General features: G+C 39.0%; 3 protein-coding genes across 4 annotated transcripts in view; all 3 read right to left on the bottom strand.

Moving 5' to 3' along the window:
• LOC134543253 (cuticlin-1) overlaps positions 1-13,999 on the bottom strand; it is a 222,403-nt gene extending 208,404 nt beyond the window's left edge. Inside the window, exon 1 of the mRNA XM_063388160.1 lies at positions 13,580-13,999. The gene's annotated coding sequence lies outside the window, so the exon portion shown is untranslated. The remainder of the gene's footprint in view (positions 1-13,579) is intronic.
• A 63,188-nt stretch (positions 14,000-77,187) lies between these two features.
• LOC134542778 (protein lin-54 homolog) lies at positions 77,188-113,223 on the bottom strand. 2 transcript variants are annotated; one of them, XM_063387292.1, is made up of 12 exons: positions 113,142-113,223; positions 111,287-112,134; positions 106,372-106,620; positions 104,461-104,700; positions 103,413-103,532; positions 100,793-100,969; positions 95,292-95,474; positions 90,389-90,600; positions 88,440-88,677; positions 87,867-88,063; positions 83,876-84,051; positions 77,188-82,508 (listed from the first exon to the last, which is right to left on the bottom strand). In XM_063387292.1, exons 1-12 carry the CDS (start codon positions 113,158-113,160, stop codon positions 82,486-82,488), a joined length of 2,682 nt encoding a protein of 893 aa, XP_063243362.1. In that variant the 5' UTR covers positions 113,161-113,223; the 3' UTR covers positions 77,188-82,485. The 2 variants fall into 2 exon arrangements, with proteins under 2 accessions (XP_063243362.1, XP_063243364.1); XM_063387294.1 differs by having other exon boundaries at positions 104,461-104,697.
• A 6,816-nt stretch (positions 113,224-120,039) lies between these two features.
• Positions 120,040-140,691, bottom strand: LOC134542874 (voltage-dependent anion-selective channel-like). Its single transcript, XM_063387454.1, has 7 exons — positions 140,170-140,691; positions 132,297-132,498; positions 130,266-130,386; positions 128,872-128,990; positions 127,440-127,548; positions 124,035-124,243; positions 120,040-121,482 (listed from the first exon to the last, which is right to left on the bottom strand). Exons 2-7 carry the CDS (start codon positions 132,493-132,495, stop codon positions 121,391-121,393), a joined length of 849 nt encoding a protein of 282 aa, XP_063243524.1. The 5' UTR covers positions 132,496-132,498; positions 140,170-140,691; the 3' UTR covers positions 120,040-121,390.
• Between the last annotated feature and the right edge of the window lie 3,488 nt (positions 140,692-144,179).

The following is a 144,179-nucleotide window of genomic DNA, read 5'->3' as shown; positions in this document are numbered from 1 at the left end:
GTCCCGGGGCGCGGCGGGTCCCCCCCCCCCCCCTGCCCAATCCTCAACCCATCCGCCGCCGCCCCACACGTCCTTACGTACTAGCGGGCATTTCATAGAAAGAAAGAAAAAAAAACAAAGGCTAGTACATATTCTCTTGTGATGATTAGTACCTAGGGACCTGAAAAATTCGCGGATTCAATGACCTCTAGGATGGCCTTCATTATCCTCTGCACTTCTCAAGTAAACACGCGTGTTCATTGGTTACTAAACTGTGAGTCGTCTCCACTGGGTAGCTTGTGATTCGACGCTTCTTTGGTCGATAGTCTCTCATTGGCCCAGAGAACTCCAGTTAAACCGCGAGCCAATAGCCGAACCAGCAGAATCATACACATGTTTGAATTTCAGCCTATCACGAAATGAATCCGCGCGCGAGTTCAAAGACCTGTAGGATGAACTCCATAGTTCTATCTACACTCGGTCAAATGCCACCCACTCATTGGTTGCTGTCTTGTTAGACGTTCCAGCGTAGCAGCCTGTGATTCGATAAAGTTTTGGTTGGGTGTTTCTCATTTTGTTTCCTTACTGGGATTCGGTTCTGCAAATACGACCTGCGGGTTAGGTTATGATTAGGGGCAAGCATTTTTCGCGAATAAATCTGAACGCCTGTTAGACTGCAACAAGGTATACCCGCACCAGCTGTTTCCTCATTGTGATTGGCGGCCGTCGGCGAGAGAAGTCGTTGCCTCGTTTGGCCGAGCCACTCAGGACGCGCTCGCTTCCGCACTAAATAGCTGTGATTGGTGGTTTAGCAATAAACATGTACCAATAAGAAACCCACCCAAACATGACACACGATGCTACATTGTTTTTAACTTTCAACTAGTCTCGGAATCTTTTCGTGGATTATGCATGCCCCTAGTTATGGTTGTATCCCAACATGTGTATGTGCTAGCACATACCGCCCTTAAGGGGCCCGCCTCGTCAGGTGTGCGTGTGTGTTAGTGAGGCGGGATGATAAGTGCTACGCTCGGTGGTGCTTCTAGCGCAGTATAGCCTCTAAGCGCAAGCCTCTGAATTTGCGTGCAGTCTTCTCGTAGTCACAGGATAACTGTGAAATTTGAGCGGTGACCGTAACATTATATTGCAGAGAAATGAAAATAAAGGTGTAATTCAAGTCCATTAAGTGCTTTCAAGAATAATATACCGGTTGTTTTACGCCTAAAAATTACTCTGAAAACATGCGTTTTAGCCATTTCAACTCTTCTAAAAATACAGTTTTAAAACTTAATCCGAAATCAAAAGTACTTTTCGGCCCTCAGCGAACTCTTAAATGCTTTTCGTACGCAGACCCCACTCGGATGTCTTGAGTAGTAGGGACCGGAAAAATTCGCGGATTCAATGACCTCTAGGATAGCCTCCATTATCCTCTGCACATCTCAAGTAAACACGCGTGTTCATTGGGTACTAAATTGTGAGGCGTCTCCAGTGGGGTAGCTTGTGATTCGACGCTTCTTTGGTCGATAGTCTCTCATTGGCCCAGAGAGCTCCAGTTAAACTGCGAGCCAATAGCAGAACCAGCAGAATTGTACACATGTTTGATTTTCAGCCTATCACGAAATGAACCCGCGAATTTTTCCGGTCTCCATTGAGTAGTTCTGGAATCGCGTTGTTTTTCCTGGAGCTCTGCACATCGTGTGTGTGCGTGTCCTGGTAGGCGGGGGCCCTTGAAGAGTCATTTGGCTGCAGCCTCACGTCTGGCGCGCGGCTGCAGGACGGTCGCGAAGAGCTAACGGTAGCGGGTCGCGGAACCCAGAGAAGTGGGTCGGCCGGCTTTGGGCAGGAGGGAGGGAGGGAGGGGCGTGGCGCGCGCTAATTGGCTGCCCTGGAGAGGTAGGTCTGCGTGCCCGTCCCGCGCTGTTTGTCCGCGGGGGGTAGCGCAGTCGCTACGGCGGCCGTGTGTTCCTCCGGCGGCGGCGAGGCGGTAAGACACGCGCCGCGCCTCCCGGGCCAATCAGCGATCCGCCAGCGCGCGGCGCCCTCCAATCACCTGCGCGCGTGAGCACCTCCAGCCTCTGGCGATATGTACGCTTCGGAGGTGTTTCTCAACTTATATTACCACATGAATAGGGACCGGAAAAATTCGCGGATTCATTTCGTGATAGGCTAGAATCAAAACTCGTTTACCTTCATGCTGCTTCAGTAGTGATAGGTAGGGACACCTGTATTTCGCGAATACATTTCGTGTCAAGGTTTTTCACAAAATACTGTAGCTTTTCTCCTGTGGTCATTGGCTGAGGTCGGTGAGATTTGTCGTCCCGCTCTTGACGGGGCCAATGAGAATGTGGTCACCGTACTGCTGCACCCTCACAATTTTCCATGACTCTTAGAAAAAGCTACAGTGTTTTGTGAAATACCTTGACATGAAATGAAATCGCGAAATACAGGTGTCCTTAGTGATAGGGCTACAGTTTATCTGTAGGACTCTGGGCCAATGGAAAAAAAAAAGATTAACTAAAGTGTCGAATCACAAGCATCCCAGTCAACAGATGCAACGAGTCAGTAGCCAATGAGCAGTTGTAGTTTGCCCGAGTGCGTAGAGGATCGATTAGTCTATCCCAGAGGTAGGTGCATGCATATTTTGCGAAAAATATTCCGAGACTAGATGAAAGTTAAATCACTGTAGTATCGTCTGTGTTTTGTGGTTGGGGAAGGGGAGAGTTTCCTTTCGGCTACGTGAAAAACGTTAAATCACCAATCACATTAATTCAGTGCGGCAGAAAAAAACGCGTCCTGAGTGGCTCGGCCAAAAATGACAACGACTTCTCTCGCAGACGGCCGCCAATCACGGGGAAGAAACCGCTGGTGCGGGTAATACAGTGTCCATCTAACAGGCGTTCAGATTTTTTTTTTCGCGAAAAAATGCCTGCCCCTACCCAGAGGTCATTAATAGGGACCTGAAAAATTCGCGGGTTCATGTCGTGTTATGCTAAAATTCAAATAGTTATACCTTAGTGCTGCTTCTGCCGTTGGTTCACTGTTAATCTGGAGGACTGAGGGCCAATTAGAGACCCTCACTCATAGAAGTGTCGAATCACAGGCCACCCAGTCGAGACGACTCACAAGTCAACAGCCAATGAACAGTTGGAATTTGCCCGAGTGTGTAGAGGATATCGGAGTCTATCCTGAAGGTCATTGAACCCGCGAATTTTTTTCGGTCTCTAGTCATTGAACCCGCGAATTTTTTTTTTCCAGTGCCCACCCATTTAACGTTCGTATTTTTGACAGGACACAAGACAAGGGGGGAGGGGCGGGATATGGGTGATTGATAACTCGCAGAACTGTCGGGCTGCGCTGGGAAGGCAGGGGTGGCGGGACGAGGGGGCGGCACAACCTCGCTCGACAGCGACCCCCTCCCCCTCCCCCTCAACCCTGCCAAGGTCGACGAGACGCCGGGACATGCAAGCTCTCTCCGCCGGCTCGGGTTCCCACGTTACGCCGGGCCAACGACCTCCGTTGCGCGAGTGTGTAAAATAATTATTAGGGCCATGCATAGAGACCGGAAAAAATTTCGCGGGTTCAATGACCTTCAGGATGGACTCCGATATCCTCTACACACTCGGGCAAATATGCCAACTGTTCATTGGCTGCTGACTTGTGAGACGTCTCGACTGGGTGGCCTGTGATTCGACACTTCTATGAGTGAGGGTCTCTAATTGGCCCTCAGTCCTCCAGATTAACAGTGAACCAATGACAGAAGCAGCACTAAGGTATAATTATTTGAATTTTAGCATAACACGAAATGAACCCGCGAATTTTTCAGGTCCCCAGCCATGCGTATTTAGAGGAAAAGATTCGGAGACTAGCAGAAATTTAAATCATTGTAGCATCGTCTCCTGTTTTGTGATTGGGTGAGTTCATTTCAGCTATATATGTCGATTGTTAAAGTACCAATCACAGTAATTCAGTGCGGAAGCAAACGTGACCTGAGCGGCTCGACCAAACAAGGCAACGACTTCTCTCGCCGACGGCCGCCATATCACAATGAGTAGAGACCGGAAAAATTCGCGGATTCATTTCGTGATAGGCTGAAATTCAAACATGTGTACAATTCTGCTGGTTCTGCTATTGGCTCGCGGTTTAACTGGAGCTCTCTGGGCCAATGAGAGACTATCGACCAAAGAAGCGTCGAATCACAAGCTACCCTGTGGAGACGACTCACAATTTAGTAACCAATGAACACGCGTGTTTACTTGAGAAATGCAGAGGATAATGGAGGCTAACCTAGAGGTCATTGAATCCGCGAATTTTTCCAGTCCCTAACAATGAGGAAACAACTAGTGCGGGTATAACTTGTTGCAGACTAACAGGCGAAAAATTCCTCCCCCCTAGCTTTCACCGAGTCACGTGTGACCAGAAGAGAACTGTGGCGGCAGGCTAAAAACACCAGTCTTGTTTGTGCCCGATGACGGTAACAATATCTGTTCCCGAAAGGCTTCAACTATTTTGTTTTAATAAGCCTACTGTTTTCTTCTGTACTGTGGTAGTTGTCCAGAGGAACTGTTTAATTTGATCGCTAGGTTCGCATGTGCGTCACTTTAATTGTTAAGAGACCGGAAAAAAAATTTCTCGGATTCATTTCGCGATAGGTTAGAATTCCAACCATTATACAATTTTTCTGCCACTGAGACTGACACACAGTTTATCTGGAGGCCCGTGAGCTTATGAGAATTTATCATTCAAAGAAATAAAGAATACACGACAATCCAGTTCAGACATCTCGTAGATCAGGGTCCAATGAACAAGTGGCATTTGCTTCAGTGTGTAGAGGAATGTCGATTCTATCCTGGAGGTCGTTGATCCCAGCGAATGTTTCCAATCCCTATGTATAGGGGCAGGCATTTTGATCTGAACACTTATTAGACTGCAACAAGGTATACTCGCACCTGGGGTTTCTTCCTTGTGATTGGCGGCCGTCTGCGAGAGACGTCGTTGCCTTATTTGGCAGAGCCATTCAGGACGAGTTTACTTCCGCACTGAGTCACTGTGATTGGTTTTGTTACTATCGATTTGTACCTCGGCGAAACCCACCCAATCACGAAACACAGCCTGTGCTACAGTGTTTTAACTTTCATCTAGTCTCGAAATCTTTTCGCGAAATATGCATGCCCCTACGCTATGTACTGCCGATGTGTGGTCCAGATGATATGTTCAGTATCATAGTGGCATCCCTAATTATTATTAGCGCATTTATATCAAATCACCACGTTACGTTAAAACAAAATGTTCAGGCAAAAATGTATATGTGTTTGGAGTACCACTTGTGGAAAAAAAAAAAAAGCACGTGGCATAGATTGAATCAGCTGAATTTGACAGTTGTGTTTAGCAAGTCGCACGCAGTGTTCGGCGACGAAGACAACAATCGGTCTGCAGCCATCATTAGTCAACCGCGCCTCGCTTCCTGACTGGCGACAATCGCCGCTGGAAAGTAGTTCTGCTCTCGACCGCACGTCGCGCGCGAGAAACTGTCGCCCCGTCGCTTGCTCGACATCCGCACAGGCAGTTTCGATTAGCAACGAAAAATTTGTCTGCTATGCACACACATTTCCCCACACTTGCGTTTAAGTTTGAAACTAGCAAATCCCCACAAGGAAAAATAATTACAAAGTACTTTCCAACACTCGTATACCTTGATAGGCAGTGCCCCTGAAACTCATATCTAGAGACCGGAAAAATTCGCGAATTCATTTCGCGATAGGCTAAAATACAAATATTTATACCTCAGTGCTGTCTCTGCTATTGGCTCACAACTCACCTGGATGACGCTGGACCAATGAGAAACACCCAACCAAAGCTTTATCGAATCACAGGCTGCTACGTTGGGACGTCTCACAAGACAGCAGCCAATGAGTTGGTGATATTTGACCGAGTGTACGTAAAACTATGGAGTTCATCCTGGAGGTCATTGAACCCGCGAATTTTTCCTGTCCCTACTCATATCGAAATGATTCGAGCGGTTTAAAAAAAAATTTAGATCAGAGTGCTATCTTTTTAGTAACAGCCCTACAAATTTAAAGAAAAAAAATTCAGGTGGACACAACAAAAAAAACAATTATTAATTTTTAGGGCAAACGCAGCCAGTTAAATGCCGTTGTGATAAACGAATCACGGCGAGAAGAAATCGGTTATAACCAATTTTCTGATGTTGTGGCTAAGAAAACTCGCAGTTTTAGAAGCGTTTTCGAGGTGAAAACATGGAGCTAAAAATACGGAACTGGTATCTGTTCTGTATTTGAAGTCGACTGCTTAGCAATTGTATAGCAAAACCAATTCTACTTGTTTAATAAATAGGGACTAGAAAAAATTCGCGATTTCAATTACGATACACTCCCCAATCCCCGTACCTACACACTCGGGCAAATGCCGCCTGTTCATTGGCTAATGACTTGTCAACTGGGACGCTTTCGATTCGATATTTTTTGGTTGAAGGTTTTTTCTGTGTCTCAAGAGTCCTTAAGATAAACTGTGAGCCAATCACAAAAGCAGTATGAAGCTGCATGCGTTTGTATTCTAGCACAATGCTAATTGAATCCACGATTTTTTTCCTCGGTCTCTATTAATAAAGGCTAATATGTAGGGACCGGAAAAATTCGCGGATTTAGTTACCTCTAGGATAGCCTCCATTATCCTCTGCACTTCTCAAGTAAACACGCGTGTTCATTGGTTACTAAATTGTGAGTCGTCTGCACGTGGTAGCTTGTGATTCGACGCTTCTTTGGTCGATAGTCTCTCATTGGCCCAGAGAGCTCCAGTTAAATCGCGATCCAATAGCAGAACCAGCAGAATTATACACATGTTTGAATTTCAGCCTATCACGAAATGAATCCGCGAATTTTTCCGGTCTCTACTAATATGCTATAAAACTGTTTGAAATCTAGAAAATAAATCGCTAGGAAGAATCTTAAACGTGCAATAATGTGGTAATGCAGCTTTTAAAAAAAATTTTGTACCCTCACACATACAAGGAATTAGCGTTGAACTTCATTACAACCAAAAGTTGTTTTGCTGTGCAGATGGAAAAGGAGGGTGAGGGTCGACGTCATATTGACTTCAAGTATTAACATGGCAAAGACTGGACACACCAACTCCCTTACTTCTCACCTCCATGGGTGCAGCACGCAGTCAGAGACACCGCAGTTAAGTCCCTGTCACGCTGTCAAACTTTCGCATCCGGAACTTGCCAGCGTGTTTGGTGAAATAATGTTGAAGTGTTTTGACGTCACCGAAAACGTCACCAGCGCAGCCATGTTTTTTTTTCTTACATGTTAGATGACTTGACTATATGTAGAGGCAGGCAGTTTTCGCGAAAAGATCTGAACACTTAGCTATTAGACTGCAACAAGGTATACCCGCACCTGTGGTTTCTTATACTTGTGACTGGCGGACGTCTGTGAGAGAAGTCGTTGCCTTGTTTGACCGAGCCACTCAGTACGCGTTTGCTTCCTCACTGAATCACTGTGATTGGTGTTGTTACAATCGACGTGTACCTGGGAGAAACTCACCCAATCACGAAACACAGACGGTGCTACAGTGTTTTAACTTTCATCGAGTCTCGAAATCTTTTCGCGAAATCTGCCTTGTTGTGAATGTGGAATGTTGGACGGAATGAGCCAGTTAGAATCGTGCCCAGTGAAACCAGAAATGGCGTCCGTTTTAACTACAACGAAATTTTAAAATGGCGGAGAATACAAGGGCGATTAAGGTGATCATAAAAGTGAAATAACTAAAATAATAATACGAATGTCGTATAAAAGTTATTTCATATAAAAAGAGCAAATGGTGTGTTTTTAAATTAGTAAAATTAATGTTCTCTAATTTTAATATCTGCCAGGTATTTAATTTATAGATTTTAACAGATAATAAATGCTGAAATATAACGAGTAAGAATTTCCACTCGACACTGTGATGGATTATTTTGATTTCAAGATAAGTTTAAGATTAAAAGGTTTGAGCCGGGTAAGTCCAATTGAAGTCTTTGATAGTGTGACATAATTAGAGACCTGTAAAATTCGCGATTTAAAATCCCTAAAGGATAGACTCCATGATCCTCTACGCACTCGTGCAAATTACATCTGCTGATTGGTTACCGACTCGTAACACCTGTTGACTGGAATGATCGTGATTCGCTAATTCTTCTGATAAATATTTTTCATTGGCCCAGGGAGTCCTTCAGATAAACTGTGGCCCAATCACTGAAGCAAAATAATGTCAAAAGTATTCGGACTCTATCCTATCGCGAATTGAATCCGCGATTTTTAAAGGTCTCTAGACATAATTTAAAACATTTTTTTGAAGAAGTTGTGTTCTCAGATTTATTAGACTTGGAAAATTAGGAGCCGTGTATCTTTCAGTGTTCGACCCGTGTACAACTGTGTTGCCAGACGTAGTTTGACGGTGTACGGGGGCTCTAGGCACGGCGCCAACAGTGTGTGCTCGTGTCGACTGGTTCCTGGTGCGTCTCACAGGAGCGACCCGCGCCAGGCCTGCCAACCTAGTCGCTTCACCACCGGAGCTGGTGGTCTCCAACAACGGCTCTAGTTTCGAGAATAACCACATCGTCGCTGCCGCTGGGGAATCTAACGGTTTCGAAACTTTGTCTGTTTGGAACGTAGTGATCGTTATGTATTCAATTAATAAGTAGAGACCCGTGATTTTCGCGGATTCAATGACCTCCAGGATAGACTCCAATATCCTCTACACACTCGGGCAAATGCCAACTGTTCATTGGCTGCCGACTTGTGAGTCGTCTCGACTGGGTGGCCTGTGATTCGACATTTCTATGAGTGAGGGTCTCTAATTGGCCCTCAGTCCTCCAGATTAACCGAGAACCAATGACAGAAGCAGCACTGAGGTATAATTATTTGAATTTTAGCATAACACGAAATGAACCCACGAAATTCACGGGTCTCTATTAATAAGTAATCCTAGTATTTCCTTTCAGAAAACTGCAGGGATAGAAATAAATAAATGCGTACACAAATTACTAGAGATACGGAAATTTCGCTCATTCATTCATAGAGACCGGAAAAATTCGCGGATTCCTTTCGAGACAGGCTGGAATCCAAACTCGTTTAGATTAATGCTGCGTGCAATTTACCTGAAGGACTCTGAGCCAATGGCAAACACTCAACAAAAGAAGTATCGAATCATAAGAATCGCAGTAAACAGGTGTCCCGAGTCTGTAGCCAATAACCTGGTGATAGTTGCCCGAGTACCTAGAGAATCGTGGAGTCTATCCTAGTGGTCATTGAAACCGCGAATTTTTCCAGTCCCTATTCATTCATTTAGTCGCAAGTAAGAATGCAAAACCCTTCACATCTTCGCACTGCGGTCATGATTGGACCGCGGTTATTTGGACACGCCCCTCTACGACCGTGAGCCAACTATGCCCAGAGAAGAATGTAAATCATGTAGTACCAATTGTTAGAGACCGGAAAAATTCGCGGATTCATTTCGTGATAGGCTGAAATTCAAACATGTGTATAATTCTGCTGGTTCTGTTATTGGCTCGCGGTTTAACTGGAGCTCTCTGGGCCAATGAGAGACTATCGACCAAAGAAGCGTCGAATCACAAGCTACCCAGTGGAGACGACTCACATTTTAGTAACCAATGAACACGCGTGTTTACTTGAGAAGTGCAGAGGATAATGGAGGCTATCCTAGAGGTCATTGAATCCGCGAATTTTTCCGGTCTCTACCAATTGTCGAGAATAAAAAAATATTCTCACTAGTAAATCAACCGATGGGAAAGTAAATAATGGGTTGGGAACACTTAATGACTTTGAATTCTACCTTGAGGCCAGATGAATCCGCGAAATTTCCGGGTATCTACCGAATACTTATTCTAGTTCTCCGAATCATGATATACATGGAGTTACAGCAAACAGCTTGTAAGTCCCGCCAGAGAAATGTGTTAACGTATGTTTATTTTAACCTTGTAGCAATCAAAAGGTCATGATTTCGAACCTTTGCCAGTTCACAAAGTTGAATAAAAGTGGTTTGTTGAGCAATAAATAGAGATAAAAGTTTTTTTTAAGTACACAACGTTGATAACCATACTTAGATTTTAAAAAAAAACATTCTTGGAAGAAGTGCGGTTTTACAAATTCATAATTACTCCAAATTTTTATTAACAATCGTAGTAAAATTAACCGGTATTATTTGCACAATTACACATGCCTTAAAATGTATATTTACATACCCTAGAACAGCAATGATAAATTTACCAGTTCATAAAAATTGTACTTTTACGCGATATTAATTTTACTCAAGCTTAAGTTCAAAAATATATTATGCTGCCGCATACTTAAACAGCTTTAAATTTTTTTTTAACATGATACAGATCACCGACTTAAGTTTTAGAACAATTAATTCCGGGTTTCCATTAGTTTCTGTAACACAAAACATGCCTACAGAACCAGATCAGGCTAAATTAATGAGCCCTGCCACATGTGATATATTAAGCGGTATTCTGTTGTCGGTACCCACCCACTGTTCGTTTCTTGTAATTACATTCCTCGCCGCTGTGAAACAGTAAGACTGGGACGTAATGGTTCAGACACTATTTAGATGGGGTCCCACGGACGCAACCTGCAACCTACAATTAACAAAATACAAGCTACACATACAATGCAATGTATATGCCCACTTATTCGCTCAAAGGTTGGATATTCGACTTACTGGAGATGTTGAAATCGTGAGAATGAGCTTGATTTTTGAAGTTGGAATGAGCCATTTTGCGTGTATGATTGTTTTTATGTAAGTCTCTTTACGCTCAAAAAGGTTTTTTGCTTGAAATCAATATGGTAAAAAAAACCAATTTGCCAGTTTACCATTTTGCCTTAAAGCTTTTTGACTGAAACCGTCGTCTCTGACGTATGGAAAAGCGCTTCGGCAAAAAAGAGTGCCCCTATGTTACAGTTAATAGCATGTCATTTACCTCAGCGGTTTGGGACCCTAAAGTATTTTTTCCTAATTTAAAATTTTTGACTGAAAATTGTTCGGCGTATGAGTAGCTTACACCTGCTTTTCTTACACGAGCTTTTCTTCAGCGTTTTTCATCTTCTCTTACACTGCGGTTGTGTTGGATATTCTCCTCGAACACGAATGTACTAAGAATTGTGTGTGTAAGTAAGCCCTGCTCACAAAACCCTCAGGAACAAGACAGCGTCGCTACTGTCGTCTAAATCCTTTTATTGGGCTCAGTTTATAACCTGTCGAGCATATTAGCTAACCACAGTAGAAAAAAGTGTAAACTTACTTACTCTCATTAATATCCATGTCAATTATTCTAGCTCGTGAAAAACTGCTTACATTAGAAACTCTTTACTTTAAAATCAGTTCGGTGCAGTAAATTATTTCACTGTAAATCACCAAGGGTTACTGGTAAACTTTCGGAATTCCACCACCTCTGTAAAGAATATCATTTTATTGTTTCCTTCGAAACAGTTAATTATTGTTTGCAATGAAGTATCAATGGAAGGAAATAATGTTCTTCGTTTTCTTCTTACCCTTGAAATGTATCCATCTTGGAACTCAAAAACTCTGGTAGCTAACTCATACTGCAGCTGAGAGTGAAAACGTCGCCTCATGAGCAAAATCTCTTCAAGCATGAAATATTTTCCTCGCCGAATTCATCCACCGGTTGAAGTTACTAAACGTCGAGTCGAGTCTACATGTACGTAGGGACTGTAAAAATTCGCGGGTTAAACGACCTCTAGACTAGACTCCACGATGCCTAATGTACTCGGACAAATTACACCTGTTAAAAAGCAACAAATAGGTAAACGTATTTGGATTCTAGTCTGTCGTGAAATGAATCCGCGAATTTTTCCGGTCTCAAACAATGTTTCTATTTAAAATCAAATATGGCTGGTTATAACGCCTTATAATGGTTCTGCATTGTGTATTGGTTAGCAAGCAGTGTTCACATGATGTAAAAAAAATTTCTTTCGATGCATTACTGACCAAGGGTTTAATCGTAGCGTATTACTGACTGTCACAAAGAGCTTTATGATAATACAAGCTTATATCTTAGATATATTTAGTAAAATTATTTATTAAATATTGTAAAAATGTAATAACAAATTATATAAGAGTATATACCTTACTGTTGCTGAATAAACATCGGGGGTTAAAGTCAGCAACTTCAAGATACTGGCACTGCAAATGGTTACGGAAATGTCGATATTATTGCTTGGAAATGATTCGGAAAGTGCTAAAAATATTCATAAAATTGTCTATAGTAAAAAATTTATTTAAATAATTTGTGAGGAAAAAAATAATAGTTTTATGCTTGTTACAAAGTAAGCTCATGCTTTGAAAGTTCTCCACGGCAATTTTTAAAAATAACTTGCGTTTATCATGTAACTTGAACTGCACCAAAAAACGTGCTCATTTTGTTCTTTAAGAAACTAGTTCATGTTTCTTAGAAAACAATTGACTAGATAAAATTAATCAAATATTTTGCAGCAGTTATAAATTGTAAAATGTTTCAGCTTTTTGACACAAAAAGTGTGAATAATAAATAACAATGAATATTATTAAATTAGTTTGGTTTTTAGAGAAAAATTAATAGACACATAATATAAAACTCATTAATAACATAATTTTAAAGTAGATTAGGAGTGTTAATAATTTTATAAATTATTTTCATTTCTTGCTCTTGATATTAAAAAAATGACTTTCCACCTTTTTCAAGATTAAACGGTTTTGCATAAATAACACTGTAGGTAACTAAATATTTTTTTAAAATAAAAATAAACTATAAAAAAGCAGTTTGTAAATTTCTGATCAACTAGCTTTCTTGGAGGCATGTCTTAATTAAAACTATTGTACAACGTAATATTCATCCCATTTGACAAGCCAACGATTGTTTGCACAGTTTGCATGATCTTATTCAATTACAAGCAAAACAAGCAAAATGTTTGACTGGGTAAATATCGTCAGAAAGAAGTGATCACTATGGTTAATTCACTGTAAGTAATTTGTTTTAGTTTAAAATTTGTCTGGCTAAGCGCGTGTACATCTGAAATACAAAATAAGAATAAAATAAATCTTTAGCTTTATAATAATTAAAAATTTATGAAGCAAAGATAAATACGAACATGTCTATGATTTTTGCGGTGCTAGGAAATTTTTGAATTTGATAACGGGTAGTTAACACTTTACCGTACAAATTTTTAATTTAACTTTTAGTAAAAAAGAAAAAGTAATGGAGACAGTTATTAAGTGTAAATATACATATGTTTATTTTTTTTCCACTCCCGGATATACTGTTACGTAATTTATGGAAGTGGACCCCAGTTAAGTTGACCGACCATCTGGCGGTGTTTCGCGTTTTTCTTCGAGGTACGTTAAGGCGACCACGGCACGCAATTCACGTGTGCTTCGCGCCTCTAAGCGCGAGACACCGGTACGGCGGCTTTGCCTTTGGAAAACCGTCGCTTCGCGTCGTTCACGCGCTCCCGCGAAAGGTTATTGACAGGTTACTCACTCACACACACACACACGCTCGCGCGCACAGACGTCGCTGACTCACCTCGTCGGCGCGGGTTTCGGCGATGGGGCGGCTGTCGGCGGGTGTCGCTATACGCGGCCTGTGACGTCACCGATGTCCGGAAGGGCGACTCATGGTCCCCGACGGCGGACTCCCGACACACCACGCGTCGCCTTCTCTTCCTACCGACGGAAGATACACGTGTTTATTATTTTTACCAATCGAGATCTATCCAGTAGTCAAACACAACAACACACAACACACACACGCGGCGGCCGTTTCTCCGCTGCCCGTTGTACGCGGCGTCCGGTGACCGGGAGGTACGTTCTCAAGCTCTCTGATTGGCGGGTTTCTCCTCGGCGAACAACCAGCTGGGCGGAGGCATGGTCCCGGCGGCGCGGTTTAGAAAAATGGTGGTTATTTTTTTTATTTTTTTATTATCCGTCGGCGTGTTCAAGGACGGGCGGTTGCGGCGGCGGCGGCGCTGCCTTCGAACTGTCCGAGGCGAGGTGCGCGCATCGTCTGGCCGGCGCAGCCCTCAAGGCCCGTGGAGGGGGGGGGGGGGTTGACGGGGCAGGAGGGGAGGGCGACAGGCTTCCCTAGCCTTGACCGACCCAGCCGCTACGCGAGTCAACAAACTGCCCACTTACCACTCGCGCACGTGTGGTGGGGGGTAGGGGGGGTGGAGAAGGGGTGAAGCAGGTAGGGAGGGGAGGGTGCGTGGAGGGGTAGCCTGGGCTTCCTCCTCCTTTTTTTTTTTTCCTAACCTCTATTCCTCTTAGAGATTCCTGCTTCCTCTTTGGCCCGCGCCTGTCGAGCCGAAGTCCGAGTACTTTCCGCGCGCTCTGCGACCTGTCGGAACTTTCCGGGGGGGGGGGGGGGTCATCGCGAACTCCGGCGGCCAAGACCTGGGCGAGGGCCGGCCCCTTCTTCCTTCCGCCCCCCGGGGGGGGGGGGCAGGGGAATCTGCCCCCCCCCCCTCCACTCGCCCGACGAGCGACTGTGGAGGGGGAAGAAAGGGGGAACATGAGCAGACGGAAAGGGCAACGACACCGAAAAACGACGACGTACGGACCGGGGCAGTCTGCCGCCTCTCCGTCTCTCTCTCTCTCTCTCTCTCTCTCTCTCTCTCTCTCTCTCTCTCTCTTGCTCTGAAGCGTAAGAGCGGTGTGGCGAGGAGGCAGGGAAAGGAATTCGTAAAATGATTACGACGTTGTGAGTTGCGGCGGGCGGAAAGGCCTCCAGGGTGGGAAAGGGGGTTGGTTGCTTGCTTTGATATGGGCAAACTGTTCTTCTCGCGTCTTATGCGTGCGTTCAAGTCTCCCAATCGCAAGAGTGTTCCCACGCACTGTAGTGGGCTCGCTGGCTGAATGAGCGCGTTTGGCGGCTGTCACAAACTTCACAACCTGTCGTCTTGGATGTCCTTGCAGTAGACGGGAAGATGATCATCCCACTCCAATGCTGGGACTTCGGTTGCCGTGGGCGCTAAGGTGTCAGTGTGCGGCAATGGTTCTCGCTCGTCTTCTCTATGACTAACGATTTATTAACCCCGATTGTTAAAAAGATTTCAGAATCAACTATGATATTAGATGTTAGTCCGTGTTGCGTTAAAAATAAATCTGGCATAATCAAGTGATCTAAAAAAAAAACCAGACTTAAACACTGGAACACTTTCATATTTTGAGAGGGATGGAGAATTTTTTCATACAATTTTAATTTAACATTAAAATTATGAGATATTAAATCAGTATTTTCTAAAAAGCTTAAATGGTGTCGGCATTAAAAAGACTTCCTTGTAACTAAAAATTTATAGCATAATGATTAAATTAATCAACTGTGTTCTGAATATCGCAGATGTTTTACAGGTTTTTCTAAATTATTATATTTTTTCTCGGTATTAAAGCAAATAATGATAGTGGTTTTTAATTTTTAATTTCACGTTAATTTTTCACAACTACCAGATTTAGACACCATTTTAACATATGTATATACATGGAAAAAAAATTTGAACTTTTACAAGGAAACTCAGTTGCCAACGATATCACTTGTACCATTTATAATTTTACGAAAATCTGCCTTGCAGTATCGAATCAATTACACCTACATTGAGTTTATAAAACTTTGAAAGTGTGAATCTTTGTATACATACTTGTTGACATCGTACTTAATGACTATGAACAAAATTAAATTGTTTCATGATTGCATGTATTGCAGTATAATAGTCACGGGTGTAGATCCCAGGTTGTGGGGAGGGGCAGCCCCCCCCCCCCTGGATTTAAGAAGCCCATCTCTGAGGTGGCCCGCTTGAGCTAGCAAAATCCTGACCGTGAAACGGGTTTCGATAAAAATAAACGTCAAAACTATGTTTTATGGAAAATTTTCGGTATATTTTTTTTTTTTAATATTGAATGTGTCCACGCCAGAATATGGGCAGTATATAACATACAAGCAACCATCCAGCTTGCAAAACTCTCAGGCCGCGCGGTATATCCCACCCTCCCTTTTTTCCTACCTGTGGGATTTTCCACGGGCCTCCCTTGAAAATCCGAATTTGCGTTCCCGTTAATAATAGAGACCCTAAAAAATCGCGGATTCAATTCGCGATATCCTAAAATTGAAATAGTTATACACCAAAGCTGCTTCTGCCATTGGCTCGCAACTCATCTTCAGGACTCTGGGCCAATAAGAAACGCATACCCAAATCTGTAACGAATCACAGGCTACTACGTTGGGACGTCTCACACGACAGCAGCCAATGAGTGGGTGACATTTCCCCGAGTATACATAGAGCTGTGGAGTTCATGCTAGCGGTCATTGAACCCGCGAATTTTTCCGGTCCTTAGTTATTAGGTAATAGAGACCTGCAAAATTCGCGGATTCATTTCGTGATATGCTACAATTCAAATAATTATACCTTAGCGCTGCTTCTGCAATTGGTTCACTGTTAATCTGGAGGACTGAGGGCCAATTAGAGACCCTCACTCATAGAAGTGTCGAATCACAGGCCACCCAGTCGAGACGACTCACAAGTCAGCAGCCAATGAACAGTTGGCATTTGCCCGAGTGTGTAGAGTGTAGTAGAGTCTATCCTGGAGGTCAATGAACCCGCGGATTTTGTAGGTCTCTAGTTATTAATAATATAATTAAAGATTAAAATTAAATTAAATTACAAAAAAAAATATTTCAGTTAAAATAAAATAAATATGAAACAAATATATTAGGAAATGAAGTGACTAAAAGGGGAACAAGCCCATACAAGAGCAGGTAACAGTTTCCTGGACGCAGACGGGTTACGGTGAGGTCATCGAGGCCGGTCGAGGCGTGCCGTGACCTTGACCCCTGGCGCGGCCCATTGGCCGAGGACTGCGGCTGGATGCGGCGACAATGGCTCGCCCCGCAGGTGCCACGACCCCGGCCTCCGAGCAACAAGGGCCCATCTCCGGCCGGCTCGCGGCGGTCCGTCTGCTCTCGGATCGAGCCGGGCGATTCCCAGCCGACTAGAAAGTTAAAAAAATTTTGACGTGACAACGTCTAGTAAATCAATTAACGCCGGCTGCACGCACGAAAATGTGTCCCGTAACGCACATTGTCCCGTTATGCTGTGTCCCATTACGCTCATTGTACGCTTGCGCCGCATCTATCTCTCTTCCACTCGATTGGAACAACCATCGATTTGACTTTTCCGAGGCACATTAAACTTCAAACACTCCCATTCGTTTCCTACTTTTCCTATCATCGTCCTATCCTTAAAAGAATAACACAGATTGGAAGAAGTTAAATAGCAAACATGTATAAAAGTTATAGTTAAAATTTTAAACATATTTGAATTAATGAGTGCAAATAAAAGTAAATTTATCAATTAAATTGTAGTTTTCATTTCTTTGTATCCATACAAAATAGTGATATTTCAATAAAAATGATTCAATTTTATTCATAAAAAGAATGCAATCATTTCATTAATGTTTTGTTATGACGTTGTCACGTTAAACTATCGTCCGTAAACCGACTTTACAGACAACCAATTTTTGTTCCTACATCAATAATTTTTTTTCTTAATGAGGGCGATACGTTGTCAGAGCATGTTATTTTGTGGTGCTAGGTTATAATCCACAAATGTGTGCATAATCTCGACCATCCATGATGTCCATGTGTTCAACTTCATTCGCTGGATCACAGAGCGCGACGAGTTAACGAGTCACGGGTGATTACATCGAGCGAGTTTGTTCGCAACGAGTGGATTCGTAAGCAATAAGTGTCCGGGGTACTACTAGCTCAGTGTAATTGAGGCTTTGCGCGCTCTAATGCCTTCTCGGCTCGCTCCCCGTTCGAAGTCAAGGTTACGCCAGCCAATCATCTCTCGCCTGCAAACAATAGCAGAGCTTTGGGCGGCCCGCCCAAAGACAGTAGATTTTATTTCACCTTCAAGGCTAAGCTGCAATTGAAACAACCATTACCACGAGATCTGAATACCTTATGTTTAGTGGTGCTTGATGTGTTGAAGCAAACCAAAAGCCAAAACTACTGCCACATCGTAATGTAAAATTTGAAGAGGTTTTAACTCTGTTGTGCTAGTATGTCCATAAAAGAACGTCCCGATTTCAATGGTATATTATAACAGTTTAATTTAGGCTGTTTACAACAAATCGTACATCTAATTGAAGGTAAACTAACCTAGTTTATCGTACAAATGTTCAATATGTGAACCTTTAGTTATACGGAACACATCCAACCTAAAGTCCAATTATTCCCACACTTGGGTTAACAAGTCCGGAGTAATGGAAGCAATAGTCTCTTCAATTCTGACTTGATGTAAGTTTTTGGACATACGCCATTGCTAAGAATGGCGTATGTCCAAAAACTTACATCAAGTCATGCACTCCCATTGCACAAATCTTTTAAAGATAACATCTCTTCAATTCTGTGTCAACTCTGGCAAATCATTAGGTAGCGGCGGAACATAGACACGATTTTTTTATAAAACCCAAAAGGAAAAAAAAATCGCATGGCGTTATGTCAGGTGAACGTGGAGGCCAGCCAAAAAAAGGCTCTGTCGACTCGACCATTATCACAAATCCATCGGTCAGGGACTTCAACATTCAAACCAATCTCGTACAAAGAGATTCCAATGGGAAGGGGCTCCATCCTGTTGCCAAATAAAGTTTATAGTTCACCCTCTACTAATGGGGGAAATTACGTTCAGCAGTCGCCATATTGCGCAGGTGGCGCTGCAAAGGAGAAAGCAACAAAGCAGTTCTCGCACATGCGCTTTTCTAAAACTGTTTGAGTTAATCTTTAATTGTGACCTCAAACCAACACTCTACAACACTTACAGTTGTTACGAATAAAATTTATAACTGGGACTTTTTTTTATGGACATTCTGTATAAAACTCACAAAATTGCAAAAATACGAAATTAAATATTGACCATGCTGGCTTTAAATTTTTTTAAATGAGAGCGTTCGTGTTACTTACTTATTTTTAATTTTTAATTTAGTTGTGTTGTTCAGGAATAAAATACTGTAAAAACCATTAACGCCGATACTTAGTTTAAATGATTTATTTTATAATCATTTCGATTATAACTTTTAATTATTAAATTATGTAAGAAAACTTGATATTGTATTTTATTGTAAGGCAGTCTGGGCGTGCGAAGCGTGTTCGCATCGTCAGCTCTGAGTTCGTCGCCCTTCTACTAGCCGCCACTCTGTGTGTGTGTTGTTCTGTCATCAGGTCAAGAATGATGATAAAAATTCTTACAAATATTTACTTTAGTTCTAGTTTCGTTTGATTCATTGAAAGGTTTATTCAAACAGAATAGCATAATATTTTAACTTTTAAACTCTTTTTTTTCGATGTTTTTGGATCATGCTAACCTTATCAGTGTGTGGTTAGTGAGTATTAGAGTCAAATGGATGATAAATGCACTGGAATGTAATGGACATAACTATTGCTATAAAATTATTTTACGTTAACCACTGTGAAAATATTGATCGTTATTGAGAAACTGCTCGGAGACAGGGAATGTGGCCAAATACATTCACCAGGGCAGACTAGAGGAGATGATTCTGCGGTGGTTCACGCTTGCCTTCCGCAGAATGTTGGCGAGAAGCTCCCGTCCAGGACGGGACTAGACCCCGGGACTTCCGGATCACCATCCGAAAGCTCTATCCGATGAGCTAACTAACAGGTTTTTGACTGAGATAAGATAACCGACAGTAAAAACGTGCATTAAAAAAAATCATTGTAATTGAGATTAGATGGGGTCGTCGTAAAGTAGGTACAAATTAATGGGTTAGTTCATCCGCGTGTTCATCAACGCCGATGCGAAACGCTGCTAAACCGAGGACGTGAGCAATTCCAAGAACTGAAACTTGAACTATGTAACGGACCCCTGAGATATGTTTCCATCTTCGCGAGGAGTCTGGGGCTGTGGCCCATCCATAAAATCGGTAATGACAAGCACACGTGCTCGAAAGTCTACACCGAGGCTAAGGTACTTTCCCGCGTGGCCAGCAAAGTGAATGTGTGTCGTTAGGTCAGCTGCTGCCGAAGCAGCGCCTTTTTTTGGTCTCTTGAACTTCCTGCTGTTCCGTTTCCTTCCGCGGCCCGTCGCGGATATAGCCAATCAGCACGCGGTGCTCTTCAACTGCTGGATCGAACATTTGGGAGTTTTTAAGTGGGCTATTGGTCGAGACCGGAAAAATTCGCGGATTCATTTCGTGATAGGCTGAAATTCAAACATGTGTATAATTCTGCTGATTCTGCTACTGGCTCACGGTTTAACTGGAGCTCTCTGGGCCAATGAGAGACTATCGACCAAAGAAGCGTCGAATCTTAAGCTACCCAGTGGAGACGAGTCACAATTTAGTAACCAATGAACACGCGTGTTTACTTGAGAAGTGCAGAGGATAATGGAGGCTATCCTACAGGCCATTGAATCCGCGAATTTTTCCGGTCCCTAGCTATTGGTAGGGGAATGCATATTTCGCGAAAAGTTTTTGAAACTAGCTGAAAGTTAAAACAATGTAGCATCGTTCGTGTGTCATGATTGGGTAGGTTTCTTATTGGTACATGTCGATTGCTAAACCACCAATCAAAGCTATTCAGCGTGGAAGCAAACGAGTCCTGAGTGGCTCGGCCAAACGAGGCAACGACTTCTCTCGCCGACGGCCGCCAATCACAATGAGGAAACAGCTGCTGCGGGTATGCCTTGTTGAAGTCTAACAAAAGTTCTGATTTATTCGCGAAAAATTCCTGTCTCTATAGCTATTAGTAGGGACTCGAACAATTCGCGGGTTCAACGCCCTTCCAGGATACACTACCACAGTCCTCTGCACACTGAGGAATATCTCACATGTTGATTGGATCCTGATTTATGAGATGTGTGAACTATTGTCCTAGATTCGTTACATCCTGGAATTGTGGTTTATTGTTGGCTTACGGTCATATGTGTCTAGAAGGTTTCGTGTGGGAGTGGCTCAAACAAGCATTACCCTGCACGCCCACCCGAGTTTAACTAACCTCTTGCGTTTCGGCACGCTAACAAGCCTCTAATGCCCATTAACAGGACACTGCAACACACCAGTTAGAGCCTTCCCACCCTCGGCCGAACACCAAAACGTAACTTTTCTTTTAGCATTGCACCACAAACCGGCGCGCACACAGGTCCCGTGTGCCAGACCCATCCCACATAAAACGCGCCCCGCACGTTCATCCAAGTTATTCCTAGAGACCGGGAAAATTCGTGGATTCATTTCGTGATAGGCTGAAATCCAAACGTGTGTATAATTCTGCTGGTTCTGCTATTGGCTCGCGGTTTAACTGGAGCTCTCTGGGCCAATGAGAGACTATCGACCAAAGAAGCGTCGAATCACAATCTACCCAGTGGATACGACTCATAATTTAGTAACCAATGAACACGCGTGTTTACTTGAGAAGTGCAGAGGATAATGAAGGCTATCATATAGAGGTCATTGAATCCGCGAATTTTTCCGGTCCCTAGTTATTCCACAAAAGCATGTGGTGCATCTTGAAACACAGTGAACAAGAGTGAGTAGCAGAAACGTAGATTTATCTGGCCTCGCTCGCACTACATGCCCCGGATAACAATATGTTGGATCTGCGGTGGTCCTCCAGATTAACTGTATGGCAAATGCAGCAGCAGCGTAAAGATAGAATAATTGTTGGAATCCTAACTACCATGAAATAAATCCGCAAATTTTTATTTCCTGTCTCTACAGCTTTTAGAACAGACACGAAAAATTTCGCGGATTCTTTTGGTCTCAAGGTAAACTGCAAACACGTATACTTCTCTAACGCTTTTTGATTGGATTCCTACAACTGAGGACAGCAGTAGTGTGACAGAATCACATTGACCCCATTAAAAAAAGGGAGGTTATACAGTAAGCAGATATGGGAAGAGTAAACACAGAATTGTCAATTTTTGGCTGACGTCAAATCAATCCGCTAAATTTCTGGTCTCTGGCTATTAGTAGAGACCGGAAAAATTCACGAATTCACTTCGCGTTAGGCTAAAATACAAATAGTTATACCTCAGTGCGGTCTCTGCCATTGGCTCACAACTCACCTGGATGACTCTGGGCCAATGAGAAACGCCCAAGCAAAGCGTTATCAAATCACAGGCTGCTACTTTGGGACGTCTTACAAAACAGAAGCCAATGAGTGGGTGACATTTGACCGAGTGTACGTAGAACTGTGGAGTTCATCCTGCAGGTCATTGAACCCGCGAATTTTTCCGGTCCCTAGCTATTAGCATAAACCTGCAAATCTTCATTATATTCTGGCACAACCAGGCTGAACTCCATACACGCGAACACAAGGAGATCGGTGTGTATCGGCAATTGGACCAAATTTTACCTTGCGGTCTGATTTCTTATGACAAGGTTGTTTGAATTTTATAAATTTTGTAATTTTGTGTTTGGTTTCTTTCAGAGCGTGTCAAAGCCACTAATGGTCCAATGAGAACGCATTTTAAGTGTATAACGGTAGGCACTCCAACCTATTTTAAAATAATTAGTACATGGTAGAGATAGGAAAATTCGTTGATTAATTTCTCGATAGACTTTCAAACATTGTACCTTTATGCTGCTACTGCTGTTGCTGCTGCTGCGATCGGCCAAATGTTTATCTGAAAGACCTTGACCCAATGAGAAATCCACGGCCAAAGAAGTAACATATTCAAGACAATCCAGTTCAGACATCTTATAGATCAGGATCCAATGAACAAGTGGCATTTGCCTCGGTGTGCAGAGGACTGTGGAGTCCATCCTGGAGGTCGTTGAACCTGCGATTTTTTCCAGACCCAGAAATTTCCAGGCAACATTAAAAACAACCCAACGACCTTACAGCTGCAACGTTTTGTAACATAACCGTATGCGCAATCTATCTATTAGCTATGCATATTATTAAAAATTAATATTTCCTAAATACACTTCTTTTAATCAATTTGATAATATGGATACCTAGGGACCGGAAAAATTCGCGTTTTCAATGACCTCTAGGATAGACTCCATGATCCTCTATGTACTTGTTCAGATTACACCTGCTGATTGGCTACTGACTCGTGAAACTTGCTAACTGGGAAGCTTGTGATTCGATACTTCTTTTGTCGGACGTTTTTCATTGGTCCAGAGTCCTTCAGATAAACTGTGTCCCAATCACTGAAGCAGCATAAAAGGCAAATGTATTTGGATTCTAGTCTATCGCGAAATGAACCCGGGAATTTTTCAGGTCTCTATGGATACCTTAAGTTCGCATTTTAAAAAATTGCTATGAAATAAATATTTAATAACATGTTTAAGATTACAACTAAGGGACAAGCGGTGGAAGGAACCTCAAAGCGCTGCGGAAATCTTCCGTGAACTGTTCTCGGAAGGACAATCTCTTGCTTTGAGATGAAAAATAAACACGTCTCTCATAACTCCGTGAGCTTGCCAGCGATTCTCTGGCCGCTTCTTGGCGGAGAGAACAACAGCCATTTAACATCTAAACACTTCACTGCTTAAAGACTAAACACCGCGTGTCACTAGGATGGTAGTGCTGTTGTCGAACAACTTATCTGCGCCAAGTCAGAAAAGGGAATATTTGTTCAGCTTTACTTTTATTATTTGGTTTATCTAAGCGCTGTGCAGCCGAACTTCCCCAATTGACGTTATGCACCAGCTAAACTTGTGAAAATATTATGAAGTAACTGGTGTCTCCAAAAGTAAATTGTATTCGCAGTAACGGGAAATGGCTCGGGCCAATTATTAACATCGTAGCACTATCTTATATTTTATTTGTTTGAAGCAATTATTCAAATATTGTATTACTTTTTTTAATGTTCTTGTTTCTAAACCCTATCACGTAATAATTTTACCACAACGCTCGTGCGTATTTGAAATTTATCCTCGTGGTTATATAAGAAATAACCACTCAGGTAGCATTCTGGAATGATTACTAAGTAATTGAACAGCATTTATGCACATGTAAAAGACCTGTGAAAACTTCTAGCTCGAAAATGAACCGATCCTTTAAATGATACATTTCCAAGAGTATACGTGATACATTTCGTTGCTTGGTTCCTTAAAAGTAAAAAAAAAATTTTTACGGTGGAATGAAAACTGAAATGTATCAATGGATATTTAAGATGGCGACATCCTCAGTTGTTTTAAAGAGGTGTCGGGTGAGGTGTAAAAGCCCTCTCTGATGACAACGGCAGCAGGTTCGGAAACGTTACCTTCACTGTCAAAAAAAATTCTACTTGTACAAGGATAGTAATTGAAAACTCAGTTGCCAACGATATCAAATGTGAAATTTCAAAGCAGAGCTTTGTAACAATATGCAAATTTTACAAAGATCTGTCTGGCAGAACTGGTTTCCACGGATTTTCCTTGTGCAGAGTACAAACATTTTTTTTACAGTGTAGGAGATCGGAATTGCCGGGCACCCCAGGTCGTCTGAACCAAAAAAGGCCCTTTGGCTCACCCGTGAAGAACCAACGGCGTAATGGCAAAAGGCTGGCCTGGACGCGGCTTCTGCTGTGGAGACGGACGCAGCCGTGCGTGGAAGAATGCTGTGGGCTCTGGGGCACCGGGGCTGGTGGAGTTGTTACGCCTGTCTGCCTATTACTGTGCAGTCGAGCCTAGGAGGGTTCTAGTGCCGAGCGGTACACTCGCTGATAGCCGAAATTAATGGATAGGTACCCCAAGAAGGAACTCCATGAATCTGTGGAAGATCTCTTTTACTCCTGCTCCCAACTCTACACTTCATTTACGTACAAGCTTTGAATATATATACTGTATAGAAGTCGCGAGTGGATAGGATTTACTCTACGTTTTTCAAAAGCGTAAGATGAGCAGCTTGGGAACTTCACCGCTGCAGTGCGCTGCCGTAACGCCCTGTATCGTCTTAGTTGTTATTTACACGTTAGAGCGCAGCCCTGTCGCCAGCTGTCATTCCCCGCACCCCCCACCTATCATTCACTGCAGCTCAAGTTCGTTCACCAGGAGGGGGAAGGGGTGTTTAAGAGTTCGACACTTGTCCGCCAGGGACCACCACAAGTCGATGCCTTAGAGATGGTGGCGATTGCGGCGGTGAATTAACCAACTACCTCAAAACCGTATTAGAAGTTTTAACCTGGGCTGGCGACTTCTATACAGTATATATATTCAAAGGTACAAGTCAGCTGCCACCATAATTACATTCTAGACATACGCTCCCTCCGAGAGCTCAGCCTCCAGTCCACCGCCAGCAACGCCCTAATCAAAGTTCAGTTTTTCAGGCGTCCGGTCACGAGGCACTCCGGCTTCCAGGAATCACCTGCGACGCACGCGCACAATCGTCCTCGGTTTCTACAGCACACAGAGTTCCACAAACAGTTCTGTGTACGTGCCCGCTGACGTTTTTTCAGATTACAAACATTCGCTACGCATCAGCCGGCTAAGTGCGCATGTACACCCTTTCCACTGAATCATAAGAACTATGTACTATCTTTAAATAAATGTCTTAAAACGTATGCTTAAATGAAATAAATACAATACAAAGAATACAAAGAAATGATCTTGTCGATATGTCTATCCTCCCAGAATCCCCGGACACAACAAGAGAGTATCCCCACGGGACCCAGTGGCGTAGCCAGGATTTGTGTATGGGGGGTGGTTAAGAAGCATGCGCCCCCCCCCCCCCCCCCCCCCGTATTAAAGCGTTGGGTCCGGAAAAATTTGGATTTTTAAGGTGTAAAATATTGCTATTTTAGCAGTTTTCGGTACTTAAATTTAAATATTATAATGGTAAAAAATTAATTTTAATATGAAATTTGTTTGAGTGATGAATAAGAAATTATTTAAAGATTTGGTGCTAAGGGGGGATTCTCGGCGAGGATCGAGTTCACCTCGAGCCGGTGGCTGCCCCCCGCGAGCTCCCGTCTGCCTCCGCCAATTAGCGTGCTCGGAACCGTAACCCATTTTCGAAACAGGGGGATCTCGGTACTAGTCTTCAACGGAACCGAGAATTCCCGGTTCTTTCGGTACTACGTAGTATTTTTTTTTTTGTTTAGACGTGATAACGTCTTATAAATCGATGAACGCCGGCTGCACGCACGAAAAATTGTCACGTTCCGCCTGAGCCCCTAACCCCCCCCCCCCCCGGCTACGCCCCTGACGGGCCCTGCCTCCAGAGGCGTGGACTGTGTCCTGGACCGCGGCGGCTCACGGGCTAACAGACCGCGCAAGCCCGCAAGTGCATGCGTGCTGGGACTCACCGGCCCAGAGTCGCTCTGGCGGTTGGTATTGTTTGAATGGCGCCCCGCTGAAGTTTCCTCCAAGGCCCAGGATTCTTGTTGGGAAGGACTCGTACTTGGGAGTGGTGCCCCGAGTGCTTTAGGGGCAGGTATCAGGGCTCCCTAGCCCGATGACGTGCTGACGTTGTGAGCGACGAGAACTGCTCCGGTTACCAGCCTGGTCAGCTGGGAGAGGTTGGGTAGGCCTCCACCGGTCCGCGGGTTCACTGGGTGATTGAGGGGTCCCAGAGTGATGCGGGAGACTGGGGCAGGCGCCAGAAGTGATGACTCCAGAGGGCTAAGGGAGCATCCAACTTTCTGGTCAGCTGAGTTCTGGTTGCGTATGCGGCGTATCCGCATCCATGCCCATGGGGGCCCCAGCCTTAAAATCCTATTGAGGATGAAGGCTGGGTTATCAAATAGGAGGAGAGATCCTCAAAACTTGGCGGTTGGTGTTTATGCCGCGAGTGGAAATTGCGAATCTATATCCCGGTTCTCGGAACCCATGCTGGGCACTGGCAACAGTGGTCAGGCATGTAAAAGACCCATCTTTCTCCTAACCAGGACCACACCCTAACGGGATCATATGCCTGGGGGAGTATTGATGAATATTATGAGGTGTGAACCTAAAGTACATGGCGGTTGGTGGCTCTTATCGCTTAGAGCACTGAATGATGCTGCATCATTAAAAAAAAGGTGGGGGTTGTCTGTAAAGTCAGTTAACGGACGATAATGTTACGTGATGACGTCATAAGAAAACATTGATGTAAAAAAATTGCATACTTGTTTTTTTAATTTTCAAATATTATTTACAGGTTTTTTTTGCAAATTTAATTTAAATAATTTGTTTAGATATGTAATCACGAACAATTAGTTAAAAATCCAGCCTTAACCTGTTTGATATTATGGAAGATTTTCTCGCACGGTGGTTTGGCCAGTTCTTGCACGCTCGGCACAGGCGGAACGTGACAATTTTTCGTGCGTGCAGCCGGCGTTCATCGATTTATAAGACGTTATCACGTCTAAACAAAAAAATACTACGTAGTACCGAAAGAACCGGGAATTCTCGGTTCCGTTGAAGACTAGTACCGAGATCCCCCTGTTCCGAAAATGGGTTACGGTTCCGAGCACGCTAATTGGCGGAGGCAGACGGGAGCTCCCGAAGAGCAGCCACCGTCTCGAGGTGAACTCGATCCTCGCCGAGAATCGAATCCCTGGTGCGATTTCCAGCGAGTCGTTACCACAACGCCGAAATAACAACTGAATGAATTTGTGTGTGTTTCTTAAATGTACCTTAACGCCGAAATACCACAATCAAACCTAACCTTACCTAACCTAACCCAACCTAGTATAACCTAACCTAACCTTTGTGGCAGTCCTGTAATGACATTTTTCGGCGTTGTGGTGCGTCCCCATTTCCAGCTCGACGAAGAAGCCATAGAGTAAAGATGTGATATAGACAGTTTTATATTTAGTCGGCGCGCGATCCCATTATTGGCCTACGATTTTCCGTCAGAACTGTCGGAATCAGATGTAAAATTGACACTCCTACAAAAAAAACGTTCTATTGCTATTGAAAAATAGAAGTAATTTGTTGATTTTAAAATCATTAATTTGGATCTACGCAATTTTTAGCTTGCTCTGTATGTCACAGATAAGTAGAGACCTGCAAAACTCGTGGATTCATTGACCTCCAGGATGGACTCTACTACACTCTACACACTCGGGCAAATGCCACCTGTTCATTGGATGCTGACTTGTGTGTCGTCTCGACCGAGTGTCTGTGATTCGACACTTCTATGAGTGAGGGTCTCTAATTGGCCCTCATTACTCCAGATTAACAGTGAGCCAATTGCAGAAGCAGCGCTAAGGTATAATTATTTGAATTGTAGCATATCACGAAATGAATCCGCGAATTTTCCAGGTCTCTACAGATAAGACTCAAGGAACGGGCGAAGAAATAGGAATACATAAACACACAGAAAACCAGCCAAAAACAGCCGTGTCAAATGTTAGGGCCTAAGTGTAAAGACAGTACACATAAATTCCGTGTAAGGGCTTTAAGTAAATTACCACAGCACAGGGGAACTCGGTGAACTGACAACGAGTCAGGTCAACAAAAACAGACAAACAACAACATTTGACAACACAGTGACAATGCAGTGACGCACATGTGAGCCCAGCGAGGAAATAATACAGTTATTCTGATAACAAAAACAAGGGTGACAACACAGAGGAACACAATAGGCTTCCCAAGGTAAGTAAATAATTACTTAAATTAATCTTCCCTATATCAAGCGTCATTTAAATAACGTAGTAATTTTCTGTACTCATAACATGATTAAATGCACTAATGAATGAATTATCAACACTTTCTTCATTGAAACTCATGAACACAAACTGCAATTTAACAAGTGATTTAATAACTTTTACAATTCGTCAAATGTCGCCAACAACATGGAGGTATTGTAAATATATATATATATAAATATAATGAAATATTGAAAACAGAAACGAGTTCCCATTAAACAGATGATTTACAAAAAAAAAATACAATTTTCGTGCTTCTAGTGGTAAAGAATATAAGAAATAACAACCGGTGCCTATTCTGTAATAAGCCGTTCGGTACTGACGCTACTGATGTTCGAAATTAAGTTAATATTTAGTTTTTCCTCCTTTATATTTTGCTTGACATAAACAAAAATTTATATATTTCTTAAATGTTTTTAAATTAGCTAAATATCATACACTTCTCGAAATGCTGGGAAAGATATTGCTTCCGTAATAAATCAAGTTACACGCAATATTGATCATAAATGTAGGGTTTTGGGAGAAATTTCGGAAAAGTTACAATGAAAAGAAAGTAATCAAAAAGTTCTTTAATATTCTAGATGTATTATAGTGTGCACTTCTAACAAAATTAACATAAAAAAAATTACTTACAAAATTTTAAACCAGGATATCTATTATGTGAAACAAACTTTTGGTCCTGAACTTCTGTTAGGTAATACTTGTAAATTTCCTAGAAGTAATTAATTCTCTTTCTTAAACAAATTAGTAAACTCGCACAAATCATACATAAAATGTGTTTTTTTTTTAGTTCATAAAAACCACACTCTTCGTTCTTCCGTTTGCCTGTTTACTTGTTGCACAGAACTAGAAGTCGGATTCCTGCCTAGTTTGTTTGTTTGGGGAGCATTTTTTTTTTTTCTGATTTTTAAGAACGTCCAGGAACAATTTTTTTTTATGCTAATGTAAAAAAAAATTAGTGATGGGGATGTGATATTTGTTATATCGGGACTACAGCCAAATTTAAAACTACTGGTGTGATTTTTTTTTTGGTAGCGAACCATTTTTATGGCACTTATTTCTCACCGGATATGGAAACGACTGGATAGGTTGATGTCGACCGGGAGTGGGGAGGGCGGGTGGATAGGGAGGGGGGAAGAGAGGACAGCGGCGTGTCTTGTACACTTATGTAAGTACGTATGTATGTATGTGTGTAAAGGCCCGTCTACAAGAGCAATGTCCTAAACTGTGTCCGAAGGACACTCATCGCTGATTGGTCCACGTGACCCTCTGACGTCATGCGTCAAGTGGGCGAAGGTCCTGAACCTACCTGGTCCGAAGACATTCGTCAATTTGAACTTTTTGTTCCAACCTGTGCACTTCGGACACACAAAAAGAACAGAACACTCACGATATTTGAATTTCCGGTTCCCGTTTGAAAACGTGGTGTTTGTTTTTGTCATTGAAGGAAATGGAAGGTGTTGTAAGTCAGTTATAACTTACATAATTTTCATAAGTTCAATCTCAAACTACAAAGCATTAAAAAAAAATAAACAAAAACATTTGGTTTGGCACATTTACTGCGCTCTGGTGACAACTTTAGAAATCAATGCATTCGGACATCGGACATCGCAATTGTGGACAGGGCAGTTTTCGGTGAGACAATGTGACGTCACTCACATTCGGATAAGGACACGGACCACGCACAGGTTCGGACTATTGTAGACGGGCTCTAAAAGTCCCAAAATGACCCCTTATCCGTTGCTCAGCACGTGATCAAAGAAGGCACGCGTGTGGTTGGCCTTGATTCCTCCGTGGGACACCCGCGATAGATGACGGATGGTTTTTCGGAACGGAATTTCAGGGGAAAAAATATAAAAAAAACTTGTGAGCCTCGCAAGATTAAAAAAAAAAAAAAGAATCGTGTTTGTTGTGCCACCCGAGGTAGTAAAGAAGCCAACCTAAACCTGGCCCGTGAATTACGTTTGAATATAAATGTTGGACATATATATTCCAAGAATATTTTTTTTTTCTCAATAGAAAATAACTCTATCGTCGTGAACCTCCATCTGCAAGTGAAATTCGAAAAATTGTAAATTATTTTATAAATGGAACATATATGTATATTTTTAATTTGTACATTTAAGTGTAAATAACTGTATCAATACAAAATACCGTTCGCCAGTAATACTGGATTCGGATTCTTACGCGGGCATTTTTGCTTTGTGTTGTCCCAGTACCTCCAATAGTTAAAGATGTTTGTAAATTGTTCCCTGAATATCTTTCCAGTATCAACTGCCCACATTAATAAGATAATAAAACAAAATAAAGTAAAATGATTGAATATTCTGTTATGTTTTCCATGGTTTACAAAAAAAAATATTCTTCAGTGTAATATCAATAAAATATAAAATGATGCACCAATTTTTGTGAGAAATACTTACTCGGTATTATTTCGAAAAAACGTATTTAATATATGCAAAAATAACCATAGTCATGTGTTGTACAAAATTGCATGTCTTTCTTGTAGTATTACAAACTATTTTTTTGGCAACTGTTTTCCAAAAGTATCGTTTGTTAAAGTGCAGAATTCAACATTTTGAAGAAAATCTCCCGTATGTGTCGTTATTAGAGACCTAAAAAATTCGCGGATTCATTTCGTGTTTTGCTAAAATTCAAATTATTATACCTTAGTGCTGCTTCTGCCATTGGTCCACTGTTAATCTGGAGGACTGAGGGCCAATTAGAGACCCTCACTCATAGAAGTGTCGAATCACAGGCCACCCAGTCGAGACGTCTCACAAGTCAGCAGCCAATGAACAGTTGGCATTGGCCCGAGTGTCTACAGGATATTGGAGTCTATCCTGAAGGTCATTGAACCCGCGAATTTTTCCGGTCTCTAGTCGTTATTAATTTCATTGCAACGCCTCGCCAGGGGTGTATGTGTGTCGGTGAGGCGGGATGATAAGTGCGACGCTCGCTGGTACTTCTAGTGCGGTGTTGCCTCTAAGCTAGGGTGACCAAATCATAAACTTGAAAAAACGGGACACATCCAAGGAGGGTTTGGGGGCGATACCCTCCAGCTAAAGGGGGGTCCGAGGGGGCTCCATGGAGACGTAATCATTGAAACATGCTCTTTTTTGCTAATTTGAGACCTATAAATCTTTTTCAATTTACCTATGAATATGTAATTTAATTTAAATTGTGAGGCGTATAATAAATAAAAACCACAATTTTGCAGTGAATACTTATTTATTATAAGTATTGGCATACCTCAAAACATAATTAAACAAGATAACTAAAATTGTTAGTCAATGTTATTTTAAAAATCTTTAGGATTTCAATTGGGGATATTTTTCTTTCGTTCAAGACAATTTTAAAACCTCTTTCTTTTCCAATATAAAGTTGTAAAAACTAGAACAGTCCATTTTTAAATTGTAGAGTACCTGTAAGATTGCAGAAAGGGTATCCACTCCCATCTTGTTCATTTCATCCGTCCATTGAATGTTGAACTGTCGCGGAGGGGGGAAGACGGTCCGAGGAGAGGCGCGACAAAACTGTATCATCAATCCAACGTAAATACGGGACATTTAGGCTTCCCGGGAGACTTTTTCGGGACCCCGTGTACGATCGTTAAAAAACGGGACAATCCCGTTTTTACGGGACGTTTGGTCACCCTACTCTAAGCGCAGTCTTCTCGTCCTTACTAGGACGCGCCAGTCCCAATTATTTAAAGAGTGGCAGAACATAAACAATATTTAGTATGTTTTATTTGTTTTATGTTAATTTTCTCTATCAAAAACATACATAGCGAAAATATAACTGACTTTATAAAATAAAGTTTTTTATCTCAGGAACGTTTGTATTGCAAAACAAAGGTAGTTTTTATTGAACACGATAATAAAAAAAAACCGGAAGGATGTGTGTGATAGTAATCAACATTAATTCTATTAGATACCAGCCTGATTAAAATATGAACAAAAATGGAAAGAGAGTGCAAAGAGAACATCAAACTAATGTAGTTTAAACTTGAAGAAGTATTTTTTTCCTAGTATTTGCAGGGCTAAGTATTTTGCTGAAAATAGTATGTCCACCAAGAAAAAACACAAATAGCATCCGTTAAACGAATAGGTGCTGAAATAAGCAGAAAGTGCACCATGGAAATCAACAAATTATACCCCCCCCCCCCCCAATCCAATGGAGTGGTTGGGGGTAAACGTGAAAAACAGAAATAATCATGACTATAACGCTGGTATTCGAAGCTTACAATGGCGTTAACTCGCTCGGGTTTACGGATGGAGGTATGTCCAGCGATACATGTGTATAGATGTGTATAGATACTTCAAGTGCCTAGTCGGTTAACCGAATCATATCGCGAGATGGTATGTTCACTACACCATAAAGGTATTTTTGTTTGATCACCCAGCCCTCTTAGCCGTAAGGCCTTACCGGCCTGGGGCCCTCCACGGGCGTGGGTACGGATACGCCGTACACGCAAACCGGAAAGGTGTTAGAGGTGCAGCTATGTCCAGGGGCTGAGGCTAGCCATCCCAGCATAGACACCACCGTAACCCCCCCCCCCCCTGCCTCACTCAGCTAACCAGACAAGTGGCTGCATCCCTAAGCTCAAAAACGCAGCATTGCTGGCCCCTACCTAGTTCTCCCACATCTCACTGGGACCCCTCAATCACCCAGTGAACCCGTGGTCCGGTGGAGGCCTTCCCAACCTCTGCCAGCTGTCCAGGCTGGTAACCGTAGCTGTGCCGTCGCTCACAACGTCGACTCCGCATTGGGCTTGAGAACCCTTGGAACCTGCTCCAAGCGATAAGAGCCACCACTACCAAGTACGAGTCCTACCCAGCAAGAATCCTGGGCCTTAGAGGAAGGTATGTTCACTACAGGATGAATTTCTTAACAAGAATTTTTTTTGTGCTTGTAACAAACTGTACTGATTCGCGCTATAATATTCTACGTTATTATCCGCCGCTGCAAACATCTTGTTACCATTATTTCATAGTTGAGTCGGGTGAAGCGTGCGAGAAAGCCGTCTCTCTCTCTCTCTCTCTTTCGCTCTCTCTCTCTCTCCAGGCAGTAAACACGGCCTGTTAGCAGTTTATGACCACGCGCATGATCTGAAAAGCTAGAGCTAGGTATTACACGCGCTGTTATTCTGGACCAGATACACTGCGGCTGTACCTCGAGAGCTGTAACGTCATAAATCCTGTTTTCGCGCCCAGAAAAAAAATTCTAATCCCCCCCCCCTCCCCGAAAGGCAGCCATTGGATGAGATTTTCTTTGTCCTTGGCGAATGATGTGACTGACCGTACAGAATTTTTGATGTGTAAAAGTCTTAGGGGACGCACCACAACGCCGAAATGCCAAATTGACCACAACGCCGACAACTAGAAAACTGCTGTGTACCACAATGCCGAATTACCACAACGCCGAAATACACTAACGCCGAAAAATGTCATTGCAGGACTGCCACAAAGGTTAGGTTAGGTTAGACTAGGTTAGGTTAGACTAGTTAGGTTAGACTAGGTTAGGTTAGGTAAGGTTAGGTTTGATTGAGGTATTTCGGCGTTAAGGTACATTTAAGAAACACACACAAATTCATTCAGTTGTTGTTTCGGCGTTGTGGTACACAGCAGTTTTCTAGCTGTCGGCGTTGTGGTCAATTTTGACATTCGGCGTTATGGTATTTCTGCGTTGTGGTAACGACCCAAAAGTCTTACCTCTGGGTACACGGTATTTTGTAGGAGTAACTTTGCGAGTGGAATGGAAATCAGCTGGAACGGAAATGTGTAAACATCGTGCTGCCATCTGTGGAAGTCTTAGAAATGTCGGAAAAGATGGCGGACCCAACGTGATTCATCCGTATAAATTGCTTTCGTGATCATCGCAGAATTTACACCGTGGTTCGATATTTAAAATTTATAATATTGCAACTATCCTTTAAAACTTTGTGTTATAATTTACAGTCATAAAAATTAATAATGACAACTTAAAATATACGCGTTATAATTTTGACGATCATTAAATTAACGTTGAAATTTAGACATGGCGCAGTGTTCGTCATACTATAGAGACACAAGAAATTGTTAGCCTACATATATTTGACGACATGTTGAATAAAAGTATTTCGTGAAAACTTTTATTTGCAACATGATAACAAATGAATTTGCTCGTTACAGAGTTTAGATGTTTTACACATCACTGGCGATTACTGAACGACTCGCTCACAATTTTTTTTTGTACTTTAACAAAAATTTGCTTTGGAAACCAGTTGCCAAAAAAATTGTTTGTAACACCACAGTAAGTATGATGTAAATTTGTGCAAGACATTTCTATGGGTTTTTTTTTTTCCATATACGAATTATGTTTTTTTATAAACAATACTGAAAATTTATTGTCAGGTTATCACACTTACGAAAATTGCCGCATATTTTATATTGTGACTGATGTTGTGTACAAGTGTGAACTATGGGAAAGATAATCGAGTATTCAACAAATTCGCGCTGTTAGTATTGGAAATATATTCAAAGAACAGTTTAGCTACGGGAGGTACTGGGACAACACAGTTGGGAAATAATTCGATCTCTTTGTATTGTAGTGACACAGTTGTTTTCATGTGAAATGCGCACATTTGCAAATATCTGTAATTTTGAATGCATGTTGCTGTTCCATTTAGAAAAAAAAATTGAGGTGTGGCTGTGTCATTGACACGACCGTGTGTTGTATGTAAATAAGTGTACGTAACAGGTAATATTTTATATACAAAATATAAAATACGCTATTTTATGTATGTTATAATCATGTTTGAACACTAAGAAGTCTTTCGGGTTCCCTTGTTTTGTTTATGATAGCAACTATTTCCGTTCGTCGGGTGCAGGAAAGAATTAAAGTAAACAAATAATTACCATGACATAACTTTATTAATTATAGGTTTCACACATGCAATCGCTAGATTTAGACGAGAGCTGGCGTTTGAAACTCAAACGAACGTCGTTAGCTTCTCCGAGTCAAAAGTTAAATCTCGAAACGCAGCAAAATGACCTCAAAAATGGCAGAACTCACCCCCTCCACCGCGCGCGATGCGTCACAGTCCTCACTTAGCGTAACGAATTCTTTGATCCTTTAGCTATCCAGTGGTGTAATTAAATTTTGGTATTATCTTTGAAAGATTTGTGCAATTGGAGTGCATGGCTTGATATAAGCTTTTGGACATACGCCATGTATGTCTATAGAAGAAAACTACAAAAAAACATAAATGACAAAGACACAAATTAAGCAAAAAAAATTGCTGTTTATCCTGACAACAGCAATTTTTTGCTTAATTTGTGTTTTTGTTATTTGTGTTTTTTTTTTGTTTAGTTTACTTCTACAGACATACATGTGCTTAGCAATGGCGTATGTCCAAAAGCTTACATCAGCTCATTAAATTTTGGATTGGAGATGGTAAATATGCAGCTGCTACACCAAACTGTATTCCCCGATTTTGTTATCATTAGTTTTTTTTTTTTTTTTAAATAGCCTGCCACTATGGGAGCAGTTTCGAAGACGTGTCCACGTCAGAAGGGTCGGGGGCGGTGACAGCTGGGTGACAGCTGGGTGACAGCTGGGTGACAGCTGGGTGACAGCTGGGGGCGCGGGGCCCCTCGCGCGGGCAGGTGCGCGCCTGGCGACAGACTCCCCTGACGGCCCCCCGGGTCCCCCCCCCCTCCCCGAGCCCGCGAGACGATGACAGAGGATATCAAGATGATCCCCCCCCCCCGACGTGGGCAGAGGGGAATGTAGGGTGAGGCGCAGACCCAAACCTGACTCAACCCGCTCAAGAGACGAATAGCGCGCATACCAGCCCCGGGCGTGAAACAGCGAGAGAGACAGAGAGAGAGAGAGAGAGAGAGAGAGAGAGGTAAAAAGGTGGAAAGAAAGACGCGCAGGAGGAGGATGTTGAGGAGGGGGTTGGTGGTGGTGTGACGAGCGGTGCAGGGGCAAATGGAAAAATATGACGGTAATAAGAGAAGGGTGGTGTGGACCGAGGCGTCGAGAAAGAGGGGCGGGGGAGAGGGGGGGAGTGATGCCGTGCCGATTCTGTCTGACTTTGCTTCTTCTCGCCGCGATGCGCCGCGAGGAGGCACGTTATAACATCTTCCCCCCCTCTCTCTTTCACCTCTCTCTCTCTCTCTCTCTCTCTCTCTATCTCTCTCTCTCCACACTCGCGTGTATCTCTTGTCTCGCTCCCAGAGCCGTCGGACGCCACTTTTCGGTCGGTCTGACCCATTCACGTCCTCCCACTTCCTTCCACGGCTCTCCCCCCTTCCTTTCCGGGAGTGCATGCAGAATTCCATTTGTTGGGAGGGGGGATGTGGCCTTCTGTTTGATTTCAAATAATTTCCTTCTGTTGGTGGGAATGATAAAAATTTCATTTAGTATATATTTCTTAGGATTTCGGGGAGATGTATAAACCAACTCTCCTCTCCCCCCCTTCCTTTATTTTCCCAGTACATTCAACTAAAGTCCATTTAATTTTTTTCAAAATGAAACCAGATATTTTTGGAATTACCTGGGCTTTTTTTTTTTTAAGATTTTTGGTGTGGGAATTCTGTAGTTTAAATTTTTTAAACTAAAAACTTGCATATTGATAACATTCTATTTAGTTGTCTACACTGTTAGTTTTTTTATCAAATAAATATTATTTATCTATTACGTGTATGGATTTCTAAGGGGTTACTTATAATGAGCTGAAATGAGCCTGTGTTTGGTACGTTTGATAGGGAATAAATACTTGGGGTACCTCCAACAATCTTCAAAAATTACTAGCCAAGGTGTGCTTTGACAGTAACAACAGCATTTATTAACAATAAATTACATAGGGCTCATCATGTGAACAAATGAACGAATGTGGTAACTTGAGTGCTTGGTAGGCTGACAACATTCTCTTGACTCCTCTGAGATGTCTCCAAAATTAAGCTGCGAACAGACGATATAAAACTTTTAGAGAAATGGCACTACATAAATTCGAGACGTAAAACTTTAATAAAAGCAGCCTTCAAGCTAGGCAGGATCCAACATAGAAAGAGGACAAGCTACATATAGACAATCAGCGCACTTGTTTAAATTTGTAATCAAGTTATTTTATATTTAGATATTATTTAAGATTATTAAGTTTATTATTTATTATGTTCCATATTCAAGGGTTGCAAACAACCACTACTAAATATTTTCACTACGCTTGCTCGTATTAAGAGCTGATCCCTAAAAATAGTCTTAAAGTTTAGTTACACCTTTGAATATATATACTGTATAGAAGTCGCCAGCCCAGGTTAAAATTTCTAATACGGTTTGAGGTAGTTGGTTAATTCACCGCCGCAATCGCCACCATCTCTAGGGCATCGACTTGTGGTGGTCCCTAGCGGACAAGTCTCGAACTCTTCAAACACCCCTTCCCCCTCCCGTTGAACGACGTTGAGCTGCAGTGAATGATGGGTGAGGGGAGCGGGGAATGACAGCGGGCGACAGCGCTGCGCTCTAACGTGTAAATAACAACTAAGACGATACAGGGCGTTACGGCAGCGCACTGCAGCGGTGAAGTTCCCAAGCTGCTCATCATAAGCTTCTGAAAAACGTAGAGTAAATCCTATCCACTCGCGACTTCTATACAGTATATATATTCAAAGGTTACACACAACAAATAAACAATAAAAATGAAGGTCAATGTCCATTGGTTTAAGTAGGCCAACTTCACTCTTCGATGTCCATGTGTTTGTCTAGTTGTGGTTAAGGGTCGACAGTGCCCAGTAGTACTGGAACCCTCTGCGACACCCCCGACGTGGCGTTCCGCCAGGCAGGCCTGCCAACTGTTTGTCGAGTTCCATTTTCACAATCCGGACCCCTGTCTCTGCTTTGAACTTCCTGTATACCCCCCCCCCCCCCTCAACACACACACACACACACACACACATTTAATCCATTAACAAGTTAATTTTATCCTATGGTTAGAGACCGGAAAAATTCGCGGGTTCAATGACCTCCGGATAGACTCCAATATCCTCTACACACTCGGGCAAATGCCAACTGTTCATTGGCTGTTGACTTGTGAGTCGTCTCGACTGGGTGGCCTGTGATTCGACATTTCTATGAGTGAGGGTCTCTAATTGGCCCTCAGTCCTCCAGATTAACAGTGTACCAATGGCAGAAGCAGCACTAAGGTATAATTATTTGAATTTTAGCTTAACACGAAATGAACCCGCGAATTTTTCAGGTCTCTACCTATGGCGTAAGTGAGTATGTTATCCGTTCATTGGCTACTTCAACCGGACAGTTTTCAAGTTGTCCACAGCTAGTTTCCATGTCTGCGCACCATCTTCGCATATACTCGACAGATTTGACCTAGCACAGCATATTGGCATAGTCAACAGTATTCGAAACCACACGGGGTATTTTTACTGCATCTGAATCAGCTTCTGCCAACATTATCGTAGCCGTCTTCCCAATTTAGTTCTGGCCGCATTATTCTACTATTATAGGAAATATGCGCGTATATGCAGATGTAGATACAATATATATATATATATATATATATATATATATATATATAGCCTCACAGTTTTTACGAGTTTTTTTTTTTATTTTATTTCTTCTGGTGACACGCTTGGCTTCATTTGTGTTTCAGAACTTGAAATATCTTCCCCGGCCAGTGCAAGTAGTTCGTCGAAAAGAATTTAATGACATCGTTAAAATTGTCAAAGAATTTTTCTCCGCGCATTCTTGATTTAGGATATAACCTTTGAATATATATACTGTATAGAAGTCGCGAGTGGATAGGATTTACTCCACGTTTTTCATAAGCGTATAATGAGCAGCTTGGGAACTTCACCGCTGCAGTGCGCTGCCGTAACGCCCTGTATCGTCTTAGTTGTTATTTACACGTTAGAGCGCAGCACTGTGGCCCGCTGTCATTCCCCGCACCCCTCATCCATCATTCACTGCAGCTCAACGTCGTTCAACAGGAGGGGGAAGGGGTGCTTGAAGAGTACGACACTTGTCCGCTAGGGACCACCACAAGTCGATGCCCTAGAGATGGTGGCGATTGCGGCGGTGAATTAACCAACTACCTCAAAACCGTATTAGAATTTTTAACCTGGGCTGGCGACTTCTATACAGTATATATATTCAAAGATATAACGCTACGAATTGGCGACGTACGAGTCGATCACTTAATATCAGATGCACCCAGTACGACCTTTTTTTTTGCTTCTTATTCTTCTCTTTCTCTCTTTTTCTTTTTTCAGCAACCAAATGAAATACAGTACTTCTTCTTCGACTTACATTTTGAAATTGACTGTACCCGCCGCACGCGGTGCAAGCCAAACGACTGCTTACAGCGCTGTCTGGGCGCACAGGCCGTATGTGTATCGAAGGGGGGAAAAACAGTTAAAATTATGTCGCTCACAATTGTCCCACACGGCATAGACAGAACGTAAATTTACCTATTCCTCTATTTCATAAAACAATTTCACAGAGATCTATAGAAATTTTCGATTCCAAAAAATTTCAGTTTTTTTTTCCCTTCCTAAAAAATTTAACAACAGAAAGTTTATTTTAAAATTTAAAAAAAATATAAATTAATCTTTTGCTGAAAAACTTTAATTGATGAAGAGATTTCTGTAATATTTAAGTAAGGTTTTATATACTGTAGTAGGTTATGTTCTTGTCCTTAAGCTTTAAATATATATATTTTGATATTTGACGTGATAACGTCTTATAAATCGATGAACGCCGGCTGCACGAACGAAAAAGCATGACTCGTCACGTTCCTCCTGAGCCGAGCGTGCAAGAACCGGACAACCACCGTGCGATAAAATGTTCTATAATATCAAACAGGTTTAAGGTATGCAATTTTTTCATCAATGTTTTCTTATGACGTTATCACGTAAAATTATCGTCCGTAAACCGACTTTACAGACAAACCCCCTTTTTATATAGATTTTTTTTAGAAACACTGTTATACTTTATCTTGTATTTAAATTAATTGCTCTTTTTAACTTTTAACTTTATACTTTATAAAAACTCATGTAGGATTTCTTGAGTTATTTTTATTTATTTTGTAAATTGTTTAAATGTTTACATTAGTCATAATACCGCACGTAGCTTGTTTTTTTGAGTGCCAAATTTTCCTGTTTAATGTAGTCAATTGTTGTCAAAGTTTACAGGAAAAAAAAAATTGGTTGTCTGTAAACTCGGTTTACGGACGATAGTTTAACGTGACAATGTCATAACAAAACATTGATGAAATGATTGCATAATTTTATGAATAAAAGTGAATCATTTTTATTTTAATAATAAAAGAATAAATACTTGAAATTATACTAGTAATCAGATTTTTAAAATGCAAGAATAATTAACATTTATTGCCGAAATTGTTGTTGTAATAAGCAATGAAAACCACATTAACTTTTCACTTCACTTTATAAACAGTCGACGAAACAGTTCACGTGTAAATGACTTGTAATTAATTTTAAAAACTGGTGTTTAGCAATAAAGTTTAAATATAATTATGAACAAGTTTTCATATAAATAAACTGTAATCAAATATCTAATATAACCTATTATTACTGCACTCGCCACTGACAGATGCTACTTTTTTTAATAATAAAATAATAAATACTTTAAATTATACTAGTTATCAGATTCATTTTCTTACGTACATTTGACGTAGAAATTATCTCATATTACACATTTATAAACACTATTTTAAGTTTTCACTTCTGTCGGTGCGGCGCAAGCGTACAATGAGCGTAACGGGACACAGCGTAACGGAACAATGTGCGTAACGGGACACTTTTTCGTGCGTGCAGCCGGCGTTCATCTATATATTAGACAAAGGTGCCCACCCCCCCCCCCCCAAACACTATGACTCACCCCCCCCCCCTAACCTAATGATGGGCACCCCCCCCCCCCCAAATTTTTTGTGCCATTTTCTCTATGATTTTATAATATTATACTTTTTTAGTATTATCTTTTGTCACATTTTGCATTAATCAAAACTAATTTTATAATAATAATAATTTTGGTCATATGCGTGTGTGCGCTTATTGTCGAAGCGGGGATAGGGACCATCCTGAACCGACAGATGCCAAACTGCTTTTGATGAGGAAAGTGCGGGGTTGCCAATTTGATATACAAGATCCCTTTCGATTATCAAAGCACCAGAAACGTATTTTCACATTAGAAGCTATAAGTATGTAAATGATATATATATTTTCTCGTCTTTTGACAACCCCCCCCCCCCCCTGAAAATTTAATGACGCAGTCTGGGTCGTTACCCCCCCCCCTCCCCCTTGTGGGCACCCCTGTATAAGACGTCACGTCAAAAGAGGAGATAAAGTTATCATTGTAAGTATTGTTTTGTGGCTGAGACAGGGGGGGGGGGGTTGCGATGTGAACCAGTGTGAACGAGTGTGAACGAGGCTTGGTACTCCGGTGGTTTCAAGGTCAGATGCTGGCGGAGAGCGCGACACCTGGGCGATATGATATCTCCTCCGGACGCGACACCTGCTCCCTTGTCGCCGCCCTTGTGCGAGTAACAATGAGTGGCGCTGACGAGACAGATAGCGGCAGACAACATGGACTTTGAATATATATACTGTATAGAAGTCGCCAGCCCAGGTTAAAACTTCTAATACGGTTTTGAGGTAGTTGGTTAATTCACCGCCGCAATCGCCACCATCTCTAGGGCATCGACTTGTGGTGGTCCCTAGCGGACAAGTCTCGAACTCTTCAAACACCCCTTCCCCCTCCCGTTGAACGACGTTGAGCTGCAGTGAATGATGGGTGTGGGGTGCGGGGAATGACAGCGGGCGACAGTGCTGCGCTCTAACGTGTAAATAACAACTAAGACGATACAGGGCGTTACGGTAGCGCACTGCAGCGGTGAAGTTCCCAAGCTGCTCATCATAAGCTTCTGAAAAACGTAGAGTAAATCCTATCCACTCGCGACTTCTATACAGTATATATATTCAAAGACATGGACCAGTTTGGCTCTCTCTCCTCCCCCCCCCCCTTCCCTTTCCTTCTCCAATTCCCCTTCTCCCCATTGCAACCTCCTTCACACGCCGTCTGTCCGTCGAGGTACCCGTCTCGTATTAGAGCTCTCGTTTGTCGAACAAACTGTGATTCGTCCCTAGTAACGTACGTGAATTTTAAAGATTTTTTTTTACATTTGTTTTTGTGCCATCCAACAGCTGAGGGCCATTTACAGAATGACACATAAACATACAATTACATATACGGCACATACAGTTACACACAATAACACACTGTTAAAATAAATAGGTATGCAAACGGCGAAAATACACGTGACATAACACAAACGTCCAATATAAATTTAACAAAATAACAGCAAAGTTTTACATTTGTTTCATTTTATCAAAATTACGATGGAAATACCAATATACGTATTTTTTAGGTTTTTATGACACACACATACAAATATAAAAGATTGCATTTATTTAAGAGAAACACTCGTACTGAAGAAAATGATAGAAAAACAGCACAATATTTATGTAATATGTTTTCAATGGGGCAGTATTTAAACTTTAGTACCAGAAACAGGTTATTGGTTTTTTTTATCAGTATGTTAAGCTTGCGGATCCCAGAATCTTGGCTTTATGTCCTTTTTTTTTTCCCTCGTTGTTTCCAAACTGCCGTCAGCCTAACAGCATTCTGAGAATCATTACAGAAAGCTATAAAAAAAAATCCGACTGAGTTTTATTACACAAGAATACATTATTTGTGTACGAAACATATTATTTTTTCCTGTGTTCTCATTATAAGCGCAGTTGCGATCCTATGCAAAGTGTAGTCCTTTTACGTTTGTTTGTACACTTGGGATTAACAGTTGAAATAAATATTTTCCCGTTCAACAGAACAGAGTGAACAGTTTTAATTGTCTGGAACACAGGCTCAGGCTGGTAGCCAGTCATTTCTTTTTTAATCGATGACATTACATAGCTACCTTAGGCGTAATATGAAATTCGTTAAAGATATTCAATGCTGGATGCATTGTTAAAAATATTCAAAATATTTTCGCTTCATGGAATATGAGAAAAATTTTAACTGATCCTTGTTTTAATATTGGCGAACATATCGAATGTTATATAGGCTACTTTAATTTCTTAAAATGTTCTAGAAGTTTATAGAAGTTTCCAGAAGAAATAGATTCTTCGAAATCGACCTATTCCTGTAGGCTGTGCCGAAAGGGATATTTTTTTATACACTCCTTGCTTCTGAACTCAGCATCCTCTAGTGCTCACCGAAATTATATTTATTCGCAAAATGTACAAGCTAGTTGATTTACCTGGTGAAGTGTTCCAGATCTTTTCCAAAAATATTTGAAGTGAAAACTTCTATGCGAAGGTTTGGATAGGGAGTAAATTCATGTAAGTCGTCATCGACATGGTCACGTGACGTGTTAACGATAAGACTATATCTGTTCCTATTAGTATAACTTATTGCGCTTTTAAATCCTAAGTATACGATTACTGTGCAGTATAAAGTGAGTATAAAATATATTAATATTCTCATATAGATAATATAGTTTGTATAACGAAGTCTTTGTAGCAATATAACCTAAAAATTAAGAACATCATTATTTATTTTTTAATACCTACAATTACTATTAATGCGTATTTTATAGTAGGTAATTTAGGAGTTATTTTACTAACGTGATAAAACAAAAAATTTGTTTGCGTGATAATAGTTTTTTCGTAAAAATTTGCGAAAATGTTTGCACTTCTGTCGGCAGTCCTCATGACTGCTTTGAAAAAAAAATTTTTTTAAATGCCTTATGTTTTAAGAGAAAATAATACGTGATTCGGGTTGTTTTTAATTCTGGAACACTGGTGTCGGAGCTCGCCAGTTTATATATATATATATATATATATATATATATATATATATATATTCCGATAAAGTAACATTGTTTTGTTTCGCGGGAGGGAGGGGGAAGCAATGCGCGTGTGTAGTTGTGTGTGGTTGATCGCCGCGGCGGACGAAGCCGACGGCCGCATCCGTCATCGCCGTCACAGCGCAGGGCCTCGCTAATTAGCTCCGCGGCGCAGGCGTGTCCCAGCACGGCGAGACCGGAACACGCCGTTCTGTCATTTCCGTCCCGACATCAGAGCCGACCCCCTCCCCTCCTTCTCCAGCCCCTGACACGCACACACACACACACACACACACACACACACACACACAAGCACTCGGCCGTGTGTACGCAACAACGCCCTCCCAGGACTCCAACGGGTTGATTACGAGTACACACTATGCGTTATAAATTGCTGTGAACAACGAAGGTTGTGGAGAATAACGCAAGACGAAGCAACGTGATTACGAACACATAATTTTTCGTTAAACACCGAATATTGATGACGTTGTGACGGTATATATATACCGCAACTTTTGAGTACGAGCACACATTTTAAGGCGGTATTTATCGCAACGTAGCTTCGTTATATCCCACGAGTATTGCTGCAGGCCTGCTCTCCAGACGGAGGGAGGCGTGTGACGTCAGCAGGAGTGGTCCTAGCCCCCTCTCCACCCCTCCCCAACCCGGGCGCATGTCTCCGGTCTGTAGCTCGCCAAATGTCGGCTTCCGCGTCGTGATGCCGTATACTGAGCCAATTTGCATCCCGCATGAATGTGCCCAGGGTTTTCCCTGTGTCTATGCAGGTTTTACCTGGGCCCAACCTATCTCTTGTTATAGTCTAGATTTAAGAGTGAGGGGAGTTAGTCATGGCGCCAATCGTTGCCATGGCTGGCCAATCCCCTCCTAGCACATGATGCATGCGACCCTCTCCCTGCACGGCTAATCCCAGCATGACTAGGCGTATAGGCTTCGGCCTGAGACGCACCTAGGTCCCTCCCTAACCCGGATCCCTCCAAAATACACTTAGTTTTAGTTAGGTTAGAAAAAAAATATTCCGTATACTGAATGCCAGGTCAACATGTCGTGTCGCTCTTTCGTCACAGGGCGTAACGGAAATTATGACAAAGGGGAAACGGCGTAAAGAAGTCTGCGTTCCAGTATGTTTTTTTTTTTTACAGAAACAAAATTTCTTCTTTATTTTGAGACATATGATTTTTTTATCTTTTATTATTAAACTATGTTCACCCCGTTTCCAACCCCTTAGCGACACGATATTTCATGTAACCTATTTTTCTTAAGTTTCTTGCATATACCACTTGATTAGTTTCAGAGATAAAAAATTAAATTATAAAATTAACCATTCCTTAATTTTAACCACCACCCTCGCCCTTTCTTTTTATACCCCGAAGGTAGAAAAATTCCGAAAAATTATGTGTTTCTTCTGCACGTACGTTATTTATTCCTCGTTCTAGTATTTTTTCAGCTTGATATCAGGAGATTACAAGTTGCAAGGTGGTGGCATCGTGGTGCATAATCAGTGTTAAAATTGTACATCTCCTCTTTGCTCCTAATGACCGGTTACTATCAAATGATGCGGCTGGCTCAACAAAGAGTTTGCTCTGACTGAGACAAGAGATATTTTTAATAAGCACTGGAAAACAATGATAAATCATCAACGGAAAATAAAAAAAGTAAACTGCGGTACATATTTGCTTTTATCAGTCATTCCAGAATGGTTTACAGCGTAATTACCGCTAATTGAAGTATTTTATTTATTTATTTGGTCCAATTATTGATGTTTTTGCCAGTGAGTGATATCAGGAGATTATAAGATTTCGAGTGGTGATTTTGCTGTGTATCGTATATTATGTATTTAGTGTTAATGATTTACACCTCCTCTCTGATCCTAACAGCCTAATACTATCGTATGTATAACAAGTTGAAAAAGACTCAATAAATACTACTAATAACACCCCGTTTTGGACCTGACTTTGGATTAGGAATTTTATTAAAATACTGCCCACCTTGTTAAAATTAATTAAAAAGTCAATACTGTATGGTTTCCGCACACGTTAAATGACTATAAATTATTAAGTATTAAAGAATAGTTGTATTATTATAAAGATTTATTTTTTATTACCAATGTGAATTCGTGGACATTCAATTCGTAACAAACGTAATTAATTTAATATTACTTTTAGTAAAAATATAGGCTATTATAGCTATACGATGAATTAGAATGGATTCATATATATTTACTTAAAGCACAATTTTAATAAATTCAGTAATCTGTAATTTAAAAATATATGAACATTTTCCACAGTCGAGTTTTTAACCACGATCCTTTACCTCTTTAGCCGCCGCTATAACCACTACGCAACGGAGCCAGAAATAAATTTTTAAGGAGAATATGTATTAGTAGAGACCTGCAAAATTCGCGGATTCATTCGGTGATAGGCTAGAATTCAAACACATATACCTCTTAGATAATTTTGCTATTGGCTTACTGTTCATCTGGACGGATCTCAACCAGTTTAACCAAAGAAGGATCGAATCACAGACAAACCAGCTGAGACGACTTACAAGTCGGCAGCCAATGAACTTGCGTTATTTGCCCGAGTGTACAGGGGTATGTGCAGTCTATCTTGAAGGCCATCGAAACCGCGAATTTTGCAGGTCTCTACTATTAAGTGGAAGTCAAGATGTTTGGTATGCCAAACGGCTAAAACACTGTCAAACCATTTTTATCATTGTCTGATATTCTACTTCTAAGAGGGTGAAAAATAGGATGAATGTGGTTTAAAAATAATTTTAAAAAAGTAGATCTCCGGAGTACATCTTCTAGGAGATAAGATATCGGATTGAAATAGCAAAACAATGAAAAAACAAAAAACTCCGTTATCATTTTCTGAAATTCTTCTCCTACGAAGTAAGCTTTGCCCAAGATGAGTTTTGTGTACTTAGAAAAAATAATATCTCGGAGTAGTAGGTAACGTAATAAATAGAGACCGGAAAAATTCGCGAATTCAATGACCTGTAGGATAGACTGCATGATCCTCTATGCACACGGGAAAATTACATTTGCTCATTGGCTACTGACTCGTGACACCTGTTAACTGGGACGCTAGTGATTCGATACTTCTTTTGTTAAAGGTTTTTCATTGGGCGAGTATCATTCAGATAAACTGTGGCCCAATCACTGATGCAGCAAAAGGGCAAACGTTTTTGGATTCTAGACTATCACGAAATGAATCCGCGAATTTTTCCGGTCTCTAATAATTAGGGACCGAAAAAATTCGCGGATTCAATGACCTCTAGGATAGCCTCCATTATCCTCTGCACTTCTCAAGTAAACACGCGTGTTCATTGGTTACTAAATTGTGAGTCGTCTCCACTGGGGTAGCTTGTGATTCGACGCTTCTTTGGTCGATAGTCTCTCATTGGCCCAGAGAGCTCCAGTTAAACCGCGAGCCAATAGCAGAACCAGCAGAATTATACACATGTTTTAATTTCAGCCTATCACGAAATGTATCCGCGAATTGTTCCGGTCCCTACTAATAAAATAGTAACCATAAAATTATACCCTGTATTTTCAGGTTAAATAACATTCTAAAAAGAACGTAGGTAAGAAATAACCACGCAATTATAATGTAGCACGTGACTGAAAAAATTGGTGGTTGTGAAGGAGGGGGGGGGGGTTGTTGTCTCCATTCTGGGTCCAGGGCCCGTTATCGAATGTGGGGGCCATGCAAACAAACATGTCTAACTCATCCGCGTTCTCTCTCTGCAAGGCCACAGCCTTCCCATCGGGACAAAGGATCCACCAACCACGCGCTCGTGCGTGTGTGTGTGTGCGTGGGAAAAAAAAAAGGAACACTCTCACAGCACGCAGTGCTGTTAGCTATAGTTTCCCTGGATCAGGGTTTCCCTTCAGTCGCGTGACATTTCTTTTAATTATTATTTTTTTCGTCATGGAAAAATAAACGCGTTTCGGAACGTCTCGGTCAACCCGTTGGGACACCCGAGGTATAACAAGTTGTTGGTAACTAACTAATGTCCTTTAACAGCTGATCTCAAAACCGCTTGTCTACGTGGGGCTTGTCTTGTCATTTGGAGACGTTAAACGGGCAATTTAAAATAAATTTTAAGTTCTGATGGCGGCGGACATCATGTCGGAAACAGTGAGGTTGGTCGATTATAGCTTCGTGCCGTGACAAAAAAAAATCTGTCTTTACGAGCATTATGACAGAAATATTTTTCTAGCAGTAACGATTTTTCAATGGCGAACGTCAGCAATCGACTTCATGAGGCTGTGATTTTTTTTTCTTGGAAAAGGACGCCTAAAATTTTAGCACGGTGTGAATTGAGGATAGTTCAACTCTATAGCCAGAGAAGAGTTTGGCCTCGGTAAATAAATGTCTAGGCATGCTTTAAAACAAATAGCCGACTTTGCTGGCTGAAGACGTTTCCCGCTGCCTACCACGAAAGATGTGTCGCCATTTTGCCCACCCATTTGTGATCGAAATCAAAACCTCCCAAGTCCATACGGTGAAATTATTTTTATAGACATTTTTCGGTGTGTATATATTTGTTTAATATTTTTTTTATTTATATACTTGTTTAATCTTTATTATACAAAAATAAAAATTATATGGAAGTCTCCAAAATGGTAGTCTCTAGAAATTTCTGGGATCAAAATGCCGGATGAAATTTGTCATCCAAGATGGCAGTCGAAGCAACGGTCATCAAAGATGGAGGTAGGGTTCAAGATTAGGGACTGGAAAAAATTCGCGTATTCATCGACCTCCAGGATAGATTCCACGATCCTGTGCACACTCGGGCAAACGTCACATGTTCATTGGCTACTGACTCGTGAGGCGTCTCAATTGGGAGACTCGTGATTCGATACTGCTTTGTTTGACTGAGCGGCCTATAATTGGCCCACACTCCTCCAGGTTAACAGTGAACCAAATAGCAGAAGTTGCACGAAGGTACAATTATTTGTATTTCAGCATATCGCGAAATGAATCCGCGAATTTTTCCGGCCTCTAGTCAAGATCGTCAAAGATGGCGGCCGTGACATTAACCGAGACACCGCATTCTCAAGCCCGTGTCCGGGCGAACATAACTATCGGGTGAGTAGGGGGGGGGGGGGGGGGGGGGGCATCCGTGATCGCACTCACCGCACCTGTTCCTCGAGAGAGCCGGAGACAACAGTGCTGGGTCATCGCCGTGCCATCGCGAACCGCTTCGTAATCAGCCGTGGCAGAACTGCGGTAACTGCGTAGCTCGGAGTTCGGACTTCGGAATAGTGTCAGCAGATATCGAACATGGAGAATGATTTTATTGACGTGACAACGTCTAATAAATCGATGAACGCCGGCTGCACGCACGAAAAAGTGTCCCGTTACGCACATTGTTCCGTTACGCTGTCGGCGAGTGCAGTAATAGTAGGTTATGTTACAATTTACTAAAAAATTATGGTGATTCGTATAATTGATGATAGATATTTGATTTTGTTTTCTTTGTTTTGTGTTCAATTTCATTACTGTTCTTTTATTGTAATTTTTCTCCTTATATAATGTCTTTGTGCGTATTTCCTTTTTGCGTTTGTTTCTGTTTTTTGTTCACTGTTTTTTTGGTATTTGTATAGCGCCAGCCAGGTTTGGAATAAGTGTTGGCTAGCACTATGTAAATATCCATCTCGTCGGCACTGGGTTTATTTTTGAGACGATACCACACGACGACCTAGACCGGGGATATTCGAAAGTAATCGGCCATGTTCTTATAGTGTGGAGCGAGAAGAGAGAAACTAACTCGCAACGGGTTAATGTACAACTTTTCAAACGACCCACTAAAAGAAATATATAAAATCTGAAGACCGTGGCCATAACTGTAAACTTTACCTACACGTATCGCATGTCTTGAATTTCTTTTAAAAATAGACTTATAATTTTCGTCTTATCAGGGTGAATCCAAGGTTTTTTTTTTTATTGAAACTAAACCACCCCCCTCCCCTATTTTTTTTTATTTCGGTTTACACATCCTTCCACCGCCACGTGTCTATGGCGGGGCCCGAAACACCAGCCGTCTGGATTCACGTGTGCCGCAATATAATAGAAAACACAACTAATAGTCAATCCTAAATTTGTCAGGTACTATACGGCTGTATATTCAACATTTGCTGACACTATTCCGAAGTCTGAACTCCGAGCCACGGCAGATGAGTGGCAAGCAGCAACGTGTACGATTCAGGCAGCGAATTCTAGCGGTGGGCGCAGAAAGTAAGTGTGTGACTCGCGTCTAGAAATTTTGGTACTTGAAAAGCGAATATTTTATTGATCAGTATATTTATCACGCTCGGCTTTATTTTAAAAATTTTTACTTTTATTTTCGTGTCCAAGTTTTGTATTACAATCTTATTTGCAACATGAATTACATGAGAACACGCGAATTTACTCGTTACCGAGTTTTGACGTTGACACATCATTGGTGAGTAGGTGAAAGAGTAGCTCAATTCTTTCCCCCCCCCCCCCCCCCCCATTTTTTTTCGGTTTTAACCATTGCAGTGTATCTAACGGTGGAAGGCCGTGAGACAATGGTTATTTTGCTTCTAATATATTTCGTGTTTTTGCACATGATTTAAAATAAATTCGTAATATGTATACGTAAATAGTTGATAAAAAGTTTTTTTTTACTAAAAAAAAGTCCTTATTTAATGTTTTTTTATGAACTTAAAGCAAACATTTATGTCGCGTACTAAAAGCATGGAATAACGTGGTATTGAGTTTGGATGAACCGTTGATATAAAATCTTCGTCTTCGAACTCTTTATTTTTAGTAGGTATAGGTATCATTCGTAGATCATTAAAATTAGGTTTCTTCAAAACCCTGAAAAACTCAGGTTTCCGTGGTTTTGGGAAAACCTTTTTTTTTCTGGGCTATTTCCAAAATTTTAACTCGATGCCTCTTGTATTTGTTGTTCTGCCACACATATTTCAACATACCCTATGTTGACTTAGTGTATTATCATGGGTGTAAAAAGGCGCGATAATTTACATCCATGATACTGCACTAAGGGAATATCCGTTGAAAATATTTGTGGGAAACAATAAAAAAAAATAAGATAGGGATATAACTAATAATTTTAAAATAGTCCTTAAATAAAATTAATGACAAAAATTCCAAAATACTCAACATGGATGTGAGATACAGTCTTAAGCCGTTGAAATATATTTCCGATTTTGTTATATAACAGAATTATTTTGAAGTTGTACACTTCTAGGCGCGTTACGAAATAATTATGAAAGTGATTTTTTACGATGCGCACGCACCATGCAACGAAATTTTCACAGGATGTAACAGAAAACATACAATTAAAAATGTTATGTGTTTATAATTCTACACCGTAGTGATTTGTATTGAATACTGTTCCATATCAATAAAAACGTTTATTTATTGTGAATATTAGTGATAGAAATTGTGTTTATAAACTTTTTCAAGTGTATTTATATAAGTGAGGTTATGTTCCCTTATCTACGAGGTCAGGTTGCTGGTAAGCTTCCATTGTCGCAGGCAGGGAGTGTCTATGGAAGGTTTAATAGTCTCCTGGCCGTTTTGATGGAAGTGATTATTATTTTATAAATAATTAAAATAATATATTAGAATTAACGATCAGCACATTTATTGATTTTCGTAACTAATTAAAATTTATCTAAATTAATTTGCTATCACGTGATTATTTTAATTTGTTTCTGTTTATAATTTACCAACTGTATTTATAAGAACACTCCAGTCCTTACATAATCTTATTTTTATTAATTATTTGCATGCAAAATTAAAAAAAAAAATTATCACACTAAGTAACTGCAACTTCTAACACACGTACATAAGTACAAGTACCTTTTTGAAGTAAAAACTTCTATGGGAAGGTTTGGATAGGGAGTAAATTCATGTAAGTCGTCATAGACATGGTCACGTGACGTGTTAACGATAACACTATACATATCTGTTCCTATTAGTGTTCAAATTGTGTTTTTGTTCAATTTTTATTTTAAATCTTAAGTACACTATTACTGTGCAGTAAAAAGTGAGTATAAATTATATTAATATTCTCATATAGATACGTATATAGTTTGAATAACGAAGAAAACGGAGTCTTCGTAGCAATATAACCTAAAAATTAAGAACATCATTATTTTTTTAATACCTACAAGTACTATTAATGCGTATTTTCTAATAATTTAGGAGTTATTTTACTAACGTGATAAAACAAATTTGTTGTGTGATAATATTTTTTCGTAAAAATTGCGAAAAAGTATCTGATTTTTATCCAAAAAAAAATTCTTGTTACACAATTATATTTTACAAAGTTAGTATTTCTTATTTCAAAATTTTGTTGTATTTTCTTAATTCTATTATTAATATTAATAACAGTTACTTTGATCTACAAGTTTTAGTTTAAGATCGAACAATCAATTTGGATATCCAAAAAATAACAACTGTTTGTTTATAGTTTTAAGTTTTCACTTCTGTCGGCAGTCCTCATGACTTGCTTTAAAAATTGTTCTTTTTTACGTATTGGTGGTGAAATCGCAGAGCTGCCGACATCTGGCCTGAAGGAAACTGGAGCGAGCAGTCGGGTGCTGGCGTGACCTCGCCTCGCCCTTCGCGGAGAGGCGGGAACTTCTGCACGGCCAGGGGGAGTGGAGAGGGAGGGGAAGATACTGACTTGTGTGCGTGACGCACGAGGGCGCGGCGGCAGGCCTGCTCTTTGTCGGCGTTTACGAGGAACCAATCACGGGGCGAGGCGTCGCGCGCCGACACGGGCCTGCCCCTGACTGGCAGCTGCTCGGGATCACGCGGATCACACGGGCCGGTGCGTCGACGTGTTTCTTCACCGAAGTGCATCTGAGTTGAGCCGAGGCCACACAGCAAGCCACGCTATGTTCGCGGATGGGGACGCACCACAACGCCGAAATACCACAACGCCGAAATACCACAACGCCGACAGCTAGAAAACTGCTGTGTACCACAACGTCGAATCACCACAACGCCGAAAAATGTCATTGCGGGACTGCCACAAAGGTTAGGTTAGGTTAGACTAGGTTAGGTTAGACTAGATTAGGTTAGACTAGCTTAGGTTAGACGAGGTTAAGTTAGACTAGTTTAGGTTAGGCTAGGTTAGGTTAGGTTAGGCTAGGATAGGCTAGGTTAAGTTAGGTTAGGTTATATTACGCTAGGTTAGGTTAGGTTAGGTAAGGTTAGGTTTGATTGTGGTGTTTCGGCGTTAAGGTACATTTAAGAAACATACACAAATTCATTCATTTGTTATTTCGGCGTTGTGGCACACAGCAGTTTTCTAGCTGTCGGCGATGTGGTCAATTTTGACCCGTTCGGGATGTTCGCCATTTTCGCTGCGCCGATGTCGGGGAGACGCATTCCATGAGATTCGAATGACGATTCCGACGATGGTAATATTTTGCTGGCTCTCACAGTATATGTGAAAGTAAAAAATAAATGGGTTCGTGCGAATCTGGAGAATCGCATCATTTTTGATGAAGCAGTTGCGTGAGGACGAAGCCAAACTTACGGATTATTTCAGAAGTAATGCAACTCAGTTTGACAGCATTCCCTTGAAAAAAAATCCCAGGTTATTGTCCTGCGTATCCCGCAGTCTATATTCTTCCATTGATTCATTCCATTAAATATATATATATATATATATATATATATATATATATATTTCCGCACCTCTTCAATAAAAATTTTCCATCGACGTGATACTAATATTTGAAGCGAACACAGAAGTGCAGGACGATTCCGCGCAAAAACAGATGTTTTTGTTTATCTGCGCATGCGCGAACTCGGCGACGTTTTAGAAAAAAAATAGCGGAGAACCAAACACCTAGTGACATAGAGAACACAGCTTTGTGTGGCCAGTGACACCTGAGAAGCATCTGGCAGTATTTTTCTCGCGTAGTGAACATAGTGAACATAGCGAGCATAGCATCCCGTGTAGCCGTAGCTTTATGCCTAGGGACCGGAAAAATTCGCGGATTCAATGACCTCTAGGATAGCCTCCATTATCCTCTGCATTTCTCAAGTAAACAGGCGTGTTCATTGGGTACTAAATTGTGAGGCGTCTCCACTGGGTAGCTTGTGATTCGACGCTTCTTTGGTCGATTGTCTCTCATCGGCCCAGAGAGCTCCAGTTAAACCGCGAGCCAATAGCAGAACCAGCAGAATTATACACATGTTTGAATTTCAGCCTATCACGAAATGAATCCGCGAATTTTTCCGGTCTCTATTTATGACCTGTCCGCCTTTTATCACGCGGGGGTTTGAACCACGCCAGGAAATTGGGGCAGTTAGCATCGCGTGCTTTAATCGGTGATTGGCTAGCCATCGCAGCGATTGATGCAGCCGGGGGTGGTTGCGACAATCTCCCACCCGGTGAACACATCAGACGACCACAATCTTTACTTTTGGACTTGTCTAAAACTCGCAAGTTGAGAAACCACCAGAGGTACATACTATCATCCCGCAGTTTCGTTCGCTACCAAAATAATATAACAATAAAAAAAACTATATGCTTGCTTTTTGTTAATTTTGAATGCTTAAACGTTCTGATGTGTTTGTTCCTGTTTTGCAGGTAGATCATTCGCTATTTTTAACTGAAGTAGCTTGGCTTCTGGGTTGTTCTTCTTGTCCGACTGCTTTTACCTCGAGTGGCATGTGACTTCAGTACCCCACTGTACAAAAGCGAGCTAGGTAACTGCTCCCTGATGATGGCGACTGCAATGTCGACCGAAACGTTGTTAATTATTCGCCAAGGACACGGCTACAACCCAGAAGCCAAGCTATACTTCAGACAATGGCCGTGAAAGCCTGCGAACATTATTAACAATTTTTAATTGTCAAGACAAGCAGCCTTTACAGACGTTCGCTGATATTATGAAGCAAGTAAGAAAAAACTGCAGAAAAATAAGATTTATTTGCGTGTAACTTAAATTTAGCATAGTTGCTCGACTAATTGACTTAACATTTTAAAAATAAATTATTATTTTTTAAATAAATTTGTTTGTACCACCCCTACGTTACATGTCAAATATCCGTCCAGAGTAAGTAACAAACAAATTTGAATTAAATTAATGAAGTAGATTAACAAAATACTGTGTTAGTGTTAGGTTCAGCTTCTGGCAACTCACAATTAAAAAATGTTATGACCCAAAATATTTTAAGGCTCAAATTTGGGAACTTTTAAATACTTACCTTAAAAATACGTTATGTAGTTGCCCCGGCCTCTACGCGTAAAACGATAAAATGTTATTTATTATGGGGCGTGTAATTCCCATGATTAACGTAATCATGGTTGTCAGACAGACAGCGATTTACTCCCTTGAAACTTGAAATTTTTTTCTGTACGGTCGCGGTCGTGAGCAAAGGTTCTTTGAGGAGAGCTTGTAGCAGGTCCGCCCTTGGTGCTGCGGAATGTTCCGTGGAGTTTGACGCCGTCTGTACATTCCGGCCCGGGTCACCGAGGGAGAAGGGAGGCGTGTATTATTCATAATCGTCCGCTGGAGCCATGCTCCTTATTAAGGCCGTCCGAGCGGTCAGGGAATTGTGACATTTTCCGACTAATTCGTTTGGGTCGACCCAATACACATAGTCAAAAGTTCTGACCACTTTCTAGCTTTTTTTTTTTTTTAAACCTTTACCGTGTACTGCTATTTCACTGTAGGGATTGGTGAGAATGTCAATTTTTTTTTCATGATCTTTATCTTTATATGTGCCACTTTCTAGATCGTTATCGCAAAAAATTACGCATGAGTTAGTTCTAGAAGTGTCTTGTAGTCTTGAAAATCTTTGATGCATTTGATCTTCCTACAGAATACTCTGGTAGATTTACTGTTACTCAAGCTGAAGGAATAAAAAATATTATTGATAACCGTGCCAGAAAAAAAACTGCTTTACAGAAAATATGAAAAAATTAAAATAACTTAAAAGCTAGCAGTGATGATTTGGAAGGAGTAATTTCGCGATTGGAACGGTAGTCAAACAAACGAGAATGTTTTTTTTTCACGGTGCTGCCATCTGTGGAAGTCTCGGAAATTATGAAAGACCCGCGTGATTCACCCGTACATATTTCTAACGTGAACATCGCGTAATTTATACCACGCATATGTTTTAAAATAAACTTTATAATAGTGTAACTATTCTTTAATAGTTTATGTTTTAATTTATATTATATAAAATAAATAATGAAAACTAAAAAAAAAAAACGTTAGAGTTCTAGCATTACAACCCTGAGTTAACATTTAAATGTAGAGATAGCTCAGTGTACATCATATTGTAGAGATACAACAAACTGTTAACTTGATATAAGAGGATTTCGTGATGAAATTTTTGCTGTTGAATGAGCTTAATAAAGTTTTAGGTTTGTTTATGTAAAGTATTTAAAGACTGATTTGTGTCGTTTACGAAAAAAATAAATAATCAAACATATATTTGGTGTTTTAATATGCGTTTTAAAATTAAGGGTAATCCGTGTGGTTCCGATTCCGCCTGCGAGCTATTGCAGAAACTCTGTTCCGTTAGATCCGTGTCCGTTTCAGTGCAATTGTCCTGAGTCATGCCGTTCACATGACGTCACACGTGGAAGACACGCAGATATAAATAAGGGCAGGCATTTTTCGCGAATAAATCTGTACGCCTCTTAGACTGCAACAAGGTATACCCGCACCAGCTGTTTACCCATTGTGATTGGCAACCGTCTGTGAGAGAAGTAAGTTGCCTTATTTGACCGAGCCACTCAGGATGCGTTTTCTTCCGCACTTAATCACTGTGATGGGTGTTGTTACAATCGATATGTACCTGAGAGAAATTAACCCAATCACGAAACACAGACGGTGCTACAGTATTTTAACTTCTATCTAGTTTTGAAATATTTTCGCGAAATCTGCATGCCCCTGGACATAAACTGAACGTGTATGTGGCCCCGTATTTGGCGCTATCAGGGTGTTCGTTCATCACTGGTAATGGTACAGTGTATGGTTAGTGAGTTTAGGTTCACTTCTGTAATGGTGACGGTTTCTAGACCATCTGACCGTCTTAGGGGCCCCGCGCTTCCGGGGCACGCACGCGGTTTGCAGATCTTCAGAAGAAAACACGGCAGTCTGAAGAAAACACATCAATATATCCGAGTGTGGTACCTGTTTACGAATGCGATTAGGGGCGAATGCGTAGATTCCTAATTTCGTATTTAAACTGTGTTCTTAGGATAGTGAAAAATGCCAAAACTCGTGTTTTTTTTAAGAATAATCAATAGGTAGGGACCGGAAAAATTAGCGGATTCATTTCGTGATTGGCTGAAATTCAAAAATGTGTGTAATTCTGCTGGTTATGCTATTGGCTCGCGGTTTAACTGGAGCTCTCTGGGCCAATGAGAGACTATCGACCAAAGAAGCGTCGAATCACAAGCTACCCAGTGGAGACGACTCACAATTCAGTAACCAATAAACACACGCGTGTTTACTTGAGAAGTGCAGAGGATAATGGAGGCTATCCTAGAGGTCATTGAATCCGCGAATTTTTCCGGTTCCCTAATCAATAGGCATGAAATACCCGGTACAAGGTTCTTGAAAGCACTCAAGAGACTTGCATTACAGCTTTATCTCAACTCCACGCCATAGAATGTTACGGTGACCGCTGAGATGTCACAGCTGTCCAGTGCACGACGAGAAGACTGCGCGCCAGTCCAGAGGCGACATAGCGAGCGTCGCGCCTATCGTCCCGCCTCGCCGACACAGATACGCCCCTCGCTAGGAGAGGGCCGCCACGCAACCACAGCTAGGGTCATCGCTCTGCCGTTAGGAAGAGACGGGTCCCCGGCCCTAAAAACCAGCGTCTCCCCCCCCTCCTTCCCCTTTCAGACCCCGAGCTACCCGTCCGTGCGTCGTGTGGGCACAGCCTGCCCAAACAATCGGCCAGGGACCGTTAGGGGGCCCTCTTTTACTCACGGAACGCAAAAAAAAAAAAAAAAGCTCTCTTGTGTACAGTGGGATACCGAAGTCACAGGCCACTCGAGATAACAGCAGTCGGACGAGAAGAGTTCAGATGGGGAACAAGAGATTCTACCGCGAAGGTCTAGTTGTCCCCCGCGTTGGGCGATAGGTAGGGGCATGCATATGCATTTCGCGAAAAGATTTTGAGACTAGATGAAAGTTAAAACACTGTAGCATCGACTGTGTTTCGTGATTGGGCGAGTTTCTACCACTGCACATGCCGGATTGTTAAAAACACCAATCACAGTAGGTAATTCAGCGCGGAAGCACACGCGTCCTGAGTGGCTCGGTCAAACGAGACAACGACTTCTCTCGCCGACGGCCGCCAATCACAATGAGGAAACAGCTGGTGCGAGTGTACCTTGTTGTAGTCTAACAGGCGTTCCGATTTTTTTTTCGCGAAAAATGCCTGCCCCTAGCGATAGGATAAAAAAAAGGGGGGGGAGGTAATAAAGGGGTAGTTTCGGTTGTTCGCTGTTCCAAGACAGCGCAAGTAGTATTCAGCGAGCAGCTGGTACCCCGTGCGTAGTGCAGAAGTGCGCCTCGCCAAAGGGAAGGGTATCTGGGTCCAAGGTCGTCCCACGGAATACTTAGGGAAAATAAAATTATCTTTCTTGAAATCAACGTTTGCAAGCGAATCTGAGACTTACATTTCAACGATATAGTTTTGCTAAATTCGTATTAAGATATTCGGATCTTATTAATATTTGAATAAATTAAGTTATGTTAAAATTATATAATGAATCAAGGTCAGCATTTTACAATCAAGGTGCGTCAGTAATAAAAGGGCTAACTCGGACCTATGCTGGCTGCGGATTACGGAAATTTGGTTCTATGACTCTGTTTTTTCCCCTTCCCCTGAGTGTGCCATTTCTGTTCCGGCGAATTCGACATCGGAAAAGCCGTGAGAAAAGAACCAAAATAATTCCAGCTGATTACGAGACGTAAATGTCGCTAACGAGTGTTGATTTCTACTTAATCATAAAAAAAAATATATTTTTTCACAAAAAAAAAATACTGCCCTAATTATTGTATGAAACGCACTCAAAACGCACGGTTGTTTAACAAGCCCACGGCCCTTACATTTCACTTCTGTCCTGCAGTGAACAAGCCTCGAGACGTGGGCACAGTTTCTCCGGCGCTAATCGTTTCACGCGAAGCGAGCTGTAAAATTCAAAACAGTTCTCCTGTGCAATAAAGCTGATGGCTTGCGGGAACAAACGGTCCGGGCGCGCGAGAGTCGCCCTTGGGAGCTCTCCATGCCCCCGAGAAACAGCCGTGCGGGGCAGGCCAACCAACCACCGACCAACCACGGAACAAACACACTGGAGACTAACACCGGACAGCTCCAAGAATCCTGTGTGAAAACATGGCTTTTTTGTCACGTCAGTCTGACAGATGACAGGCGGCATCCCCAGTATTAACAATGTATTGTATAGGTATTTTAACACATGTTGTGCCATCATCATGGCAAAAAATATATATTTATTTTCTCTTGGCAAAAAACATTAATAGTAATACAGATTTATGGGAGATATAAACCTCCAGTCTTAAAAATAAAAAGAGAAGTTAATAATGTTTGATATAAGGTAATACTATATATATATATATATATATATATATATATACTATATATATATATATATATATATATATATATATATACTATATATATATTAGGGGAAAGCATTTTTCGCGAACAAATCAGACCGCCTGTTAGACTGCAACAAGGTACACCCGTACCAGCTGTTTACTCATTGTGATTGGCGGCCGTCGGCGAGAGAAGTCGTTGCCTCGTTTGACCGAGCCACTCAGGACGCGTTTGCTTCCGCACTGAATCACTGTGATTGGTGTTGTTACAATCGATATGTACCTGAGAGAAATTCACCCAAACACGAAACACAGACGGTGCTACAGTATTTTAACTTTTATCTAGTTTTGAAATCTTTTCGCGAAATCTGCATGCCCATATATATAATTTGACAATTTATCTGTAAAATATATTTCTAGTTACACCTCTTACCACCAGGTCATGTCTCACACTCTCGCCTGTGTTGTTAGCGTAGATCTGTCCGGTATTAATCTCTGGTGTATTTGGTGAGACCCCTTTCAGACGAGACGACTGATTGGACGGACGGGTGTCGAGGAGTGCAGCGACGTGGCAGATGACTGGGAACCGCCAATCAGCTCGCCAGCCAATAGGGGCCCGTGCCTCTCTCGTGCTCGTATCCCCATGGGAAGCTTAAGAAGCACATAAAGTTCTGCCATTCCCGATTACACCCGAACAATTCACCTTCGGCCAACCTAGGGTTTATTTATATATATTTATATTTCTCTGTTTATTTTAATGTAGCTATACTAACCTACCTAACCGTCCATAGTGTTTTAAAGTGTTTTAATGTAGCTAACCTAACCGACCACTTTTAATACTTATTTGAATTCATTTTTCCTGCGCAAAAATAAAACAAAATCCCGAAGTTGGCCGAAGGTTAATTGTTCGGGTGTAATCGGGAATGGCAGAACTTTATGTGCATCTTAGGTCTCCCATATCCCCACCAGTGGACTCGACATCCGCCCTTCTCGCCAGTCGCCTGGTCGCCTTCCAGCTGTCGCCCTCACCATGGAGCAGTTTGCAGTAGCGAGAGGCGTGGGGCCTTGCCGAACAAGAGTTCTAGCTTCGCACTGACCTGCTGCTAGGGAGAGAAGCTGAGTCCGCGAGTTTCCTGGTGTGAAACCAGCCCACACGCCAGTCAGCTGGTTCGAGAGTCGACCACGCCTCCGGCAGACGAAAACAAGATGGCCGTCATGAATTCATACTGGCCGACGTAATATCTACCTTGGAGTTGGTGGTGGGGAGGCCAGTCTTTCGTGGAGGAGAGATCTGTCTAAATATTTAATCCAATGTCCTCGCCGGTTTCGAACCCAGTACCCTTTTAAAAAATTATTTTATCAAAATTTAACTTAATTTTTATTATAAATTTTAAATGTTTCCCTATTTTCTAGTTTAAATAACGCGAATTTTCAAGATGGTGGTCAAATTTATAAATGGTGGGAGTTATTTTTATTCCAATTTAATTGTTTTCCGTTATTCTAGCATAAAAATACGGAGTTTCAAGATGGTGGCCGTAACTAAAATTGCAACAATGGTGGTTGAAGACAAGTTCATGACCTCAGCGGCTTAGGGCGGCTTGTCCATGGAGGATTTCAATCACTTTGGGAAACCTCCAAGCCTCGGGCATTTTTGGGGAACAAAATGGGAAATTTTCCCTTAAAACGGGAATTTTTCCCTTCGAAATAGTGACATTTATACGAATTTTGAAGAATTTTGAGTAATTTTTGAGATATTATGAGGAAATGTGACACCAAAAAGGGCCGCCGTGACATCATAATCCAAGATGGCGGACACCGGCACCACAAATCAGACCCAGTCCCAGGAGGAACTAATATATACAACAGGTATACTACTATAGTTCTATGGTAGTAGCGCCTAACGCCGGGTTCATAAACTTTCCAAGGACGCAAGAAACACAAAACGCAATTTAAAAAAAATACCCTTTTCAAAAACCCGTTTATGAAATACGTCAGACGCAAAAAAAAATGCAATCCAAGTAACAAATTCTTAAGTTTCGGCTTGCGTCTCTATCTTCCATATTTGAAGTGAAGTATTCCGAAATCTTTGAAGACAATGTCTGCATAGAATACCACGATGTTGTTTTTATTATATGCATCACGTTTTAACTTGTTAAACTTTCGCAAAATGAAAGAAAACGACTATTTTCAAACACATTATTGACAATTTAAGGTTTTCAAAATAAACATCAACCGTCAAAAACAACCGTTTTATACTGATTTCCAATTTCCAATTGTAGGGTAGGTAACATCTTGCGACGTCCGAGCTTTATAAACGGTTGTAATTTTCTTGGGGATCCCCAGATAACTTAGAAAGACACAACTTAGAATGTAACTTACAACTGTCATAGTTAGAACGATCATAACTTAGAAAAACTCATGCCGAAACACACACCTTGGAAACATCGTAACTTATAAAAACATAACTTATAACTATCACAACTTAGAAACAACATGACGTAGAAAGTCACTACTTGGAACTGTCATAACTTAGAAAATTCTATCTTGTGAGTTTTCTAAATTATGACAACACCCCCATTTTCTTGCGTTGATTGCATGATTGCGTGTTGTGTATCTTGCGTAGTTTATAAACCCGGCCTGACAGTCTCTGTGGCCTGCGACACCTACGTAACGTAACCACGAAGCTACGGTAATGGTGTCTACTGGAGAAATGATAAAACAAAACAACAACAACAACAACAAAACCTCTGCAGTGTTTGGGAGTGGCGGAGATAGTGTTGAAATATTCATAGCAACATTCCCGATAAATATTCATAAGTTGGCGCGGTGTTGGCACTCGGCAACAGTTCGTGCGCTAGGACAAATAACTTCTGCTCCTGGGCGCTGCGTCATGTTTCTGTTGGCAGGCGTGCGACGGCAGGCGACGCATGGGAAGCCTTTCATTTCACAGACGAGAGAGCCACACCCGAAGTTCCCCGAAGGTTGCTTAGCAAATAACTTTTTTAATATGTAGCTATCCAGGGCTAGGAAACAGTTTACATGATTTCACAATATCTTTAAATGTAGCTATCCTAACCAAATCAACCGTCCACAATTTTTTAAAGTATTTATAATGTAGCTAACCTAACCTAATTGATAGAGACTGGAAAAATTCGCACTTTGGATGACCTCCAGGATAGACTTCACCATCCCCTACATACTCGGCCAAATGCCACCTGCTCATTGGCTACTGACTCGTGTCACCTGTCAACTGGGACGCTTGCGATTCGATACTTTTTTGGTTGAAGATTTTTCATTTGCTCAAAGTCCTTCAGATAAACTGTGAGCCAATCAGAGAAGCAATTTAAAGGTACGGTTGTTTGGATTCTATCATATCGTGAAATGAATCTGCGAATTTTTCCGGTCTCTACTAACTGACCATTAGTTATCATGAGTTGTCCAAAATAGAAAAAAAAAAAAAAAAAAAAACGAAGATGCACGATCGGGCGTTTGGCTCTCTCGTCTGTGAAAACAAGGCTTCCCGGCGACGCATTCGACCGAGGCCCCGAAGTGCGCATAGTGTTGTCACGTGTTCTCGTGCGGGGCGCGCCGACACCAACTAGAGCCCAGATCACGTACCATGAAAACGGACGCATGGTCCCAGAATATCTGTCAAGAGTTCCATAAGCTCTTGACTTCAAACCTTAGTAACAAACGTGAGCGAGTATTTCAGCACTCGCCAGTGATAATGTAAATAACCTCGCTGACGAGCAAATTCACGTGTTCTCGTGTTGTCAATAAACTTACAATATGAAACTCGGACACGAAAATTTAACATATAACTCTTAGAAATAACGCTGAGCGTGGTAAATAAACTGATGGTAAAATATTCGCTTTCCAAATACTACCAGAATTTCTAGACGCGAATCTCACATACATACGTTCAGCGCCCGCCCGCTATAATTCGCTGCCTGCCACAATTAAACGCAAACACAACTAGGGAAGAGCGAAATGGTTATTTTCCAATACCAGTTATGGTTTAAATTAAATAACTGATTATTTAGATGGTTAAACTTTATCCGTTATTGAGCATGAATGCCAGTTTTCAATCATTCACTATTCCAGTTGCTAAGCGCAGCTAAAAAATCATTACAGTCATCAAAATTATGGTGTAATTTTAACGCTGGGATTGTAATATTCCTATGCAAATTAAGTCCCAGGATACTTAGAAGATAAAACTATCTTTACTCTATCAAAGCCACAAGCTACCTGTGGGCCCTGCTGTCTGGCCCTCACTTATATACTTGCGCGCGTCTGCTATAATACGCGAGTCAAAACAACAACCACTTTCATTTATTTTGCTTGAATAGCATGGACAACAGCATTTTGTGTGGGCCGTGGGGCTGGTCCGCTAGCCCGCGGGTGGGGCACAGTCCATTAGCGCTACACCACTGATCGGACTATCTCTACCCCACTCCCCCTTTTTCCCGGGGCGCTTTCTCTTCGAACTATCCGTCCCTCTGGAAGATTCTGCGGGGCCCGCCGCGCGGAGTGGAGTAACTAGAACACCATTGTTCTGGGAGCTTCTGGGAGCTTCAAGTCAACCCTGATGACGCGAGGCTTCAAAAGGGACGCGAGTCCATTACAGAGAGGTATAAAAACGACGAAGCCACCATCCGAGGGAGCGAAGTGACTCCTTGGTGGGCGATAACCGGACAAGCGACGAGCTTCGTGTGCATCGGAACGGTGTCGTGTGCGACGGACGAGAGAGTGGTGCAAGACAGGGTTAGGGGACATGTGCGAGGTAACAGACGAGCGGTAGAGAGAGCTCCGATGGGGAAGAGGAAACTGTGGACTAAATAAAAAAAAATGGTTGTCTGTAAAGTCGGTTTACGGACGATAGTTTAACGTGACAACGTCATAACAAAACATTGATGAAATGATTGCATACTTTATGAATAAAATTGAATCATTTTTTATTTTAATAATAAAATAATAAATACTTGTAATTATACTAGTAATCATATTTTTAAAATGCAAGAATAATTAACTTTTATTGCCGAAATTGTTGTTGTAATAAGCAATGAAAACCACATTAACTTTTCACTTCACTTTATAAACAGTCGAGTGGAAGAGAGATAGATGCGGCGCAAGCGTACAATGAGCGTAACGGGACATAGCGTAACGGATCAATGTACGTAACGAGACACTTTTTCGTGCGTGCAGCCGGCGTTCATCGATTTATTAGACGTTGTCACGTCAAAAACAGACATTTTAAGTATTGTAATTTAATTAATAATGTATACAGTAGTTGAATAAATAAAACTGTATTTATTTAATCGGGCGACGTATTTTCGAACCCTGTTTTCCCACATATAAAAATAATCAAGTCAAATATTACAAATATATACTGATGGTCAACTCAAGGCTTGTTCACGAACAGTAAACAGCGACTACGGCGCTGTGATGAACTAGATCGCTATTCGAGCAAAACTTTGTGGAGTCGTTCAAAACAACAACAAAAAATGAGCGGTGTATCAAGGTTGTGAAATGGTTTGAAACGGTGCATCTGAACACGAATTTCTCTGTGATGCCTCAAGGCGCAGCCGGGAGTCTTCTCGGGCACGCTCTATAGGAACTGCTGACCCAAGCAGCACGGGTCGTCGCCTCGGGAGTTGGGGTGGTCAGACTGGCGTGTCGCGAGCGCCGCGGCGACCCCAGCGGGCTGATCGTGAACACTCGAGCTGCGACACAGGCATGGCCCCCGCCAGGGTGGGGGCCAGTGGCGGATCCAAGGGGGTATGGCACCAGGGGCAAGTGCCCCCCTCCCCCCCGAAAAACCAGTTGTCTGCTACATTAATATAGCCGACAAAAATGATTTGTTTCTGTAACCAATGAAATATTTTAATATAATGAATGAATTTCTTGTAGAATCATAAAATCTGGTGGTTGGATGTTATGTGTAGTGTGAGTAGATTAAATACAAAATTTAGTAATTTTAAGACATTTTTTTCTCTGGCTATTCTGAAATCCTAGAGTGCCTCCTCCGAGGTGAACCTCTGGATCCGCCACTGGGTGGACCCCTGGGCCCAGCCCCGTTTATTTATAAATGATTAACTATTATAATTTTTTACAAACTAAAAAACAATTTTTTTTTCATCCAATGAAAATTTAGAAGCTTTTACACACGTACCGCTAATTTTATTTTTCAGTGAGTATTTTTCATTTTTATCCTAGTGTGTGAAATAAATATAAATACTCGCTGTTGTTAATTTAAAGTACAATAATCTTATAAAACATAGCTTACTTTGGACTTACAAAATAGTAGGTAACCATAATTATACCCTGTATTTCCAGGTTAAATAACATTCTAAAAAGAGTGTAGGTAAGAAATAACCATGCAATTATAAAGTAGCACGTGACTGTAAAATTGCGGGGAGGGGGGGGGGGGGGTACGTCTCCGATCCTGGGTCCAGGGCCCGTTATCGAATGTGGACACAAGCCACGGTTAACACCGCAGGAAGAAGCTGCTTGATCACGAACACAACATTTTTCGTTTAAAACTCCGATAATTGATGACGTTCCGACGGTGCATACCGTAAACATTTGAGCATGAACACACCTTTTCGGACGGTATTTTACCGCACCGGTGCTTCTAAAGTAGCACCGTGCGTGTGCTTCAGTGTGCGGGTATGAATCGAATAAGAGATTAGCGACGTGATTTAACTGTAATAAGTATAAAATAATGTGAAATTTCAGGTGGCCCTTTTTACTTTTTATCATAGCTGGAGCTTTTAGGAGTTTAACCTATTTACAATTAAGTTTAAATTAAACAACTGAGGTTAGGAACTGTTACGGTAGGTAGTATTTTTATCCATGGTTTATGTTTTCTATGGCAATAAACATGAATTCCAACATTTACGACTTTACATCATATTTAAATTAAATTATTATCAAATAGATCACCGATGGTTTTAAATGCCCGAAATAAAAATAAAATCTAAAAAAAAAGTATATTAAATTTATCAGTGGAAAAAAAAAATAATATTTCACTGACACGATAGTTTATTTGACGCCCGCGTTGATTATCCGGTGGTTGCCGCCATAACGGAACGCGCACCACGTGCGCCGGTGCGCCGGCGCAGCGCGGAGAACTCCGCCGAGTGTTCGCGATGGAAAGCCTTCTTTTCACAGACGAGAGAGACAAACGTCCGATCGTGCATCTTCGGTTTTTTTTTTTTTTGTGCATTGTAACTCGTGATAACTAATGGTCAATTAGGTTAGGTTAGCTACATTATAAATACTTTAAAACATTGCGGACGGTTGATTTGGTTAGGATAGCTACATTAAAGATACTGTGAAATCATGTAAACGGTTTCCTAGCCCTGGATAGCTACATATCAAAAAGTTATTTGCTAAGCAACCATAAAAATTATTTTACAGTATTTTTTTAATGTAGCTATACTTACCTAATGTAACCAACCATCCTCAATGTTTTAAAGTATTTATAATGTAGCTAACCTATCCTAATCGACCGCAAAATTTAATACCACACCGGTTTATACAATGAGATAGCACGGGGGAAAAAAAAAGCGAGCATGAACTTCGGGGAACTTCGGGTGTGGCTCTCTCGTCTGTGAAATGAAGGCTTCTCCGTTCGCGATCCGCCAGCTGTTTGCGCCAGGGTCAGGAGGGGGGGGGGGGGGGGCATCTCCCCGGCTCAGCGAGTGTCCCGGGAGAGTTATTCGAGTGATGAGAATCTGGGAGCTGATAATTGCGGTCGGGCTCAGAGTTCCCCGGGCAGCCGCCAGGACTCGGGCGTTCAATGAAACATGCAAGAATTTCCGGTCGTAAAAATCCCAACGGAGCTGCGGCTCTGGAATCCAGACTCGGCTCAGACGAGAAAAAAAAAAGGAACAATAATAAAAAAAGAAGAGGACCAGACGGGGTCTGGTCCAAGACGGCCCTCTCGTGTTTTTTATTTATTTATTTTTTAAATTTTTTTATTCGGCTCTCATCTCGTCATCCCTCACAAGTAATGATTAGGTTAGGTCCACCACGTGAAAGGGCTAAAACTCTGGAAAGCAGCTAACGGGACAGTGTTGTCTTTCAGATATTATCACCCACCGCCTACCAACACTGTATAAAAAAAAATCATAACCCATTTTTTTTTAACTCCTCAATTTTTTTTCTTCATTTTTTTTCTAACCTGCGGAATGAGCAGTCTCGTTCTCAGATTGCCGGCTTGCGTGCCGTAGCTCAGGCGGAACACAATAGGAAACCGGAGGGTCGTTAGTTGTCATAATTAAAAGCGGCGAAATGCCACTTTCCGAGAACAGACTACAGACTGTAATTTATTTTTAATGACTAGCGGGCGAAACAAAATTAACGTCCAACATAGTTATCATGCCTAGTGATATCAAATTAAGCCCCGATACTTTCTTCCTTTTTTTTTTTCTTTTCCTTCAGGGAAGTTTTGACATCTAAATGTTGCCGCCACACCGAGGGGGGGGGGGGGAGGAGGAGGAATAAATAATTATAGTGATGTTAGAAGAGTTTCTTGAATTAGTTGTTCAACAATACAATGATGTTGCAGTACATGCTTCAAGTGCGTAACTCCTCGAGATGTGCGTTTCAGTTCAGATTTGTCCTGACACGTTTGTTCAGATCAGCCCGGTCAACGGGTCTGTGTGCACGCTGGAATGTTGCGTAACGCCAAGATGAAGTCACGATCTAGGAAGCCCCCCAACCAACTGGCGTGATGGTGAACTTTAAGGGTCTTGTTGAGTGCGCTGAAGTTTCAAAGTGTCCCAATTGAACTCCTATAGTGTGGCGTGTAGTGTGAAGCTATGAGAGCCGCTTCGACGAAACCCTTCAGATAGTTAGGCCCGGTTTATAGAGGAAAACCACGACAACCCGAACAGTTCCGAAGTTAGGTTAGGTTCGGTCAGTGTAATAAATAATAGTTCTTTATTTTTTTTTCCAGGAAGGTAGGTTAGGTTAGCGAACTAAAATGAAAGGTAGGTTCGGTTACGTGTGTGTGTGTGCGTGTGTGTGTGTGTGTGTATATGTATGTATATATATATAGCTCACAAAGACAAAGGGAGACTTTAAAATGTTAAATTTTTGTTGAATTTTAACAAAATAGGCAGCATTTTAACAAAATTTACTGTCGAAAATCAGATCCAAAACCGGGATTTATTATTTTTTTCATGACTGTTTCACGTTTACCGGAGCCGTTTTATTATATAGTTTAAAAATTCGGTCTGCTAACCAAATGATTCAATAGTCGTCGTAGCTGCTCAGGCAGCGAATTCTAACGGCGGGTGCGGCAACTATGTGTAATTCGCGTCCAGGAATGTGATTTGAAAAACACAATTTGCATGTATTGTTCGGCGCTATTTTAAAGAATTCTACCTTAAAATTTGTGTCCCAGTTACGTATCATAAGTGTATTTGCAACATGAGAACACATGAATTTGCTCATTGCCGAGGTTAGATGTTACACATCACTGGCGAGCAGGGGCGTAGCCAAGGGGGGGGGGGGGGGGGGGGGGTTAGGGGTTCAAACCCCCCTCCCCCCCCCCAGCATCAAATCTTTAATTAATTTCTTATTCATCACTCAAACAAATTTCATATTAAAATTAATAAAATTTTTACCATTACAATATTTAAATTTAAGTACCGAAAACTGCTAAAATAGCACTATTTTACACCTTAAAATCCTAATTTTCCCGGGGGAGGACCCCCGGACCCCCCTGCTTTAATACTTTAATACGGGGGGGGGGGGAGTGCAATGCTTCTTAACCCCCCCCCCCCCACCATACACAAATCCTGGCTACGCCACTGGAACGACTCGCTCACAATTTATTTTTTGTACTTAAGGACTCTGCCGATATTTATTTCTTCGCGTGTCTGAATTGAATAATGAACCACCGGTGAGTGTTTGAGTCTTAATCCTTGATGGAAGGGAAAATATATAACGCGCTCAAAATAGCACATTTAGGCTTTAAATAGACCAGAAGCACGATCAATTTTAGAGCTCTGCAATTATTAGGTAATTCGTGGTTCTGAATTTGCGTAACGACTATATGCAGCCGTTATACGTTAGCACGGATTCTCGCTCACACTCGTCAAACAGGGCTACCGGAGGAAATCAAGAAATCCCACAATAAAAGACCCCAAGGATAGAAATGTTACCGTGGCCATAACTGTAAATGTGATATGCGCGTTTCGCTTAACTTGTAAAGTTTTCAATTAATTCTATTAGCAGTAGACTTGTAAGTAGTATACAAATGGCGGTCCTGCATCTGTGTGCTGGGTGCGATGTCGGTGCACACAGTCACATTGGATTATGACGTCATGGAGGCCATATTGGATTCCACCATTTTGAATTTTAGAACATTCCGCCATCTTGTGATCGAACTCCCTACTCCACTAACGTTGCACTTTTCGTTAAAGTCACAATTTTGGGTGCTAGAAAGGTTACACTTTTCGTTACGGCAGTCATCTTCGAATCTCGTAATGGCCACCATCTTGAAAATCCGTAATTATTTTCCAATTTTAATAAGAAATATTTTTTTAAAATTAATACAAAAATTTACTTAATAAAATTTTAATAAAAATATATTTAGACATTTTGAAAATTGTCAGCCATCTTGAAAATCCATAATTATTATCCGATTTTAATGGGATCTTCTTTTATTTACTGTCATATTCGTTAGTTTAAGGAAATTGCATTGAACACGAACCCACGAGAGCAAAATCTTAGTATGCCAACTAAAACATTAAAAAAAAAAAATTGTTAAGTCAAACAGCAAGAACTCGAAGTCAGAATACGCCGCGATGTAGTTTTCAGCTATCTGAAATCACGAAGAACTCTTCGTTAAAAAAAGAAGGAAAAAAGTCAGTGAACTGACTGTATTTTGTAAGAGTGCAGGGTGCGCCCGGCCAGACGGCGGTAGTTAATTGGACGGCGCGTGGGGCATGTAGAGTGTGAAATGTGGGCCTCCGGGACTCGAGATCCTGGACCGAGGAGGTCGTCGCCAAGTCAGGCGTCGCTGGTTCGCTGCTCTCCGTGCCCTCGGTGACTAGCTTCTGCCTGGCGGGATCGCCCGAACGCTCCACATAATAATTCTCATTGCTCGGTTCACGGGTAGGGCCCCGGAAAGACTTTTCGCGAGGGAAAAACACGAAATTTTAATAATTCAGTGACTGGCCTTGGATTATTTACAAATTTATAGTCTCGGATGCTGAACTTTAGTACTTTCACACAACTTTAGGTGAAACGCAGGGGCGCAACAACAGGAAAGGGGGGGGGGGGGCAAGGGTATTTTGCCCCCCCCCCCCTCTGAAACCTTGAAGAGGGGGCAAACGGGGGCAAAGAAAGTGCTGTGTAATCAATTTTTAGATAATAAAGCTGCTTAAATAGCACCATTTTCCACCTTGAAATACAAATTTTCCCGGGGGAGGACCCCCGGACCCCCCGCTTCAATAGGGGGATCGATGATTCTTTATAAAAAAGGTATATTGCCCCTTTCCCCCCCCCCCCCCCCACGGCTTTTGGAAATTTAGTTGTTGCGCCCCTGGGTGAAAGTAATGTTTAACACGTGTTTTCAAGTAAACATAAATATACCTTCAAAAATAAACATACCTAAATTATATTCGGGCTTCGGAGGGAATGCTGAACATAAATTGATTGGGTGGCAGGGAATGCCAAAAGTGCAGTTTTTTTTGTATAATTGCAACTTTTCAGGGAAAAAAAATTTTCTTCCAAAAATGTTTTTTTCAGTGCTAGCAAATAATCTAGTTTTGAAATATGGCATTATTAATCTCCGTTTAGATTCTAAAAACACTAGATAGTAGGGAGTATTATTCTATCCCTCAAACAATAACCAAAAAAAATCCTTTTTGGGAAGGAACATTCTGTCAGACAATTAAATTATTATTAAGATATTGCAATGCAATTGTTCAGAATCATTAGAGATTAATAACTGAATTAAAATATAGCTTTTAGGAAATCTTTTTACAAAAGAAGCTACCTAGAGGTAGGTAATTTTCGTATTAAATTTTTCTTTTAATGATTTTTATGGTATTATTTTCCTGGACTTCATCATCTTCCCAATTTTTTTCCCCCTGCAGAATCCAGTGCAGGATAATAGAGCAACATTAGTGCACTCAAAAACAACATATTCACATTTTTAAAAATATTACTGGAAACTTACTAACCATTTTGTCAGTGCAGAAGGTAGGAGAGAAAGAACAAAGCTCTCCTGTGACTATAGTAGAGGCATTGATGTAGCTGTGTTCATAAAGTTGGGGGGGACAAATGATTTTGATGTCATGTAAACCCAATCCCCTCCTACTAAGACGGGGGTTTCCGGGGGTCCTCCACCGGAAAATTTTGATTTTAAAAGTGCAAAATAGCACTTTTTAAGCAATTTTTGTATCTAACCATTGGATACATCGATGTTAAAATTATTATTGTTTCCTTAAGATAAAATTTGATGAGTGAAGAAATTACAAATAAAGTTGGGCAGAATAATATTATAAAATAAAAATATTACGGTCTAGAAAGTTGGGGGGGGGGGGGGGGGGGGGACAGTCCCCTCCACCCAAAAACTTCAGGGGGACATGTCCCCCCTGTCCCCCCCGGTTCCTACGCCCCTGAGTAGAGGTTTAGGGGTCAGTGTACATGGAAAATTTGTATTTTGTTGGTGAAAATGTGACATACTGTTCATTTTAATAGAAATACTTGGAAATTAGCACTTGAAAATTTTTAACAAAAAAACACACAAGTATCAACCCATTCAAAGGTTAAATGAGCAATAACCTTGCAGCATGAACAGCTGACCACAAGAACAAACCTAAAATATAAATCGTTAATTTTTTATTTGAAAATATCTCAAAATAAAAATTATATTTATTTACAAAAAACTTAATTTTTCAATTTTGTTAGCAATTTAAATTTTTGTTGCTAAAATTCCACCCTTTTTTTTGTAGGGTAAAGGGAAAATTTTACCTTTCCTTCTCCCCTCATACAATGCTTGTATAAATATTCTCTCATGCATGGGTCTCAGGATGAATGCAATACAAAGATTTGCTGTGTAAACATTATTATTGTTACTATTTCTTTACAAATTACAAACACACACTGTAATCATTACTTTTGATATGAAAATTTACATAAATTTACAGGAAAGGGTAACTATACTGTATTAACTTGGAACAATGTGTGTACATCAGAGTACTAATATTATTAGAAATTAGGCTGATATTAAAATTCAGAAAAATGTACATTATATTGGATCTGCCCTATATACATAGAAATTATAATCACAAAAAAAACTTTGACAGAAAAACTTAAATAGATTCTTCAGTTTTGAGTCAAGTACCACAGTAGGAAAAAAAAAGGTTTCTTAAGCAATAATACAGTTAAATACAATATTTACAAGTTTGAAATCCAAGTTTAGTTGTAATCTCACTAACGCCTTTGTTAAGCCGACAGCATAATTATGCTGATGCAACCATATCAATGAATACTTGCTAAATGCTTATATACAAGAAATAAATAAGTAAAATATTAATACCATTTCTATATCTGTCTTTTTCAACACCAGAGCAATATTATATGTATACAACACAAGAAATGACAAACTGATAGTAAAACATTATTTTTTTTATCAACCCTTGAAAAATCAGTCACATCACTACTTCATAATTATGTTGAAAATTGAACTGCCACAAAATGCAATTCCCCATTATATTATTAAATGATGGAGTGAACACTTGTGAAGAACATAAAAGGTTTGTCACTAGACTGAATATTTCAACATTTTCAGTAGCTATACAGCATAAAAACCATCAGAAAGATAACCTCTGGACATTATGCAAAAACAATGCAAAAACAAACATGATATCTCAGCCAATAAATCATGCATATACAAATTGACAACTAATTAAAAAACCCTTACTAATTATAATAATAACAGCCAAACACAAACATTTCAAACAAAATATGTTTTTGTCATCATTAAGTCATCAATGATAAAACTTTGCAAAAGCTGGCTTTCCTAGCCAAGTATTTAGAAAATTTATCAGCATCCCAAAAAAATAAATTCTTGGGTGACCAACCACACATTATACCACATATAATTACTTGTACACAGTAATGCATCTGGATAAGCCAAGGTAGAGTGTTAGTGCACAGCTGTCTGAAGTTGGGGTGGAGATTATTTTAGTCTACTTAGCTAAAAGAAGAACCAAGAAATGAGAAAAAAAGAGCCTCACAAGTGTTAAAAATGTGAAAAACTAACTTGCTTGTCCTCAAAATTACTTGTTCAAATAAACTGATTTCTTTAGGACTACTGCAATGCTTGGCCAATCTCATAACAAAATGACAATGAAATATTTCATATATATATATATATATATATATATATATATATATATATATATATATATTGTTCAGCACAGATCTGCAGAAATATAGATGGTCATGTTCACTGTTCCAAGAGATAAACGGCGAGACAAAAGCATATCAAATGCGGGGAAAACACTGAAAAGTTTCACGCAAACAATGCTGTGTGTTTGCGAATGGTCTGATGTCCACACAATGAACTAACAAGTGCAAGGGATAATGTGGTCACCGCAATTACTTCTTGAGATGTGCGGAAAAAATTTTTCTTTCCCCTCAATTTCGACCAAAGTCAAAGATGAAAATCTAAGTCTTAATAGAAGTTGAAGCTCAGTTAAATTGCTCCATTAAGAATATTGCAATTTCCATAAATGGAACCAACGCTGTCCATCTGTAATATAAAACCACAACATTTTATTATACTACTTTGAAATGTTCATTACTGATCGTGACCAGGTGAATGACAATCGGCTTTTGATCGTGCTTCAAATCATTAAAATAATACAAAGTTTATTCATTGATTGTTCTTTTACAAAACAGATTTGTTTTCAACGACACGTTATTCGGTGATTAAAATAAGACTTGTTTGAAGACATAAAAGGATCATACTAGAAATAAAAATTAATAATCCAGTTTGGCAACTAACATTTGTGTAATTTCTCTGTGTTTTACAGGTTTTGAAGACACCTTTTACACTTGGTTCTGCTGAGCCCTGTTTGCTGCCCAACTGGCTTCACCCCCACTCACGCTGTAGTCTCTCCAGATGTCTACTGTTTTCAACCTCCTTGGCACACACACAAGCTTCGATAGGAGAAGGAAGACACAAGGTTCTAAAGCTCAAGTTTACATTCTGTGAAGATGTGTCACAACTTTCCTGGAGGAGTTTAACCAGCCAGAGACAATTTGCATCAACATACTACTCTCTTAGGACCATTTTCACCACCAGAGATCATCAGATTATCTCAGATAAGATAAATGTTATCTGGATCATCTGAAATTTTTTCCAGTATGAGCATAACACTGTTTTTCAGCTAATTGGGTTAAAAATGCTAAACCTGTTTTGTCAGTTTAAGAGTTTTCATCGGCTGGGCCGTTGAGTGAAAGGGGCAGGGGGGAGGGGCCACGGGTTGAGTCTCAAGATTTTTTTTATTGCTTGGGTTTTCTGATGGGATGACAAATTACCAGTCCATTGTTAATAGAATTAATTGGAAACCTTATATGTAACATATGCAAAGATCAAATGTACAGTCTTAATTTTTTTAACTGTGAGATTTGAAAAGATGTACCTACATTAAATAATTGGGAAGGGGGCTGACAAAATTATCCCCCCCCCCCCCCCAACCTAGAGTCTACTTAATGGGATTGTGACTAAACATAACATAAACACATCACTCATAATACGTAGAATTTGATTTTTTTCCAGAGGAAAAGCGATGTTGAGGAATTAATTATAGCTTTACTTCTAAAAGCGATATTTTGAATTAAATGCAAAAATCTAATTCCTATAAAATTATCAAAAATTTTCCCATTTTAAAATCTCTGGTGGTGTATGTGGCCCTTAGTGCAAGTACTAAAATGACAAATCATAATTTTTACAGTAAGGTTTAAGATGATAATAATTGTTGCATCCTGAATCACACTTCAACAGAAATAAACATATATTATAAAAGCCAATTTCAAATTATATATTCATACACGCTAACAATGCTTTAATTTTTCTTAAAAGAACCCAATAGGAATTTTTTTTTTATACGTGTAATAATGTTAAAAGAGGGTGATATCCTTGTAAAAACACATTTATTACAAGCAAGTACTAGGGAAGTGTTATGAACAAAACCATTAAAACAGGGTTTGTATTTTTAGTTAAATATGTTAAGTAATTCAGTACCATGCACATTACGAACTTTCAACAAACCATAAAAAAGGCAATTACATACATTACACCAAAACAAAACTTCACATAATTCAGCAAACATTAGCATGTAAATTACAACAAACAGATTAGGTTTCAGGTAAAGTAATATTGAAAAGCTGAAAGAAAAAAAAAATTCACATTTCCATTATGATCTCTGCAAAGAAGAATGTTAATACGCATAGACCAGCCCTACAGCATATTATCCTTCTTGAGAGTTAAAAAATTACAAATTGATTTTACTGATGCGAACAGAGGCATTGAAAACTGAATCATACAGGGCTGTATTATTTTTTACAATTAAAACCATTTAGAGTGAAATTCCTATGCAAATGTGCAAAGCTTTTTTAAAAATTAAGTTATCACAATTTTCAAAACAAAAAAAAAATTAGTACGCAACAATTATCCTTCTAAAATCATTCATGTAATACTCTTATATCTTTACATTTTTTTAAAATTAAATAATTTCCAATACAAATAAATATTGCACTTTTTTTATTTAAAGATAATTTTTTCAAAATAATATTGTACTTCTTAACTGGTTCTCATTAAAATGGATGATTACTTTCCTTGTCATCTAAAACTAAAAACCTAAATAAAACTTTTAATTTTTATATTTACATTTTCTATTTTAAAATTTTGTAAAATAAAATGTTAACATTAAATGACTAGTGAGCAAATCAAATGCAACAAAATGATAATCCAGTGTTAGATTTCTAAGTTTGTTCAATAACTGCTTGATTCGTACTTCAATAATGTTTAGATAATCAACACACTTGTCAAGAGTTATCACAGGAAAACTGTCCACAGACATCAAAGAAAATACATCACAGCATTCACTCACACTATAAAGTGGGTGGAGGAGTGATACAGCACATTCTGGTAGAGTGATACATACAAAAAATATATAATCAAGCTAAATATCCTAAAAACAGCATATCCTTATCAAAATAATTATTTTCAAGGTTGTATCTATCAACAAGATCTAGAAAAATATTACCATACTTGGTTAATTTTCAGAAGAATTTTGTTTTTCCTTTACCATCCAAACATTAGTAATTTAAATCTAATTAATATGATGTGTCATGTTCAATGGACATTTTCCAATTACTACTGATTTCTGAGATTGCAATGTTTCAATTTTAAATGTAGAGGCATAAATTTATTGATGAATGTAACTATATCTAGACAATTTCTAATATTCAAGCAAACAGTTGCAGGGTCAACCATTGTTAATTTTACCACTAACCATGACAATTCACTGTTTAACTGCATATATTTGTTGGCTTATCTGCAAGGAAAAGGGGGGGGGGGGGGGGGGTGAAGAAGGTTGTGAGTTAAAACAACTTGCAATTTACAGAGATAACTAATAAATGAATTTTCTCATGACTACGATTGAATTTAATGTAAGAACACACACACTTGGCTTTTTTTTTTGGAAGATGTGGCCAAATAAGTTAACAAAATGTTATTGTCCTGTGACTACAAAATTATGAAAAGAGATAGTTACATTTTTAGATTTTGGAATCACGTTGCTATCTAGAAGTTTTTTTTATATTTGTATTAAAACCAAAATGAATAAATACCAATATTATTTTTTAACCATTTCATACTTCAACACCTGACTAAAACATAGCAATGCCAAGCGAGCAGTGAGAGAAGAGGACCAGTCTTTGAATTTACCCACTGGACAAAAGAAGTGACAAGTTAGAATGATTAAATTGAGCGATTTTGATCAGAATAGTCAGTTCACAAGTGAGCATCTTGCAAACTCACTCAATGCAGTTAATGCTTTACGCTTACCCTATGAATGTTCTAAAGACAGTTAATTTTTGTGTTATGCTTGTAGGTGTTGTTATGTCAGGTTATGTGACAATAGACCTGACTTAAAATGCAAAGGCATACTACTTCTGCATCCAAATAACCAGAAATTGTTTTATCTATTTCATCTACATCTATCCACTCTCCCCCTTAATCTGTAAGGAGACATCTTAAGCAAATGTTACTTGCTCTTTACTACGGAAAGTACATCGGTTCAGAGCACGTTGTGAAGTTGTGTGAAGTAATTTTCTGAGGCCCATGGCGTGCCATTTGGTCTGGCGAGAAAATTGAGCAGAACGTTTTCAGCTGGTGTGTGAACTCACTACAGCTGGCAGTCAAAAGGTAAACATGCAGGAGCGGCGTAAGACAGTTAAGGGGTCTCGCCGCCTAGTCAGGACTTTTTGTAAGCAGACCTCACTCGGTTATCTTGAGCAGTTTTCAAAATGTGTGGGTTTTCCTGGAGCTCTGCACACCGTGTGTGTGTCCCCGGGCAGGCAAGCTCCTTAAGCAGTCTGTCCCACACCCGAGTGAGAAGGCGTGTTCGTCGGCTAGCGGAGAAACGTCGGAAAGCCACGGCCCCACTCAACGCTGGGTTGCCGTCGAGTCTAGGAAGTAAAATCTTGGCGTGAGCGGCGTGGCACACCAGATTGGTGGGTGGGTAACTGATAAACAGACTAACACCCCTGCTGTGATGCTAGTCCTGGACACAAACCTATGCTGGTGGGCTGCGGTACGACCATCCGCCACTTCAGTGCGTCAGAGAGGCTTGAGTGAGAGCAGGCTGGAGTTACAACCACAACTCGCCAGGGAAGGGGAGGCTGCAACGTAGCGTGACACTTGGACAGGCGAGTGAAACTCACTGGAGGGGCGTCTACGACCACAGTGGCACATCGGCAGCAAGAGGTGACGCACTAGGGGCTTCAGCGAGGGTCGAGCCCACAAAGTGGGTTACAAGACGAGTACCGTTAATGTGATTTGCAAGGTTGATCAGTTGGTGTGAGTGCTAGTGTGGCTTTAATATATGTACCAAACCATGGGCTATTTACCAAAGTGAAATTATCTTTGAAAGATTTGTGCAATGGGAGTGCATGACTTGATGTAAGTTTTTGGACATACGCCATTGCTAAGCACTTTTTCTGTAGAAGAAAACTAAAAAATAAAAAATAAAAATAAATTGACAACAGCAATTTTTTGCTTAATCTGTGTCTTTTTGTCTTTTGGGTATTTTTATTTATTTATTTTCATTTTTTAGTTTTCTTCTACAGAAAAAGTGCTTAGCAATGGCGTATGTCCAAAAACTTACATCAAGTCATACCAAAGTGAAATTTACACGCGCCATATACGTGACGGATTTACCCAGCGTGATAGATTGTGAGGTGCAGCCAGGGCAGCAACTAGAGTCTCTGGCACCCGGGGCATGAATGGATTTATGCGTCCCCCCCCCCCTCTGTTTGCACATACCACACCAATAAAGCGGGGGGTCCGGGGGCCCTCCCACGGAAAAATGGTGCTATTTAAGCATTTTCCATACCTACATGTAACAGTTTCTGTGCTACTGTAACTCCATGCATGAACCCACAATGTCCATAAAGTAGTCCTTATAATCACTAGACTTGTTCATTAAATATGTTGAGACGTTATATTGTAAATCAGATTAGACATTCCTGGCATGCAAGTTAAAAAAACTTTTTACCAGTTACCAGTTGTAGTAGGAATTACAATGCAAGCGATTTCGGCGCCCCCACAGCTTTGCGCCCGGGGTGTATGCCCCGCTTGCCCCCCCTTAGTTGCGGCCCTGGGTGCAGCAACACCTTACCATTAAAATAAAGCTTACTGTGATTAACCAGTTGTTTACATCAAGTTTACTATGGTTTACTTAAATTTTTGGTTCAGTTTGCAACAATGCCATCAAATAAGTGAGGCCACAAGAATCTGTAATAAATTTTCCTTGACAAACTTTTTAAAATAATTTACTTTATATTGCATTTTTGATTTTTCTGAAAGAAGTAAATAAAATCCAGCCTCCAATATCCCAATAGTTCTCTACTTTCATGACAATGAAAAAAAAAAAATGCTTTCATATTCCGGGTGATGATAGGCTGGAGCATGACATTTTACCTTAAATCACCATCATTAAGGTATTTCTATAATTTATCCAGGTTTCCAAGCAAAATCTGATCAATTCCAACTTCCCTGACTTTTACAGATTGCGGACACCATGAAATCAATATAGAGAGCTTACGAACTAATCAGAATAATTGTAAAATTTAATGTGCAAAATTATTTTGTGATGGTAACTAGAGTGGTGCATTGCAGTCATCACTGTTGGCACTCAATCACGTAGCATAGTTGATCTTAGGCCAATATTACAATAGGTGTTACCTTAACATCGTCGCATAGCCTTTCTCAAAAATTAACTGCTTCATAGAACACTTCTAGCTAGGGTAACCACTAAGCTTTAATTATACTTATCTAGATTACAAGCTCCTCACTTGCTAATCCACTAATTGCAAACAAATTCGCTAAATGTAGTCATTCTGAATGGTCACATGCGCTTGTATAGAGAATGAAGTCGGAGACTAGTTTACTTTTCTCGCTACCTGCTTGCCATTGTTATTTTTTTATTATTTTTGTTAAGTAACACAATCAGAATTATTAGAGTTGTTAAGGCGTGTAACCCCATGTTGTGCAAATCTTAGGATATATTCCAAGACACAAAAATAAGAGTTTAGGTTTTGAATATGTTACAACTGTTCCCTAACTGTATTCCTAGTGCAAGATAGGACACGGCCAGTCACCTAAATTTCAGCGAACTGATTTTGGTACTCCTATCTGTTGCCCAAATTCTGCACATGTGCAGAGCTCACTTTTCATTTGATTTCGTCCAGATGGCGGAGTTGCGTCTGGTGCCATTGACACATATATATTCAATTTCGTGAATATCGGGCAACGTACAAAACATATTGGTGTGCTAAATGAAACTTTATAATAGCGATACTATCCTGTATACTTTAATGGTCATAACAAGAAATAATCACAACTTAAAACGAACTTGATAAAAATAGAAAGGGAGTTCAATTTTTGCGTGATGGTGCTGCTATCTCTAGTATTTCTGCAGTAAAAATTGTATTGATGGTTGTGAAATGTCCGCTAGAATGTGTCGGAACCAGTTTCTAGCCTCGTGCAGGGCATAGTTTATTAAAACTGTTGCAGTTTTGTTTTCTGGGATTCAGTTTGGACACGTTCTGGAATACAGCCCACGAGTTAAGTTACAGTTGTATCACAACAAGGCAGTGCTTATTCTCTACTTTACCCAAACGTGTTAGAATACGGCCATTAGGATTCCCAAAAGGGAGCTAGAATGAATGTTGATTATTGCAAACTTCAGGCTGTCCGATAAATAACTCCAGGTAGGCAAAACCTTTAAAGCACTCAGTGTAACCTTGGCACGCATATACTATTTAATACCTTTAATTCAGATGAACTCATCCATCACACAACTTGCAAACTTAGCTACTATAAATGACGATGCTGAAGTAATTCAAAGGAAAAAATTACTTACTTCCTTGCATACAATCCACATAAAAACTGGAGACACCTCACATGATAAATGAAAACTTAATGATAAGTCACACAATGTAAAAAGCTGCTAATAACTACCCTAGTCAAAGAAACAAATGGGAAGATATTGGGTTGCATGCGTAAACTCTGAATAATATCAACATTAGGAAATAAACTTATCAAATGAACATAAGAGTCAAAAGGAACTGGTAACAAGTGCAGATATTCCATTATATGACTCCAACATTTGCGTATCGAACATCAATTAACTGCACCACCAAATCGTTGATCACAGTGCATAATGATGTTATTACGTATATCCTCGCTTCAGTCATGTCGTATCCACTGTGCTTGATAACTGGTGCCAGATATCCACTCGTTGACAGTTTTTTTGCCTCACAATGTCTGCACTCAAATTTATAAGTTAAATAATAACTTTTGATCCCACATTTTGAATGCACAAATGACCCAAACAGTGCATGTGGAACACCTCAATTTCGACCAAGTGAATCTCTCTCACTATTGTTCCTTGCAAGCAGAGACCAAGTGGATGGATGAGCAGAGGAACTCGCAACAGTCACATTTCTGCCACAGATGAGCACCAGCCTCACTGGACCACTGAACTGCTATCTGAAACACAGCAAAATCGCACGGAACATCTTTTAACACTTTATTTACCCAGGCAAACATCTGTTTTATGTTTGACAGCTTTGCCACCAGACAGCAAACATGCAATTGGATCTATAAGCAAAACCAATAGTTGCAATTGAGGTGTTATGAAAATTGTTTTCAAACAGAATTTCTTGTTATTTCAGTTTTATCGCTGTTTAATTGTGCCCTTTAATACTTTAAGTGTAATAAAAATAATTGATCAAAAATATTTTTTTGAGCCAAAAAATGGTTTAAATGCTGTTTTAAACCCTAATAGCATTGTTTTAATTCTTTATAAATAATTTTGAAGATGAATTTAACCCCAAACTGAGCTAAAAAGGCCAACTACTTAAAGAATCTTGTGATGAGATGTATGTGTGGTGTTTGGGTGGTGTCAGATGCTGCTCAGGGGCACAACTACTCTGTGGTCCAGACCATGCTAAAAGTAGCCCTTCTCGAGAAATGGGACCGCACAAACAGAGGCCAAACCAACCGCAGGTCCGAACCACCAGCATAAAAGAATAGCACCGCGTGATCAAGGCCATGCAGCAAATCAGCCCACAGCACTCAGCCGTGCTTCAGAGGGACGAAATAGCCTGCCCGTCCAGAACTTCTGATTTATGGACCACTGTCAGACCTGCCAGAAGTGGGATAATTGAGGCACCCCAGGCGATGCAATCAAAGTTTACACCCAAACACAGTGTCGCTGGTTGCACTGGCTCGCACAACAACATACTGTGGGCTACTCCGCACCAACTACTTACAAGAGATGTACTAGGCTGTTCCTGCTGTCTCGATACACAAAATTCTTGTCTGGTACATCAGAAAACACTCAACTAAATTTGATTTACATGCATTTTCCTTTTGTAACCAGTGAGTAGCCCTGAGACATGCTGACGTGAGCGACGGAGACAGCTCCGGTTTACCGGCCTGGACAGCCGGGAGAGAGGTTGGATAGGCCTCCACCGGACCGCGGGTTCGCTGGGTGGTTTGAGGAGTCCCAGCGTGAGGCGGGAGATCGGGGCAGGCGCCAGAAGTGATTGACAACTCCGGAGGGCTAAGGGAGCATCCAACTTTCTGGTTAGCCGAGTGGGGTAGGGGGCCGAGGTGGTACATATGCTGGGATGGGTTCCTCAGCCCCTGTGTATAGCCAACGCTCTAACGTGGGGGCCCCGGGGCGGCAGGGCCGTTAGGCTAAGAGCGCCGGGTTAATAAAGAAAAGGGTGGGGAAACCCCTGTGACGGACAGTATGTAACCAGTGAGTAACAACGTTCCCACCACGCGAGATACATCCTCACGGCTCACCTGAAGGACCGAGAGAGAGAAATGGAAAAGCTTGAATTTACCTTCAGTCTGGCGAGCAAACTCGATGATCTGCACCAAGCACTTGCCGAACTCCTCGATGATCATGAGCTCCCTCTCTTGCTCGGTGGTCTTGCTGCGCTCTGCCTTCTCGCCCTGAGCCAGCAGGCACTGGCAGGTGGCGTCCAGCACTTCCTGCGAGAGGAAGTTGTACGGCAGCCTGCAACAGGCCCGCCCGCTCGCAGCCTCCGGGTCCACCAGCACCGACAGTTCTCCACATCACAACTGATAGGCGAGCGAGCGGTCCGGTTAAAGAAAAGACAACGACCAGGAGGGGGGGGAAAAAAACACACACCGGGAATAAAACTATGGATAACACTAGTGACGTACAGAGGATATAATTTTAGTATCCACCGATATTCCCTATCTTCTGGATTTCCAACGGAACTGTTTTCAACCTATACGTGTCACCCATCTTATCTATTTACCTATTTATAGTTCTGTAACCATCTTTTACTTCCAATTTTTTTTTTTAATTAAAGGCTACTGACTTATTATTTACAAAAATTGAATTTCTGAAGACAGCGAATTGAATTCAATACAATGCCAAATACAGAAAAGGAAGTCATACACCGCCAAACACCGAAGGATGTAAATGCACCACGTAACACCCAAAAACAAGACTAACCACAAAATGGCATGAAATTCAACTCATTTTTTTCCATAAAATACATAAAAAAATTTCATACATCTTTACTAAGAAAATGTACTAAGAAAAATTTTTAATTTAGTTTCAATTAATGATTTTTTAAAAGTTAATAATGGCAGTCTATATCTGATACTATACAGATACAGTAGAACCCTGTTATAATGAATCTGAAGGGAGTAGTTTATATGTTCACTATAGAGGGGAAACTTTATATCTGGGAAAACTTTTATATTGGCAATTCATACTCAAAAGCATAATCTTAACTACACATAGGCCTAAGCCAAGAAAAGAACGAATGAAAATACTCAAAGCAAGTTTTATGAGCAAATGCAGATATTTTTAATACACTACACATGTACAAACTTTCTATTAATGGTTCTTCGACATCGGCGTATTTTCATTTTTTCAGGCGTTTAATACTCTGTGACGTGTTCGCAGCTTGAGAAAGAAGATTGTTCAGCTTGTTTAATATTGTACTTAATGTGGATGTTGCAATTCCCAATTCCTTTGATATTAACACATGCGGGACTGTGGGGTTGGAGTCTACCTTTTTAATAATGTCCAGTTTATCTCGCACAGATAATGCCTTACGTTTTTTAACGCGTTTTTCACCCTTTTTTATGTATGTATTTCTTATTGAAGCACATTTGCAGCTTAATAACACGAAATTCTTTTTACCGTCAAAAGTAAATAAACGAAAAATAACGAGTGGCGCATCAAAGATCACTACGTATCATTTAGTATCGCAGTTGCTATAGCTGGAACGAAAATTTCTTACTTTCTATGGAAAAATTTAGTCCACAGAGTTCTATCTAGTGGTAGTCTTACGAACCTTACTCTATCAAAATGTCCGAAACGTGAACGATAAAAATGAGACGTAAAAATATTCAATTTGCTGCTATAATGTACATACGTATTTGTGTAATTTATGTTTAATTTTGATAACTTATTAAATGTACACGCGTTCGCCCATTCTTTAGCTATGCAGGGAAAACTATTTTTTATTTTCACCAAACTGAGCACCATTTCTGGCTACACGTAGCCTACTGAGGCAACTCGATTACGACTTGTTTATAATATGAACAGTGGACAATCGAGTAGCATATTGCGGAGAAAAACGTTAATGTGATCCAGAATAGACGTTTTGTGAAAAAACTTGTAATTATATGAAAATATTTGAGATAAATGTGCATTATGTCGGCAAAATTTGTTCGTTATACACGGGAAAACGTATCAACATTGACAAAAGTTGTACGCCATATCCAATAAATTAATACATAACCTCACATCATTTTGCCGGGACCGAGACGGAAATTTACAATAAACGGGAATTCATTATAGGCGGGTTCACTATAAACGGGTTCTACTGTATTGCTTAAGGCCTACAGAGAAACATTGCAAATAAATGTATAAGTGTATGTGTGTGAATGTGTGTGTGATTTACAAAGCTGGCTGCCTATAGCTTGCGAACCTCCGAAGTAGAAGGCCTGCTTGCAGTGCTACTGAGTATAGCTTTACGCTTACGAAAAACCTGTTACAAGCATTTCAGACAATAGTTTCCTAAATACAACAGGATATGAGGGGATACCATCGACAGATAACAATGAAATACAACATGCCAGGAATAACCAGGAGCACACGGAAAAAACCAACAGAAGTATGATAAAATCATGCTCTGTGAATATTACATTTAGACAATTATTATATATTATATTGTATGCATAAGCATAAAACATTTAATGATACACATACTTAGCATATATACGTTACAAATATTGATACGCATAAATCACACATTCAATTGCTAAGCATATATAAGTATTCAAAAATATGCATATGAATAAAACTTTTTAGATAGATTTATATACACATACATAATTTTGGTCATATAGTATGTATGTAAAAATACATATCAATTATAAAAGCACCCTTTTACATCAAATACTGTTAAGAAGAATGTAGTCTACAAATCAATGACCCGAGAAATTTCAGGATCCTAATCAGTAATCACTAAGTACTAGGGGTGTGCTTCGGGAAAAAAGTCGGGAAAATAGGCTTCCCGAAATGCCGGGCGGGAATTTTATTACTCCCGAATTTTTCGGGAAATTGTTTAAAAATTTACAAATGTTTACTAATAATGTGAAAATGTTTTCTATCAATTCAAACTGTTTTTACAACAATATTTTTTATGGATTCGTACATTTTTGAAGGGTTTCCGTACTATTTAAACGCTAAACATCTTTTAAACGTATGCTGATCGTAGCGACAGTTGTGATGTGCAGTGAATTATGATAATCGTTTACACATACATATCTAATTGGAATATAAAACACGTACATGGAGTACCTTAAATATTGTATGCGTTCATAAATAAATATATTTCTTCAAGGGTACAAATTTGCAAGATACGTGAATAGTCAGTTATAGGCCTATAACGTTTTTGCCATCACAATCGAATCTTAGACACAAACAAAACACATGCGCAATCCAACCTTTTCGCCAAAGATATAAGAAATACTAGACTTGCGTTACATAACGAAGCGTAACCGTTCTCATTACTTGATAGCAGTGGCGATATAGAGAACTGTATTGGCACTTTGAAAAATATGAAATCACGTAGTTTTACACCACTGCTCACGAGTATCTAAACATCTATGATTTCGCTTTGGGAGAAAAAAATAATTGTTGTTTACTGTTTAGTTTGGCGGGCTTTGTCGGGTGACGTTACGTTATTAAGGCTTATGCAAAGTATCTGTTCCTATTTTCGATGCCGTTGTATATTAAAACAAACTAGCAGCCTACAAATAATGGATGTCGCAACCGATCAGCTTGTTACTTGTAAACCTAAAAGTGTTTGGAAGTATTTTGAACGTCTGACAGACATAAATTCCTGGCAAAGTGTGTCTCGTGTGAAATTTTTTTTTTGAGATGCGAGCATGGTAGCACGTCTGGCTATAAAAAAAAAAGAATTTGAGGATGCTAAAAAATATGAAGTCGCCGCTGAAAAAAGGGCAAGTGAAGCAGACAAAAGAAATAGCAGCAAAAAAAACAACTAACTTTGCAAGAAACGTTTAAATGGCCATCTTATCATATTATAATTAAAAATTTGCTTTTTTTTTAATTTTCCCGATCCCGTCCCGTTTCCCGCGGGAATAATTTATTTTTCCCGAAAATTTCCCGCAGTACAAAAACCCATTCCCGCACACCCCTACTAAGTACCATTATTTAGCAGTGAATTACTATCCATGAAAGACAAAAAAAATTGTAGTGAAAAAGGTTTTACCGAAACAACGCTACGGAGCGAAGAAGGTCGAAGGGCCACTCACTTTGCGCTAGCCTGCAGCGCCTGCTGCGTCCGGTTCGGGGAGTCCTCCGAAGTGGTCACCGACCTGCTCTTGGAAGGAGCCTGCTGGGCCCGGAAGTCCACCACTTCCGCCACGTGCTTCGTCGTCCGCCTCTCTATCAGGTCCTCCACGTTCCGACAACTGACGCACCTGCAGTTCTTCGAACAAGGGATCTTCGCCTGCGAGAACAAACAAAAACGAAACAGCCGTTTTAAATCGGCAGATTTTTGAACCGCTAACCACTTAACATGATCAAGACTGCCGGGGAGGTATGGAATCCGCGCCACCAGAACGATAGTTTGAAAGATGCTGAAGGACAGTTAAATAAGTTTCATACTGGCAACAGATGCGCACATGCACAAGGGCAGGGCGGAAGGTAGAGAGGTCTAACGGTACTCGAAAAATATTTGATATTCATGATAATTTGATATTCTATCAAACATTCCATATTGTATACATTTATTTTTTAATTACTTGTTATTTAATAGGCACCCTGCTCAAACAAGTGGTGTTTGACGTGCACTGAACGTGGGGAGAGAGAGAGGGACGGCTGACCTCGTAGCACTCGCAGTAGTTCTTGAGGCAGCCGGAGCGCTTGCAGTTGCAGCCCTTGTTGTGGCGACGCTCGTCCCCCACCACGCCCTTGCCGATCTTGGGGCGGAAGGCGTGCGGGTTGCGCTCCAGGCAGGACTTGATGGCCCGCTGCCGCTCCTCCTCGTGCTCCAGGTTGTTGTAGCAGTTGTTGCAGTTGCACATGTTGCAGAACTCCCCGTTGGCGAAGCAGTCGCAGTACCTGCGCGGGAACACCCGGCTCTCCTCTCCGACCCGACACAGCACGGCAGTCGTGCTTCACATTCACCCTGCAGTTACTTAAATGATACAATTGGTACAGACACGATTTTAGCTCGAAACGCACAAGCCTTTGAAAACAGTCCAGTCATTCAAAGTTTAAAATCATACTGTTTTCATACTGTCATCAAACCAATTTAAACACTGGAATCCATATACTCTAGAGTCCCGTTATAGCGAGGTGTCACGGTTCCGGGTTTGATCCTCGCTATAACCGTGTCCTCGTTATAACCGAATTGGATAGATTTTGGCCCCCCAAAAATAAAAATTAACCGTAAATAGCATAAAAATTGTGTTTAAACCTGTATAATTGGAAAATAACAGGTTATATTAACGAAATCCTAATTTCTGTGAGCAGATGTGTGAATTCTCTTCTCACAAGTACGGATGCGATCACTGATTGCGTCAAAATACCAGAATACCCTACCACGCCACGTAAGAATATCATCTCAGCCCGCAATCGACTACTCGACTTGGCCCGTGGCCAATGCAACATTGTCCTGCTATCTATTGTCGACGCGGGCTGTCTGCTAGCGGCCATGTTGGTTCGGGAAGTTGTTAACAGGAGGCGCTAGTGTAGCGCGACGAGATTTAATTCCTTACAAAAACGCAGGAGTGCAGCAACGCACGTACGCCTCACAACGAAATAGTCGCTGGAAAACTATACTTTTTTCATTTAAAGAAACCTGTCAACTTTTTTAGAAAATAAATTTGGGATTAAACTCAAACCATCACCACCCCTATCTCGGACAGATACCCCAACAACTGACCGAAACAGAAGTTACAAGAAAACTGTACTAGCGATTCGGAAATAAATACGGTAGTGCCTACTATTTGTCAGATAGTAAAATAAATAACGTGACGTGTTTGTAAACGTGTCACTATTGAAATAATTCCAAACAAGTTTTGTGTATTTGTGTATTATTAACGCGATCAATTAGCAACAAGTATAAAGACGGCTCTGACTTTTTTGGCCTAACATAGTTATAAACAATGTTATTATTCGTTAATGAAAATGTCCCAACAAATTAATTAAGAGCATTTATATTATTTTTAAAAAAAAAAGTGCACATTGTCATGTTTAATGGCGGGAAAAAATAGATTTTGTCTATTTTCTAAATAATAAGAAATGCTTGGTTTATTCGACTTGAGCATACCTTGGCCTTGAAGCCAGCCAGTGATGCTGTGACTGTGAAGTTGCATGCACATATAACTAACGGAAGTTTGATAAAAGAAATGACAGGATTCTATTTTTAAAACCACGCACTTAGGTGGCGACTGCAAGACTGAAGAATGTGACAGCGTCAACGGCAAGATGTCTAGTGGCGAGCGAGAGGGGTGGAGATAAAGCAGACAAATAACCAAAGCGCGCTTCACGCGATCACGCCGTAAATTCCTCAAAAAGACCTCGTTATAGCTTTGTTCTCGCTATTACCGTGCTCGCTATAACGGGATTCTACTGTATATTTAAAAACCTACCACATTGCCAAACATTCAAAGTTTTTTTTTGAAACTTAAAATATACTAGTATACATACTTTTTAAATTACTGAAATAATACGTCAAAGGTCAAAATGACTTATAATATGTAATATTGAAATATAAAATAAATAAACATGGAGAATAATGGCCGGACGAGTTCGATGAAGGACTCACAGCTTCAAGCACTGGGACTTGGTGCAGTTGCAGGGCTTGCGCGGCCGGATGCCGTTGGGCTCCTGGCTGGACCGGGAGGAGCTGCTGCTGCCGGACCGCGACTGGCCCTGGGACAGGTCGGGCAGCGCCTCGTACTTGAGGGGCTGCAGCGTCTTCTGTGTCGTCAGCACGCTCTGCGAGGGCGCGATGGGCACGTGCTGCTTCTGCTGGACCTGGGTGAATGGACTATGCATCCTTAGCGTAGCTTGCACTCCAAATTCATCAGTTTAAATAATAATAAAAAAAAAGTTGCATTACGAATGTGGTGAAATATTAAAATAAGTATGTTTATCACGCTAACTGTAATAATGGACGTAGTTATGCAAAAAGGAACCAACCCACAATTTTGTTATATTTTATTTGAAAATAAATTAAAATAGTACAAGGTTGATCGTACCGTTGTTGCTATTATTAAATCAGTATTTATACTAGACCATTAAAATTATACCCACATTATGTTATCAATACGAGAATTACAATTCATAATTAACTTTAACTTCAAGATACTCAGAATAGGTTTCATGTGGGTTGGTTCCTTTTTGCATAACTACATCCATATTAGGTATTATGCATTCATAAACATTTCCAACCTTTTTTTTTGTACCCTGCTTTTATTAGCCTGATCTGTATGTATGAATGAATGGACTATGTAATATAAAATCTTTCCATTCAATTTTTAACCAATTTTTTGACGTCCAAAATGTGTGAAAATTTTTTTGCATACATAATAAAGAACCTCTGGCAATACAATATTTTGATGACTTAAAAATCTTTAACGCCCCGTAACCCGCTTTGGAGGCTGATTTTTAGGGAAACCCCCCAGCTCAGTTAATGTCTTGTGTAATATAATGAATATCCCTGCTGAGTATCAGACATCACACCGCAAGGTAGAGCACACACGTGGCCAACAAGTTACACAGCCTGCTGACACACAAGTGATAAACTTGTAGTTCGAAAAACCAAACGAAAAAAAACCCGCTTTTATCATTGGACAAACTAAAAATTTAAAAAAATTAACTTGTTTGTCCAACAGCCGAATAATACACCACAACCCTGTATGTATAACTAGAAGCGTGGGGTGCTCTCTTTTTTTAATTTTCGTATTAACTTTATAACTAAAATTAGTAATAGAAAATTTGAGACAAATGATATCCAGCACACCATTACTAATTTTAAGTTCATCATTGTTATAAAGTTTATTGTTATTTTCGTAAAAACTATATCCTAACATTTTTGGTATTGTCTATATTTTAAAAATAGTGACAAAAATTTTTAAGATAAATGATAACAAGCACTCCATGCTTTATAAGTTTATTTTATGTATTATTTTTAGTCTCTAAATAAAAAGTTACCATGTTTGATACAGTTGCCATTACCCATTTTGTACTTCACTGTTTACCACATCACATTAGCACAGAACTGCAGATATTATTTAATTAATAAAAATTAAGACAACAATCATTTTGGCTTGCCAGTTAAAAATTATTATGAAATTAAATAAATGTTTATGGCATTGAAAAACTAATTTAAAGGAAGACTGATCTGAATTTGTGAGTGCTAGGTAAAATGAAAGCTCTTGACCATCTTTCAAGTTTATGTCTACAGGCTGAAACTCAGCAGGGATATTCTTTATATTACACAGATATTAACTGAGCTGGGGGTTTTCTTAAAATCAGCCTCCAAAGCGGGTTACGGTGCGTTAAGGATTTTAAGTTATCAAAATATTGTATTGCAGAGGTTCTTTTATGTGTAAGTAAAATTTTTCACACATTTGGATTTCAAAAAGTGGGTAAAAATTGAATGGAAAATTTTTATATTACATAGTCCATTCATTCATTCATACATACAGATCAGGCTATTAAAAGCAGGGTACAAAAAAAGTTGTAAATGTTTATGAATGCATGATACCTAATATTACAGTTAGCGTGATTAACATACTTATTTTAATATTTCACCACATTCATAGTGCATAGTAGAATCTCGTTATAAAGTACATCAATAAAGCCCCAACTTTTATACTTAGTAATGAAAGTACTTTATTCTGAAAGTCTATATATTTACCTTTAAAACGTAGTATTTTTGAATTTTTGAAAATAAAGTAGTAGGGGATCAAATGTTACATTAGCTTGGAAGCAAATATTTGTAAAATAAAAAGAATTAAAAAAAATCTTTTTAACTTAATACAGTAGCCTAAATTCTAGGCCTACATGTACAAAATTTATATCTGTCGAACACAAAATGACAAATGGGTTAAACTATTTTGCAGAAATGTACATTTATTGGGACAGAATTCACTTGTTATCTCCTAGGCGAAGTCTCTTGCGACCAGCAGATAAAGATGACTGTTCATACATTTTAATAACTTTTTAGCGATCTTTTATTATTGTTGACAGTGTAGTGAGCACCAAACCAAATGACCGTACCACATCTGCATTTCTCCTTCAATGTGAACGGCTTGAGTTTCTTTTTATCTTTTTGGCCATCCATCCTGATTAAAATATTCAATCAACAATATTGTTTGCCTCGCGCCACGTCAAACGTAAACAAACCTCGCATCCATAGATAACCATAGCGCCACACTAGTAGCGCGCGTTGCGAGCATGGCTGTGCCAGGCGACATTCCTATCTTCATGGCAACACAATTGAAGCGTGTCGGCCATGTTGTGACACAAAACAGTTCAAAACTTAACCTGCATAAATTAACATTGGATTTTCTATTACGTATATAAGTTAAAATTAAGCCTGTGCTAATATCAGTTTTTTAGTTCGAATTGAATTGGAATACGAATACCAAATTATTCTCGAATACGAATATTGAGTTCGAATAATTGGAATGAGAATTGAAATCCCATAAAACATGTTATATCACATCACATTACAATATGATAACAGGTACATATTTACTGATACAATGTATGTAGAATCAAAAAACTGACAGTACTTAAAATTTTAAGGTTCTCCAATTTTATAATTATTAGTTCGTATTAAAAAGAGTCTTGTCACATCACTACATATTAGCTAATTTAAATTTTTGTGGAGAAACACAAGCTGCTCTACATTTTCGGGGAGTAGACTCTCTTTTCTACACGTCACAATGTTGCCGGCTGTTGAGAAAAGTCTCTCACTGCACACTTGTGTGGCAGGTATAGGCAAGTACTTTCTTGCTACCACAGCTATGTTTCGGAAACAAGTGCGCCCCTTCTCTGACCAGAAACTGAAAGGATTTTCATTCTTTGGGATTAAGGGTGCTGCCAGATATTCGTTTACTTCTCCTTGGATAGTTTCTTCGTAGCTTGCAAGAGTAGATTGAGCTGCTGTTGAAGGTTTCACGTAGGCCCACAGAGATGACTTCTTAATATGCATTTCACTTGTAGCCTCCCTTGTCTGTTATAGTTTCAGCTACTGTGTTCAGCTTACACAGCTTACATACCTCCCTGCACAAATTTTCAACCCATATTTTTTTTTATTTTCATCCTCAATTAGTGAATCTTTGAACCGTGGATCTACCATCATAGAAAACACATTTACTTCACAATCTTGGTACACCAAGTAACGTGATCGCAAGCTTTTAAGTAAGTTCTTGGCAAGAGTTTTTTTTTTGACGCGCGGGACAGGATAATTGCCTGAGCTGTCACTAGGCCAGGATTTTGGGAAGGGTGGGAAGGGTATTAAAGGGTGGGGGGGGGGGGGGGGGGTTGTTTGCCGCCTGCTTCCGGTCGTTTACTGTGTATTATCCTATTGAAAAACATTGACGTAGCATGTTAGGCTTTTGGAGTCTTTGCTGTGAGTATGCGGCCAAATGTTTTCCACATGGTCTGTACAATTTTCTTTCTCTTCGCCGTCACGTTCGGAATGAAATTACAGTGCCGACAAACCATGTTTCACCCTCTAATCTGAAAACTGTCACCTATAACGTCCCGGTTGTACGGATTTTACAGACACGTATTTATCTTTATCAGTATGCTGACAGTTCAAATCTATTTTAAACAACCTGACGACATTCTTCTACATAAAATACGTTAGTTATCGCTCCGAATTACTGTGTTCAAACGGGCTTTACGTGGCCAGATATAGTGATCCCGCTCAGCCTTTTTCGTAAAATCGTTTTTTCGAAGTGTTAGTATTCAAAATCGAATCGAATACGAATAATAAACTATTCGTTTTGATATTCGAAAATTTGAATATTCGCACAGGCCTAGTTAAAATATAATTTTTATTTAACGTTTGTATCTGCGTTAGTAAAAACTTTTAAAAAGTGTTCTACAAATAACCAAAAGCTGGCGCAGCTAAAAACAAGTCTTGAAGAGGGGCGAGACAGCAATTGATTGTTTAGATCGTCTCGTATACTAAAGTGTGTGATCCATGGAGGAGGAAGAATGGCACGTTATACTGTACTATGATTCTATGAATCGTTGAGACATTGTTTGTTTACGTTTTACAGTTTGTTAACATTTCTTGAAAGCGATAAAAATTAATCATAATGTACATTTATATTAAAGAACTCCTGCGCAAAAAAAAATTATGTAAATTTTTCCTGATAACTGGAAAAGAATGGTCGTTGTATTTGAAAGGCAGGATATGTTTTTAATGTTAAAGTGAAATATTTTACATTGTTTACATTGGCGTTTTGAGCGGGAATTTAAAATCATACGTTAAACTGAAAGATACGTTATTCTGAAGTATGTTGTAACGGAAATTCACTGTATTCTTTTTGAAAACTGATAATCTAGAGAGCAAGCTATGCTAAGGATTTACAGCAACTCTGAAATAAGTAAGCTGTTTGTTTTCAGGTGAGTTTGCAGAGTAATCAAGCAACATCAGCAGCAGATACTCATAAACACTGATCGAACAAGCCGAGGCACACCTGCTGCAGGTACTGGGTGGGCAGCACCACGAAGCTGTTGGCCCCCGACTGCAGGATGGCGGCGCTCGACCCCAGCTGGCCGGTCATCGTGGGCGTGGTCGGGCGCAGCGCCGGCATGGACGCCGACGCCGGTATGAGGATGCGCTGCTGGGTCGGCTGGCTTGTCGCAGTCTTGGGCCCCACCTTGGAGACCCACGCACGCACACACGCCTTCAGGCGGGGTCTCCGACATCGTTTCCCTTTCCTCGTCGTCACCATAGCCGAGGGCTATTTCTGTCACAAATATTTTCAACACATATATTTACTAAGCGTTACATAACGAGTGCGAAATATCACTTGCACAACTTTTCACAATAATTATATCACACTTAGTAAATACCTCTTGAAAATATTTGTGACACATCAACAAATACAAGTTCGGTATGGCGATAAACTGACAGAAATAGCCCTTAACTAATGGTAACGACGAGAAAATGAGAAATTAACGTGACGTGTCAGACCACACCTCAAGCTGCAAAGGCATATACTTGGTTTCTTGCTAATTTCAAAATTTTACTAACAAATTTTTAAAATGAAATTACAATATCTATTGATTCTGGAAACTTGGTTTGAGAAATAAACATTTTAAGGGCTGAAGTTTCAACACCCTATTTAAAAGTTCTCATTTCTCGTGCATTATTTTATTTTTGACCTTTGAGACCTAGATTCGGATTCAAGGGGTACATTTGAGATATTCTTTGGGATTCAAATTCAAGATTCAGTTCTGAGAAAATTGGGGTCTGACCCATCACTGAAACGTTTCCTGACTTTTTAAACCCTGATTGCGATATTTTATTTTTCCTGCGATGAAATTATGAGCACCAAGGGAGTGGTCGAGTTCCGAAATATTTTTTATGCTTGTGTTTACTCTTGACAGAACAAAAATTACATTTCTATTGATAATAAACCTCATTGAAAACATTACAAGTAATTAGGGATGGGATTTTCGAATCTTGGATTCGTCGAATATACCGAATCCTATGGATTCGAGGATTCGTAGGATCCGAGGAGGGATTCGAGGTAGGATTCGAGGTGGGTTTTTAAGAGTTTTAGGTAGTAATTGAAATTATAGTGCTGGGCGAAGTTCGAAAATTTAGAACCGAACTGAACCCTTACGTTTGGTTCGGTTCGAAACCTCTTAAAATATATTCGAAAAACCGTACGTTCGTTTAAAAAAAATTACGTTTTTCTAATTTTCTAACCCCCATTTGAGACCATTCACAAAACAGCACAACAAAATTCCATTACTTGTAATATTCCGACTTTTATCGCATAATCGTCGCCTCAACAGTTTCAAGCGCAGACAAAGTAAAAAAAAAAATTATTAATCGTCGCATAACTCGCATAGCATTTTTTTTCATATAGGCGCGCTTTGTTTTTTGTTTACTTTAGAGATTTTTGTATGCATTTCTCGTACTACGTAATATAAACTATCGTACAAATGCCAAAGGTATCGTCTATTATAGCTTTAACTATAGTGCGTGTACGAGAAGTATTGTGAAATCACCAAAGATTGCGTACCCCATACGTTAAACTAAAGCGCATGTACGAGAACTCTCGTATTTCGGCAAAACTAACGTGATCAAGTTAACACAAGACAAATGCGGTAGGAAATGATTACGTAAATTACTGGGATGTATTTATTTTCTTTGACCTTTTTGGTTATAACAGTCAGGTACTGAAAATAATAATTTAATCTTGTGTATTAAAAGTACTGGCCAGTAAATTTTACAGTACGGTACTAAGTTGACTAGCGTAGTCGCGGCAGCCATCATTATTTCTCGTGTTTTCTTTTTTCCGACGCAAATTTCTATAACCACACTTCTTACGTTACGTTTACAATATTATTGTTCTTGAGGTCATTTGCGATGAGCAGGTTTACGTCGTTTAAGTTTTCCAAATGGAGAAAATATAATGTTGACCCATATGACCCAGAACCACCCCAAAAAATGTTTAAAGTTTCTTCTGACGAGCAGCATTCTTCCAAGAAAACAGCAACTGCAGTCAGCGAGTTTTGTAATGTAGATAGGTAACTTAATTCACATTCGACTTTTTTTTTAATGTCCTATTAAAAAGTTTTACTTATTAAAAATGTTAGGTTATGTCTACCACAAAAATATGTTATGTGGCCTTATGCTGAATGTTCGTCATCTTTATAATAATATATATTTTTTTAATGAAGGTTAGTGTACACTGAAAAAGGAAGATAGTCTTTTTGAAATTTAGATGGAACTTATTCATGAATTAAAAGAGAGAGAGAGAGAGTGTGTGTATGTGTGTGTATATGTGTGTATATATATATATATATATATATATATATATATATATATATATATATATATATATATAAAGAAATTAAATGCAAAATGATTTTCTATAAACTGTTTTATTTCCTTCATTATTTATTGCATAAACTTGACTTATAAAATGTTTTGCAATGTTTTAATAAAGCTAACCTATATAATGTTTTAAATTTACATATGGCTGGAGAACCTTTCGTTCTCACCATTCAGTGAAAGACCAAAATGCTGGTGGCCGATTCATTTTAATTGAAAACAATTAATTTCTGTATGAGGTTCAGTTCGGCTCGAAATTTTGGTAAATATTTACTTGGGCGGTATTTCCGAAAAAAAATGTTAAAAATCCGAAAATACCTTTATTTTATGCTCTTCAACTTCCTCTTTTCATTAAAATCGGCGGAGATTAGAAATTCCAAATACTTTAGGAGATATTGAATTTTTAAATTTCAGCACAAAACCAGCTCATTCCTGTGGCGTGCGTGCACCATTGTTTCTTGTTTACGTACGAGTATCTATTTTTTTTATTGGATAATGATGTCACGTGATTGTTCGTGATAGGCCAGAATTCAAATGAACTAATACGTGATTATTTAGTTCAATTATTGTTTAAAACGGTGTTTAATTACCGCCTCCAACTTGGTGAGTTTTTAACGTTTCTAATTTTAAAGTCTTATTTGTTATTTTGATATTGTTGCGCAAGTAATAAGTAACAAAAAAATTTACGTGAGTTGTTACTGTACATCCTTTGTTACGGGTTTGTTAGGTAAGGTCAGTTACATTATAAATAATTTAAAACTAAAGAATAATTAAAATTAATTCACATTATTTTTAATATCACCTTAGTTTGAAAGTATTTATAATGTAACTGACCTGACCTAATCGACCATTTTAGTTTACTGTTCACCGTCTGTCCGGGTTTGTTTGGTCAGGTCAGTTACATTATAAATATTTTAAAACTAAACAGCCATTAAAATTAATTCACAAAATATTTTTTAATGTCGGCTTAGTTTGAAAGTATTAATAATGTAACTGACCTGACCTAATCAACCATTTTATTAATTACGCATTCACGATTCACGTATTCACGAACACACAGCAAAATAACAAAAATGGCGCCGCTCGAATGGTTCCACAGGTCTTGTATTGCAAAATTAAAAAATTCGATATCTCCTAAAGTATTTGGAATTTCTTATCTCCGCCGCTTTTAATGAAAAGAGGAAGTTGAAGAGCATATGATACAGGTATTTTCGGATTTTTAACATTTATTTTCGCAAATACCGCTCAACTACATATGATGAAATTTAAAAATTCGATATCTTCTAAAGTATTTGGAATTTCTTACCTCCGCCACTTTTAATGAAAAGAGGAAGTTGAAGAGCATAAAATAAAGGTATTTTCGGATTTTTAACATTTTTTTTTCGGAAATACCGCCCAAGTAAATATTTACCGAAATTTTTTTCCTATGGTTTGATTCAGTTCGGTTCGGTTCGAAACCAGAGAACTGAGGTTCGTCCAGCTCTAGAAAATTGTATACCTAAACTATATTATGAAGGTATCGGAAATAGCACAAACATAAGATAAACTATGCTGCATTTTGTTAATTAGCATAACTACTCAATCATTTCCAACATTCAATAATATAACATTGCAAAAAAAACGTAACTTTTATAAAATGGTGTCTGTTATACAAACGTATTTTATTGAAAACATAGGGAGGATTAATTTAACAGAGAATTAGACAGATGCAAACTTACGTGTGTAGTTTTTGAGGTTATTTGTCTCTATTTTATATCAGGTGTATACACTATGCACTTATTTTATAATTTTATAAATACACATGTGATTTTTTTTAATACATAGGCCTATGTAATTTTTTAAAATAAATGTGTGATTTTTTTTAATAACATGTGAAGTTTAGTGTGGGACTGGGATTCGAGATTCGATGACAAACACTGAGGATTCGAACAAGGATTCGGATTCGACCAAAATGTGGATTCGTCCCATCCCTACAAGTAATGCAATATTTACAGATCACATTTACAGTTAATGACTTGCAGTAATTTCTTTTTATGTGCAGTTTGAAAATTTTATAAGTTAAGCAATGGGAAGGGGGCCTGACAAAATTATTCACCCCTGGTTTGATTTCCAGCGCGTCTAGGGTTTTTCACTTGTTAATTTCCTTCCTGGGTTCAGGAAGTTGGGTTGAGTAGAACCTTCACCTTCATACGGCAAAAGGCTACAGTGAACCAAATGCAGATTCATCTCGCCCAGAACGCCCTAGTCACATGCCACGTCGACGGTCGAAGATTCAAACCAGCCTCCTCGCCATCACCATGCTCCAAACATATATTGCGCGAGGACAGGGTCTTACGGTCAGGGTGTCCACAGTTAGTACTTTCGTACTAGATCTAGTACTTTTATAACTTTTTTAGTGGTCTGGTACAGATCTAGTACATTTTTTCTTTAATATAATAATATTATAGTAACTCCAATTTGTTTTATTATTAAGCGTAATTATTTTTAAAAAACTATGGAATGTATGTGTGTGTGGTGTGATATATTTAAGTTTGAGCATTGCAATGTCATAATAACTTCCTAAATTGTTGAAAAAACCATAACAAATTATAAATTTAGTACTTTTTTTTCTTTCGAATCTAGTAATTTTTTTCTCGCCTAAGTTGGTACGAAATATTTTTTCCTTGTGGACATCCTGCTTACGGTGCGCACGGCGGTAGTCGTTATTAAGCGTAATTATTTTTAAAAACTATGGAATGTATGTGTGTGTGTGTGGTGTGATATTTTGCATTGCAATGTCATGAAAACTTCCTAAATTGTTAAAAAAACCATAACAAATTATAATTTTAGTACCTTTTTTTTCCTTCATATCTAGTACTTTTTTCTCGGCTAGGTTAGTACGAACTTCAATTTGTTTTATTATTAAGTGTAATTATTTTTAAAAACTATGGAATGTATGTATGTGTGTGTGGTGTGATATTTTAAGTTCGAGCATTGCAATGTCATAATGACTTCCTAAATTGTTAAAAAAAAACCGTAACAAATTATAAATTTAAGTACTTTTTTTCCCCTTCGAATCTGGTACTTTTTTTCTCGCCTAAGTTGGTACGAAATATTTTTTTTTTTCCTTGTGGACGTCCTGCTTACGGTGCGCACAGCGGTGGTCGTTGCTGGGGCTATCGGGACCACCTTCACGGCCTGGGGCTGGGAGCGCAGCGCCGCCGACGCCACCTGGCCGGCCGCGCTCGTCGCCACGGCAGAGCTCGCCGTGGCCTTCACGGCGCCCGGCGCAGAGGTCGCGCTCACCATCCTGACAAACTGCAACTGAAGTCCACATTTACACATTTTCAGACCTGCCGACATTCAAATTAAACAAATCATGAGGTCCTCGCAGGGCCGGCGCGTCCATACAGGCGAACTAGGCAACCAAGTAGCTGGGGGCGGCGCAGTACGACACACAACAGCTCATATAATATGTTTAACGATTATTGAAACTAGATGAAAATGGATTTTTGTAACAGTTTGGAATGTTTATATTGATATAAGTAATAATTTAAAGTCCACTGTAACATGTTTATGATTTGTAATAGTAATAAGTAAAAAAGTAAAAAAAAAAAAAAACACAAGCCTGCTTACATTTGATTGTTGACAAAATCTTAGGCTTACGTGATGTATTTTGAGGCAAGGAAAAAATTTTTTGGGGTGTCCGACCGGAGGGGGGGATTAAGGTTTTTCGCCTAGGGTGCCAATTTACCTTGCACCGGCCCTGGGTACTCGATAAAAATTTTCAGGCCCACAAATACATGTTAGATATAAAAAAAAAATGAGAATCTTTAAAATTTAAGTGACATACCTGTGCATATGTTACATGGTCTCTGCTTCAAAATTTATTTCAACAAATTATAGGTTTGCAGATTTAATTCAGTTGAACATAACTTAGCGCTATCGTGTAGTGATCATGCAGGGCCGCAACTATGAAAGATGTAAAATAACATTCTGCTCGGGTACCACTTTCATCACTGTTCACAGCAAAATTTAATTTTTATTGGAATCAATACACTTCACGTGTTTGTTATGTTTTTTTTGTAGAGACATGTTTCACAATGTCTCCTCTTCCACTATGCGAGATAGAAAAATCAGCACGACACATGCTACAAAATGTGAAGTTGCTTCCTTTACATGACTCGACTATTGATGGAAACTCGTTACTGTAAGCTTTCGTAAAACTTGTTTTGTAACTTTTACAAACAAAATATAGGGGCCCCGAAAAATCGTGAGGAAACACTATTTTGGCGTGAGGGCGTGAGTTGGACCTTAAAATCGTGAGCCTCATGCCAAAATCGTGAGAGTTGGCAGGTCTGATATTTATATCGACTATCTTTTGAAATATTTTCTAGTCCTGTCCCACACTTTTAGACTGCAGTAACAAAACCAAATGCCACCCACTGTTGCCAGACTGACGTGACGCCCCAGTCGTCCTGCTTCTGCTGCTCCTTGTCCAGTGTCTTTGATCAGCCCTACCCATAACTGATGGTCCTCAGCCACGCGGAGGAGTTGCAGACATTTGAGTTCCTGGTTCCTGCTTTTCCATTTCTCATTCAACACAGCCTCGCCATCAGGGACCCTGTTGAGACGCGCCCCAGAAGTCCGCAGATCACCCGTCTTTCATCTCTACCGGGTTTCATGAATATCCTAGTACGTAAGCACGGACGCCGGCCTCCGCAAAAAGTTCTGAGAGTTCGGAGAGTTCCGCAAGTGAAGGGAAGTGCAGCATCGGCAAAGAAGTGGAGAGACCCCCTCGAGAGTGGCACGACATGGGAGTGACAGGATTAATGAAAGTGCAACCGAGTGCTGCAGGACTGTGTGTGTGGACAGGCACGATGTAAGGGGGCGAACCACTGTCGAGCCTACCTCCAGCGAGGAGTGCAAACTGTGGAACTTGACAGACATTGAGTGACTTCTGAATAAACAGTTTTAAGTGCCAGTGAATGGTGATTGGACATTTTTAAGTACAATTATTTATAAGGAATGTAAATATTAGTAAATAATAAAAATGAATTAAAATTTAATTGGGCTAACATTTACGAACCCAGTTCTCCCCCGTACTATACTCGTAACAATATCTATTGATTCGGTAAACTCAGTTCGTGAAAAGAACATTTAAATGGTAGAATGTTTTAACCTCATTTTTAATTTTTTTATATTTTTTTTTATTTCCAGTACAATATATATATTTTTTTCAAATTACTAATTGTGATTGAATTTCAAGAAAATTGGGATCTGAAACATTACTACTGTGTGTTGATAATTATTATAACTGTGTGTCTAGTCTAACCAGAGAAGTTTATTTCCATTCACACAACTGCTAAAAACTTGAGAATTGTTACTGTGGTTTTCCTACTCTGCTGCACATTAGGTTTTAAATGAATTTTTTAAGATTTTGTATAACATTTTCCTTTTTTCTCTCTTCATAACATTAAAACCCTGAATGATATAAATTATAATAAGTAACTCAACATAATAATTATATGCACTCCCAGCTGACATAAAATTTAAAATAATTGTTTTTCTCATTTTCTTATAGTATTATAATTTAAACATGGAATAGTTCTTGAATATAAAGAAAAATTACAGTACAGCATATCTCAAAATTTTTTTTTTACGAATTTCTTAACAACAACAATAATAATTATAATAAACTAAAACTTTCACGCTACATATTATATACAACACAATACAAGGAAATGTTGTTTTGACTCTGGCTCACCTGCTTGCCTCCTGAAAACTGAGCGAGTGTTCCCGCCGACCCCACTGCGTTCTGCGTGGCTGGTATCCGTATCATCTGCCCCGACGTGGTGGTCAGCACGGTGCCCGGCTTTAGAGCCCCCTGTGACGACACAGGCCCCGACAAACATTTCAGGATGAGTGCAGTGAATTAGCAACTGTGACCCAAACACAGATCATTTAAAATTTAACGCAATGCCTTGTAATTCACAGTTACCAACTACAACAAGTAGCTTTTCTCCTGTGAAATAATTAATATTTAGAATTAATTTTATTTCTTTCAATTAACTTTTTTTCTTTCAAATATGGCTATAACTTAACTTGTTCATTTAAACTAGTGTAACCGTTCAGTAAGCCAGGTCTTTTAGTTCATCGAACCAGGGAATTCACCTGGTCCATTCTTACATACCTACATTTATTTGTAATGAGTTCCCTTGCAGCGGGCATAAATGAAGCTGATGTAACATACAGATCACATTCTGATTTAAAAAAAAAAATAAACTTGCCTAAACTATTCTTCATGTCAAAATTATTCACTGCATACTGCCAATCATTATATAAACAATTCTTTCAGCTTTATTATTTTACTGAAAGATTATATCGGTGAATCACCAAGTAAATATTTACAACTGTAACAACAATAATAATGTTAACGGATATCTAGTTTATGATTTAAGAAAAATCGATAAATAGTAATATTGAAAAAAAAAATATATTAATACTCATAATAATTATCTATGGTATACCAAATAAGATTTTTTTTTATGTTAACTAGCCAAGCAGTATCAGACTGGCAAAACAAAGGTCGCCATTTACTCCGCACTGTAGTCTCGGTTCGACACGGCTACAGTGGCGGATCCAGGATTTTGGTTTGGGAGGGGTTTGACCCAGCTGAGGCTAGGCTTTATCAAGGCAGACATTAAAACAATAATGGACCCAGATGCTTTTGGAGGGGGCTTCAGCCCCTTTAGGCCCCCCCACCCCCCTGTGGATCCGCTACTGCACAGCCACACCCGTCGTGGCGGGCTCACCTGGCGGATGATCACCTTCTGGGGGCTCATCAGCGGCCGGACGGTGGTGGGCGTGGGCGTGGTGGCCGTCGCCACGGACAGGCTCGCCACCGTGCCGGGCCTCAGCTGCGCCACGCCGCTCGCGGGCGCCGGCAGGATCTTGGCCGGCGGCTTGGCGCCGGCGCCCCCCGCCGCCACCAGCGTGATCTTGGCCGACGGCTTCGCGGGCGACTGCGCCATCTTGTTCACGACGATGCTCTGCTGCGAGACACACGACAACACAGATGCATGGCAATCGCTGTGTATCAACCTGAGATCCGGCACACCAATGGCGACGTGTATCCCACAAAAGAGTGCAGTTTACCAACGGGCAACTTTATCAATTTTTTTTTTGTTGACAGCTAAATATTCTTCCATCATTCCCGAGAAAAATACTGGTAAATGTCTAACATTTTGTAAAACACATTAAATGAAACATTTTAGGTCTCGCTATACATTTGGTGAATGTATTGGAAATTACATCTAAAAGAAATCTGTGACCATGGAGCTGCCATTTGTGTGCGGATGACATGAACTTAAGTTAACAAAAGACAAAGGAAAACATTATAGTATCAACTGTTTCATGAATTTTAACAAGATGGGGCAGTATTTTAATAAAAACTCATGGTCGAAAATCAGGTGCAAAGCCGGGGTTTCATATTTTTTTCAAAATTTTTTCGCTGTTACTGGAGCCGTTTCATTATAAAGTTTGACATTCCGGACTGCCAATCAAACGATTCTATAGTCAATGTAGTTGCTAGCAGCAAATTCTAGTGGTAGGTGTGGAAACTAAACGTGATTCAAGACAAGAAATGTAGTTGAAAAAAACACAATATGCATATACTTATCACGTTCTGCATTATTTAGAAGAATTCTACGTAAAATTTTGTGTCCAATTTTCAAATTATAAGTGTATTTGCAACATGAGAACACGTGAATTTGCTCGTTACAGATGTTAGGTGTATACATCTCTGGGGCAAGTACAGAAAGACTTGCTTACTTTTTTTTTTTTAAGTGAAACTTTTTACAGCTGATAGAGTAATATCACAATCACAGGGTAACGGAAATGAGTCGGTAACAGATTTAACATGTGTTACATATGTAATGAATTCTGCTAAATGGTGCTGGTTTGGAAAAAAAAAAATTATTTGAATTAAAACATATTTACAGCCGTTTACACAGCTGACAGCAGCAGCACATTAAATATATACTTGCCAATACTTTTGTAAATGATTATTGTAAAATATTTGGCAGCACAATATAACAGTAAAAACAAAATAGCAAGAGTAATACATTTCAAAGACAGAGAACACAATGAAACTCAACAACGAAGGACAACAGAACGGCAAGAACACTGGATACAAAAGAGAACTGCAACAGCCTACGTTCATTTATGACATTCATTTGTTGCAAATCTAAGACTATGTTAGTTCCGTACTAAGTTTTTCTTATCCGATTGTGTTTTTTCTGTTCATCGTGGATGCTTTATTGACTCCCATCAGACTTTCATCCATTTAAATTCACATAGCAGTCTTTAGGAGTTAATTATTAAATGTTTCCACAGCTGGATAATTAGTGCAACTAGGTAGAGCTCCACTGTTTGTTTGAAAACGCGAGATAACAGGCGAGGCCGAGCCAACAAGCTCTGAAAAGTTTAGGAGCCAGGCACAAAATCTAGGAAACAGTGATAAAAATAAAACTTTTGAGAGCAGTTATACTTTTATATATTTTTTTTTAATAATTATCAGTAGTTAACATATTAAAATTTTAAATACTCTTGTTGGTTTCTTGGACCCAGTCATTTCCGTACAACAACATTGGCAGGTGTTTTCGAAACTGCTGTATCTCGGCAGAATCCAGTCGCCCTGCCTGTTAAAACGCCGGGGCAGGTACCTGCTTGGACGGCGTGGACGGCAGGATCTGCTGGGACTTGGAGGGCGACAGCAGCCCCATCTGCTGCGCCTGGGCCAGCGTGATGGCCTTGGGCGGGCTGCCCAGGATGGCGTTCTGCCCCGTGCTGGTGATGATCTTGAGCGGGTGGCCCGAGGGGAAGCCGTCGGGGGCGGCCTGCGCCGTGGCGATCATGATGGGCTGGCCCTGCTGGCCCGACTGGCTGCCCGCGATCATCACCTTGGTGTACACCTGCCGCAGGGCAACCACAACCGCTGACAGCGCTGCCAACCTCACCATGCTTCACTCGACATCACCACCTTGGTGTACACCTGCCGCGGCGCAACCACAACCGCTGACAGCACCGCCTTTGAATATATATACCATATAGAAGTCGCGAGTGGATAGGATTTACTCTACGTTTTTTCAGGAGCGCATGATGAGCAGCTTGGGAACTTCACCGCTGCAGGGCACCGCTGTGACGCCCTGTATCGTCTTAGTTGTTATTTACACGTTAGAGCGCAGCACTGTCGCCTGCTGTCATTCCCCGAATCCCCCACCCATCATTCACTGCAGCTCAAAGGTCGTTCAGCGGGAGGGGGAAGGGGTGTTTGAAGAGTTCCGACACTTGTCCGCTAGGGACCACCACAAGTCGATGCCCTAGAGATGTGTGGCGATTGCAGCGGTGAATCAACCAACTACCTCAAAACCGTATTAGAAATTTTAACCTGGGCTGGCAACTTCTATATAGTATATATATTCAAAGGCGCCGCCAAACTCACCATGCTTTACTCAGTATCACTAACGAGGTGGCACAGTGCTGCAAGTTACGCTCATACAGTGCGTCCACACACACACACAGTCAGGACTTTTCCAGAACCTTTCGATATAATTTGCTTGAAACTATATTTCATACCACAAGGTCTTTTTCTATAAAATAAAACAAAATTAATATGAGTTAGAAAGTTAACACATGGTTCATACCCGTTTTCTTGTACAATAATTAAAGAGTATTTAAGGACCCCTTTACTTCATTGCCTTCGCCACTATCAAGAGGTAGAAAACTATTTGTAATATCACAAAATACCTTGTACGTTACATATGTAGGGGCATATATCTTTTGGGAAAAAATTTCTAAAGCAGGGGTGACTGCAAGTATGGTTTGTTCATGCCAGCAGTTTCTTGCTCGTGATTGGGGGCCATCGGCCAAGCCATTCGGGATGCATTCCACACATAATTGCTGATCAGCATGCAGACAGAACACACGTACCTGAAAGAAACTTAACCAATCATGAAACAATGACGATGCTACAGTGTTCTCACGCACCGGCTAGTCTCAAAATCTTTTCACTAAAAATACAAGCCCCTAATGATGGTGTGATAGGCTGGGAGACTTGTTATAATTCCCAGCCATCATCATGGGGGGCAGTACCATGGTGTGACCGACCAAGGTGTACTACGCAAAATGATACTGCAATGGTACATCATTACCAGTGGAGGCTCCAAGTCCGGGCAAGCCAGGCAATATCCCCAGGAACCCACGCCGGCCCTTTTACTACAGACACACGTGAAATATAAAACATTTGGCTTTTAACTGCATAGCCCTATTCACTACATAACGTGAACACACTTATTTGAATTTTAATAGCAATATCAAAATTCCTTACAATAAATTAGCAATACCATCTAAAATTTTAATATACATGATGACTTAAAAACACAGTTTTAAAGAAATAATGACATTTCTTGAATTTCAAATATTATAAGATTACTTTTATTTTTGTGATTTAAATTTTTTTGATTGAATGGGGCTTAATTCTTGCATTTTGGTGGTATATAATGTATTAACTCGCATTTTGGTGTTATACAGTCTACTGATATGACTTTCCATGTTATTACAGTTTTATCACCATTTGACATATAATGTTGTCCCTAATTAGAACACATGATGCCACAGATACGGGAATATAAGAAAGAAAATTGCCACGGCATATAGAAAGAAGCCTTCCCAGTCTGAAGTGATCTCAAGAAACCACAGGAATCCAAAATCAGAATGGCCTGGCCTGGATCAAAATCAGAGTCTGTTGGAATGTGAGTCGAACGTCTTATGGCCTCCACCTCCACTGGTGGAATGCAGCAAGGTCCTAAACAAGTTGGAAAGGTTTTGTACGAATTAAAGAAATTTGTTTTAGCTATAACTGTTTGATAAATGCAAGGTATTTCAAAAGTTGTCATCAGACAGCCTAAAACATGTTTTCATATAAAGAGAAACTATGAGTAAATTTAATAGTTTGTTTTAAAAGCATGGATTGAAGCATGCTGCAATATAATTCACGTGACAGATTAATTTAATACACACCATTTTTTTTTCTACTAAACGTGTTAATAGTCTGATGATTTACAGATATGAAAAATTCTCTATACTGCATATTTATTTTCAATAATATTTGACTTACATCATTCCAGCAGCTAGGTTGGGCCTTATGCAAAATCTGTAGTCAGCAGTTGCACACTACAGGCAAAGAAGAAATGCATACTGTTACAGTCATGTGAATTCGCAAAGTGCAAATTGACAATCAGCAGTTGGCTGTTGGAGATGATTCAACTTTATCTTGGACTGCGGAAGATACTAGCCCATTGGATTCCACGTTGTACATATTATTTAAATGTGTCTATTATACAAATTTCCATTTCAGTTCCAAATTTTATTTAGTTTTCACCAGAAAAATATGACACGAATAAAGGCAGAGTTACTACACAACACAGAACTGTTGATATCTATCTGTGGTTATTAAAAATGTAAGAATCAAAATAAATATCTGCATAACCGTACATCATCTGCATATTAATATGATTCGTATTTCTCATGATTCTGAATGAGGACTGAATAATCAATTATAGCTTAATATCTCGTAGACATATACGCAGGGTTCCCACACCCTTACTTCAGTCAATTTCCCTGAGTGTTCCATGTCTTACTTAACATTATTTTTCCTGTCTCATCAATCTATCTGGCAATAAACAGGTACGCCTATATTATAACACACAGCAGAATTGAATATAAAAGGGGTTTTCCTAAAAAAATTTAAAGTTTGCACTGGTATCATTTCCAAAAAAATTATATAACCAACACTGCCAATCTTAAAAAGAAAATTAATATATATGTTTGATCAAACTTTTAAACGATACATATTTATTCTGGTCAGGAAAATAACAATAGACATCAGACTCTGCTTCAAATCAATACGCAGTGGTTTCTCTTCCTTACATTTTATAAATGTTCTAATACAGATTATTAAAACACAAACATGGTTAATACCCTGTTGTGCTAACGAAAATTAAAGATTTCTTAAATTCCCCTTAACTTCATCACCTTCACCACTATCCAGAGGTAGAAAATCATTTGAATTATTACAAAATCCTTCAAGAAAACAGCAAAATTAAATAGTTAATGCACAAAAATTTTTTTTTTGTTGATTACTTCAAAAATAGTTTAAACCCACCTTTTAAATTTGAAGATGAACTTTTATTTATGAAAAACAAATTCTCAAGTTTTTAAACATAAAATCTAATCACATGGCCTAAAAAGTGGTAGTTGTACTGTGCATGCGCACAGCGTAACTGCCAAGTTGGACATCAACATAACATCAAAATACTGTTTTTATCCATTACTTGCACGGAATCAGTCTTTATCAATGATTTAAGGAATTGTTAGTAAAATTTAAGATTTTTAAGGGCCCTCATTCAATTAAGGAATTTTTATGGATATTAAGGAGGCATAAGAACCCTGCACATTATCAGTTTTAAAACATTAAGACAGACATAAAGAAAAATTAACGATACTAATTTGTAACAAATATATAACCATTTTCCCAGTGTTTTCCAGGTTTACAGCAAATCTTTTCTATTCCCTGTGTTTTCCGTGTCTGCGTACACCCTGATACGTCATGAAGAGACGACGGGGGGTGTTGAGATGGAACGAGTGGGCAGGGGAAACTGGAGTACCCCAAGAAAACCCACAGGCTCACAGCAACGTCTTTTAAAAAATCTGGGGTGACCACTCAACTGCAGTGGGTCAATCTGGCTGAGGACTGCACATCACACAGAGAATAAGGCTTTATCTGCAGTGGGCTTGCTGAGATGGATCCTCGTCTTACAATTCTGACCCCATTACATTTGTATCCGTGGCCACGTTAAAGTAGCAGGTGAGGATAAGTTATGCCTGTTAGGTAAACCTCTTTTTCAACTATGCTATGGTTTGGGCATGCCAAGAAAAATTGTCCTATAATTCTCTTTGGTCGCCTATTGTTTCCTTATGAAGGATTAGCTGGGTTCTGAGAAGTTATTTTCTTTTACTTTAATTTTAAGCTTCACTTTCCTAATGTACCACCATATAGATACTTTTATCATTCAAAAAAGTTAGTAAATGTTCAGCACAGGAAAATAAAGTGATACATCTCTTTAAACAAAATAGTTAGCAATTTAGTTCAGTTTTTAGAGCCTTTTGTCCATTATTTACTCGATCCTAGTTGCATTTATAGAGCACATCCAGAAAAGCATCTAAAAATAATTCACCTCATAAAAAAACCAAGCTAGCCAGGTTACCCCAAAAACCGTCCAGTTTGGCATAACACTCATCCACATTGAATTATATCATGTTATTAGGAATTGGTGCTAATAAAAAATTAATAATTAAAATTATCTTGCTGAGTTAATTCAAAAATTTAAATGGGCAGATTCACAAGGTAGGGTTGGGACTTGTGGGCCATCAATACAAACTTAGAGCCTAGGACAAATAATTTAGTTTAGCCCCCTCCCCATTACTTAATGTACAACTTTCTTAATGTCTCAATTAAAAAAAGACTCTATGACTATCATAACTAAATAAGGCAATCCAAATGAACAGATAAAAACTTACATTCCTGAGGACCCCACTTGTATTAGAGGCAGGTCTCTTGACTGTCGTCTGAATTGGCTTGATGCCCGGCAGAGATGCGTTAACGGTCGTCGAACCTGTGGTCCGGGTGACAGCTGTTCTGGGAAAATGCACAATGCTGCCATCCGCAGCCTTAGCACTCACTAACGTCTGCCCTAGCGTGTGAAAATGAGCGGCAGAACCGACCGCCAAGTTGTTCGGAAGCACGGACAGCTTGCCCCCCAAGAGTTGGCCCCCACTCACTGTCATGTTGGGCGACGCACTCACGATCAGCTCGCCCGAGCTGGTCGCCGCCGGGGACTGTATGACAACGATGGACGAACCAGGTACTTGGGAAGGTTTCGAAATCAAGTCTGCGTGCGTGAAGTTGTTGGAGCTGCTCGTCACCAACATCTGATGTTGCAGAGGAGACTGCCCCTGGAGCATGGTCATTATGTCCGACGGCGACGCGGGCACACCCATGTCCTTGATGTCTAGTGCTTCTTCCTCTTGCGCAGAATCCTCCAAGTCGGGCAAGATGGACTCCACGACCTCTTCCTTCGGCATGACCTCCTGCCCATGTCCGTCCACTGCGGAGGTCAACACCACTTGCTCCTCGCTCTCCACGACCAGCTCATCGCCCCTGCAGCCCAGGCTGTCCACCTCCACTTCCGTGCTCAGGCACTCTAGTTCCGCCTCGATGTTCGCCAATGTCTCCAGCTCGGACGACGTGAACCGGTCGTCGGTGGTCTGAAGTGCGAAGGCAGTTAGGTCTCCATCTCCGAGTGTGGCACCTTCCAACTCGAGTGTTTCAGCAATTGCTCTCACTCCAGGAAGGGACTTGGCCCCACCTTCACACACAACACACAATACACGTGGTATTAGGTAGCTGCCTACAACCTTGTATTCCACAAAACAAGAGAGAAACTGGAAAGGGTAATTGAGGGGTTTAGGGATGTATCAATGACTTCTGATCATTAAAATACAGGCTTATTTACTAGTAACACACATAATTGAGGTTATGTTAGTATAGAAGCGAATTGAATTTAAACGAGAATATTGAAATTTGACATAATTCGTATAATTTAATCTATTCTTAGCGCCCAACTCACGAAACTTACACAGGAAAAACGCATAGTTAAAAATGTGTTGATACTGAACTTCTGACACATATTTTAATCATTAATTAAAAATACGTTTTAAAAAGGCAATTTTATTTATAATATTTGAAACAATATTTCATAACTCAAACTTTGAAGCTAGGCAGTAGTACATCAAGAAATGTGCTACTTCTGTGCGCAATTTACTACTCTTGTTACTTATCAAAGGCGAGAGTGCATACTTTACTGTACTGACAATGTTCTGGTTCCCATTTTGAACAAGCGAAATGTTTTTGAATTGAAAATCAGGAAATAACATTCGTATCGACTTCCGAAACAAGCCACATATAAGCGCCATTTACGCAAGGCTAACAACGCAGGCGAGCTCAAATGACGCGCCATTTTCTGCCAGCAAAGCAGGGAAATTTGAAAAATTCTAGCTCACCCGTCCACTTAAATGACTGGAAACAAAGCTGATAACACCTTCAGTCGTATAAAATATTCATCACTGGCAAGTCCGTATTATGCAGACTCATATACAAAAGTTATACGGCTCTTTAAATAAGATAACCTACAATACAAGACCAAAAATTCAGCTCTAACACAAGTGCCAATGGGTGGTGGCACATTTCAAGGCTTTGGAATTGATGCATTTGACACACACATGCTTCTTTCAGTAAGACAACTACTATATCAATCATTCAAATCTTTAGCGATGGGTAATATTTACGATTACATTAAACATATGTCCTTTTTACCTGTATCTGAAGAAGGCATTACAAAATTGTTCAAAATCACGCGCCCACCATTACCATCCCACAATGCATTCGACCGCCGCGTATGAACTACTCAAAGGTCGTCATTCTTGATAATGTAATTTAAACTTATCATTAAAAAAAACTCAGAAAAGAGAGTTTATCTCAGAAATTGTCGCCAAACCCAAACAACTTCAGTCGAAGGTTTTAATATAATTCTCGAGTTATTAATAAAATTAATTATTTCTCATATTATGCTCTCCGCGGGAAAGAGATCAAAACAACCAATCGGCTGACGTGTTAGCTTGTTGATATTTTCATTTGCCATGTGTCAACAATAATAGCATGTACTTTATTTTTGGTGGTAATCTTATTCTTATTTCATGGTGAGAGCAAATACAATATTTGGTTAGAGCTAATGGTGTCTAATAGTTTTGAATCTTTTAAAGTATTGCTTTTGAGTACTCCCGCAAACTGGTTCATTTCAGAAGAGGCTTTGGCTTATTTTGTGTATTGTTATTGAGTGAAGAGAATAAACAATGGGTAATAACTTTGAAAAAGAAATAAAAATCTAATTTACCATTATTTATTCATAATTGTAGTTTATAACGTATGTCACTTCGTAACCATAGTGTTAAACATGATTACACTTATTTTGACAGCAGTTTTATATTAAATGAATGTCTTACTGCATGTGGTAGAGCAAAATCACATAGCTTAATGAATTTGCATTAATGGTGTTAATGAATATTTTGTTTTGTTACTTAACCTCCAAACTGCTCAGTCACACCAAGGCTGCATATAATAAAGTGCTAAATATTTATATTATTTTGTTCACCTCTTAACTACACTTTTAAATTTTGGACTTACTTTTGTAAATGTGCAGACTCCTGCCTCTTTTCAAAACCTCCAAATGCTTATTATTTAACAATGTCCAGTTTTGTCCTGGATTGTGGCTATGCTCTATCGTTAATAAGTACATATGAAGGTATAACTAGGGTAGGGGCATTATGCACCAAATTGATTGTCTTTCTGAAGTATTTGTAGGTGCCCGTTATTCCTGGCTGAGAAGCCAAATCTTGCTCTAGGTTGGATTGCAAGGGGTAAGTTGTTGAAGGAGTTGGGGGAGGGGCAGAATTTTATAAAAACCTAATGGCTCTCGGCAACACCCATCATATTATGTTTTTGGGCTTTGAAATATAGGAGTCTACTGCCATGGTGTCAGGCAATTGATTACACCTCTATACCATATTGTGCCACTTCTCACTTTATTTATTTTAAATAATGTAATGATTCAATTTCAATGAAAATTTGTTAAATTTGATGCAAAGAAATTCTGTTCATTTATAAAACACAGGTCACTTATCACCAATCCTTTAAATCAAAACTGTAAAACTGTCATTAAAAATTTACTGTCTGGGGCACCTTAGGTTTATGAATCTTAATTAATCGTGAATGAATTCAGGGTTAGCATCTCGTCAAAATCAAGGTCACGAGAGATTATGAGATGAAGACGTAAGGATGGAGCGTTGACGGAATATTGGGCGGGGCAGACGGGAGTACTCCAGGAAAACCAGCAGACTCGTGGAAACATCCACCATGTTATTCGTTTATTTAAAATTCAGTTTCAACTCCACTGGAAATCTACCTGGATCACTTTGTACGGTAGCAATGATATGATCACTCTACCACTGTGGCTCTTTAAACATATAGAGAAATTACACTGTTAACTATTAAGTATCCAGGAAGTGTATTGAAGGGAGGGGGGGGGGGGGGGGGGAAACGAGGAGATTCATTCTACAAGTGTGTGAGGGACTTGACATGGAAGAGGGCGGTGCCATTAAAATGCAAGCAAGTAGTCATCTAAGAGAGAGAGAATTTGTACTGTAGACAAGAGAGATGCTGAGAAGACCAGAGCAAGAGGTATGAAGTTTATGAGCAGTATGTTACAAACTGAGACAGGATCAGGAATGAGATGGTGCAAGCAAGAGCAGGAGTACAGTACAGGACTTGAATGAGATCATGGAAAAGCAAGAATGAGATGGTATGGCCATGTCCCGAGAATGGGAAAGAGAGGCTGCATAGGAAAATGATGCAGTTGAAGTACACAGGAAGAAGACCCAAAGGAAGACCAATGAGGATGTGGGAAGAACAGACAGTTCAAGGAGCAAAGGAAAGCGGAGACGAATGAAAAGAGTGGAGGAGGAGGAATGGTGTAGGGACATGGGTAGATGGAGGCATTTTACTTTGCTGGTCCATTTTCTTTTATTTGGCCAACCACATTACCCATTTCTGGCCATCTTCTTCTTAATGTGTCTTCTAACAGAGGCTGGCAGTCCAAATAGCAGGCTCTGGACATGATGTTGCAGTGTAGAAAGCTTCTTCTGACATGCAGTTGTAGTTTTTTTTTTAAGTTAATTATTTTTATTTTATTTTTGAATAATTTTTTTCTGAATGTACTTTAGCCACAAATCCTACCTCTTCCCAGTTTTTTTTTTTCCATTGTCTGTTCCCTTCAATAATTAGCTGCAATAGCTGGTATCTCTCACCTCTCATAATGTGTCCTAGATATTGATTTTTCCTTTGCTTTATAGTGAGCAGCTTTTTTTTTTTTTTTGTGCTTCTTCATCCGATGAATAACTTGTTTGAAAATTTTCAGCACCCAGAGTATGCATAAAGGATGGTGATTTAGATACATTTCCAAAGCATCAATTCTTTTCCTCCAGATTTCGTTCAAGCATCTTTCACATCGTGCAATAATGTAGAGAACACGTAACAACGAATCATTCACATTCTCAGTTGCACACTAAAATCTGATCTTATGAAGAATTGTTTCATGCTAATAAATTCTCTCCTGGCTTGTTCTGTTCTAAATTTTATCTCCATCTTTCAACCACACTGCTCATCTAGCACAGTGGCCAAGTTTGGACTTGTTTGATTATTATTGCCTTTTATTGCCAGGGTATTCTTAGCATAAATGTTCTACTGCTATCTAACCAGTAGGGACTTCTGCATCCCAACTTTCTTACTGCACTAACTGCAAGTAGTTTGTGGTTTACTCAACAGATTTCTAGCGCAGAAATGTTCGCATTTGATACCCATTGCAGCAGAACCCTGTTATAACATTTTTTAAGGGGGCATGAGAAGAAAAAACACACAGGGAAATATTTTAAGTAGGGAATATCAATTTATCACTAGTCAGTGTTCAACTTTTTACCAATGGACTCATCAAGCTATTTAAACATTTTTAATGTTAAGACCATTGATGGGTACACATGATACTCGAATTTGGTTAACCAAGCCAAACATTTTTTAATTCCATCGTGCTCTCAGCTTCTATTTTATGTCGTTTTAAAGAGACACCGCCACATTTCTGTAAAATTCTCACAATTCTTAACTTCACAGATGGGATGTGTGTTGAAATAGGTTTCAAAAACATTTTTTTTTCTTTTCATTTATTAAATTTTAGAAAGCCAACATTATAAGCAGGAAATACACCATTCATGAACGTGAAATGTTATATCCAGGAAACAAATACACTTTCCATATGTGGAAAATTTTGGGACTTGAAATATGACAAACGGGAAAATTATAACAGGATTCTACTGTATTTTTGTTTTAAATCTTTTGTAGCTAACATATGAAATATTTTGTGATTACACATAGGTATCTGTGTTTGCAAATTTAATTTTTACAACCTACAATAGTTACGTTGGTGAAAAAAAGTTTTTCTGTGCTCTGGCTGGGAAGTTCCAATGGGCATTTGGAGAAATTTTCTAGTCTTATGTTCTACAGTAAACAGTGATTATTTATTATATTGTTGTGTATTTGCATTTTTGTCATGACAGTAATAACAGAGTTCTTTACAGTAAAAGGTAGAATTAAAACTCTCTGGTTTATCATTATATGATGTTTGTGGTTCAAGTTGAGCAAGGATTATGGTTAGGTATTTGAAGAAATTTCAGACGACATAACTGATACCATAGAAAAGTAGAGATAATGAGCGAAATACAAATGATCATAATTTCTCAAAACTTTTCTTCTTGCTAAAAAAATGTGTAGAGTGTATTTATTTTTATAAACAGGATTGTCATAAAGGCATTAATAATTTTTTTTTGCAAATATTAATATTTTTTTTAATAAAAGACACACAGATGTAAAAAAACCTGTGACAGTGAAGACTGTACAGAGTACCATTGTCCCAAAGGTAAACTTACCTTTGTATATTTGTTACTAATCTAATCACACTAATAGAAGATCCAATGGAAGATCAGTTTGCTAGGTGCAGGTGCGGTCCATTAACTAGCCACATCTGTCTGTCACCAGTCTAATCTGCATACAACTCAAAAAATTATAACTCTAGCAAGCAGTGAGCGAAAAAGAATTTCTTGCATTCATGAGCATAAATTTTGTAATGGGTTGCATAAAACTATTATGGAAAGCAGGATTGGGAAAAAACCAAACTACCTGTTTTTTTTTTTTGTTTAAACCAGATTTCATTATTATGTTAGTTAATTTGGTTCTCAGCATGTTGAAATGAAAGCCATACATCCCGCTTTCTGCCACTCATGTTGAACCAGAAACATTATAACATCAAAGAACTGAAGTCCTGCAAATCTGCATATCTGACTGGGACTTAACCATAGAAAGGGTATTCTCCATAGAACAGGCGTTTTCCACAGAACAGGAATTTTTATAATAAAGTTATTTACTTTTTTCTACACTTTCTACGATTCATTAATTTAATTTTACAGGAGTATTTAGCAGGGTATAATTTACATCTTATTCAAATAATTTAAATGACAAGATTTTGATTAATACAGGATTTTTTACTGTAAATCACAAGAAAAATTAATGGCATAAAAAAAGTTATTTGAAGGAATTTACCATATTAGAGAAATGTAAGGATGACGAAAGAAATACAATTATAAAAGGTCAAAAGAATTTCTCCAAAAATTTTGACTTGCTTCTAGAAGATGTAGAGGTTTTGCACTTTTAAAAATATAATTCTCATATGGCATAATTCACGCCTATGTAACTTTAAATAAATTTGTATCTTAATGACAATTATTTTCTTTCCCATAACATGTCATTTAAAGTTAACTTTGGGCATGCACCATTAAAATATGTGCTTCAATCACAATGCCAAAGTCTGTGGAACAATTTCGCTCTAGAAAGTTTTAATAATTATACGGCATTTTATTTACTTAATTAAAAAAAATTCACATGGCCTTTTCTGTATTAGTTACGAACAATTTGTTTATGTTAGCTTTTAATAACCAAAGACATTAGTATTAGTTTTACATAATAACCCCTTCACATAGTTTAATTCCATTGGGAAGTAACATTTTGTTATAATTTTATTGCCCTGAAAGTACGGACCACGGGCGTCTTACATCTGTGTTGGTTAAACCTTGACGACGCACCCTCAGTCTGAAAGTCCCAGCAGCCGAGACCAAGAATTGACCATCGATCCTAGGCCGGCTGCAGCAGGCACAACTTCAGCATGCACTCAAGGTCAATCTGTAATCATTCCCCTCGGTGGCCCGGTGGTTTGACAATTGCCCAGAGACTGTTGATGACCTGAAACCTTCTATGGCCTGCCTGCAGGCTTGTTCAGTTACCTGATTCATTGGTTCCTTATAATAAAACACAACCTAAAAAAGACTTTTTGAAATCTTTGGCATTTTTTTTGTTAAGTTTCTGTAATGATTATCCTGGGAAAGGTAAACACACAAATCCTTTCAATGTTAACATTGTCTCACAATGTAATATGCACAAATTAAATGAAGGGGTGGGAAAAAGAGCGAACCAGATGCCATCTTAATTCCATCAATTTTAAGGCCATAATTTCACTACGTTAAATTATGTCCTCATTAAAGCATAATATATTTAAACGGTATTTCTGAAGTTTAAAGTGAACTCTGCTTTAAATACACTAAACTTCAATTAGTAACAAAAAAAAGTAATTTATGCACAAACACCTTTAAAACCAAAATGTCATCTTCCAGTTCCTCTCACACATTAGAGAATGTACACTTCTACACCGGTAGGAATGTTATTTCTGGCCGTTCCAACATTAAAGGCCAAATACAATACAAAGCATGAAGCAAAAAATATTGAGTTATAAAATTCTGTACTTTTAAACAGACTTTATAGTACCTACAAATTACATTAAAATTCTATGAAAGGAGTGCAAAACATGCTGAACCAGAAACTAAGAATGTATCTTCAGTCAAGATTTTGATGCCAGCATAAATTAGGCCTACCCATTTCAAGGTTTGAGGTTAGTTAAACAATACTTGAACAAAATGTTTTAGACTGGTGCAAAGAGTGTACTTACTCTTTGTGTGTTTATGAATTGCTTTTAATGACCCAGCAAACCTCATTCATGCATTTATTAGTGTAACGCAATTTCTTTTTCCTTTATTGGAACCAGAACCGAACAGCCCTACTTAAGAGGTTACCTTCTACCTTACAAACCGTACAAAGTACACAAACTCAAAAGAAAAAAAAAGAAAAACAAATCACATGACTCCTACAGGACATTCATTTTGTATTTTAATAAGTCTCCTACTGATTGTCTCACACACAAGATTTGCTAGGTACAAGATTTTCTTTTTACAGTGCTGTTCCGAATGTTAGCTTGCTTCACTGCCATGAATTAGGTTGGTTTGATATTTTGTTGAACATAGAGGTCCCATACGATGAACAAGGTGTGAAACCGCAGCATGAATGCTGACAATGAACTGATGGATGGGGAAAATGATAGTACTCCAAACTAGATGATCGGCAAATCACCTGGCCTTCAAACCAACATAATTATACTAAATGTGAAAATATGAAATAACGCATTCATGATTTAAAAAAAATCAAATTACAGGTAAAAAGTCTTTACCAATAAGTTTCAGAAAACTATTTATTTAGTTTAACCTGTACATACATGTCCCTGGCACTGCATCCATACCTCTAAAAATTGTTTTCCAAGGATATATATATTAATTACATTCTGTAGAACTTAACAGCGTACCACTCCAGCCGACGATTAAATCTGATGTACAAATAGGACGCTGAATGCTTGAGAGTTTAATATCAAGTTTGCCTACCTAGGGTTTACCAACACAAACACACGTCAAAATAACATGTTCAGAGACAAGAATTCAGAGTGAAATTTCTGATAATAGAAAAAACACATTGTTAAAACAAGCTGAATCTAGGAATCTGAGAACATAAAATGTGATACGAAAATGTGCAATCAGGAACACACCAAGACACTGTATATTAAAAGTAAGCAGTCTTAACAAAAGTTGCCATCATTGTCATTTCCCATCACAAAACTCCAACTAATCTACAATGACAAAATATACTGTTTAGGCCATTTCAAAAGGGTGCTCTGCCTAAAAGATATGAACAGCAGTACATCTATTCCATATTGCTAAGGCAAGCTACGTCGGTTGAAAGTTATTTGGCACTTCAACACAATTGAACTTAATGAAATATTACTGCCATAAAATAAAAAAGGATCAAAAATATGCTTGCATTCCAAATATCCAAATAATACAAGAGTTATTAGAAACAAGGAAGCAACAGCTTTCAACTGCAAGTTCACACACTATAGTTGTAAACAATTTTTAAAACCTATTTGTGTTTGTTACTATGTACATAGTTGCAAAAAAAAAACTGCCAATGATAGGACAATAATTTTTATCAAAACAAGGTTTAATCAAATTTTCAATTTTCTTTACTGTAGGGCTTAATTACATTTCGCATACACAATTCTTGCCTCAGATCATGCCAGTTGTCAAAGCAAAAACCTCAAAGCTTCTAAAGATCATGATGCCAGAAACAAGGCTGCCACCGACGACTTTCTCCACGAATAAACCATCGTCGAAAGCACGAACGGACATTGTTCCTAGTGGACAACTACCGGACCGGGAACTAAGAGCTTGGGCCGAGAGTTTGTGCAGGGTTGGGGGGGAATAACTCCGCAGAAAAACACAACCACGAGGCAGCCGGCAGAAACGAAAGGTGCAGCACAAAACCCTCCCCAGTGTTCTAGAATCCTGCTACTGCACGTCTTGCACCCGCGGAGGAACGCCACAAAGTCTGGTGAGGTCGAGGGGTCGACGAGTGAAACGACGGCAGAGTGCAGGATCGCACAGCCGCCGGCACGCTGCCAGCTCTCCCGCCCGCCGTCTTCCGGACTTCTGCGACCTTCCCGGGGGCGCACGCGAGACCAGGACGTGGGCACACTAAGCCTCCAACTCTAGCGCCAGGCCGATCTTGTGACCCCCTTGGTTGAAGTTCTTGCCGTCGATCATGGCAGACAGCGTAAGGGTGATACCTACACAAAAGAGAATAGTTTTACTTATCATAAATAACACTCTAGAAACCAAACTGAATGTCAATAATCAATTTTCAACACAAACACATCATGCATTTATCACTAATGACAATATATGGTGAATTGTAATAAAACCGAAATAACACCACGTAACATTGAAATGCAAGTAGTACACCATAGAGCACCTAAACATTTTTTAATTCTGTTAACTTCATGAGATTGGAAAATTTTTGAGGTACAAGTTTCAAAAATGAAGTTTTACAAATTAAAAAAAAAATCTTGATATTTTTATTGAATAGGCACAAAACTAATGATTATAAATTAAATGGCCGGTAATTTTCATTAACTGAAAAATATCCAGAAGAAAAGGGGTAAATCATTTAACTTTATGATAACAGTGAAAACAAAACAAAAAATCTAATTTATGAAAACAAAATTGATGAAACTAGCTCATATTAATAGGCTAACGCGGCCAAAGTTTTCAACAACTTTGAGTTAAGACTTCGGCTTGCCCTGATGAGTCATTCTTAAGGGTGAACAACTGACGGTCTAGTCGTCTGGCAAAGAATAGCTGTAATGGTTCCTGCAAGATGCCATGATTGGATGATGGTCTGGCCAATCAGGATTCTGCAAAGTAGCTCAGTTTATAAATTTATCTAGAACCAGCAACCATCTTCTCCCCAAAAAGGGATTTAATAATAATAATAAAAATAAAAAGAGCGCGTATAACTCGGTACTTGTGACAGAAGTGATAGTTCTTTGGCAATTCAAACCTAAACATATAAGTGCTCTCTTTATATTGCTTTGGCGTTTCGAAACAATGTTTCATGAAAATACTTATTGCATTATCAGGACTTGAAATCATAACTGAAATTTTACTCTCATCACGCCCAAAACAGTTTCACTTCAAAAATTGTAAAATTAAACAAACTAGAAATGTGTGCTTTCTCTTTCCTTTCCATTTAACCTGACAGCAACGTGTGGCCGGCACAGCTAGTAAAATATAAAAACACTAACACCGAAATATTCAGTTTTAAAAATGAAATTGACCTAAAAATTAAACCATAAAATCTTGTCTATAATAATTTAAAACAAGCTTACACTGGAATACTACTGTTTTTCCCTAAAAAATAAAGAACCCACACATCAATCAATTTTTTTTCAGTAGCGTAAATTCTAAATAAAACTCAAACAAGAAAATTGGGGTGCTCCTACTAGCTTTAAGAAAGACAGCTACTCAGAGTAACTATGGCAGATTATCACACAGCTGAATCTGAACAAAAACTGTCCAGACAAAAAACAGCCTCAAGCTTCACAGCTTCATCACAGTGCTGTCAATCCTTTGGTTTTCTCAGTCAAACTGAGTTCAAAAAATATATACCATCTAACCCCCCCCTCCACCTTACAAAATCCTATAATTTTACATACAAAGGGAAAGAATTTACAATTTAGAAGCAAACAGCAAGCCTGCAAGATTAAATTCTGCACACGTTCGTAATGTGCTATAGCAACCTTTTGTTAGTTATTTGAATGCACTTCTTTTAAAAAATGACAATATTTGTTGGATCTAGTAAATAAATAAAATTTTAAAAAATTAATTGTAGAGTAGACCCTATTTAACCCAGATCAACCTGGGCCGGGGCCAATCCGAATTAACAAAAATCCAGGTTATCCAGAGATTGAGGGAAAAACTATAAAAAAGAACACGTACTTAAATAAATTTTTAACGGAGTTTAAAATGAATTATGGGAACACTTTCACCTAAAAATACACAAATAATAAATACACTGTCCACAATATAGGTCCAAACTAGTCGGTAGTCAGTTTTGTGTATTGCTTACAAGTAGCATGATATCGCATCCGCTTTAGCTTTAGAAGCTTGCACTCAATATATCGTTTGCTTAAATAATGTTATAATAAGTAAAACATGGGGTAAAAGTTTGTAAATTATAATAGACTGATGTATCGAAAATATCTCAGGTTGATATTTTATTGGTATCAATATAATTCAAGCGATATATCGATGGTTTGACACAAAGATGCGTTGAAAGGTTCTGATGAAATGATTACGTATTGTGCATTTTCTCATCGTGTGCATGAATTTACAGAAGGAAACCTCAACGCTCAGGAAATAATCTGTTATTGTTAGTTATTTGACTAACACATTGTCAAGATACATTCTGGCAAGTATTATGCAAAGATTTTTTGATGAAATAGCCATTTTATATTTTATTTTGTGCTTGTTAAACAGAAAAATCTTGCCAAAGCCGTTAAAAGGACGGGATGTTAACCCTTTCCGTCTATCCGTCCACTGCGAAATAACTAAATTTTATTTACGCATGAATTAATTATAATAAGTAATTATACATTAATATTGTAATTATAGGGTAGGATTACTACAACATACAAAAAAAATTAGATAAGTTACAATCAAAAAAATTAAAATTAGGAATCGACAAAGTGTGACTGAAAGGGTGAAGGTAGGTGGCACTCTCCGACCGTCACGACTCGGGCGGGGGAGGAAGTCTCGGGGGGGGCGGGGGGGCAGTCACCTTCGCGCAACTTCTGCTGGTAGCCCAGCCCGATCTGGCTGGAGTTGTTGACCTTGGCGCGGACGGAGGCGTCGCCGTCCAGGCTGTACTTGGCGCCGATGCCGAAGCGCGTGTCGTTGGAGCCGGCCGTCCACTGGAGCTGGATGGCCGTGTCCAGCCTGGGGCTCACCCTCTGGTAGATGGTGCCCCCGAACTCCTGGCCGTCGTTGCTGCGCACACGGGGGCCCGACTGCTAGGCTCTCGCCAACACCGCTTCCTTTTCATTTTATTTCAAAACTGAATTTTAAATTTTTTTCCAACCAAATTTTAACATGATTGGAAACATTTTTTTAAGAAAAATTATCTGGTAGATAATGCTCCCGAACTCCTGGCCGTCGTTGCTGCGCACACAGGCCGACTGCTAGGCTCTCGCCAACACCGCTTCCTTTTCATTTTATTTCAAAACTGAATTTTAAATTTTTTTCCAACCAAATTTTAACATGATTTGAAACATTTTTTAAGAAAAATTATCTGGTAGATGGTGCCCCCGAACTCCTGGCCGTCGCTGCACACACAGGCCGACTGCTAGGCTCTGTGCCAACACTGCTTCCTTTTTCATTTTATTTCAAACTGAATTTTAAACGTTTTTCTAACAAAAATTTTAACATGCAATGAAACATATTTTTATTCCTACACTTCACAAAAGTTTAAGAAAAATGATCCCTACTACAGTAAAATTTTACAAAAAAGGCTAAGGATAAGCAGTTTAGGATATTACCTCTACGCCACCTTTTGGGCTGACATTTAAATTTGAACTACACACTGACATTTCTCAGTGAGTACGTATTGAAACCAGGCTCTTCACTCCAAATTAGAACTAGTAGTTGAATATTGCTACAAATCATTATTTGACTGCAAATATGTTCACACTGCTACACTTTAATCCGTTGATTCCTTCAGTTTATTTCAATGTCTAAATGTCACTTTACTTATTAAACCGTGGTTTCCACTAATTTCCCAGTGAACACCACTAATTAGACACAAATTTGTACTGTTAGAAATTACAGTAAATTTACTGACTTTTTAACTACAGTAAAATTTTACAAAAAAGGCAATGCATTTCCTTAAACCAATAAAATTTTAAGTTTTAAGAATTCTGTTGATTAAAGCAATTATATACATTAATAAAAGTTCTTTTTTTAAATTTAAAATCATAATCACACGTTATTTCTTCCGCATAAAAACAATGTATGTATAATATTGCAGAAAACAAATCTAATGATAACACAAGCTACCTTTTTTTTTTTTTCAATTTAATTCTATATGAATGAAAAACACGGTGTATGTAATGAATAGTTAATAAGAAATGTATTACAGAAGAACCTCATTTTTACGTACCCGCGATATACGATTTCCGCGATTAACGTATTTTTTTTTACATGCACTGTCAATTTCCCTATACTATTAATACATTCTTTCCCGCCTTGTGCAAAAGCATTTCCCACTGTTTACGTAGAATTAGTGCTGTATTTCGTGGCAAACCATCGGAAAATTTAGAGAAAACAATAAATTCTCAAAATGAATAGCGTGAAGTTTAATTATTAAGCGTTACTGCAGAGTATATGGTCACCACAGCTTCGTTCGCCATTGTAAACAACTTACTTTTTTTTTTGTGCCACGAGCTATTGTACACCATACGGCCATGAACCAAACGTATGGTGACATAAACATTAAAATTAATAAGTACTTTTCTTAGCGTTCCCCATTAATCTTAAATGTATTATGCATGAAAATAAAGGTGAAAACTCGCATTTTAAATACACAAAAGAGCAGATTACTGTTCCATTATTAAAATTACGTTTTAAGCAACGCACGAGTTTCCTATAAATATGGCATCTTCGAGCATATTCTGCGATGTTCATTTTAACACATTAGAAACATTCTGAAAAGTCAAATGGCTGCAATGAATATCCAAACAATGCAATGGCAATTTAACTTCTATTCCTCAACGTAAACAATTATATTAATGGCGGTAGCTATAGTTTTATAGTATTATTTCTCAAAAAATCTAAAATTAATAAAACTATAACACGTAATTAAATCCAAAGTTCAAAAATCAATTGTGTTACAAAATTTCAGTACCAAGTGGCTATATCAAGATGCTTCAACATTCTCATCTCTTACACAAGAACAGCAAATTTCATGTTTAACTTTCGGCAATAATGAAGAACGGCGATATTGGATATATTTATAATTTTAATTATGTGAGATAGTGAAGTTCTAGTTAATATATAAAAACGTAACCGTCTCTGACATATTATTTAGTGTGGTATATATTTTCTTATTGTTTCCCATATAGTGAGATGATAAAAAAAATTTGAACATTTCCCTCATTTTGCGTTTTCCTGGTTTTTACATATTTTTTTCCTGGTCCCTTGAAATATGTAAAAATGAGGTTCTACTGTATATTGAAAGTGTTAATTTGAATATCAAATTATACACAAGTATTGAATATTTAAGCTCCTAGACTACCTGGAAACATCTGGCTTGAGTGAGTCACTTGGTGAACTCTTACTAATGCAGTTTTAGCTCCAAGTGAAACACCATACAATTTGCATGGAGTGAGGTAGCAAAACGGTAAGATACTGTTATCGAAATTCAGGAAAAGTGTTGGGATGGTTCCTTATTATTGACCCTTTCCACAATCATAAGTCTGGCCATGTCATGTGTTGTGTTGCTGACCCTATCCTCATTCTGCATATACAGTACTAGATGGGACCTGATCATGTTTGAATTACAGAAAATACAGTATAACTGAATTACCCTTTAAATGCACACAATAAAAGTTTTAGATGGGTAAAACTATGAAGAAAAAATTTTTCTATGAATACAATTTTTCCTACAGTATAATTTTAGTTTTAATTAGTGATGGGTCAATTCCTGTTTTTTCCCGGTTCTTAAAAATCGGTTCTCGGTTATGTATAATTGAATAGTCTAATAATTTTTTTTCCTGTACAATATAAATAGCATTATCATTTCCATTAACACTAAAAACAAATAAATATTTTTGACCACACTTCAAAACAATGCGTAGATATATTATTATGATAATGCAAAAAACTAAAAATACTTGGTAGAGATTCAAATTAACAGTTATTTGTATCCCTTATATTTAATTAATGTTGTTGAAAATTGGACATGGATTATTAACAGCATACAAATTTATTATCAAATAACATGCCTTTTTAAGACATTATATACCATAAAAAATAGTAATACCATTTTATACTTAAACATCAACAATCCCCGTGCTTTTCAGGTTTTTAAGACACTAAGTTCCTTTAGTTTTGCAAACTACATAATATGCAATTATACTTCAAATGCTCTCCGTGATCATCTGAGCATCCAAAAGAAATCAAACCTTACACATTAGTGTGAAGAATGAAGTCCCCACTGGTATAACCGAGGGCAAAGTTGTTCTGAGTTATTTTTGATCTTTGTGAATCAAACTTCATCTGATAACCAGCAAGCCACCCTGCAAACCAAACAAGCAAACAGTATTTAATAGGATTCAGCGAATCCTGTGTTTTTAAGTGAAACTTCTTTGAGCACTGCAAGAAAAAAATTTCAAGGTAAAATTTTAATGCAATGTTTTCGTGAAATGTTCAACACGAAAAGGGAATATAATAGGTACTTGGCCAAAGAGATATAAAGAGAGCACTATGCTATTATACATTTCTGGGCTTGTCCCCCCCCCCCCCCCCTACAAAAAAAAATTAGAATTGAGATAGATCCACAAAAGAATAAGACAGAGAGAGTGCATTTTATATTTGCTACCAGCACGCTCGCGTTCCTCCTTGTTCAACTAGCAGCGTAGAGAGCGCTGTTGAGTCAGTCCCTGCATTTCCCGCATAGATAGCGCTACCTGTTATGAATTTCATTATTTCATTCAGAGATTTGACATGTTCCAAATGGCAAAACTGTTTGAAAAAACATTTAAGATGCAAAGTTTTTCTTTATGGTGTATTTTAACAGTGAGTTAACATTTATTGTTAATTAGTAATTTAATTAGTTATATAATTATTGATATCCCAAGCAGTTATTTTGAAGTCAATAATAATAATTATGTTAATTCATGATTATTTAGAAAATTGTCTTCTTTCTCTCTCTCTCTCTCTCTCAGCTGTTTTACCCTTTATGACATACTTAAAAGTCTAGGTTTAAATTGCCAAAGAAGTTTCATTTCTATCATGTGTACTGAGTTACACGCAATCTTTTATTTTCAAATTGAACTTTGAATAAAATATCAAATTATTTATGAATATAGAGTATTTTACAAATCAAATTTAAAAATACAGTAAATTTAAAAATACAGTAAACATTTCAAAAATGCAAAATATAGTAAAATGATGTATACAGACACACACACAACCACAATTGAGGGTGTACAATGCAAGAAAAAGAAAAACCTGACAATTTATTTCCTTAAACCGAGAAAATTTTAAGATGTTTCAAAATTGATTTGTTGATCAAATGATTATATACATAAAAGTAGAGTTTTTTTAAAAATAATTTTACATCATAACAAAAGATTATTTGTTACATATAGAAAGCATGTACCTATGTAATATTTAAAAAAAAAAAATTCTAAAATTTCCAAAAAATCATCTTGGCTTTAATTAAAATATTTGTGAATGAGTCCCACTTGCTGTATGTATTGGTCACGACTAACAAAAAACAAAGAAAATATTTGATTTGTAATCTCAAAATGAAAATCAAATTATTAATGAATATTAATAGTAATTAATGGAAGGAACTAGCAATTACGAGACAGGAACAAGAAATGAATAGAGCTTACCATTGTATCCGAACACAGATGCCGTCTGAGCGATCGGTCCAGCCAGATCGAGATCCACGTCACAGTTCAGCGCAACACTGTCATTCTTGAACTCTGTCTTCAGCTTCCCTGACTTGCTCCTACAAACACAACCACAGATGCACTGTGGCATGGCATTCCCCACAACCGACACAAGAAAACTAGGCCATAACCACCACGTTCAAATTGAGTACCCACAAACAATCTTAGATGCAACAATTCATCTGCGCATACTAACATTTATCTTAAATCCTATAAAAAAAACACTTTGCAACCAATCAGAGAGTTTCCACCACCTCGGCAAATGTTGTCAATGAGAGCAATGTACACTTGAGTACACCAATCCCTCACTTAGCATGTCTTCAAATTGTGTGAATTCATTTTATCACTGCCCTAGTCTTGAATAGCACGTCTGCAAAATTTCAGTCAGCACAAAATTGCTACTGACAAAAAAGTCGGGCACGACACCATGAAGTCTGCTTCAACTCGGTAAACAACAGGTGTGCCATGGTATGCAGTTAGCGATAAATGGGAGAAAGAGATGCGCACGCAGGTCTGACTATGCCATCGGCTGTTGTACAAACATCAGCTATGGCAAGTTCAGTTGCATCTATTGAGCGTAAAGGACCCAATGTTTTTACGTCCGCGCATGCCGCCGGGCCGTATCGTTGTCACCCGGCCACTGTTTAGAAAGTTCGTGGAAAGGGACGCAATGTGAGTTGAAGGTGACGGCCAGGCGGGCAAGCCAACTAGCCTACTGATGAGTACATACCCACCTATCTCCCGTTACGGGTTGTCGTAGTTTGTCATACTAAGTATTTGATGGTAGGCTAATTAAGATAAATGGTGTGACGTATTTATCATTGAGTTTTATTCTACACATTTATATTACATAAAGAATATTTCCTTACACATTTTGGAAAGTAAATTAGCCTTCCTATATGGAGATTAATGTTTAAGAATACGCAATTTTGTATAACACTTAACATTTTTAGGAACGCAATAGCCGTGCTAAGTGAGGGATTGGTGTAAAGGCAACAGAGAGAGGAGCACACAAATACGTGAATCTTGACATTTTTATTTTGCTAAATTTTTCAGCTACTTTTTTTTTCCTACTTCACCTACATTTCTATCTCACAATGCCCAGCAAAGATAATATTTTACACGCAACTGGCTTGTTTCTCTACAACCAGCGTGCCAGACATCAAAATTATGTACAATAACTACAATAAAATGAATTACGCTGAAGCAACAAATGCAATCGAGGTATGAACCACTGCTTTGAACATATTAACGGAGGAAAAGTTGTAAAAGTTCAACCAACACAGTTTGATCTCAAATACTCTTGAGCGCAACTTGCATCTGACCGTACTTACCCTGTCTGGGGGGCAAATGCGGTGTTGAAGGCAATTTTGAGACCCTTCGCTAGCTGGTCTTGTACAACCACTTCAGTGGTTAACGTATTGTCCGTGTTCCATTTTTCTGTGAACGTAAGACCTGCAAAGCAACATTTTGCATCAACCTTACAGCAACACCACTGAAATTACCGGCAAACTTGTTGACTACAGAATTTAAACCTTGTACGTAGCAGAAAGTAGGTTGTTGCACTGCAGATGGGGTGATAATGAATTGTCTTCACCAACAATGTTAAAATAAAAAAATAAAAATTTGAGATCTTTAGTTTGTTTAGCAGCATGCACCACATTAGTAAATAAATTAGTTCACAGAATTTGGCTGCAGCATAAGTACAGTCCATGAGTAAAATTAATAACCAATTATTTAAATGTTATGATTTAATCTATCATGTAGCACACACAAAAGTGCACCTCAGTAATTTTTCATTGTAGCTTTAGACTAGAAACAAATGTAAGTCACATTTCTAGTGATAAATTTCTCATACAAAAATAAGTGAAATTAACAGGAGTAAAAACAATGAGAAAAACAAACTGATGAACCTACCTTTTTTTTAAGTTCTTTAAAAGAAAAGAGTTAACTGAACTCCAAATATGCATAAAGGAGACAAAAAGTAAGTAATTTAAGACCATGAAGTATATTATAGGATCTTTACTACTAAAAGGTAGGAAATTTGGACAATAGGATGAATGGAAGATCTGGATTTTTGGTATTAACTATTGTCTTTGTTGTGTCATCCAGAACTTTTTGCACGCTGTAAGCAATTTATTGTATCATTCATTTTATGACTTCTAGATATGTTTTCCATGTTAATATATTTTTTTTTTTACTGACAAATCCTGCAAGGTTTCACATGCTCCATACAGGCATACTTATATCTTTTGACAATAGCTCAATCTATTTCTTTTCAATGTTTTGGAAAACGCTTTATTTTTACTTAGTTAAGTCTCGGCTATTCCAACAGTAAAATACTTTGCAATGACATGTCAACAGTTTCAAACACAAATATAAAATATCGTAAATGAATAATTCTTTAGTAAATATATGTTATGCATAAAATTTTCGAGTATTCTGCACGGTACATTGGTAGATGATTAATTACATGGATTGGAATATGTTAATGTCTCACCGTATTGTGCAAGTTTATGCCTGCCCTGAAGAGTGCCCCTCAGATGATCCCCTTCTTTCGAAGAGAATTTAAAATCACCTTTCACGACAAACCATCCTGCACATGTGCAAGCCATGTTTCTGTGAAATTAACTCCTACAAGTAAAGCTGAACAGTAAAGCAGACTAGGACGAGCATTTACATCCGAAGCAGGCTACCACCACCACCGCCACAAATGTGTTCGCAAACTTCTGCAGTAACCTCCTGTGCACAACGTAACAGCAGCCAGTAGATTTAAATCACACAAACTAGCCTGCCTGCATCTTGCACCGAAACAAGTGAGCAACCACCACAACTATACTACTTGTTGCTAAACACAGCAACACTGATGTGTACTTTGTTTAGGCAAAAACACCTTTAACTTTAACTAAAGTCAACGAAAATAAATACAAAAACTAAAGTGTGTCAAAGTTAAAACTTTCATAGACTAATTCTGACCACATCCAAGAAAAATTAATAACACCAGTTTTGAAGTATAACATACGATGTATGCCTATAACTTACGATGTATGTTAAATGTAATTGTGATCATAATATATAAAATACACTGAAAAGCAGCAGCATTATAGAGCTCGCTTCGAACCAACCATCCTTATTTAATTGATAAAATTATGGAATTCAAAACATTGTAGTTTTTAAGAATATGCATTTAAAAAAATTTAACTAAATGTTTGTAAAAATTTTCTCTGGTGCTTGCATTTCTGGAAGACCTTTGCAAAGACATCAAAAAGGGTTAAAATTAATTAAATAAATGTAACAATTGGGCTCAGTAAAAATGTCTTGAGGAAATGAAACAATAACTTTCAAAAAGAAAGTAACGAACATACCATAGTCTTTTACTTTGTACTTTGTTTCCAGGGAGCCGAACACCTTCCCGCTGTCTTGATGCGACGTCGCCCCAGAAGCGAACTCCACGCCGGAACTGGTCTTGGTCTTCAAGTCCAGCTTGAAGAGACCGAAGTGGTAGCCCTTGCCGAAAACATCTTTGGCATTCTTTCCCAGGTCACTGTACGATGGTGGGCTCATTTTCTATAAGAAAAAAAAAAAATTCAAGTATTCAACAAACCTCACTCCAAGGACAAATAACCATCACTACCACATACACTGTCAAAAATAGTCTGTGAAGTGTATGCCGACACACCCAAGTAAACATTCGACTGTACTTGAAGAGTAGGAACTACGTATAAATTTTTTTACATACACATTCCTACACCTTTAACTTAATTCTATGCCATTTTGGTTTATGATACAACCAGTGTTTCTTCCACATTTATTTTGCTTATGGTGTGAGTCTGTATTTCAGGGGGTGTGCTACTAACTGGAAAAATTTCATCTGATAGTACCTTACACTTTAGGCCACTGAATCAAAGCAACAACCATCGTCAAGAGTCAACACCTCACCTCAGTATGGTCTAATAGGAATTCTACGTATTTCATGTACTGCACATGAAAATTAAATTTTAAATCACTAACAGTCCTTTCATTGTGTTAAGATAATAAATTTAAAAATTTGGCACCCACGAGTTGTCAAAATTGTTTAACGGTTCAATTTTTATTTTAAGAAAATTATAAAGAAATGTTTTCCTTCATGTAAAAAGCATTCGAGTAAACTCGCAATCTGGATTAAAGTGAGAAATCCAAAAATAAATTTTATCTTTAAACAGTTTAAGATTGGAGTGAAGATGAAGAGCCCAGATTGAAACTAAAATTACCTCAAAACCTACCAAGGATTGGAATGGAATCTGGTATCACATTTTCAAGGTGCAAATTGCTGCTCCAAGTAGAGAAGCATTGAGTCAATGAAGTAATAGAAGGAACAAAGTATTATTAGGTCAAGAAAAGAGAAGAATTCATGTTTTTTAAGCTCAGATAAAACAGCTAGATACATAAGGAGTCTTTTATTACATAGCTATGACAACCACCAAAAGGTTTCCCTTTGCCATTTTTGTTCTGTATTTAATCTTTTTTTACACTGTGGTCCTACAAGAATTCTCTAGGAACATTAGAATCATTCTGAGAAATTAAATGATACAGTCAGTTCTGAAGACAAATATTTATTTCTAGGGAAAACATTAATATGCATACCATAAATACAACCTCTAATTCCTCCCCCTCCCCTCTAAGTAATAGATATTTTGTGTATATACAAAAAATATACCTGCTGTTAAATAAAATTTCACACAGGTATATACAAAATTTTTAACACAATGAAGGCCGCAATCATCATTTACAATTGTGTATTTCATTGCTGATTTACAAATAAATTACTATTAGTAATCTTATAAGTGGTACTGAAAATCATTGATTTATGAGTACTGGAATTTTTGCAATTTGTACATTGCAGTGTGAAACTACAAATATTTCAAATGCTTCACGTTCGCTACATGCAGTTGGTATACATTACTGTTTCAATTTTTAACAAGTTATGGTTTGCTGATTTAGGAAGTAGTTAGTGAGGAAAAACTCGACCAGTTAATTGAAGATTGCAAATCTTTGACAACCAACAAGTAGTTTTACTCATGTTCAAATAAATATTTCTACAAGTCTTGCTCAAAAACTACTTTCATAATACTTTGCATCCTTTCACCATGTATAAAAATTTACATTGTCTAGTGCTAGATGCATTTCATGCATCCATTGCATGAAACTATGAGATTTTTATTAGCAAATACCATGGTTGCCAGATTTAAGACACAATGATTTAAACAAAGTAGTTTTTATAAATAAAAAATGTTTTTAATAATGTATTTTTAAATAAAACATCTTAATTTTTTAATGAACGTTCAAATTCCACTCTATTTACAGGGACACAAAATTATATACGTACTACTCAAAATTTAAATTATCTGAACAGGTTGTAAATTATACCCAGCTAAATATTCATCTAAAATTAAATCAACTAGTGAATTGTAGTCAAACTGTAAAAAAAAGGAGGAAATAAATACATGTACTATAAAACCTATTCTGTGGTAAACACCCATAGAATCCTCTTCTTATGGCAAAATACCCTTTTTGTGGTTTAAGAAGTCACAGCCAGATGTGCAGATTTGCTGGACTTCAGTTCTTTGATGTTCTAACTTTACTGGTTCAAAATGAGGGGCAGAAACCGGGATGGTGTATGGCTTTCATTTGAACATGCCGAGAACCAAAATAACTAACGTAATAAAACAGCTGGTTTAAACCTAAAAAACCTGGTACAAAAAAAGGTTGTTTGGATTTAAAAAAATACTTTTTTTTCAACCCTGGCAAATACACAATTAGTTTTGAAGTTAAGAATCTTACCTGAAAAAAGAAAATAAATTTATATTACAGTATTTTGTGGCAAAGCAGATCTTACCATTAGTTTGCATTGTGCATTTTAATGGACATTAGCTCTCTCTTTTCAATGCACAATTTCTGCCATTCACGCTTTTCTAAACACAAACTTTTGTAAAAAAATTTATTATGTATGATAATTTGTTTTTAAATGAATCAGACACATTTTTGGAATGGGAAAATTATAATGAGAATTTTGGAAATACATCTTTTTGATGTAATTCATCAAGAGCACCACCTAATAATATTCAATTTTTTTACTTCTAACTAGATGTAACTGAAAGAAACTTATCAGTTTCAAATGTTTTAGCAAAAAAAAAAAAATGTTTTATATCATTTAATAAAACAATTTTTGGCTCCATTTAAGCATAGCACATAATTTAATGGTCTGCCTTGTAAATTATAGCGATTGACTGCTACAAATACTTTCACCTGTAAAATAGTTAGTTTATGGTCTTAGAAAAATCAACAAATAGTAAAAATAAATTAAACTTATTATAATTAACAATTGTACTAAAAAATTTAAAGTAAACCATACACTATTAATTTGGCAGCCAGTGTGTGCCAATTACTCAGTACTGAAAACTACGAGTGGGGACATACTACAGCTACTGCTTATGTTTAGTTAACTACTCTGCTTCCTAGAGCACAAGTGGAGTACGCATAGAGGGCTATTTTTCATCCAGCTTGCTTCTCCACGTTTCATTTAAATAATTTTAAAAAGGGGATGAAACACTGCAAGTAGACGGGTGTGCCCCAGTGTGTTTGCTTAGCTCGTGCTTCAGGAAGTGTCACACCGAAAAACACGATCAGAATTTATTTCTTTACAGCCCTAAACTACACAAATAAATCTATTAACTGTGAAGTTTAGTGGCTCTTTTGAATAAAAATTAACAATACAATATAAATTTTTCAGCATTATCTATAATGTACTTTGTTTTCGCCCTACAGACCCGTTTCCTTCTATACAATGAACAAATTTGCAATATTTACGCACCGTACACTGACACATGACTTTTCATTCAGACCAAGGGTGAACAAGTGAATGCAGAGTATGTACTGCCACCTGGCTAGTGTTAATTTAAGATATTGTTTAATTAATACAATGAGTTTCTACTATCTATCAGATTTAATGTAATCACATTTAGCAACTTTTCAATCAACTATGATGCAAGAACTCAGTGAAGACGACGTGTTATTCTGGGTGATTCACTGTAAAACAACACTTGGCATCTCAAACCACAAAAGCAGTGACCCATGCTGATGACTTATACTATGCTATATGCTATATGTGAACACAACAATCATGCTATTGAAGATAGTCTACACAAGCTACAGAAAATGGTATTCTTGAACAAGTTCTTGGATTGAGAATGACTGACCAACTAACTTTTTTGTTAAAGAGCAATAATGGTTTACTTTATATATATGGGAAAGTCTTTCCCAGAAAAATCTTGGATGAATTGTATTAATGAATTAATCTTAAATAATACATCAGGAGGTCTCGATAACGATAATGAAACCGCCTCGTTGATGAAGCAAGTTTTTTGAAAACACAAATTCCTATTCTTAAATTATTTTTTCAAAACCCTTTCCCAAAGTAAATTCTTGTAATTACCACTTATTTCAATCTCTGATCAATATTTTAGGAAGGGTTGACAGTAAACATGCTGACACGTACCAAAGATCTAAATGTTCATTTGGTTTACAAATGAGCCATTTTTTTAAAGGTGTTTTTATGTTTGGTTATAGATGTTTAATAGGTGTGTTGTTCAGCCAAAGTTACAGTTGGAATTTTTTTGATAATGCACAATAAATGGAATATTTTACTCAATTCTATGGGCATCTTACAATTTCCGGTAAATATGTAGAGTCGCGGTACATGCGAAAAAAATGCTAAAAATCCGAAAATACTTTTATTCTATGCTCTTTCACTTCCTCTTTTCAAATCAACCAGCGGAGATAAGAAATTCCAAATACTTTAGGAGATATCGAATTTTTTAATTTTCATCACAATACCTGCGTATTCATGCTGCGATTACCATTGTTTCTTGTTTACGAGTATCTATTATGTTTCTTATTGGACAATTTTGTCACGTGACAGTTCCGTGATTGGCCAGTATTCAAATGAACCAATATGTGATTATTTATTTATTTATTAATGTTCCGTCGGAGGTATCGCGACGTAGGTGAACGACTACATCATTTCCTTCTAATGGCAAAGGAAATGTACCCACCTCCAACTTAGGTGGGCTTTTAACGTTTCTAATTTTAAAGTCTTATTTTTTATTTGGATATTGTTGCGCAAGTAATAAGTAACAAAAAAAATTTACGTGAGTTGATAATGTTCATCATTTGTCCGGGTTTGTTAGGTCAGGTCAGTTACATTATAAATACTTTAAAACTAAAGAACCATTGAAATTAAATCATATTATTTTTAATGTACGCTTAGTTTGAAAGTATTCATAATGCAACTGACCTGACCTAATCGACCATTTTAGTTCCTACTGATCATCCTTTGCCACGGTTTGTTTGGTCAGGTCAGTTACATTATAAATATTTTAAAACTAAACAGCCATTAAAATTAATTCACATTATTTTTTATGTCCACTTAGTTTGAAAGTATTAATAATGTAACTGACCTGACATAATCGACCATTTTATTTATTACGCATTCACGAACACACGGCCAAATAACAAAAATGGTGTCGTTCAAATGGTTGTACAGGTGTTGTATTGCTAAAATTAAAAAATTCGATATCTCCTTAAGTATTTGGAATTTCTTATCTCCGCCGGTTTTAATGAAAAGAGAAAGTGAAAGAGCATAGAATAAAAGTATTTTCGGATTTTTAGCATTTTTTTTCGCATATACCGCTACTCTACATATTTACCCAATTTCCTATCAATGCTAAAACTCCAGATAAAGATTTATACATTAATTTCTGTGTTCCTAATCCTTAAATTTTGAATACTTTTCTTGTGATTTGTGAGTGCAGAGATTCTTCCACGAAGCTTAGGTAGTTGTAGACCTAGATAATCCAATGATTGCCCAAATAAAAGTTATAGGTTGGTTAACTCCAGTATACCATATTTCAAATGGAAACGCACATTAACTTAATTAGAGAAAAAATAGCTATAAAAAAACTCAAAAGCTTACTTACGGCAACCTATTTTGAAGGCAAAATAATTATTTAGGAGAGGGGCACATACAAAAAAGCAAATAAAAATGTATTTTCATTTCCTGATAAATTTTCTAATTCTATAAAACAGCATTGCATAGATTAAGTCATGAAAAGTTTACAATTTAAACTAATTGTTACATTACGATAGCAGCATTTAAAAAACTGTAAATGTGTGTGAATGGTCAGGTGGGCTACATTAACTACAAAAAAAAAGTGATTAAAACATGCGAACAATAATTGTTTTATATCAAGTGTCATAATTCAATCCCTTGACACTGATCGCATGATTCTGGATACACTGATCCTTTGGTACATGATGCTTCCTGTTTTAAATTAGTACATCGAAAGATCCTGGATATAACAAAAAAGTTGCAATAAAAAATGTTAGGAAGTAAAAAAAATTAATTTCCAGATTTTTATATGATCTGACAATAAAATCATAATTCATTATTACATCACACTTATTGCTGTATCCAGGATCTTCCGATGTACTAAATTAAAACAGCAAGCATCATGTCCCACAGGATCAATGTATTCAGGATCATGCCCTTAGGATCAAGGGAAAAGACTTGGATACGTGATACAAAACTTTTACCATAAATACTTTAACATAGTCTGGATGGAAAAATGTATTGTGCAGTCTGTTACAATATTACTGGTCTTACAGGATAAACGAGAAAACCTTGGGCTTTGGCAAGAGTACTGTCGATGCAGTATTTTTCAAGTATTTCATATTTGTATATTATATATACGTTTAGGATATCGTAATGAAGGCTAAAATTGTACCTAGTCTAGTTTTTTTTTTTTAATCACTATATATATTTTTAAAAGTAAGATTTTTTGGGATATTATCTCAGTATCACGAAATAGAATACAGTTCCACCTGGTCAACTGTTTTGCAACACCGGTATTACATTCCTCCCTCATAATTTACCACTTTAACTAAAACTTTCATTTTTCCATATAATAAAAATATGTAATAAATAAGGCACAATGTTAATTTCCCCGAAACCGCAATAAGATGTAACGTCGACAAATATAATTTCATTGCTAATGAAATATCGGTATTGCAAGATAGAATATATGGGGGGAGGGAATTATATTCTAGTTTATGATACTGGAAAAATATAATATTCAAAATATGAAATTCGTGAAAAATAGTGTTTATATAGATCCCCGCCCGAAGCCCCCATACTCCCGTGCTTGTCCCATAAAACTGTAGAGGTGGTAATAGCATGATGCCATCTGGTTACATCAGTATTGTAATTGTATCATGATATAGAGAAGTCCCCATATTTTCTCCTTTTTGATTATTTACACTTAGCTAGAGGCCTTATCTCAAGTCATATTCTTTGAAACCTTTCACAAGTAAAAATTGCAGTGTTCCTGGATATTTAACCATAATAAGTAGTAATCAATCATACCATTTTTTTCCTTCTCCAAAAGAGATCTTAACTCCATAATTGCCACCTTGGCCTAATGTGAACAGATAGACTACATAATATGAACAGCATCTTTGATAACTATAAGACTAAGTTGTATCTAAAGCAAAATTTAAAAATAAAAATTAAGTAATATATTTAATACAAATACTATGTATAACTGGATGAATGTAGCCTACATAATTTACTTCACAGTTTGTATGGTGGAGTATATTATTACAATTTCAGAGCAAATAAAATTAGTTCAATTTTTAATCTGATATGATGCTAACTTTCAAGATGTGTTACTCTGATCATGATAAAATATGGAGTGTTACATCATTCTACCATTTTCCTCAATTAATGTGGATACATTCACTCACACTATTGAATTTACATGAACCATTACAGCTAAATTTGCATACAAGCATTAGTAGAGTTGTCATACGCCAGTTGTCACCAGAAATAGATACATTTTAACTTCAGGGTCAATAGCCATTTCCTAACCTGCTCAACGCCCCTACTCAAAAAAATATTACTTCAAAAATAAAAACTCATCCACGTCAACAAAGAAAGAAGATTAGCAAGGGCGTTAAAGTTAAAAGCCTAAATAGTAATTAAAATGATGAACGGGATCCAACACATGCCGGCCAAGCAGGTCAGGGCCTCGCCTTGAGATTTTCCGATACGAATCCGAAGTGATTAAATTAGCTGTTTAGTACGTTGTTCTGTACAAATTAATGCAAACGTGCAGAACAAACACGGAGGATATAAATACTTACGAATTGTAAGGCGGCTGAAGTCCCACGGCACGAAAAATAATAATTTTCTACTACAGAACACGGCTACGGGTTAACGTGACGAAAAGCTGTCTGCGCAAGAGACCCGGAATGGCGTTTGGGTTGGAGGGTATTGTTCAATTACCATGCCTCACTTTAAACAAACGGGATTTTAATCAATTACATTACCAATTTTAACGTAAAAAATATATAAATATAAATTTTCTTTAAACAAGTTCTACCAAGAATGCAGGTAAATATGCAAAACAAATGAAGTTAAATATGCGTGGTCAATAACCGGTTAGGCGGGAATTCGAATTAATATCATCGGCAAAAATTAATAATCGATTTCAGATACTGCAATAATGCCTAAAACATAAAGCTTAGAAAGATAAAAATGAATGCATGAAATAACGTGTTAGCTTACTAAAAAAAAAATAATTTGTGTAATAAAACTTTCTTCCTTTAAACAAAGCAAGAGTTGAGAGGTTGAAACCGTATTCAGAAACGTTAATATCTTTAAACTTGTAATGCATAAATAAATCGACTGATGAAAAGGCAAGCTATTACAAGTTAAATGTGGAACATTAAGAAGTTTTAATCTATATATATTAATATGTTTTATCGCAAAATTATTTAAAGTATTAAATATTTCCATATACAGCTATTGCTTCAAAAAACTTCTCTTATTTTTAAATGATTTAGGTGTACAAGAGTATAATTGTGATAACAAATTTATAGTGTTATTATGTAAATTTTCAATTGTGTTCTTATTGACAGCCTTCCGAAACACTGTCGAAGTAGATTCGCTGAGGATGACTGAAAAACTTTTTAATTGGCAAATATATATTTATAGGCCTAAACTGAAATATTTGTTTCCAAAATTTAAATAAGTTTAATTGTAATATATAATTCACAATTAAATTACTTTTAAAACAATTTATGTATTATATGTGGAAGTAGGTGTGGTTTTTACGGAAAAAAAATATATATATATATCTATGACGTTGTGTCGAAATTATCCTGTGACCACAGAAATGCCGAAATAATAACTAATGATTTACCTTTACGGAGAGCTGCTACAGTAAAAAGGTATTTTTTATATCAACTTAGTTTAAATAAATTTTTTTAAATATAATATTGTAGTAAAATATTATACAGCGTAACGAATCTGTTTAGGGGTAGCTCATGGGGTATATCAGCAGCGCTGGCACTATTTATGTACTATTAAATAACTTCAACTAAGTGTATTGGTTTGGGAGAGTTGCGCCATATTATGCGATGTTTTCAAACCACGCCAGGAAGGATAGTATGCACCGTGTCCTATTGGCCAGCCATGGTAGCGACTGGTAGCACGACTAACAACCCTAGATTATGACTAGTTAATTTGGGCCCAGGTAAAACCCTGGGCTCAGTCACACGGGATTGTAATGTCCCGCCTACCTGGCCACACATACGGTGTGCAGAATTCCGATGAAATCACGCGATTCGAAAAAAAATGCTCAAGATACCCGAGTGGGGTCTGTTTGCAAAACAAAAAAAAAAAAAACGTTTAAGGAATGTACTGCATACTATGTTTCTGTATTTCGCTTTAAAACTGTAGATAAGAATTAAGGGTTTTAGTGTTTAATCTTTTGCATAAGGAGGTAGTAGTGTTGTGTTGATTTGCGGTCGCCACGTGGCCGTTTAATTAGAGTAGAAATAAGATCTAAGGTGTAGGATTATCTGTTGGTTATTACAGTAGGATTATATATTATTTAAGTTATTTGGGTAATAGGTTAGTGTAGAATAGTGAATTGTGACAAAATGGGTAGGGTGAAATGTAAGTCGAAGCTTAAATGTGTGGGTTGTAAAAAGGTGTGGAAAGATGGAGAGAGTGGTGTACGGTGTGACAAATGCGAAGGCTGGGTCCATACGGAGTGTGCAGGACTAGAGGAGGGGGAGCTGGGTAGTCTGGGGCAGGAGTGGATGTGTAAGGATTGTGACAAGGATAACAAGGGTTCAGGAAGTGTAGTGGCAATGGCAGGAAGCAGTGGTAGCCAGGAGCTGGTAGGTGGGGTGTCAGGAACTCAGAGGGAAGGAGGGAATGTAGATGTGGGTAAGGACTGGGCACTCAATTTCATTGGTGATATTCTGGGAGGAAAGATTGTTGAGGGTCTGAGTGGGACAAGGAGGGAAGTCGATTTGGAAGAAGGATTAGGTGAGGTGTTGTACAGGAAGGAGATGGAAATAAAACATAGATTAGAGAGGGTAGAGGAAGAAGTAAAAAGGGAGGATGGGTTGAGAAGTGTGTTAGTAAGGGTCGAAAGGCTGGAGTGCGAGCTGAAGAGGACAAAGGAGGAAGTTGAGAAGGAAAGGCAGATGAGAAAGGAGGCAGATGTGGAGGTAGATAGGCTGCGCAGGAGGGTGGAGGAGCTGGAAGGGAGGGAGAAAGTAAGGACTCAAGCTGTTAAGGCCACATATGCAGAGGCATGTACTGGGGAAGTTCAGGAAACAGGTGTCAGGTTGCAGAATGAAGGGGTAGCAAGGAGGGTGCGGGAGGAGGCTGTGGGTACAAGCAACGTAGATGTGAACAGGCATGAAGAGGGCAGGGATACGAAAAGGGGTACAATAGTTAGACAGGAGCCCGAAGTGATTTTCCTGGGCAGCTCTATTGTGAAGGGGGTAGAATTGCAGGGGGTGGGGAAAGGAAGTATATATAAAGCTGCGTTTGGGGGTGCAAAGATTAGGAACTTGGGGGAGAGGGTAGGCTGCATGAAAGGAAGCAGTAAAGTTAAGGTGGTGGTTGTTCATGTAGGGGGAAATGATGTGGCTGGTAGAGTGGTGGGGAGGGAAGTAGAGGAGGATATGAGGGGGCTAGTGGGCAAGGTGAAGGAGAAGTTCCCTGTAGCCAGAGTTGTGGTCAGTGGGGTACTAGTAAGGAGGGGTATAAACTATGTCAAGGCTGCGGCGGTCAGCGAGGTGTATGAGAGGGTGTGTAGGGACTTGGGAGCCATGTTGGTAGATAGCAGGAAATGGGTGGGGCAGGACTGTGTGGGCAGGGATCAGGTTCACCTAACAGAGAGGGGAAAATGGATGCTAGGAGACCTGCTAGGAAGGGAGACTTCTGGCCATTTGGAAAGGGCAAGGTTTGAGCAGCAGGGAAGAAGATAGCAACTAGATAGTGAGGAAGGTGGAGAGAAGGGGGGTGATTGTGAATATAGTGCCGATAGCAATGCTAGGGAGGAGGTGACAGCTAAAGTCAACAAAACTCAGATTGGTTGGACGGGGAGCGAGGAAGGAGGAAAGAGGGGGGTGGAGTTGGATAGGGCTGCAAGAGTGCTGGAAATCGGGGTTCTAAGGGGAAGGGGCACTCGTATCAGGGCGGAAGGGACAGAGGCGCAAGGGGGAAAATGCCAATATGTAAAAGTCGCAGTTATAAACTGTAGAAGTATATATAAGAAGGTGGAGGAGTTCTGGGGCAGGGTGGAAGCCTATGGGGCGGATATCATTGTAGCGGTGGAGACATGGTTGGACGAGGAAATTAGAGATGGGGAACTGAAGAGAGCACACTTTGAAATATTTAGAAGGGACAGGAACAGGAATGGAGGAGGGGTAATGGTGTGCATGCGAGAGGGACTCTGTGGTAGGGTTGTATGGGTTGGGGGGAGAGCGGAGTTATTGGAGATGCAGTTCCAGGTAGGAGAGAAAAATGTACGGCTGATTGCGGTGTACCGGCCACCAGGGCAAGGGGATGAAGCCATACGGGAGGTGCAGGACAGGTTGGACATGCTAGGGGAAGGCAAGTGGGTGATAGTGGCGGGGGATCTGAACATGCCAGGGGTGGCATGGGAAAAGGGGCCGGAGGGGATGGGGTCAAGGGAACAGAGATGGGCATCTCAACTGGCAAACAGAGGACTGGAGCAGGTGGTGACTGAAAGCACCAGAAAAGGTGCCAGGAGAGGAGAGCAGGATGACGGGAACCTGTTGGATGTGGTACTTGTGAGACCAATGGAGGCGGTCAGGGGAAGTGT

This window comes from Bacillus rossius (assembly GCF_032445375.1).
Source record: "Bacillus rossius redtenbacheri isolate Brsri chromosome 9 unlocalized genomic scaffold, Brsri_v3 Brsri_v3_scf9_2, whole genome shotgun sequence".
Classification (NCBI taxonomy): Eukaryota; Metazoa; Arthropoda; class Insecta; order Phasmatodea; family Bacillidae; genus Bacillus; species Bacillus rossius.
Note: the sequence above shows the minus strand (reverse complement) of the source record. Positions and strands in the feature narration are given on the sequence as shown.

Excerpts from the sequence above, each read along its gene's own strand:
- LOC134542778 (XM_063387292.1), bottom strand. Across the intron at positions 90,601-95,291 it reads CCACCCAGTACCTGCAGCAG|GTCCAGCAGAAGCAGCACGT; the intron begins GTGTGCCTCGGC and ends CCATTCACCCAG. Across the intron at positions 88,678-90,388 it reads AAGTCCCAGTGCTTGAAGCT|GTACTGCGACTGCTTCGCCA; the intron begins GTGAGTCCTTCA and ends GTTCCCGCGCAG.
- LOC134542874 (XM_063387454.1), bottom strand. The coding sequence starts at position 132,495 with ATGAGCCCACCATCGTACAGTGACCTGGGAAAGAATGCCAAAGATGTT. Across the intron at positions 124,244-127,439 it reads TTCATTCTTCACACTAATGT|CAACGACGGCCAGGAGTTCG; the intron begins GTAAGGTTTGAT and ends CCGTGTGCGCAG. Across the intron at positions 121,483-124,034 it reads CCAGCAGAAGTTGCGCGAAG|GTATCACCCTTACGCTGTCT; the intron begins GTGACTGCCCCC and ends TCTTTTGTGTAG.